This window comes from Peromyscus maniculatus, chromosome 12 (assembly GCF_049852395.1).
Source record: "Peromyscus maniculatus bairdii isolate BWxNUB_F1_BW_parent chromosome 12, HU_Pman_BW_mat_3.1, whole genome shotgun sequence".
In the NCBI taxonomy this organism is placed as follows: Eukaryota; Metazoa; Chordata; class Mammalia; order Rodentia; family Cricetidae; genus Peromyscus; species Peromyscus maniculatus.
This window is the reverse complement of record NC_134863.1, coordinates 26,710,823-26,832,718: the sequence shown is the minus strand read 5'-3', so window position 1 is coordinate 26,832,718 and position 121,896 is coordinate 26,710,823. Positions and strand designations below refer to the sequence as shown.

The 121,896-nt window shown below is 48.4% G+C and overlaps 1 protein-coding gene, 1 long non-coding RNA gene, 1 other non-coding gene and 1 pseudogene across 8 annotated transcripts; 2 read left to right on the top strand and 2 right to left on the bottom strand.

Moving 5' to 3' along the window:
• The first annotated feature begins 299 nt into the window (after positions 1 to 299).
• On the top strand, positions 300 to 92,178 carry Pdia5 (protein disulfide isomerase family A member 5). 3 transcript variants are annotated; one of them, XM_006974560.4, is made up of 17 exons: positions 300 to 530; positions 23,205 to 23,331; positions 25,645 to 25,732; positions 36,698 to 36,781; positions 37,068 to 37,113; positions 40,985 to 41,077; positions 44,951 to 45,011; positions 49,478 to 49,545; positions 57,838 to 57,929; positions 58,022 to 58,093; positions 66,083 to 66,219; positions 76,722 to 76,792; positions 77,312 to 77,472; positions 81,591 to 81,721; positions 85,614 to 85,684; positions 91,541 to 91,675; positions 91,952 to 92,178. In XM_006974560.4, exons 1-17 carry the CDS (start codon positions 366 to 368, stop codon positions 92,030 to 92,032), a joined length of 1,683 nt encoding a protein of 560 aa, XP_006974622.3. In that variant the 5' UTR covers positions 300 to 365; the 3' UTR covers positions 92,033 to 92,178. The 3 variants fall into 3 exon arrangements, with proteins under 3 accessions (XP_006974622.3, XP_042115186.2, XP_042115185.2); XM_042259252.2 differs by lacking the exon at positions 300 to 530 and adding an exon at positions 1,708 to 1,964; XM_042259251.2 differs by lacking the exon at positions 300 to 530 and adding an exon at positions 19,281 to 19,436.
• Positions 49,876 to 53,248, bottom strand: LOC143268113 (uncharacterized). 4 transcript variants are annotated; one of them, XR_013043723.1, is made up of 4 exons: positions 53,118 to 53,248; positions 52,108 to 52,317; positions 50,447 to 50,612; positions 49,876 to 50,011 (listed from the first exon to the last, which is right to left on the bottom strand). It is a non-coding gene; the product is annotated as an uncharacterized LOC143268113 (long non-coding RNA). The 4 variants fall into 4 exon arrangements; XR_013043724.1 differs by lacking the exons at positions 52,108 to 52,317; positions 53,118 to 53,248 and adding an exon at positions 51,860 to 52,038 and having other exon boundaries at positions 50,447 to 50,609; XR_013043725.1 differs by lacking the exons at positions 52,108 to 52,317; positions 53,118 to 53,248 and adding an exon at positions 51,874 to 52,038.
• A 9,279-nt stretch (positions 92,179 to 101,457) lies between the features above and the next one.
• LOC121821833 (U1 spliceosomal RNA) lies at positions 101,458 to 101,641 on the top strand (annotated as a pseudogene).
• An 8,760-nt stretch (positions 101,642 to 110,401) lies between these two features.
• LOC121821861 (small nucleolar RNA SNORA73 family) lies at positions 110,402 to 110,604 on the bottom strand. The gene has a single exon (XR_006062736.2). It is a non-coding gene; the product is annotated as a small nucleolar RNA SNORA73 family (small nucleolar RNA).
• Positions 110,605 to 121,896: the final 11,292 nt, after the last annotated feature.

The window sequence follows — 121,896 nt, the reverse complement described above, 5'->3', positions numbered from 1 at the left end:
AAAAAGAGGAAGGTCGGAGCCTGGGAAGCAGAGGGCTTTTCCTCTTCTCCAGAGGCCACACTAGACTTTACAATTAGGATCTACAGTCAAATGACTGGAATTCTCCGGATTGCCTCCTAGTCCTCAGAGTGGGTAAATTAACTTTGGGGGCAGAGTGAGTTGTTGGTTCCGAAGCTCCGCGCACAGAGCAAGGTCTCCAAGTGAACCACTGGCCCTACTCCCCGGCTTCCCCGCCCCACTTCCCCGCAGCTGCTGCTCTGTGTCCCCAGAGCAAAGTCCAATGCAGAGGCGTCCCCCCTCAGCGGCTCGTGAACTACGACTCCCGGCAGGCACCTCTCCGGGCCGCCTCTCCTAGCCTGGTGCGCATGCTTTGGCAGACGTGGCACCGGGAACTCGGAGGCGGGGAGCGGCTGCGAAGTGGCGGTTGCTGTTGGCCGCGGTGGAGCTGGCGGGCGTGCGCGGGAGCCGGGCGCAGACGGCAGGAGGCGGCGGGGATGGCGCGGGCGTGGGGGCTGCTACTGGCGATCGGGGTGAGGCACCGGGCCGGCGACACGTGCGCTCCGCGTGGCCGTGGGCGCGCGCGGTCCGGGGTGGCTGGGGGCGTGCGCGCCGGGTGGCAGCGGGGTCCTGGTCCTCTGCGTCCCGCCCGGGCCGGGCCGGGTGAGCCCTTGCTCAGGGTTCGCGGTCCAGCACAACTTTGCGGGGGCACAGGTCTGGGACGCCCTCAGCCAAGGCAGGACCCTCCCGGGCGGCGCCTGCACCTGTGTGAGTGCGGGGTGGAAGCTGCCTTCCACCTGCGCAGCAGGAGACCTTGCTCGTGGGTTGGACCCCGGGAGCAAGGGCGAGTGGCGGGCTGGGTGGGGTCGCCACCTCCAGGAGTTCTGCTCCCACACCCATGTGACGCCGGCTCCAGCCCGGGCCACTTTCGAGCAGTGTGGCGCCGCGGATCTTTAAACGGGTCTGCGTTTCTTCCACGAGATGGGGACAGTCAAGATACCCGCTAACGAGGTTGTCAGATGGGTCCGCGGAGGAGTCGGAGGGACAAGCTCCGCGGACTGCAAAATGATACTGGAGGGACACAGGAGTGGAGGAGGGGTGGACCGGGGTGCATACCGTGTGGGGATGGGAGACTTTCCGGGGCATCCCCCGGAGAAGTGGGGATGGGTGTGCCCCCGGGGCCGAGGTGTGGCTGTGGATGTGTGACGGGATGTTGTTGCCTTCTTCCACATCTCTCTCGTAACTTCTTGTCTTCCTCGTGTTGGGTCCATCCTCGTTACTCCCTCTACCACTACCATCAGTCCGGAAGACTTCCTGCCCCGCCACTCTACTGTTTTCCCTTTGGGTGTGGCAAGGATGCTGGGCAGGTTGGGGGGGAGGAGGGGTGAGTGGCTTTAAACACTTTTATTTCCCAGTGCCCTGTCCTTTGGGGGTCACCAGTAAGGAGTAGCCTCGAGGAAACTCCCTGTTCCCTGCTCTGTGTCCTCCCTCTAGGAGAGACCCTGTAAGGGTGGTGGTGGTGGTGGCCTTGATGTTTGCCATCAGTTTCCTGGAGCCAGCAGGTCTGACTCCCACCAGGATGTCAGTCCTTGAACTCTGAGGGAGGAGGGTTCTACTTTCTTCCCTTTTCCCTCCCTCCAGTAAAAACAAGGGCTCGGGAGTCTGAACTTTTACTCTGTAAACATTTATCAACCACATTGTTTGCCACCGGGTTGAATTTTGGGGTGGGGAACAAACTCCACTTTGTGCCTGCTGTCAGGTGTCGCCTTCGGCTGAGCAGCAGTCAATCCTGTGAGCAAATAATGAGAGAAGGGCAAGAGCAGGAAGAGCTCATGCCCTTACTGCTGGTAGCCTGCCTCGGGAGAGCCATACGTTATCTTTGAGGAAGAGCCCCTGTGGCATTCCTGAAGTGGGCGGAGCAGAGTCCAGGAATAATGTGTAGTATACTTCGAGGCGGAGGTCTGCAGGTACCCCACGGGCAATATGAAAGAACATTGAGGTTTGCCCAAAGCACTGGCAACTGGGAGTCCTAAACAGGCATTTTATGTCTCTTTCCCCTAAGCCTAGAGTTGGCTTGGCAGGTGTGAGGTAGAGGGATGTGAGCCTGGAATCCAGCGGTGATAAGTGACTGCTGGTCGGGCCATGTGGATCTGATAAAGGCCCTGGGGAGCACTTTGGGTTCTTTGTTCACTCTGGATTGACTGAAGGCCACTGGGTGTGGCTCAAGGGATATGAAAAAGTATTTACTGGGTCTGATGGCACAGGCTTGGAATCCAGGAGGTTTGAGGCAGGAGGATCGAAAGTTCTGTTTGGGCTACAGAGTAAGTTTAAGGGCAGCCTGGGCAGACCTTGTCTCAAATGGGAAAATAGGGTGAGGGCTATAGCTTAATGACAGAGTGCTTGCCTAGCATGTGCTAGACTCAATTCTTAATACTGTAAAAAAAAAAAAAAGAAAGAAAGAAAGAAAAAGAAAAAAGAAAAAAAATTCAGTATCCCCCATATCTATGGTCTCACTGTCCAGTTTTAAGTTATCTGTGGTCAGTAAGAAGAAGGTGGGGTCTGAAGACACAGCCCAGAGGGCAGAGCACTTGCTTTGTAAACTCGAAGCCCTGGGTTTGATCCCAGCCTCACATAAACTGGGTGTGGTGCAAAGCCAGGCAGTTGGATCCGGAAGTCAAGGTCATCCTCAGAATTTCAGGCCAGGCACCATGTCTTAGAAAAAAAGTGAGCATTGTACAAAATGATACTTTGAGAGACCACATTCACTTTTTATGACAGTATAGTAATAACTAATGTGTTTCATTGTTATTAGTTATTTTAAATCCTGGCCTAATTTATAAATTAAACTTGATCACAGATATGGGTGTGTGAGAGAAAAGGTCTATGTGTTCTGTACAATCTGCAGTTTCGGGCATCCACTGGAGCTTTGGGAGCCACCCCTCTCAAATGAAGGAAACTATTATGATGGGAAGGGGTTTACAGAGATTTGTGTTCAGGGCTGTACATGTACTACATCTTTTATAAAAACAAAATATGGAAGTAATTGAATTCCTCAATAGTAGTGGTGTGGTGTAATACCTTCTGGCCTCTTTCAGACTTTGGAAAGTAATGTTTCTTTGTTAGTTTGGGCATCTATAATAAATACACAGTAGACTGGGTCCTTATAATGACAGATTTGTTTATCACTGTTTCAGATGCTGGATGACTGATGTCAGGGCCCTAGCTCAGTCAGGTCCTAAGGCAGATTCTCTTCCAGGCTGCTGACTGCCGGTTTCTTGCATCCTGTGTAACAGAGAGGACCTGAGAGCTTTCTGGCAACCCCCACCCCCATTTTTTGTTTTTGTTTTTGTTTTTGTTTTTTTGAGACAGGGTTTCTCTGTGTAGCTTTGGTGCCTTTCCTGGAACTCACTCTGTAGCCCAGGCTGGCCTTGAACTCACAGAGATCCGCCTGCCTCTGCCTCCCGAGTGAGTGCTGGGATTAAAGGTGTGCGCCACCACCGCCTTGCATGGGTCCTATTCATGCAGATTCCTTCCTAAGGCCCCAACTCTTCATTCCCATCACAGTGTGGACGGTGTTAGGATTTCAACATAATGAATTTTAGGGTACACCAAACATTCGGTCCGTTGCCGTGGTTGTAAGAAATACGCTTAATACAATTAATGCTTCTTGTTCAGATATACTAAGTTGTGGATGAAGACCATCTAAAGAGGAAAAATGCTCAGTTATAAAAGCCAAGATACAGAATTAGACTTCAGAGAGGATGAAGTTGTGTACAAAGAACTACTAGAACGTTGAAATACTGATTGTTCTAGAAGGTGACATGGTGGGTGACTTTTGTTTGCTTCTTTGATTATTATTTATTATATTTTTAAGTGAGATATATATGTATATATGTTTATTATCAGAAAAGTTTAAAAAAATTTAAAGGCTTTCTTGGCAGCCTTTTTTAGTCTTCTAGAAAAGTCCCCGGTGGTACCTGGGACAAGTTAGCCACAGAAGCTCCCAGACTAGAGAGGCCAGGACCACTTGACGGAAGAGCCCACTTTCCTCCTGTACAGCTGGAGCTTCCTGCCCAGCCCAACCTTCCCCTAGGGCCACACACACATGCTTTATTGTATAGTGGGCAATCCCAGGCTAGAGAACTGTCCTGTCAGGGCTCAGTGGCTGTCTCCAAGTTCAATGGCTCTCAAATGTCAGGCCAAGGACTCTGCTTGGCTGTGGCAGAGTTTTCAGTAGTGTGCAAACAGACTGCAAAAATAATAACAGTGGATGGATTATTTTTTAATGAATCCCAATATTTTCAGTTAAAAACTAGCCTAGGATCTGGGCAGTGGTGGTACACACCTTTGATCCGAGTGCTCCTGAGGCAGAGGCAGGTAGATCTCTAAGTTTGAGACCATCCTGGTCTACACAGTCAGTTCCAGGATAGCCAAGGCTGCACAGAGAAACCCTGTCTCGAAGAACTAAAATACTTAAATAAATAAATAAAACTTGCCTCGGGCTTTGGCTGTGGCTCAGTGGCAGAGAACTTGCTTAGAATGTGGGAGGCTCTGGGTTCACTCCCCAGCAACACACACACACACACACATGTAGTTTTCCATGTCTGTATTTTGGATAGGATGTTTAGTGTCTTTGGAAACCGAACCTAATGGTAGTATATTGAGATTTCATATCAAAAGAGCCCATTCTTGATAACATTTATATAAAAATGGACAATACATGTTATATTTACAAACACATTTACAAAACAGTCCATGAGCTGGTGATATCTGAGAAGTGGTCTTTGACTTTGCGGTGCTGGGAATTGAACCCCAAGCCCCACGCACGCTAGACAAGCACTCTACCCATGAACTACACCTCACCCCCACTTAGCCTTCAGCGGAGCCGAGAGGAGAGCCAGGCCTGCTGAATTATGAATTGTGTTCCTCCCCTTCCCCTTCTCCAGCTTGCTTCCGGTGTATTGGTCCCTGTGGCGGCTGGAAAGCTCAGAGCCCAGGGGACGGTGGGTGCAGGCTCGGAAGGCATGTTCGCCCCGTGGCCTCGCCTGCAGAGCTCTTAGGATACAGTCAGGCAGGTTCTCTTTTTTCCTCTGGCACCATTATATATTTAATAGGCCTTTGTGGGCTGGCCTGGGGACCTAATTGCCATTGATAATGCTGCTTGGAGCTTAGAGTGCACTTTTCCCACAGAAATAAACACATTACCAACGAAGTCTTCAAACAGATGTGTGGGGGTACATAGGTGGAGCTATATCGACGTGGATGCCAGGTGCTGACAGCTGGGGATTTAGGCCAAGGGCAGGTGGTGGGTGCTGAGTGGCCAGAGATGGCCCCGGGAAAGAGTTGGTCTCACAGGGAGGGTGGAGCTCAGACCCTGTGACTGTTGCGATCCTTGCCTGGCTGTTGTGTGGTAGGCACTTAGCCCAGGCGCCGGGCATGTGGGTGATGGAGGAACATTTGGTGGAAAGAGTGAATGCTGCCCATAGGGAAGGAAGCCTCCAAGACTGAGATGTGAGCAAGAGAGGAGAGAGGTCCAGCTGGTGGGAAGCGGAGCCCAGAGTCTGGTGGTGGGGAATAAGAAGGGCAAAGTGGAAATGTCTGCCGAGCCCTGAGACTGGATTCTGTAGGGCAGAGAGAGATGAAGGCGGTCCTTTTAATAACACCGTGGGACAGTGCATTGAGGGGAAAGGCTGAGGTGCTTTGCCCAGAACACTTTCTTCTTGCTTCTTCCCTCCTTGTTATGTGTTAGAGTCAAGTGTGATGTGTTGGAAAGCAAGCCGGCTTTCAGGCAGCTGATACTCCGTAGCTGCCCGGCCTTGGGCCCTGCTTCACTTGTTTGTAAATGGTGGGCAAGAAGCGGGCAGCACCGGCCTTGGCAGCCCAGGAGCCTTAGCCTCACAGCGAGCTGTTGAAAAGGAGGCATAGGACATTGGTAGAGGGTAGTAGGTCATATGCATTGGTGGGCCAGCCTAGCCGGTGTGAGCCAGAGACCACGTGATACAGGTGCCACGTGGTGGGGCCTGTGCTGCTGCTGGGGTTCTCCTTGGGGGGGCCTCTTGCTGCCGACCTTGACCTCCCCCTCTTTATGTGGAGACACCTGGGGATTGGTTGGTGCCTACCAAGAGGCTGAGGGGGTTAAGTCTCTGTTTCTCCTCCTTCCTTCTGAAAGTCGATCCTCTCTTGGGGCAGAGACACACCGAGCAGACCACATTAATCCCTAGAGGGTTTCACCCCAGCTTTGTGGTTTTGTTCTGTGGGGCTGTTCTGTGTGCTTGGTTTTGAAACCAGGTGGCCAGGTTAGAAACAGCTGGAAGAAGAACGTAAGTTCTTTTACGCTGTGTATTGACCTAACCTCTCGCTGCTATATTTTGGACCCAGTTGGGGACAGAAGGAGTCCTAACGTTTTACCCCCCCACCCCACCCCGTTGGTTGTTGTTGCTCCCCTGTGGTGGGCTGCTCTGTCCCTTCTGCTGCTGGTCCTGTCTTGCAGCATGCTTCTAAGTCTCTGGCTGTTTGTTATAGTGACTGGAGTTGTGACAAATCTTATGTTTGTAGAGGGACTCAGGGTTGACCGGGCTGATCCATGTGACCCTCTTCAGTGTGGTGTTACCTATGCTAATAATGGTGAGTTTAGCTGGTTAAATACTGTGACCCCAGAGAGGGATTAGTCTATAGATGAGGTGGGGAGCAGTGCCCTTTCATAAGAATGGAGGGTATGGAGCCGAGCAGGGTGCGCATCTTTAATCCCAGCACTCAGGAGGCAGAGCCAGGCAGATATCCCTGTGAGTTCGAGGCCAGCCTGGTCTACAGAGCGACATCCAGGACAGACACCAAAACGGTGCAGAGAAACCCTGTCTCGAAAAAGCAAGCAAACCAAAAAGAACGGAGGGTATGTGGCTCCGAAGGTGAAGGCGCATTAGCTGCCCCGAGCGTTTAAGCAGCCGAGCTGGCCTTGTTTTTTCTGGAGTGGCGGTATCACTTGCCCCGTAGCTTCCTGATGGCCATAGCATGGGAGGAGCCATTGGCTAGGTACCAGCTGGCTTCCTCCTCTCCAAGTAGCTCCGGTTTGCGTCCCCTTTGGCCACCCTCCGCTGCATGCCTGCCTTCCAGCACTTCTTGCTCGCTGTTAGCTTTGCGATCGTGCACTGGGGGGCTAATGACACTCAGATGGCATGAGGTTAGAATAGCCTTTTTACATCTTCTTTATTCCCCGGAGTCACACTGAGGCCCCGGCTGTATGTGCAGTTTTCAGCTCATTACAGCTTTCTGGAGCAGGGGTGGAGTTCCCTCTCCTCCAGAGAGTGCCACCATTCCGCTAGCCCTTCGGCGCCCCGTTTGTCAGAGGGTCCTTCAGTCCTGGTTGGCAGTGCTTGCTCATAGGGTCCAGGTGGAGAGCCATAAGAACCCTAGCCCAGAGGTAACCTCCATTGTTAGGTCAGGTAGGCAAGGGTCCCCAGGGGTTTTCTTTCCTTTCATCAAAGGGCCTCACCTTGCTGCATCCTGGGCAGAATATTCTAGGTGCCCATTGAGGAACTGGACCAGCGCCAGCATCCTAAGGGTGTGACAGGAGTTTGGCCATTTGACAGTCGATGCTTCTCCTCCTCCTCCTCCTCCTTCCTAGAATGGCTATTTCCTTGAAAACTTTTATGAGCCGAGTCCTGTGCTGAGACATTTGGGCTGTACTGATAAATCAGACCAGTGCCACCCTTCCTTCAGTGGCCAAGTCAAATGTCGGTGACGTCATTCAGAGATGAGCTGTTGGGAGAGAAAGCACAGTGACAAGAGGATGCCTTACCGTCCCCCACCTGATGCAGAGAGTTGAGGAAAGGCTTCCCCTGGGGCCAAGGGCCCCGTCTCAAAATAGTGTTTGTAAAGGTCTCAGAATGCGTGGATTTATAAAGGAAAGCAGTTAGAAATACAACACATGTTGAGTAAGATGGCCGTAACTTGTTGGTAATAGATTTGCTGGGTTGGTGAGTCACGTAAGATCTGGATGGCAGGTTTGAGAATTTCTGTTATTTAGAGCGGTGGTCCTATCATAAACAGCACAGGAGGCTCTCTGCTCCAAGAAAGAAAAGGTGACTTGGTGGAGTCAGTGACTGTAGTCACTACTGGCATGTGCCACGTCCATTCCTAAGCTGCAGAGAGCATTAGTGCATTTACAAGTTTGCTGATGTTGGCGGAATAAGGATAGACCTTTTCTCCACCCAAGGTCACAGACTCTCCTGCCTGGTGTGGTGCACACTGTATATAATAACATGTGGGAGGTAGAGGCAGGGGGTTCATGAATTGCATGCCAGCCTGTGCCACATAGTGAAACACTGCTCCAAAATACTAGAGATGTAATGTAGCTCAGTGGTAGAGGGCTTACACAGAGGTGGAATGCATAAACAAAGCCCTGGGTTCGATCCTCTGCACCAAACAAGGTCAAGTTCATAGGTACAGATGCATAGAAAAATTAGCCAAGATTTGGAAGTAAAAGAGAATTTGTAAACTTTATTTTTTTTCTTTTTTAGACTTACTTATTTTCATTGTATTAAGTGTGGGTGTTTTGCCTGCATATATCTGAGCACCATGTGCAAAGCCAGAAGAGGCATTGGATCCCCTGGAACTGGAGTTGCAGACAGGTGTGAGCTGCCGTGTGGGTGCTGGGAATTGAACCTGGGTCCTCTAGAAGAACAGCCAGTGCTCTTCACCACTGAGCCGTCTCTCCAGCCCTCAGTCTGTGAACTTTTGATGTCATAGCATAGTGCAGTGTAAGAAGTCCGTCTGAAGCCTCTCTGCTGCCCTGGGAAGAGAGCTCGGCTTAGTCTTCAGGGCCCACAATCAGGACTGGGGGAGGCTACAAATGATCTGTGTGAACCGGAAAAGAAACCCAATTGTTCCTGGTGTCTAATTTGGTCCTAAGTATGTTACTTTCTAACAACCTCTTTCAAAAAAGTGTTTTTGTGCTTACCTCCTTATATCCTCTTTTGACCTAGCTTTGTTATTTTAATGCATATTTATTGTAAAACTTTGAAATATGCTCAGTGTTGGTTTGTATGGGAATTAGGTCTTTTTAACAATTAACTGATCCTTGAACCCACAGTAAGAACTGCTGAGTGAGCAGATGTGATGACTAATCTCAGCTGTCAACTTGACACATCTGGGAAGAGGGAACCTTGATCGAAGAATTGCCTTCATCAGACTGGCCTGTGGGCATGTGGCGGGAGAGGGGCATCTTCTTGGTTGCTGATTGATTGAGGAGGGCCCAGCCCCTTGTGGGCACTACCACCCCTAGGCAGATGGGTCTGGACTGTATAAGAAAGGTAACCGAATGTGAGTCTGGGTGCTAGCCAGTAAGCAGTATTCTCCTGGTTTCTGCTTTCAAGCTCCTGCCCTGCTTGAGTTCCTGCCCAGCCTTCTCTCAGTGAGGAACTGTGAACTGAAAGTGTAAGATGAAGTATAAACCCTTTCTTCCCCAAGATGTGTTTGGTCAGAGTGTTTTTATCACAGGAACAGAAGGCAAACCAGGACAGCAGGAAGTGAGTGTGTTGCCCAGAACGGAGGCCTAGGCTGGAGACATTAGTTTCGGAGTGCTCTTCTACAGAGAGATCTCCTGTGGAAAGTGTGGGGTGGACAAAGGAGAGGACTGAGTGAGCCCAGAGAAGCCTCAGTGTGTATATATAGAGGGAGAGGATGGGAGATTTAGAGGGGGGACCGGAGGGTCACAGAGGCCTCAGAGGCTGCGAGAACCTGACAGCCACAGGGTTCGTGGGGTAAGGACATCTCAGTGGCAGGGGCCAGATTTCAGAGGGATGAGGACTGGACAGGGAAGTGATAGGAAGTTCTGACCATGAATGGGGATGGGAGTGACATGGGGGACCTGAGAGAGTGGTTTTAAAAGATGCATCAGTGGCAGCCTCTCCAGTCAGGCTGTAGCTAAAATCCACTTTAAGAGAGTGTGCTGATTTCCCCAGCAAAGGTTTGGTCAATAAACCTGAACTAGCTTATATACATAGAAAGAATATGTGCATAAAAACCTATTTCAGGGCCGTTCAGACCTGTAGAGTAAGGCCCAGAAATCTGTATTTACAGGAAGCATGTACTTAACAGTTCTGATACATACCTTTAACCCTAGCTCTCAGGAGGCCCTGGGAAGATCTCTCTGTGTGTATGAGGTCAGCCTGGTCTACATAGGGAGTTCCAGGATAGCCAGGGTGGTACAGTGAGACATCTCAAAAAAGGGGAAGGAGTAGGATACAGCTCCGAAAATTTGTGGTGTTCTAGTCAGTTTCTTGTGGCTGTGACAAAATGTCCAAGATAATTCACTTAGGAGGAGGAAAGGCTTATTTTGGCTCCGGGTTTCCTAGGTTTGAGTCCGTGATCTCTGGGCCCCGTGGCTTGGGTTTGTGGCGGTACCATCTGTTACAGCAACAGCCTGTGGAAAAAGCCTGTATACCTTACGGTGAGCGTGAAGCAGAGCAGGAAGGAATCCGAGCCCTAGGATTCCTTGGCTTTGCAATAATATACTGCAGTTGGGAGCTAAGCTTTGTACTCTTGGGCCTTTGGGGAACATTCCAAACCCAAACTATAGCAGGGAGCGTTAATTTGTGTGGCAGACAGTCGTTTGGCAGGCAGGGTTACTGCTCTCCACTGACTGGGGCGGCATGCCATGCTGCCACTGTATCGCCAGTGTCCTGCCGGGTCACTTGGCCTGAGCCCATGAAGTTTTCGGTATTCTGTGAAGGGCTCCCAGCGAACTGCAGGCATGCAGGTTCCCGGAGGAAGATGGATCAGGCTGTCACGGCTCTTTTCAGTTCGTCACCCTCAGTGGCTATAGACGGGAAAGAGAACTTGCCTGGCCCCCTGGCTCTTTTTCTTAGGGAATGGGGGAGAGCGCCAGAGATGTCTGTGGCAGTGTTCCCACGGCCAGGTGTAGAGAAGAATACAGGATCTTTGTTCACACACTGGGCAGGCTCTGCGTGTGCCCTCTTAGGCTTGGCCTGAGGCGAGTCTTTTAATTGCTTTGAACCTCAGTTTTCATGCCCCTAAAGTGTGTGTGTGTGTGTGTGTGTGTGTGTGTGTGTGTGTGTGTGTGTGTGTGTGGTGGTGGTGGTGGTGGTTCCGCTCCCCACAGCAATGGTTTATAGCCAGAACATGTACACATCTTTTTGGGGTGCTGGTGGAGGTACTGGGGATTGAACCCAGGGCCTCACACATGCTAGACGTAGAGTGCTCCGTCAGTCTCCCACCCTGTGTTCTATACAAGTGGCAGATGTAACTGTTTCTCTGAACGCTTAGTCTCGCCACCTATCAGGCGTCCTGATGTTTCTGTTTCATGTCATTTGAAAAAGATGCAGGTGTCACCCGCTAGATTGATTTTATGACTGCTTCTGAGTGGAGACCGGAAGGCTGGAAACGTGGGTTGGGGAACAGAATGTGGTCGTGCGTATGAAAGCATGCCTGTGTACTGCAGGTCAGGAGCTCTTGAGTTGCTTTTTTTTTCTTATCAATTAGGGAAGCTTTGAGGCTTGATTGGGTTTCCAGAGTGGGAATTCACCTCTTCCTCCCCTGTTCCTCCTCTCCCTGCCCTCCCCACCTCTCTAGTTCAGTGTTCCTACCAGTTCATCCTCGTTAGCAGGCCTGGCACACCGGGCTGGCAGTCACCCAAAGCCCTCTTGGCCCTAGAAGAGGTTTTCCAAAACATTAAAAGCCTCGGGGACTTACGTCTTGGTTAAATGCACCGCAGTTGCAATTTCAGGATAAGCAAACCTGTTTTTATAGGCTCCTGGATCAATTGTCCTGCCCCTGACTTGTCCCTGGTTGACAGCCACATTTGTGCTGTGCAGAATACAGGGAGAAGCTGGCTTGTGCAGTCTTTAGTATTTCTCCAAGGAAACAAAGCACACACTGAGGATTCTTAGCCGAAATGATGGGGTCAGAAGTATTTTGGATTTCAAGGTTGTTGTTGTTGTTTTTTTTTTTAAATCTTTTTGTATACATAATGAGATCTTGGTGATGAGTTCCATGTCTGAAGATCATTTCCCTTTCAAATGCATCTTGTATGCGTAGCCTGAAGGTAATTTTATGGAATATTCTTTTAGCGTACCTGCATTTGCACTGGGACACATTGGTGTAGTTGGATGTGCGATTGTCCACTTATCATGTTGATACTCTGGAAGTCTTGTGTTTGGACCTAAGCATGGCAGCACAAATCTGTAATCCCAGCACTTGGGAGACTGACCAAAGAGGGTCACTGCCAGCCTGTGCTACATAGACCTCGTTTTCAATTTTCCCATTCCAGATGTTCAGCCTGTCTAAGAATGTAGCTAGCTTTGTGTTTACAGGACAAGGACAGCCTGTGGCAGCCTTTGTTCCACTCTGGGTGCGAGGGTCCTCCAGACTTGGGTCTGAATCAGAGGTCACTTACTTGCTCTGTAACCCTGAGCAAGTGTTGCAGCTTTAGTGCTGAGTACCTCCTAAAGGCCACGTGGAGGTCAGGAGACACATTGGACTCCCTGGAACTGGAGCTGAAGATGGTTCTGGGCCACGCCGTGAATGCTGAGCATCGAACCTTGGTTCTCTGCTAGAATGAGCAGCAAGGGTTCTTAACCACTAAGCCATCTCTCCAGGCCTTCTCCCACTGCAGTCTGCTTCTTAATATACACACCTAGCTCCCCAACCCCCTGCAGCTAGAGGCATGTGCTTGTCGTCCCCCTCCCCCCAATTCAGGGACTCAGGACGCTTTAATTGTTATTCAAAGCCTACTGGGTAAACAATGACATCAGAAACTGGTGATGTGACTCCCAAACTTACTCTGTGGTTCAGCCTTCCTTGCTGGTTTGAGAGCAGTGCTCTGCCATGTGGTTGGTGGCAGATGCTTAGGATGCATCCTTTGAAAGAGCATACGTTACTTATATTTAAAAATTAGGCTTATTTTGTCTAGCCCCTCATCCATGTTATAAGAATTCACTAGGCGCGTGTTAATTCGCTAGGCATGTAAGCAGGATATTTTTCGGTTTTTCTTTTCATGGTGTCTATGGATGAACCCAGGACCTTGTGCATGCTAGACAAGTGCTCTACAGAGTCACAGCCCCAGTCCTGTTTTTCTTCAAATTCTATATACCAGTTCCTGTAAAGGAAAAAAAAAAAAAAAAACAAAGCAAAAAAAACAAAACAAAACCCAAACTCCCCCAAACTAAAAACAAAACCAATCAGCTTCCCCACAAACGAAACAAAACAGAAAACTCGTGGCCTCTGAAGTCGAGGAGCAGCCATTAGGGCAAGGGCAGGAAGGACAGGTGGGCACTGTGTGTACATGGAAAGGTGCTGGTGTGCCAGAGCAGAGCGGGCGGGGTCAAGGCCTGTGGGAAGTGATGGTGGCATCTGAGCCTCTCTTATAGCCATTTCTATTTTTTCTTTCTTTTACTGGGCAGGTTTGTGTGTGTGTGTGTGTGTGTGTGTGTGTGTGTGTGTGTGTGTGTGTGTGTTAGAATGTGTACACTCACATGTGGATGTGGGTGTGAATGCATGTGCGTGGCGGCCAGAGGTTGGTGTGTGTTGAGTGTCTTTCTCAGTCAATCTTGTATATTGAGGCAGGGTCTCCCACCTGAACCCAGAGCTCACTGGTTTGGCTCATCTGTCTAGCCATCTTACTCCTGGGATCAAACCTCTCCTCCGGAGTGCTGGGGTTCCAGCCAGCCAGCCCCACATCTGATTACAGGGGAGCTGGGGATCTGAACTCCTGTCTTCACACTTGCCACAAGTGTTTTACCACTGAGTGATCTCTCTAGTGCTGTCCCCCAACTCCCAGCAAGTATTTTTTTGTTTTTCTGTTTCTCAAGTGGAAATAGTGCCAGCCTTACAGAAGAGGTTCATGAAAAACGAATATAAAAGGTTCTCATACACCTTTTATTCAGGAGCCATGAATACATTTGATCACATTTAGTTAGACTCTTCCTCTGCATGTATAATGAGCACGTATGATGTTCTTTGCTCCTTAAATGCTTCAGAGCAGTCACATGGCACAGCAGTGTTTCAGTCCTATTGAGCTGCATTTCCCAGAATTAACTAATTCCTGTCATTAAGCAATGCATGACTGTGTTTCCTAAAATGTGGGAATATTATCGTACCTAACACAATGCAATGATCAAAATCAGGAAAGGAGAACGGATGGCCTTTAGTGGCCCCTGGGGAATGAGTCCAGGAACCCTGCCGATATGAAAATCCACGAGTGCCAAGATCCCTAAGACTAGTACAGTGTTTTATACATATGTAATTTTTTTCTGTGCACTCCGAGTCATCTCTGGCTTGCTTGTGATGCCTGTACAGGGTAAATGCTGTGTGAACATCAGCGTGTTGTTGGGGCTGTGACGAGAACAATCGTTCTATGAGTCAGTCCAGGCTAATTCTTAGGAGTGCTTTCGATCTGAAGTTGATGGAATCTGCAGGTGTGTCAGCCACAGATTCATAGGGCCAACTCTGCATTGGGGCCCAGGCTCAAACCAGTGTGCCCAATGTCCTTTGGCTCTCTTTGCCCTGGGGTGACTCCTCACTTGTCTCTTGTGACCTTGACTTTTTTTGGAAGCGTTTTTGTACAGCTTGAGATTTTTTTTTGTTTGTTCATTTGTTTTTAAGTTTTAAAGTAACTTTTAAAATTACATTTAATTATTGGGGGGTTGTGCATGCATATTGGGGTTAGAGGATAACTCATGGGAGTCCATTCTCTTCTTCCTTTTTTTTTTTTTTTTTTTTTGAGACAGGGTTTCTTTGTGTAGTTTTGGTGCCTGTCCTGGATCTTGCGCTCTAGCCCAGGCTGGCCTCGAACTCACATAGATCCTCCTGTCTCTGCCTCCCGAGTGCTGGGGTTAAAGGCATGTGCTACCATCCAGGTCCCATATTCTTCTTCTACTGTGTGGATACTGAATATTGAACTTAGATCATCAGGCGTGGCAGCAAGCTCCTTTACCCACTGAGGTATCTCGCTGATCCTGTTTGTTTATTTTTGTTTTGACAGGATCCTGCTATGTTGTCCAGGCTGGCTTCTAACTCTCAATCCTCCTGCCTCAGTCTCCCACTTGGTGGGATTACAGATGTGAGCCAGCATACTCAAGCTACAGTTTGAGTCTTGATGTTTCCATTCAGTGTATCACAGCAGGAGGCCATTGTCTTACTTTGCACCATTGCTGGTGATGTTAACAGCCCCTTACTTAGGAACTTTCATGTTTTGCCACAATACAGTTGAATTTCTTCACTGGGAGACTCTTTGAGAGATCTTTTTATAATGTAGCCAAATGGTGGTAATTTTTTTTTTTTTCTTTAAAAATTGAAATCAGGGCTGGAGAGATGGCTCAGTGGTTCAGAGCACTGGCTGCTCTTCCAGAGGTCCTGAGTTCAATTCCCAGCATCCACATGGCGGCTCACAACCATCTGTAATGGGATCTGATGCTCTCTTCTGGCATGCAGGCATACAGACAGACAGAGCACTCATACACATAAAATAAATAAAATAAAAAAAAAAAAACAGACGTCAAACGTTCTTATTATAAAATAGAGTTATAAAATAGAGAAAGAAGCATGCAGCTCTCCAAGGGCAGCCTTGGGTGCATTTCATTCTCTGCCAGTCTTTTCTGAATGTCACTTTGTTTGCTTAGAGCTGTGGCCATGCCGTGAGGGTTTCTTTTATTTCTTTTCCTGTTTTAACTTAACCTCTAGGCAAATGTTTTCGAGTGGTCCCACCATCCCTCTGTGCCACTGTGTGCCGCCACTCCCCTGCGGTGGGGCGTTTGTGTTGTTTGCACAGATTTGACTCTCGTCCATGTTGGGGTTGTGTGAGTCATATCCGTGCCAGAAAGCTCGCTCATCCCCTCAGGACAGCTCCTCAGAAGTGGATCCACCGAGTCAAAGGGCACACGCACTTTCAAGAGACCCGCTACCTCACGCCAAGCGGCTTGCCAGAAAAATTGGATGTGTTAGGTTCCTGCCAGCACTCTGACAGTTGGGATCCATATTTTAAGGCTGGGCTAATGGTGCCCCGGCCGCCTTCTCTCTTTTTTCAACTGTGGCCCACCAGCAAAGAGTTGTGTGATTAATATCCCGTATTCTGAATTATGAAAGCAAGGGTACTTATTTCCCAAAATAAATCACAGTGCCAGGGAGTGCATTAATTTTCTCAGGCGGCACAGTGTTCAGCAGCAGGCTGAGCTCTGACGTCACATGGCTCAGGAAGACCCTTCAGAATGCGGTGTGACTTGAGATCTCAGGTGAGGACTTAGGGTATTTAACTAGGGTCTCTAGAGAAGATGGTAGTCTTCAGCATGTCATGGCTGTAGCTGGCCTGGGGAGGGAGGAGCTTAAACTTCCCTTGATTAGCATTGTTCAGGGAGACCCAGGCAGGCCAGAGGGTGTTCATGTGGTGAGGTCCCACAGTCGTCTTCTGTCTCATCCATCTTGTTCCGGACGCTTCTAAGAGATGAGCTGGCCCCCTTAAGAGGAAAGGGCCAGAGAGGGGAACTGGAGAGGTCCCAGCTGGTGGTTATATGTGTAGGGAGCTGACCTGATCAGAAATGCCCAGCCAAAGTGCCGATGGTCAGGAAAGGCACAGGCATGCAGAGGCCTCCACAGTCCCTCTCCATCTGAAGTGGGGCGCAAGGTTTGGTATTTCAGGTGCTTCCGAGAGCAAATGTTAGTATTTTCTTGTTGAGGCTGCTGTTTGATAGGGTGCTCAGACCTATTTGTGTGTGTTCTAGAAGGTCTAGATGGATAGTGCTCCAGGAAGACCATTTACTCCACTCGTGTTCAAGGCTGGAGAGGGAAGCCCCCGGTTGTGTGAGGGAACCTTCTCATTTCAGCAGGCTGCCTGAGTTCCAGCCATCTTCGGTAACTGCAGCTGGCAAGGAGGAAGAGGGGGTTTAAGAAGACTCATTTTGAGCCGGGCATAATGGTGCATGAGTTCGAAGCTGACCTGAGCCTGGCCTATGTAGGGAGACACTGTCTTAAAACAAACAAACAACTCCTTGTTAGATATCTGCTGAGGACTGTCCTTAATCGTTACCACATAATACGTACACTTACATCCCATGGTCTGGGATTTAGCCAAATGGTCATTTGGTGCAGGGAAGTCTTCGAGGCAAGGCTTTCATTGCGGTGGCCACAGCACAAGGAAACCAGCTGCCTCTTGAGAAGGCAATCTTGTCTCCTGGGTAGTCGCAAGATTAGGCGTATCTAATGCTACCATTGGGAAGAATTTCAGAAAGAGCTTTAGCCCTTCCGTTTGCAGAGAGGGAAGCAGACTTCGAGGAGAGGTGACCTACTTACTCATGGTCACTCAGCCGGTAGCTGACGAGGTCAGTACCAACTCTGTGACTCCACTGCCGCTCCCAGATCTGGGCTCTGAGTTCAAGACCAGCCTGTTCCTCCGACATCCGGTTGAGACCCTGTGTGTTTCTACCCTTCAGTCCCTTTACCACACGTTTCTTCAGTGTCTAGACATCCAGATTCTGACATTTCAAAGCTATTTTGAGCAAAATGAGGGTTAAACTAAATTAAGCTGGTTTCTTCGCGGCTCCCAACACAAGAAGGGAATCTTTACTCAGGTGACAGAGGAAAAAGGCTTGTGCCCCACCTCCACCCCTCCTCCTAAATGTTAAACTTGGGTCCCCAAGTCTTCCTCCTTCTGCAAGCTGCTTTTACATAATTGACTGTCCCTGGCTCTGGGACTTGCAGAGGATTGTGCATCTGTAATGACAGCAGCTGCCAGTTACAGGGAATGGGGAGGGTGTGGGCACATGCCCTGGAGACAGCATTTCTTCTTTTCTTTTCTTTCTTTTTCTTTTATTTTTTTTAGGTGGAGGGTATAATGTGACAAGGACCATTGTCCCTGGTTATTTTCTAGGTGTGTAGAATGGATGACTCAGTGGAGAGAAAGGGGTTTTTGGTGTGCTGTGGCACCAGGCAGGGTGAAGTGGGCAGGGAGCTCTGGCACCTAGCACACAGGCCCTGCTGGGAACAAATCAAGGGTTACCGCCTCATATAAAAGGTCTGTCTGTACCCTTGGTCCCAGGAGCCCTGGTCAGTCCCGTGATTCCCCCAGACTTGAAGAAAGCAGAGTTATTAGTTCTCTTGCTAGGAAGTGGCTCCTTTTCTCTGTGGCTGGTTAGGCCAGGATCCCCAGGGGGGTGAAAGGATCCCGTAGACCCGCTCTGGGCAGGTGTCATGAACAAGTTGAAGAAGCCCTGGCCCTTGGTCACCTAACTGCTGGTCCTCTGTCCTCATCGGTAGAAGGACACAAGTACCCACCTGCTGGGTTTACCCTGGCGGAAAACTAGTCACCACGCACACCAACCTGGCAGGGCTCTAAATGTGCTGTGTGACCCCTACAGCAGGTCACTGTGCAGATGGCCAAAGACACCAGGTTTTCTGGGGCTGAACGTGCGTACGTGTGCATGCTTTCCTGCCTGGACCTGTGGCTCTGGCTGATTGCAGGCGAGGCCTCCGGAGGAAGAGGTGGTCCCCGGTTGCTGTTGTCCTTGCTCACTAATAGTACTCAGAGGCAATTAGCAGTTGTTATGTGCTTCTGTCTGCCAAGTATTGCATTAGGTTCATGTCCTCCTCCTCCCTCATTTAATCATGAGCCAAGGCACCAGGTGAGCATGGGTATTATCCTCTCTCCTCCTGGGTCGAGAGATGACACTCGGCGGTCTAGGAACAAGCCCGGGGGCTTGTAAGTGGTGGCAGCTGGATTCATGCCATGTCTGTCTGACCCCAGAGTCACTGCTCTCTCTAGGGTGTCTAAAGGTTGCCAAGGGAGGGAGATGAAGGGCAAAGCCCAGGAACAAATGAACTGTGGGGTGGGCAATAAGCAGCCAATGTAGATGGGAGAGAGCCGCTCAGAGACACAGCAGATGAGGAAGGGATTTGGTCTCCTGCACGTCCCCCAGCTACGCTGGGATGAGGTTTCACAGGACCCTGAAGAAAGCCTTGCATTCTGGTGAAGGGGATAGGGTGGTGGGAGGGGAATGATGATTGGGGCAGGGTGATTCTCCCGTGGGATGGGGTCATACTTTTCTGGTACAAGCGGAATCTGGCTTTGAGGTGGCGAGGTGAGGGGGGGTTCCTCTGTAGTAGAAAAGGGAAACACTGATCCTTCCAGGTTGCACCAGGGAAGTACTTATGGGGTCTCAGCCCAGTAGGAGTAGGGCAGTCACAGTCCATGGAGCTGGTCAGAGTGAGTTGTGATCAAAGGGCACCTTTTCTCCCCTCTTATTCGAGAATGCTTGACTGCCAGTGTGTGAAGGCCTGCCAAGCACAGGAACTGTATGTATCAGGGCTGGCTGGGAAGCAGCTGGCCTTGGGAGCACTCCAATGCCGCCCTTTTCTCCCTGGGGCACAGCAGAGGAGCAGATAACCTGCGGACCATTAATACGGCTATTGTGGCTGTCGTTACTGCTGTTGGGCAGGTTTGTGGGTTGTGACTAGTCAGCTGGTGGCTCGGCAAGGCGATCCAGGCTCTCTGTAGCTTCCTGTCAAGGAAAGGAAGGAGCCTGCTGGAAATGTTAACGGAGGGAGCAGAGGAGAAAATGGAATGTTCAGTGGCTGGATGAAATGGGGGGGGGGGCTTTACGGGGTAGTGAGAGGGCTTTCCTCCTGGCTGCCTCTGTGGGTGCCTATGAGGGTGAGGTCTTGGGGCTCACACAGGCCTTTCATCCCTTTCTCCTTATCAGTCTTAGCTATGGCCACACTCTCTGGCCATTCTGATTGTTTTCCTCTCTCTGCCAGCCCTTCAAATCCTGCCTCTTGGCAAAGCTCAGGTCTTCTGTGCTCGCAGACACCCGAAGGTTCCCGTCTTCTGTGGAGACCCTCTGACCCACCCTACCTGTTTGCTGAATCATTTGTTACCCAGCTCCCGCGTGGGGTATAGTTGCTCGGCCCCCTGGTTTGCAGCCTCCCCTGCCACGAGGCTGGCACGTGGCCCCAGCAGCCTTTGGCCTTTCCCAGCCTTTGCCCACACAGCCTGGCCTGCTTGTCAATCTCACCCCAGGGCTGCTCTTATAACTCTCCCCTTCTTCCTGGGCCGGGCTCTTCCTTGTCCCTTCTCTGGCTCCAGATCATGGAGACTTCAGTTGCCTCACAGCCCAGCCTCTCGGAGGACGTGTGTTGTTCATGGATGCTTTTTCACATGTCTGTTGGCCGTAGTCCCGGAAATCCTAGCCACTGCCATCTTCTGTGGTCCAAGAAAAAAGCTGCCTCTCCATTTCTGGTGTTTGGCTGCATTTCCATCCTTGGAACATTCAGTTTAGACTTTTCTTTTCTTCCGTCCTCACTTCCTAAATGGCCATTGGAAGTAGCTGTATGGACCCTTTTCCCTTACCTGGTCGGTCACCCAGCTGGGCCCGATACTCCTGCTGCCAATCCTGAGGTTCTGGGAAGATGAGTCTATTGTCCATCCTGACACTCCCCGGTGACCACTGTCAAGTTCTAGGCCTGCAGGGAACCGACTGCCATCCTTATCAGCCCCATTATGGATACTCATTGTGCTGGCGTCTCCCTGGATTTCATGGCCCTTTCTGGACCTCTTAAAGCCACCAAGGACTTACTTTGTGACATGCTTTCTAAGGGGTGGTGTCTATAGCCTACCTGTGATTTGTCCTGTTTTATTAAGCACTCCCGAGGGCAGTTAGGGCATCCTGCCCTCTAAAGCTCTTAATCTTAGGTAGGGGTGAGGGCTCAGTGAGACTGGGAAAGACAGGCCCTTCACAGAGACTTCTATGTAGTCTCCTGTAAGGGAGGCCCAGTGCCAGCCCTAGCTTCTCCTTGTATAATGGATTTTGGGCAAAGTCATTTTGTTCAGGGTATTTCCAGAGAAGCTCAACTCTACTGTGTCAGTAAACTTTGGGCCAGAGGCTTTAATGGGTAGCTGGAAGGTGGCATGTTTAGTATCAGGTGGCCCTTGTTTGGATGACCTCAGGGACTGTCTGGATTAATATAAAGGAAGCCAGGGTTTGTGGGAGGTTCAGATTCCTATGGTATCAGCAATGGATGCTGTGCCACTGGGGCCCCGTAGCACTTGCGCTGCCTGGCAGATGCTGCCAGCCCAGGGTGGTTGATCTGGGGGTGAGGGTCCCTGTCCAGGGCAGTTATTTCCTGGCTGTTCTGAGGGTATGTTTCTCCAACACACAGTCAAGTTGTTGGCTCACTTGTTGCTGTGTGCACTGAGCCACGGACTTGCAGTGTTCAGTGCACAAGCCCCCTTGGAGCCGTGGGATGACACAACCCTGAAGGAGTGTTCTCCTGAGCTTTGAAGATGATCTGCACAAAGCAGTGGGTCCTCAGGTGTGGTGAGCAGCTCTGGCAGGGAAAGAAAAATCCCTGGCTCCTGGGAGGTTTTACTCTGGGGAGAAGGAACCCCGATTCTGGTGGCAGATTCCATTGAAAATCACTAAGGTATGGGTGCATTTCTGTCTTCCCTCTCTTGAGCCGGCAGTGGGTGTTAGATGTTACGTTAACGGCTGCTCTTAAGAGTGTTTTGTGATTTGTAAAGCATATCTAAGAAGTTATCCCATCTGTCAGAGCAGTGCCCCCAGGGAGGCATTATCATCCCCATGGCACAAGTGATCGCTGAGCCTCTGAAAGGTTGAATGCTGTTGCTGGGCATCTTAGCTTTTAAGGGGCAAAGCATAGACACAGCTCAAGACATTGGGTTACAAAGAGGAGTTGGCATGACTAGTGTGGGACACATCGGAAATTTAAATTACTTGTTTGCATGTTTCTGAAAGATATTCAAACTCCTCTCAGTGTGGAAGAGGCTAGCACACGGTCTTCAGTTGCCTCTGTGTCTATGGCTTTGCTCTATGACCTCTGTCCTTTGAAGCATGCTATCTTAGTGTTCGGTTGCTGTGAAGAGACACCATGGCCATGGCAACTCTTATAAAGGAACACATTTAATTGGGGGTGGCTTACAGTTTCAGAAGTTTAGTCCATTATCGTCATGGCAGGAAGCATGGCAGCACTCAGGCAGACATGGTGCTGGAGAGGTAGCTGAGAGTTCTACATCCGGATAGGCAGGCAGCAGGAAGAGAGTGATTCACTGGGTCTGGCTTGAGCTTCTGACACCTCAAAGCTCGCCCCCAGTGACAGCTTCCTCCAGCAAGGCCACACCCACTCCAACAAGACCACAGCTCCTATTCCTGGTCAAGTAGTGTCATTCCCTAATGACCAAGCATTTAAACGTATAAGCCTCTGGGGGCCATTCCTGTTCAAACCACCACACCTGCTGACAGGGTCCTGGGCCCACTCCTCACCATCCACATGGAAACGCCTCTTGCCTCTCGGGTGCTGGGTCTTTTGTTTCCTTGGTTCTGTGACGTTCATTCTTCATTTTTTTTTTTTTTTTGACTTGGAAGAGTCATGGGTTCCCATGACTTTCTGAGAAAGAGTGTGTTGGTGGTACGCTTCGCACATCTGAGATATCTTCAGCTGGTGTGAATAACTCTTCCCTGATTGACAGGTAGTGTGGCTGGGTGTACAGTGACGCGCTTCTGAGACCTCTGAAGGCAGTGCTCTCCTGTCAGTGCATTGAGCAGCCTTCTGCCTCTGGTCTGTCCTGGGTGAACTGCTGGTCATGGGCTCTCCTTTTGTCAGCATTATTCAGGAAGTAATCAGTTGCTGGCCTGGGGGATCTGTTTTGCGATTCCTCCTTTCTCCTGTTCCTCCCCCCACACTCTTCATCATGCCGCAGAGGCATCTGGCTCCTCAGGTTCCCAGGAGCTTAGGGATACTTGGCTTGTTTCTATTGGCCAGGTCTCTGAGATTGTTTGGCTGAGTGAGAAAAGCTTTGCCTCGCACCCGTCCATTCCATCCTGGATGTGAGAGAGGATGCTTCCCTGGAGCTCTGAGTATCAGTGCTTCTAGGTGGGATGGAGTTTTCAGACTGTCACGTGCACCCTTGCATGCAAGCATCAGTCTCTCAGAGAGTTCTTGTTGACGGGTGACGGTGTATTGTGTATGTATATGTTCCAGTCTCACCAGGGTACATGGAGGGCACAGGGGAGGAGGGGGCTATGGAGGGCCGAGAGGGATCTCTGGAGGTAAAGTGGTAGGTGTGATGCTCTGGGAGGGGTTGCTTGGCTTCATCCTCCAGCAAGAACATGTGTTTGGGGTGGATCATCTATGGGTACCATGAGCAGGCCAGAAGCTGGACTCATGGGTCTTGGCTGTTTGGTCTCTAGGTGGCCCTGCCGGCTTGGCTGTCCTCCACAAAGGTCTCTTCACTCATTGAGAGAGTCTCCGACCCTAAGGACTTGAAGAAACTTCTCAGGACTCGCAATAATGTGCTGGTGCTTTACTCAAAGTCTGGTGAGTGGCCCCTCCAGACCTTGGGGTCATCTATCAGGGTGAGGTGGGATGGGGAGGGAGAGGACCAGAGGGCCATTAGTATTCTTAGCTTTCTTTGGAGGCTACATAGGGTACTGGGCTACTGTTGCAGCCTGGGGGCCATTCCAGTTCCTTCTTATGAGCATCCTGTGAGCAAAAGGCTCTGGAACCCCTACCTAGGCCAACAGAGAAGAACATGTGAGTCCTGGATGGACACCCTGGCTCCCCGCCAGTCCCAGTCCCAGCCCTGCCAGCTCCTTCGTGGGAGCTACAGATTAACTCCCAGGCTGGCCTGTTGCCAGCTGAACTGGTCCCAGGCCTGTGGACTTCTACCTGAGCAGGTAGTCCTGAGCCTTGTCTGACCCCTGGCGTCCTGGTGAGATTGGAGACTGAGTTTGGAGCGGATGCCTAAGTTCAGGCCCAGAAACCTCTGTGGACGGGAGTAGCCACCCGCCTCTCCTCTGACCTTGGGCTGGTAAGGGTACAATGGACAGTTTGCTTGGCTCTTGGCAGTGACTTTGGGGAAGGGCAAGCGGCTGGCTGTCAGTGTGGTTCCAGCAGCGTTAAGTGGTTTTGCTGCTCCTGAGGATGCCAAGTTTTCTGTGTCCTGGAGAAGCAGCAGCTAGTGGCCGGGACAGTTCTGGGCATGGATCCCCTTGGCAGCTCATCCTCTCCACTCATTGGCACTCCCGGCTGATGGATGATTTGGCCGGGTGTCCCTCTTGAAGGCTGTGCCCTCTGAGCACTCACGACATATGGGTCCTCTCACGGCTTGCTGCTTCTGAGGGTCTGGATGCGCTTTCACCAAGTTTCCTGTTGGGAGCCCAGTGTGTGAGTCTGTTTTTCTGTGAGTAGCGAACCTGAGGCCAAGGGAAACTGTTTCTCTTGAGGTTTGGCTTAGGGGTAACCCCCTTGTAAACCCCTGGGTCCAGGCTGGTTCTTCTCTGGGACAGGTCTTGTAACTGGGACAGTTTACGAGGCTGTCTCATTTGCTCCTTTGCCCCAAAGGCGGCAGTGCAGACTGTCAGATGGTATCCCATTTATTTTTATTTTTATTTTTGATTTTTCCAAGGCGCGGTTTTCTGTGTAGCAGCTCTGGCTGTTACACCAGGCTGGCCTCCAACTCACACAGATCCACCTGTGTCTGCCTCCCGAGTGCTGGTTAATTGATTAAAGACGTGCGCCACTACCACCCATTTATAAATGAGGTCCTCAGAGATAAGAGGACATGACCATTGAGGCCAGCCACTCCTGGTGGCAGAGCTGGTCCCATCTGTCATCTCTGCATCTCACCTCTTCAGATGGGAGGATGGGACAAAGTGGGTTAATTCTGCCATGTTGGGGCTTCAGAGCCAGCACGGGTCTGAGACAAAGTCTTACGGAGTTGGAGAGTGGAAAGTTGGGGTCAATGAGATCTGCCATGGAGGCAGGACTTAACCATTGCTTTGCCCCTTACCTGGCTCTACCTTTGTTCAGTTCATCGGAAGTACAGCCCCTGTGCTGTCTCCTCCGCATGCTGGGGGCAGGGTCTGGGCAATGACTTCACCTCCTGCATCTTGCTGATGCTTACTGCTCCAGACTCTGGCCTCCAGGGGCTTTCCTGAGCGCTTAGAAACTGGATTTCTTTCCCTCCTCCCATCCTTCCAAGCAGCTTTCCTCTCATGTGGGGTACTGTATGTTGTTCCCCTCTATCTATACCCTCTCCCAGCCCCAGTGGTGTGCTCAGTGGAACAATGGCTTCCCTGCTTCAGAGGTTTGCTGCCTCCTGCTGTCCTGGCAGGGTTTCCTGGGAATGCCTCCTCTGAACGACTCGGAGCATGTTTCTTAAGTGATGCTTATTGTTCGCATCTGTGAAAGGCTTCAGCGCGCTTTGTGTTCACAAACAGCTCCCGTTTCTACCCTGGAAGAGGAGCTCCTCAGAGGCACATAATTCAGATATCATTTCTGCTTGGCTTTGGGTTTATTATGACATTTAGGGCAGGAGAAGGCAGCAGATTGCTCCTCACTAGGATCTGCCCAATGGGCCCTTGGAGGAACTCACGTTTCATTGGATCATAAGGTGGTAACTAAGAGTCTGCCAGGTGTAGCTATCCAACACCAGCAGTAAACACCTGCAGTAGACCGTTAGAGACTGGCGGAGTTGAAATCCTGATCCAGAGGTTCGTCCACAGGACTGTGCTGCCCAACAGTAGTTACCCAGAAGTTCTGTCCAGATACCCGGGAATTGACACCCAGACCCACCCTGCCCATGGTCCGGAGCCCTTGGACATAATTCAATCTTTCATTCTTTTACAGAGGTGGCAGCCGAAAGTTATCTCAAGCTACTGTCCACTGTGGCCCAGGCAGTGAAAGGACAAGGCACCATCTGCTGGGTGGACTGTGGGTAGGTACTGGGGACCCAGGGCACACTGGCTGGGGGCTCTGGGGGCTGGGGCAGAAGAGAGAGTATGACGGAGAGATCCTTGAGGTGACATGGAGTCACTTCTGCCTTACAGAGGGAAGTTTGGCTCCCTGCCCCTGTCTTCCCATCCCCTGGCTTTCTTTTTTTTTTTTTTTTTTTCTTCTCATTTTCCTGGAGCTTCTTCTTATGTCCTTGTATATTACTTTATTTATCTTCTCAGAGGATGATAGGGCAGAGGGAGTCTTCCCTATTGGAAGAGGGGAGCCTTGATTCCAGGCACAGGTGATTTTTCAGGGCCACCCATTTGGCTTGCGATGGGTCTGCAGCAACAGACGTGAGCCATGAGCTTTACCTCCAACCCAGGCCCTTCTCACTCCTACAGCACAGGGTAGTCCGCTGGCCACCGGACTGGACCGCCTGGGCCTGAGGCTGGCTCAGGGCTGTGCGGGTTAAGTGAGTTTTGGGCCCTACGTCTGAGTAACCCTCTTCCTGTTCTATCTGAGTCCAAAATGACAGATGGAAGTGGAGGGGAGTGTTGGTACACGCTGATTTGTAAGCTGCAGAGGGGAGAGAGAAGAATAATAGCATGGGAGAGTCATGTATTGAGGTGTGTGCATGGATGCATGTGTCTAGTCTCATGTCTCTCTAGATTCATGCCAACACTGGCTGAGCAGAAAAGACTGTTCCCTGGGTGGCTCCTGAGATCTTAGCCATGGGTTAACTGTGGTTTATAGTTGGGTTGACACATTCCTATCTTTTGGGTGTTTCTGTCACCTCCATTTTACCAGTCACGCTCTGTGTAACTGGGCAACTGACAAAACCTATTTGAGGAGACGGGACCCTTTGGAATTTCCGTATCTGAAGATGACAGCGGTTGTGCCAAGCTGATGGAGCCTTATTGTAGGGCATCCTCAAGAGGATCACGGGTGCCGGGGGTGAGCAGAAGAGCTTCGCCCGAGTGGCTGGCTCTTCCCTCCAGGTTTATCCATCCGCTAGTACCAAGCACTCGAGGTGTGCTTTGAGGGTTCGAAGATGAGTGATGGTGCCTTCCAGGAGCTCAGTGTGTGAGGAAGAAGCAGACCCACGTGCCAGGGTGGATGCTGCCCAGTGAGGAGACCTCTAAACAGGCTCCATGTCCAAGAGGCAGTCGGTCGGTGTACACGGCCTGGAAAGGCCAAGAAAACCTGTGCAGAGGCAGTGAAGTCCGGGGGGTGGAGGTGGGGGGCGAAGACCTGAGATGACCGTGCGCTCCTAGTGCCCTGGCTTTCCTGCCTGAGCTCCCTGCAGCGTGGCCCCCAAGCGCTGCCCATATGGAAGAGCATCCATCCTGCTTTCAGAGAGGCTATGGAACCTCCAGAGCAAGATACCCGAGCTAGTGGGGCCAGGGGTCAGTGGGTAAAGGGAGATTAGATGAGAGGTTAGGACTAAATTGCAGTCTTAGTGTCTGGGGTTAGCGCCAGTGGGAGAACCTTGCGAATTTAATATGCTAGAATTAAACTCTAGGTGGAGGTGGGTCAGAACTCTGAAGAGGCGCCTTGTTCGAGAGGCAGGACTGCTCCAACAGCACCTCTCGGTTTATCAGATTTATCCTTGTAAGAGGAAGTACAATCTCAAACGTGAAAGAGCTTAAAGTGCTTTAGCCAAGTAGGGGGATTATGGCAAAGCCCGGATATTTGGGTTTGGGTTTAGGATTAGAGGCAAAATACTGCTGACTGACTTTTCCCAAAGCGGCCCAAGGGATAGCACTTGGCTTCTGATCCCTTTAGTAAGCCACCCTGAGTGGTGGGTCTCAGGGACTATTGTTAGACAAGGAGATCCCAAGAGAGGAGCTGGCTTCCGCTCTTCTGCCTACTCATTCCTCTTCCTAGTCTTCGGAACGTATCCTGTGAATCCTAAAGGCGCTCACCATGTGAACCTCATGGATTCCAGAAGACAGCTTTGTCCAACATGCAACCTGTGTGTGTGTCCATGAGTTTGGGGATAAGACCCCCACGTTGTTGGCCTAGTGTTTGGGGATGGCTAGCTGGTACTGTCTGCCGAGGAGGGAGGAGTGGCCTGGAGTCAGGGCTGCCCTTTTCACCTGCTGTTAGGAAGCAACAGATGGTCAGCTGCCACCACACAGTAAGTTCTGCTGAGGCTCCCATCTCAGTCTCTCCAGCTGGACTTCCTGCCTTGCCGTCAATGGAGCGGACACAGTGGAGATGCTGTGGCTTTGTTGGGGTAACCAGGAGGCTCAGCAATGACCAGGCCACTGAGCTTTTCCTCTTTAAAGGGAAAGTGAAGGGAACAGGGAACCTCAGGACAAGAAAAGGCGCTGCTTGTAGTATCAGGACGTGTAGGTGTGTGGAGTGATAGACGTAGTCTAGGACTTAGGAGGAGTCCTGGCTGGAGGATCAGGCACTCCATTTCCTAGCCCTGTGACTTGAAGGGAGCCATTTAACCTAAGTCTGTTTCCTCATCTGCAAAATGTGAAAAAGCTACATATTCTGCTTTTGTCCAGTTTCTGTGGTGAAGAAGAGATAAATGAAAGTTCTAGAATTGAAACCACAGTTTAAATGTGAGGTGCTATTCTGTTACCATCATTTTTCACCTAGCTGGACGTAGAGGTGGCAGTCCCTTGGCTCTGGGGAAGGAGCCCCTGTAGAGTGTACTGGGCCTGGGGGGTCAGCCTCAGTCCAATAGCATGGTTTGCTCGCTCTTCAGAAGTGTGAAGTGAGCTCAACCGGGAGGCACACACCTGGAATCCCAGTACTCGGGAGGCTGAGAGAGGAGGAGTGTGAACTGGAGGCCAGCCACGGCGTGCAGTGGGTTTTGTACAGCTCCAGGGGCCGGGGACCCGGCTTTGCGTTCGTACTGTGGAACCTTTGGCTGATCTTTCTGGACCACGGTGTGAAACGTGTGCAATGCGCAGCAGGACCTTCCACATTGCTCTCGTCCCGAAATGATCTGGTCCAGAACATTTCCAAAGCTGCCAGCTTGGTGTGCTTAACTGTCTGCTAGGCATGTGCCCTCCAGAGCTAGAGTCCTGTTTGTGGGGCCTCCTCCCATCTGGCATCCCTTCTCCTCCCTGACATGCTGAGGTGCTGTCCTCTGTCTCCCCCACTCCACTTTCTCTTCCTTTGCTGTTTACCCCCAGAGAGGAACCGCGTCCTTGCTCTTCCCGTTCATTGGGCCTCTTTTCTCCTTTCTTCTTCCAAAGATGTCTCTAAGTTTTACTTGGTATCGGGGACTTTGGGGTTCCAGCCCCTCGATAGTCCCCTCCCAGGGTCTGGGAAGAATCTACAACCAGCTGATAATTAATCTTTGATGAAAAGAAATAAATCTATGTACACAAAACTCCTTAGTCCATACACTTGATTATTCTGTGTCGGTTCTCTCTCTACAAGCTTATACTCTACTCTCATTTTTAGCTTCTTTCTTGCCCAATATCTCTTTACATTTATCTGCTATCCCCTCTAGGTTCTATCTTAATTCCTTCATCTAGCTCTGCCCCTTCTAGGTTCTCAATCGTCTAGTTCTTTCCCATATCAGCTCCTCTCCCATCTCCTTCTCTTTCATCTTGTTCTTCCCCATCTGGCTCTTCCTCATCTTCCATCTCGTTCCTCTAGTCCTCTCTTCTAGTCCTTCAATCTAGTTCTTCCCCATCTCAGTTTGTTCCTCTCAAGTTCTTACCCATCTAGTTCTTCCATTCTCTTTTCTCTTCTCCATTCCCTCGTGCCCTGGAAGTCCCGGTATATATACACTTAGAAGCAGTATTCCCTTGGCAGTACAAAGCCAGGCTTCCAGGGCCAAATGGAGGGGTGATAAGAATCACATAGAGGGGCAGTAATTGTTAATTATCATTTGCAATCCAAAAGGGAAGTGACTAATGGGGAAATGAATTGACTAAAGGCTAAATTCGGGTAATATCTAAGAAGAGGGATCTTTATGTGCTCAACTATAGTCTTAAACATGATTGGTAGAAAAATGTTAAGAATCTATAAGTTGCTAGGTCAATGGGAGATTATAAAACTGCCTTCTTTTTTCCTGTGGCTCCTATCTGCCATTTTTCTGCAGGGTGGGGGAAAGTGTGCTCAGTTGCTAGGCAACCTGTGTACTGCTAGATGCCTCTGGTGATAGTTAAAGGGAGATCTGGAACTAGAGGTAAGATTTGGGAAAGGAGGAAGTTAAGCTTAATTGGCATATCTGCCAGGCCTTCCCACAGGTAGTCTGGACGCTTAGGTCTGTTCTTAGAGAGTACAGAGGTATCTCTGATAAGGTACTCTCCTCCATCTGGGGATGGACCCGGCCGGATGCTGCCAATGATGATAATTACAGGGAGGCTTGAACTGGGATTCTGGCAGAGCATAGCTGTCAGCACAGAAAGTTATCTAAATATTCCTAGAAGTGGTTAGGTAAGGAGTTAGCGGTCTATAAAGTTAGTAAGGCTGTAAGAAAGGAGGGTCCGAGCTGAATTTTGTAAAGCTATTACTTCATGTCCACCTGACCTAGGTGGTGTCTCCTTGTGGAATTTATCTTAAATCAGGAAACTTGCATGTGGACTGTTATTACTGCTAGTCCTTGAAAGTGGCTAAGGGAGATATCTGATTCCAGAGAAAGCCTTTCCTGAGGCTGTTCTCCAAATACCTGGAATGTGTATGTCCAGAGAGTGATCAGTCCACACTGTTAGCCCTTCTTAGGGAAAAATCAATTGGGAAAACTATGAAGGCACACATGATTTTCATAACAGAAGACAGCTGATATATAACAAGCCAAGTAACACCAAAAGCTCCCTGGAATTTGGCTTCCTCTGAAGGAATTCCATGATCCCTCCAGGTAGTGACTTTGCCATAACCAGCTGAGTTCTTATGATACATTCCTGCGGCCCGCAGCAGCTTGGCTTTCTGGCTCTTTCCCTGTCTTTTCCACCTGCACCCCGGCTGATACTCATGTCTATCTGTTGACTTTTTCCCTGGTCCCTGCCTATCACTTGAGCCCATGGATTCTGTCTGTGGATGTGCGGCTCACCTCTCACCCACTCCCTCCCAGCTCTGCCCTCCACAGTGGCTTGGTGGGCTGGGAGGGGCTGTGCACTGGGTCACAGGTGAGGGCATTGGTAGCTCCCTGGTGTGGCACTGATATGGGGTCTTGTGTGGTGCTGCCATCTGGGAGGTTGAAGTGGAGCCCGCAGCAGACACTAGGCCTGGTACACTAGTTCTGTGGGCAGACCCTCCCCCTGGGCGGCTGGCTGCTTGCTTTCCCTGGAGTGCAAGGCCACTGCCCAACCACATTTCCTTTCTTCCCCCTTCCCATCTGCTTGCCTTCCCTGAAGCGGGATCGGCTCTCCAGATGCAAGATCAGGGCCCTGCCAGGGCAGGTGTAATGTATTTTGAAGTCATATGTTTTCCTCTAAAAATTCATTTGAATTTTGCATTTCCTCCTTCTTGCCTAAGCAAGGCAAATGTTACTTCCCATAGGAGAAAATAGACTCCCATAAGAAGTGCCATGCCTGTTCTGTGTGGCTTTAGATATCTTTTGGCATATGGCATGCATTGAGGAATAAGTTCCAACTGAGGAGCAGAGCCGTAGACCAGTGGTTCTCAACCTTCCTAAGGCTGTGACCCTTTAGTACAATTCCTCATGTTGTGGTGACCCCCCCCACACCATAAAATTATTCTCACTGCTACTTCATTACTGTAATTTGGCTACTGTTAAGAATTGTAATGTGAATATCTGATATGTGACCCCTCTGAAAGGGTCATTCGACCTTCAACGAGGTCGTGACCCCAGGTTGAGAACTGGTGCCTTAGATGGACACTGGTCTGGACAGGTAGGTGGAGAAGGGGCCTGTACCACCTGAGAGGAGAAGCCACACTCCTCAGTCCAGGTTCTTACTGCAGTGTCTAACTCATAGATACTCATTGCCTACTTCTGGAGGGAGGCACCAAGGAGACTAGCCAACCAGGGATTGTTCTTGTAGCCTCCTTTCAGGGGTTTAAGGTCCAGTTGCTCCAGGACTGCTCTCCAGCTGTCCCCTCATGGTACCCTCCAGCCACAGCTTGTCCTTGATTGGCACCTAGCAGTCCCTCTCATCTTATTCTGCCTTTGGCAGTTCAGGCTTCATTGGAGGTCCTTCCTGCTGGTGGTGGAGCAGATCTAGAACCAGCGTTCCAGATGACGGATAAGCCGTCTCCTAGGCGACAGGCTCAGGACCAGTGAGCCTCCAGCACCTTCTCTCTTTTGTCTTCCTCTCATCCCACCTGCCCCTCCTGGGTCCGACTCATCAGAGTTTGAGCTATCTAAGCAACACAGCACCCCGTACCCGAAGCAGCCATCCTGGACTAGAAACCCCTCCCCACTTGTACATGTCTCTTGGGGTGTGGGGTATGGGATGAGGGAGGGGATGTGCAGAGGCCTCCGTGATCTTTCCCTTCTTATTCTTTGTAGTGAAGGTGGAGAGCCAAATAAAATAGAGAGGGGATGGTGTGTGGCCTTGACACCTCCCTGCAGACTGGTGTCTGGTGCCTGCCAGCGGAGGAGAGCCTGGCTCTCTGGGACTTGTGGCAAAGCTCATTTCTCTGCCTTTGTCTCCTTTTTCCCCTAGAGCCTCAGTCATGATTGTGGGAGGGAGGGAGGGAGGGAGGGAGGGAGGGAGGGAGGGAGGGAGGGAGGGAGGGAGGGAGGGAGGCAGCGGATCAATTAATTGTTCTTAATCTCTCAACTCAGATCCTTTTAAGTCCCGAGCATGGGTAATTTTCTTCCCTTCCTGAACTCTTAAGACTTTCACTGTCTGAGCTGCACAATTAGTACCCGCTCACGTGCATGTTTAGACACTCTTAAGAGACGGGGCTCCCTGGGGAGAGGGCAGAGAGCTGAGGGAGCCCCCCCCTCGAGATTTGTCACTTGGCAGGATTCCTGGTGCCCAGGAAGCCGGAAGTTCAGGGCCTGCCTTGTCCTAGCAGTTCCAAGGCAGCATCTCACATCCATCTCTCATTCCGTGAAGTCACCTGTCCAGTCAAGTTATTGTTTGAATGCCACTGTGTGCCAGCTGCTCTGGTGACCCCAAGGAGCAGCTGTGACAGGAGGCAAGGCTTTGTCTTCAGGGGACGGGGCTTTCTGATGGGGAGCAGGCAGAGACAAGTGGGGGGAGACGGTGGGAGGCTGGGAGTGCTTTGCCAGGAAGGGCGCCCCCTCTTGTTCCGAATCTCTGACAGAGTACGTGGCAGGCAGGGGAGAGGAGAGAACCTTTGGGCATATAGTCATATGGCCTGAGGAAGAGGGTTATATAGTCTGCAGCAAGGAATCCTGGGATAGAGATGGGCAAACTACTTCCCTGCACACTGAGCTAGGCCTCAGGACCACCCCAAGGAGGAGACTGGGTGCTCGTACGTTTCCGGTTCCATCACCCACGTTGCTTGGTGTGACGTTTTGCTGCTGAGTGGGATCTGAGGCTTCATCTCTGGGACTCTCCCATGGCCTAGGTTTTGATTGCCAGGCTGGGACTGGGTGGGGGCTGGGGAGGTCACATGACAGCCCCAGCTAAGTTCCTGCTCTGTTTGTTGTTGCACTTGGCCACGGGAAGGCCATCAAAGAAATGCTTGAACAGAGCAGAGCACAGCTGGGTGGATGAAGGAAGTGCCGGGGGTGGCCTGAGCCCGGCCCTTGCTCCCGGGGACTTAGCTCAGGACAGGGAAGGGTGCCTCGTTGGCTGCTGTTTGGCACACAGGCCTGGTCGGTTCAGGTTCACAATAGACTCATGTGGTTCTTGACTCCCCACTCTTCACCCCCTTCCATGTGCATTCCTCATGTGGTTCTTGACTCCCCACTCTTCACCCCTTCCATGTGCATTCCTCATGTGGTTCTTGACTCCTCACTCTTTACCCCTTCCATGTGCATTCCTCATGTGGTTCTTGACTCCCCACTCTTCACCCCCTTCCATGTGCATTCCTCATGTGGTTCTTGACTCCTCACTCTTTACCCCTTCCATGTGCATTCCTCATGTGGTTCTTGACTCCCCACTCTTCACCCCCTTCCATGTGCATTCCTCATGTGGTTCTTGACTCCCCACTCTTCACCCCTTCCATGTGCATTCCTCATGTGGTTCTTGACTCCTCACTCTTTACCCCTTCCTTGTGCATTCCTCATGTGGTTCTTGACTCCCCACTCTTCACCCCCTTCCATGTGCATTCCTCATGTGGTTCTTGACTCCCCACTCTTCACCCCTTCCATGTGCATTCCTCATGTGGTTCTTGACTCCCCACTCTTCACCCCTTCCATGTGTATTCCTCATGTGGTTCTTGACTCCCCACTCTTCACTGTAGTCGGTTGTTTTTACTCTTTGGCTCTTATTCTTTTGGGGGCCCACCACCCGAATAAATCACACATAGAGGCTTATTATTACTTATAAATGCCTGGCCTTAGCTTGGCTTGTTTCTAGGCAGTGTTTCTTAAATTATCCCATCTACCTTTTGCCTCTGGGCTTTTTCCTTTTCTTACTTCTGTTATCTTACTTTCACTCTTACTCCGTGGCTGGCTGTGTGGCTGGGTGGCTGTGTGGCTGGGTGGCTGTGTGGCTGTGTGGCTGGGTGGCTGGGTGGCTGTGTGGCTGGGTGGCTGGCCCCTAGCATCCTCCTCTCCTTGTAATCTTGCTCTTTCTTCTTTGATCTCCCCTCCCAGATTTCTCCTCCTATTTCTCCTCTCTGCCTGCCAACCCCACCTATCTTTTCTCCTGCCTTGATATTAGCCATTTAGCTCTTTATTAGACCATCAGGTGTTTTAGACAGGCACAGTAATGCAGCTTCACAGAGTTAAACAAATGTAACATAAAAGAATGCAACACACCTTTGCATCGTTGAACAAGTGTTCCACAGCATAAACAAATGTAACACATCTTCAATTAATATTCCCAGTCCAGTGACTGGAAGAGGTAATGGCCACAAAGGTGGCTGAACATCTGGGACTAAAAAGAGAGGGAAGCTGGAGGCCTGGGTAAGGAGGGGCATGGTGCTATCTCCATCCACCTGCACCCCTCTTCATCCACATAAGTTTTCTTTCTTTCTTTCTTTCTTTCTTTCTTTCTTTCTTTCTTTCTTTCTTTCTTTCTTTCTTTCTTTCTTTCTTTCTTTCTTTCTTTCTTTTTTTTTTTTGCAGGGGTGGGGGGTGGGATTTCAAGATGGTTCTTCTGTATAGCCCTGGCTGTCTTGCAGCTAACTCTTTAGACCAGGCTGGCCCCAAACTCAGAGATTCTGCCTCTGCCTCCTGAGTGCTGGGATTAAAGGCATATGCCACCACCACCCAACCACCAGCCAGACATGTTTTCTTAACCTGAAAATCTCTCTCTTACATCGGTGCCTGCAATTTTGTTTGTCTGCTGATGGTGTTGTTTGGAGAATTGAGCTGGGTGGCTGGATGAGCCCATCTGTTCTGGGGCTCCTGCCCAGCTGTGTGAAGCTGGAGCTTCTACGTGGAAGTGAGGTGTGCAGACAGCTGGGAGAGGAAGTGACTTCCCACAGGTGCCTACCATGCCTGGCAGAACAGTTTCCCTGGAGACTGCTGCTGTGTGGCCAGGTATCCAGTGGCTGTCTGATGGCGAGAATGTTCTCATTGATCCCATTCAGACCTGGAGATGAGCCCGTTAAACACACCAGGGTGCTGGGTTGATGGGACAGCAGGCTGCCTTTGGCTAGTTCCTGGGGGATTTTGAGAGTGCAGAGGAGAGTGAGAGCAGGTGTCTCTAAGGGACTGAGACAGAGAGACAAGAGGGAGAAGGACCTGTGCAGGCCAGGGCTCTCACTTGGTAGTTCCCATGCTCCGGTACAGTGGTTCTCAACCTGTGGGTCGTGACCCATTTGCTGGTGAATGACCCTTTCACAGGGGTTGCATATCAGCTATCCTGCATGTCCAATATTTACATTATGCTTCAAAACAGTAGTACAATTACAGTTATGAAGTAGCAATGGAAATAATCTTATGGTTGGGGGTTCACCACAACGTGAAGTGTATCAAAGGGACCTTCCTAGCATTAGGAAGGTTGAGAACCACTGTCCCAGCACATAGCAGGTGCCCACAAGTAGGACACATTTGCTCAAATACCCCAGAGTTGTTGTTGTATTGGGTCTGGGCTGGGGCTTTTGCACTTCTCACGAGTTCCTGGGTGATGCTGGTCTAAGCAGCACACTTGGAGATTTTATTGGCTCCTCTGGAAGGACATCACGGTTAGATCAGATCCTGCATGGGTGCTTCCTGGACAGCGATGGGGTACCCGGCAGGCAGCCTGTGCCAAGAGGATTCCTAGTATATTCTCAGACGAGGGAGAGGTTCCTCTAACCAAAGCGCTGCTCTTCTTCCTGGCTGTTAACAGATTCCAGCGCTGCTCCAGCATGGCAGGACATTTTCTTTTCGCAGACAGATGGCCTGTAGCAGGTGGCACATGTTCAGAGCCTCAGAACCAAAATCTTGCTCTGGCGCCACTTCCACAGATCCCGAAGCAGAGGGCCAGACTGCTTTAAACTTCCCCAGGTGACAGACCATGTTGCAGGGTGTTCCCTCCCCCCTCCTCCTCCCCACCCCTGTAGTCTTGAACTCCTGGGCTCAAGCAATTCTCCTGCTTCAGCTTCCCGAGCACCTGGAACTATGGTGCCTGGCTTCAGGTTTATATTTATTACTCTAATGAACTCCCTGTCTCGATCTCCCAGTGCTTCCCCTGACTGGACTCATCCCCGAGGTCTCTTCAGGCCGCACATCTTCTCCTATCTGCTGGTCATTGTCGTGTGTGTCCTCCCCCCCTCCCCCCACAGACTACACACCCTGCCTGTTACTCTCCAGGTCCCCAGAACCACTGTCGTCTTCATCTGCCCCTGAGAATTCCAGGTCACCTGCCTTGTTTCCCAGGCCTCCAGCAGATTCTGCTGTCAACACCCATGCGGCGACTCCAGGTAACAAATGGTTCCCGACATTTCTGTCTTTCAGTGACGCGGAGAGTAGAAAATTGTGCAAGAAGATGAAAGTTGACCTCAGCCCAAAGGACAAGAAGATTGAATTATTCCATTACCAGTAAGCAACCCTGGGCATTTCCAATTTCAGAATAAGTGCTGAGAGCTTTTCTTGGTAGTCTCAATAAACACCAGATTTTAGTTAGATTTGGCTTATTTCAGAATGATTTTTCCCCCCTGTATTTACCATTATTTATTAGAAAGAAAGACGGGAGGAGAGAGAGAAACAGACAGACAGACACACACACACACACACACACACACACACACACACACACACACAGAGTTCTGAACAGTGTCTGGTAGCTGAAACATATTAAAGTTAATACCTTTTTCTTATTTGACAGGGATGGTGCATTTCACATGGAATATGACCGAGCTGTGACCCTGAAGGTGAATTTTCCTCCCTCCCTCCCTCCCTCCCTCCCTCCCTCCCTCCCTCCCTCCCTCCCTCCCTCCCTCTCAGCAGAGTGGGGTCTGAATGGACACCAGAAGCTTGGCAGGTCTCCCTGAAGGGAGAAAGGGCAGGTTGCGCAAGGTCTTCCTGACCACCTGAGGGTTCTTATCATTAATGTTGATGTCAGCAGAGGTTCTGGCCAAGTTTATAACTGTTGACACAAGGGACCCGGGCCTTGTCAGTGTATGCCTAGGAGTCATCCAGCGGGGCAGCTAATGTCGTGACCCTCCTCTCCAGAGACCAGGGTCTCCTTTTGCTCTGGCTTCAGAACCGGCCCCTCATCTGTGAGGGTGCCCACAGTGGCTGTCCATAGACTGAAGGGCATGGGCTGCCTGGTGTTTGGGTAGGCATGGTAAACGTGGGGGCAGATTGGCAGCTTCAAGCGGATGTGGCTTGTTCCAGGTGGGATATGGATGTCACCACGTGTCCCTGCTACAGTCCCATCTGTAAGTAGGTGGGAAGCCTACATAAAGACAAGTGTGGTCCCGAGCCTGCAGGGGCCACCTGGCTTTCACGGAGGAGCCTCCTTTCCGCTGCCCTCAGCTCTCCTTCGACTTCAGCATCTTCTGCCTCGGACCATCACGCTACTTCTGGTCCAAGGTCATCAGCTGACTTGGCTGGGGCCGTGTATTTCATTCGGTCCTAACCTGAGCTGAACCCGGGCACGGTTCTCCTCTGAGCCCCTGTATCTCCCCCAGCCCCATTCACTGGCTTTTACCACACAGGGGATCGAACCTAGGGCCTCCTGCCTGCTAGGCAGGTGCTTTACCACTGTGCCCGGTCTGTCTTTCTCCATGTCATCTCTTTCCAGTTGTTCCGAGCTATTCACCTGTCTGTATAGCCGTCAGTGCTCAGCTCCTTCTGCCCTTCTCCCAGGTCATTTCTTAGTTATCCAAATGTGTTTAAGTTGCGACAGCTGTACCCGCTGTGGCAGTGATTCTCGGCCTTCCTAATGTTACAACCCTTAATACAGTTCCTCATGTTGTGGTGACCCCCAACCATAAAGCTATTGTTGTTGCTCCTTTGTAACTGTAATTTTGCTACTGTTATGTGTATGTGATGTAAATACCTGATATGCAGGATATCTGATATGTGACCCCCAAAGGGATTTTGACCCACGGGTTCCGCTTTATGGCTCTCTGCCTGATTCTGTACTCTTAACACCCATGTAGACACTTGGAGATTTATTTCCAGCTAGAGTTGCTTGGCCCTCTGTATTCTGTGCTGTGACATCGACTAATGTCCTTGGCGAGAGTACACTTGTTCCCCAGGAGCAAAATGTGATTGGGAAGCAGGTTGGGTGAATTGCTCACACATTGATAAAAGACAGACTGGTTTGTGATTGGACCTCTGGAAAGGCTGCCCTGGAGTCATGGAGCCTGAATGGTGCTGCCCAGAACTCTGTCAGGGAAGTGGCCAGAAGCCCAGGGACAGGCTCGCCACAGAGTATCTGGTGACGGGAGCGGAGTGGCCTCTGTTGCACTCTTGTGTGTAGCGGGTATCTCTTTCTGCATCCAGCAGTGGGCTAGAGAAGTAGGCTGAGCATTGGGCAGGGTCAGAGGCTTTGGTTTCAGAATGGGCAGCCACAGTCGTAGGATCTCCAAACCCATAGGGTCAAGAAAGACTAGGGCAGAGGAAGGCGTAACATTTATCCTGATTATCTGGATTTTGAGCATCCAGCTAATGATGCTCCGGTAACTGAGGGTGGGCTCCCAGGTGCCGATTCCCATGATGTCTCATTAAAATGTGGAAAGAACCCGTAGGTGGTGGTGAGCATCAGTTAAATGAAAAAATGATACCCACACAAACAGCAGGATTCTAACATGACTGTTTTAATTCTCTCCTTTTTGCATCCATATCATCTTTTTTTTCCCCCCTTGATGCTGAGTAGAGGTCAAGGGTGAGGAGGTTGTAGGAGCTCTGAAGCTCAGCTCATGCTGAGTCTGGAGACAGGACCACACCCTCTGAAGCAGCAGTTCCTGACCAGTCATGGGTCCCTGATCCCCCTGAAGCACTACTGAATTAGGGACCAAATAGTGTGTGTGCACATAGCAAGGTGGTCCGGACTTTCCAAACTGGAGTCATCTAATTTTGTGTACTCTAGATTGAGAACAACCATACTGGGTATTTCTGGACTAGCAGGCAGGTGGACACCCACTAGCATCTGTTTCTCGTGTCCGATGGGCCGATGCCTCTGTAGGTGTGGTAAGCATAGGCTTTGGAGAGGCATTATCCATTCCATTTGGCTTACATTGTCCTGATGGAGTATTGGCAAGGGATCAAGGAAGGGTAGATCTGACTTTTGTAGTGGCAAAATAGCTGTCCTTTTCCTTGCTAGGAGGGACTTCACAGTTCCATTTGGACAGACAGGAAGTGCTGTGGGATGGAGACCTTCTTAAAGCGTCTCCCATTTTCCCACAGTAGCTAGCCCCTTCCAGAATAGTAAACCCCATTAGGGTCCTCTGCTAAGTACCTAGCCTCATTAAGGGGTGTTTCCTCTTCTTCCCTCAGACTTCCTTCCTTCCTTCCTTCCTTCCTTCCTTCCTTCCTTCCTTCCTTCCTTCCTTCCTTCCTCCCTCCCTCCCTCCCTCCCTCCCTCCCTCCCTCCCTCCCTCCCTCCCTCCCTTCCTTCCTTCCTTCCTCTCACCCTCCTCCCCAGTTCCCAGCTTGGCATTTGCTCACTGGCGCTTGATAAAGTTGACTGAAATAAGAAATCTTTTTTTTTTTTTTTAATGTGTATGAGTATTTTGCTTGTTATGTCCTGAATGTTTACCATGTGCAGGCAGTGGCCATGGAGGTCAGAGAGAGGTGTGTTGGGTCCCCTGGAGCTGGCATTACAGATGGTTGTCATCATGTGTTTGCTGGAACTCAAACCTGGGTCCTCTGGACGAGCAGCCAGTGCGGTTAATTAATGAGCCGTCTCTCCAGCTCCCCCAAATAAGGGGTCATCAAATTGGGACTCTGAAGATCCTTGTGTGTTGACCCAGCATGGCTGTTCCCCTCAGCCGTGAGTGGGATGGGAGTAGGCCGTAGGCAACCTTTCCTGCTTCTCACCCACCTTGAACATCTTCCCAGACTGAGAGGAAAGAGGATGTCATTTCTGCCTACCCCAGTGAAGTGCTATGGGTGGCGTAGGAGGGAGAGCAGCGGGACATTTTCCTCCGATGGGAGCCCGTGGTTCACCTAATGAAGCCAGCAGGCTTTTTAGCTTCCTTGTCCTGATCCAGAGGGTCCAGGGAAAGAAGTGGCGTGGCTTGCACCAGGCCATTGGTACAGTCTGGCTTGGTGCTTCCCAGCCTGGGCCCCACTGACCCACATACCAAGTCTAACAGGCTTTGAGGCTCATTGTTAGCAGTGCAGAACACGGACTCCCCAGCAAGTGAGAAGTGCTGTGATTCCTTGCCTGTAGAGGGGGCTTAGGGATGTGGAAGGACATGTTTCACCGAGGCCTGGGGGCCTTAGTTCAGTTGAGCAGAAAGACTTCCTGGGGGAAGATCGTAGTTGAAGCCCTGGAGTGTCTCTGGACGAAGAAGCCTGGTTGTTGTCCCACGGTAGAGATACATGGCCATGTCAGCTGACCAGTGGTGTCATGTGATTGAAAAGGCCCCAGGGAAGTGCTGGGAATAAATTCTGGCCACTTAGTGATGATGTCCATGGACAAGAAATATCTCCTCCTCAAGCAAGTGCCAGCTGCGGTCCCATGCCTGGCACTTGGTGTGCCTGGATATCCAGACATAGCAGAGTAAGTTTCTGGGTCTGCCACCTCTCCCATTTCCTGACTAAAGTCCTTGTTTTTTCCCCCCTTAGTCCATAGTGGCTTTTCTGAAGGACCCTAAAGGTCCCCCACTGTGGGAAGAAGACCCTGGAGCCAAAGATGTTGTCCACATTGACAGTGAAAAGGTAATCTATTCCTCGTCGCTTCTGATGGATACTAGCGCCTTCTGTACCTGGGTCTCTCCAGAGAGGAGCCCAGGCGCTATCTCATGTGCGCTTTCCTCCAGGCGAACGAGGCCAGCTCTGGCTCCATACCATCGCCAACAGGAGCCTCCTAGGTGACCGCCTGAGAAGTCTCCATTCTCCACTGCTGTATTTAATATATTTTAACATGTTTAGCAGTTCCTTGGCCAAGTAGATTTAATCCCTTCGGCTACTGCGTAAGGCAGATGTTGCTGGGGGCGGTTTTTTCTTTTTCTTTTCTTTTTTGAGTCATGTATAACTTTGAACAAATTCTTTACCCTCTTGAGCTGCATTTTCAGAGTTGGCCAGGCTTGAGGGGTGGAAAGGTGAGTCTTGTTCATTAGTTCTTGATGACTTAAACAAAGCTGTGGTCAGCCTGACCCTCAGCCTTCCCGACCGGATTCTGTGTAGCCTCAGACCGCATTGGTATGGCGCCCTGTTTATGTAGCTGTGTCTTCACATGGAGATGATGACAGGTGCTGTCTCTTAGATGTCACATGGTCTGAGGGAGGCAGTACACACACATGTGTACACACACACACACAGAAAACTTGTTGTCTCAATAAAATGAAACATAACTTTTAACTTCCTCTGCCTCTCCTTTCATTTAAAAGTATTAGCTACTATTTTTTTTTTTTTTGTTTTGGAGACAGGATCTCTCTATCCCTTGCTATCCTGGAACTCACTATGTAGATATAGATCAGGTTGGCCTTGAACTCAGAGATCCATCTGCCCCTTCCTCTAAGTGCTGGGTTTAAAGGCATGTCTAAAATTATTGACTACTCTTAATGCTTATTAACCCAAAAGGAAATGATGGCTTTTTTTTTTTTTTAAACTTTCTGGAGGGTTGGGATCATATATGATCATTGTGGCCCACCCAAGAATCATTTTTTTTTAAGATTTATTTTTATTTTATATGTGTGTTTTACCTGCATGTATGGAGTCAGATACCTTGGAACTGGAACTACAGATGGTTGTGAGCCACCATGTGGGTGCTGGGAATTGAACCTGCCTCCCCTGGAAGAGCATCCAATGTTTTTAACCACTGAGCTCTCTCTCCAGGCCCCCAAGAATCAATTTAAAAAGTATTGGGTGTCCACATTCTAAGGCAGAAAGTGCTGGGTTTGTCACCCAGAAGGTAAAGAGTTTTGGAAAGCATCTGGCATGGGGGGCGGGGCGGCACAGGTGTCAGGAGGTGGTGAGTATTGTGAAAGAACAAGACCCAAACCAAGTGCTCCACCTTCGTAGACCTTTGCCTGGCACCTCCCCACCCCCATGTCACATCCCGAATGCCCTCTTACCATCTTCTGTAACTGTGAGAATATTAAGAAGTGGCTTTTCACCCCTGTCCATAGTCCCGTTGATATTCTGTGTGCTGTTTCTCTTTCCTGAATTTCTTTTCCGGAGGTAGAATCCCCACAAATAGCTAAAGGTTGGATATCAGTGGTTCCCAACCTTCCTAACGCTGCGACCCTTTAATACAGTTCCTCATGTTGTGGTGACCCCCCCACACCATAAAATTATTTTATTGCTACTTCAAAGCTTTAATTTTGATACTGTTATGAACTGTAATGTAAATATCTGATATGCAGGATATCTGATGGGTGACCTCCAAAGGGGTCAGTACCCACAAGTTGAGAACTACTGTTCTATATTCACGTTGAACTAGTAGTTTTAATTTTTAAGCTTGGAATTCCATACATTTTGGTACCTTTACATTGTAACTTGTTATTAATGATGTGAGTCCAGATTTTTGTTGTTTTTAAGACAGGGTCTCACTATGTAGCTTTGGTTTTCCTGGAATTGACTAAGTAGACTAGGCTGGCCTTGAACTCACAGAGATCTGCCTCCTAAGTGCTGGGGTTAAAGGCATGTGCCACTACGCTCAGCTGTGAACCTAAATTTTTGTAGACTAGGTATAATAAAATCCTTTCTTCTTAGATCTTTTAATGGATTTTTAATCTGCAGAGATCCCCGAAGATAATTTTTTAAAATGAATCTTTTATCTCCACTTAGGGCCAAATATCTGTGTGAAGGTTGTTAGGATCAAAATGTAGTCATGTTTTAAGCCTTCACCCCTCCTTAGAAAAATTTTAAAAAATTAAATAAAGCTGTGAAGGAGGGAGCTCTCATGTACTTGCCTGATAACAGAGCCACCTTACAAGGCTACAGCAGCCTTACCCAGGGATGTGTCTGCAGAGATGTCTGTTACCTGGTACTGACCACATCTCATTACTAAGCTGGAATACCTAACTTACGAGTACTCTTCATTTACCTTTGAAAGCGTCTCTTCCGTTACGCCCATGGTTCCCTGCCTGGCAGACTCAGCATCTGTCCACTCTCAAATAAACGCCATGATTTTTACTCCCGGTGTTAAGAATCAAGCCCGGGCTTTGTGCGTATTGAGCAGACTTCCTACCTTGGAGCTATATCTATACTGCCTAAATACCTCAGTTTCTTAAAGCTTCCCTCTTTGGTTGTTATTTAGGTTAACATTCAATTACAATTCTGTTTTAAAACAAGCACCTAACCCCTCTGTGAATGTAAATAAGGGTTAGCTTCTCAGGGTTTTTCACAGAGTGTTTTAGATTCCCACGAAAAATTAAAATCTTGTTTTATCTAGCTGAAAAAAAGTCTAAGTAATACACATTCACTGTTGAATATTTAGAAAGAATAGCTTATGCATAAAAGAAAACCACATATCACACTGTCTCTTCATTGAGAAATGGCCCACTACTGATATTTTTGGAGGCTTTTAAGGTAATGCATATATAAATATTTTTACTCAGAAGGACGTCATTGCATTTATATACCATTCTGTAACTGCCTGCCCCACACCCACACCCCGGTATAACATGCGCATCTCACTGTGATATTAACTATTCCTCTGCACTGTCTTAATGCTGCAGTTGTATTCCATCGTGCGGGACCTGCCATCGTTTATTTACTTAATGCCACGTTGCTGTCAGAAAACTGCATTCTGAAATTTCCTCTTATTTTCCTTATTATTCAAAAAGAAAAGGCCTCTGATTTTCTTCTGAGAGAGCCGGTGAGAGGAACTCACTGTCATCGAAATCTGCTCTGTGGCAATGCTTTGCTGCAGCCCTCAGCGGCTCGCTTTTCTCCTCCTTCACGGGCTCTCATTCTGACCAGTTGTTACAGCATTGTGACAACCCCCCTTTTCCTTTTTCTATTTGCCACGTTTATTTAACAGGTCAGTTTGTGTTACTTCATAATGTGCCAGGCGCTGATCGGTTTCACAGATACAAATGATCTGGTGTTGATGATGCCCTGGGTTGTCCTTCAGGGCATTGTAGACCTGTCGACCCATGGTGGTGGTAGAGCTGAAGCCAGGGAAGAGATCAGCCAGTGTGGGCTGTACCGTCCAGTACTTCAGCCAACAGATCCCCGTGGCCATCCAGAGTAGTCATGAAAACCGATACCTTCACTGAGACACAGATGCTCGCAAAGTCACGTGGCGCGCTGGCCTTTTCAATCGTCTCACGGAAAAGCAGCTCCTTGATGTCTTTGGATTTTATAGATAGAGCTGAAAGTTAGTAGCTGCTCCCGGCTTCTTCTTGGGAGAACCATCTGTCCCCTCAGACCCCAAGTCTCCTCCTCTCTGATGACAGAGTTGTCTAGACTAAGACAGCCCAAGGTTCTTCCGGCTCCTGTCGGGCTATGACTGAGTCTCATGTGAGTTCTGAAGCGTTCACCCCCATGCCTCCTATCACTGGGTTCTGAGGCAAAGTGGCCAGAAGCTCCCGGGCTGCCTGGTTGTGTGTGACCTCCTGGCGTTTTCTCTTTGTGCCTCAGGACTTCAGACGCCTCCTGAAGAAAGAAGAGAAGCCACTCCTCATGATGTTCTATGCTCCCTGTAAGTGAATGCTCCTTGGGCCACAGTCCATTCGAATTTTGCCGGTGATGGGCAGCCACCTTTCGGCCTTCCTCTTGGCCTTTCTGACTGGCTCCATCTTCCTGCCATCCTCTGCCTCTCTCTCTCTGCACTCGAGTTGACAGCCTCCTGCCCTCTCCACCCTGGAGTCTACAGGGTGTCTTGTCTAGTTAGCTGTGCTCTCCCATGCCTCTGGCCCTGGAGTCTGCAGAGCATGCCCTCCCTCTGAGTGCATGCTGTGACACCGCTGTTCACCAACCCTTGGGCTTGCCCCGTTTTACCACTCCAAGACTGTCTGCCTCCGGGACACCAGCTCCCTCAACACTGCTGGTGTCGCCTGGCAGGACCAGGGGACCAGGGTGAGGGGAAGTGGGACCTGGGGATTTGGGCTCCATAGCTGTGTGAGGCCCGAGGCTGTGGGAAATGGCAGAAGGACAGTGAGGTGCAGCAGGAAGATCCAGATCTGATGCCAGCTGGCTCCCAGTGAGCTAGATGAGCTTGGCCAAGTACTCCACCTTTCTGGGCTCAGTTTCCACACTTGTCAGAGAACAAGCTTTCGCAACCTTTTAACTGCATTTCACAGACTTGAAAAGATTTTACATCACCACCCTGCACTATAAGTATATGTAAATCACATGTAAATGAGCTGTTTCTGTGTCACAAAATCATACTTACACTCACCACGTGCTGTGTCCTGTACCAGATGAATACTATGTTCTGTTTTATTGGGAAACAGTTTGCTGTGCCTGCTGCTTCATAAGCCTCTGATATGGATCAGCAGACTATGGCTGCGTAGCTCACTGTTTTTGCAATAAAGTTTTATTGGAACTCCGCTATGCACATTGGCACACTGTCTATGGCTGCTGGACAGCCAATTGAGTACTAGTAACAGAGAAAAATCTCAAGGAGGTGCTGCCTAACCATTCTTGCAGCCTTACAGTCCCAACTCATAGCATGATTGGAACCTGGTAAGGCTCTGAACTGTGACTTTGGGACTGCACACGCCCTTCCAGAAACCAGAGGGGTTTGTCAGCTGTGAGAGGAAGTTGTGCCCAGGAGCATGCGTGGTGGGGGTGGCTGGCCCAGTCTGTGGCATCAGGCTTCTGTTGACCCTTGAACGCCTACCTTAGTTCCACCTTTCCGGAAGCTCCTTGCCTAGAGGCCCTTCCCCGTTCTCGGGGCTGTTGGTGTACACCTCTGGCCACATGCCCCTTTGGGGTTCTGGTGGCGCTGCCTGATGGCGCCTGCAGTTCATTCACCATGAGAACAGCTCCTGCCCAGCGCCAGCCTCCTCCGAAAATGCTCTCGGCCTCAAAGGTGTTCGTGACTCCGGGAGGAGCCTGGTTACCCCGTGTCTGAAGTTTCACCACACTCACTCTCTGTTAATGTCACTAGCTGGTCTCAGCAGTTTTTTTTTTTTTTTTTTTTCTCTCTTTGCTGAGAACCTCATTAATCATTCAGCTGCAGATCGCTCCAGCAATCGCCCTTCCTCTTTGGTACCTGGAGGAGTGGGTCTCCTTTGCTTTGTCTCAGCCTCCAGGACTCAGCACACTGATGCAATGGAACTGTAGAGCTGGGTGTGTGTGTGTGTATGTGTGTGTGGTAGGCAGTAGGCAGTAGGCAGTGCATGTCAGGAGGCAGGGCCAGGGTCTGAGCCACTCTGAGGTTCCCCCTGTGACTACATCAGTCATTTTAAAAGCGCCACCCCAAGCCCTTGCAGCCCGGTGTTTGTGCCATCGGCCCCGCCCACTCTCCCGGGCTTCCTGGCAGTGGGCCTGTGCCGCTCACTGCAGCCCGAGAGCGTCTTTAATAATAGAAAGCTCAGGCTGGAGGAGCCGGGAGCCTCAAGGGTGTCACAGAGCATATTAGTGGTGGGAAGGGAAGACGCAAACCAACTCGCTAAGTTAAACTTCCCACGGAGGCTCAGATTGGACAGCCTCCAAGGTCCCAGAGACCCCGGGTCTTTTTGTTATGTGTGTGCTTAGCGAAACAAACTCGGGCTTTTATTATCGCCTAGACCAACCCAGCTGCTGTGGCTCCGCTCCTGGGATTCACAGCCATCCCCTGACCCAGCAATCTGTCAGGCTCTGATCTTCTGATGACTTGTGGATGAATCAACCCAGAGACAGTGGGAGCCTTTAGGTGTGACGAGGCATCTGGGTCCCCAGGCCCTGCTGCTTTCTCAGTAAATGTTTGTCCGCTGAATTAATGAGAAAATAAAAAGACTGTCTGCTCGGAGTTTGGGGCTGCAAGAGTGATAATTAGTCTTACCTCTTCCCTACCTTGCAGTTAAATCCCCGAAAGAGGAGCTTAGATGGGAAGAGTGGACCAGCTCTATTATTTTTTTGTGGTTAGATTGGAAATGGGGTTAGCCTGGGGTTTCCTGTTCATCCTCATTCCCCCAGGACCTTGTCTATACCTTGTCTCTGCCCCTGGGACAACTAGGGAGTACATTTGCTGCGGGCTACAGAGGCCACACGTGCGGGGCCAGGTGGTCAGTTGCTCCTGATGGGTGACTGGACTGGGCGGGGGTGGGGGATGGGGTGGGCAAGCACACTTATGGTTGAGAAAGTTGGGGAAGGGGAAGGGAAACGGTGTGTGTACTCCTTGCTTTCCCCCTGGAACGGGGTGGCCTCCCCTTCCTCTTCTGGAAGGTGCTTCTCCCACTGTGGATGAGGAGCTGACTCACAGCCTGTGTTGAACAGAGATGCATCCTGGGCATTGAGTGACTCTGCTGGCTTAGGCCCTGCCCACTCTCTTGGCAGCTCTGCGCAGAACTCATGGGCCAGGCACTGTCTTCACAGACGGGGAGACTGTGATTCACATAGCCAGAGTCCCATAACCCTCAAGGGACACTGAGACTCCTCAAGTGTCAAGGGCAGACAGATGCAGATGGGGGTCTTCTCCCCTGGAGCATAGTGTCTCTGCTCTGCGGTCTACTGCTTTCCCTGCCATGGCTTTGGCCTGTATGTTTCCACTAGAGCACGACCCTGTTTCCATTTTCCTCTGGGAGTCTCCACGGTGAGGGCGGTGTCGTCTTCCCACTATTAGTGCCCAGGCCAGGGTGACCAGCCAGCCAAAGAGAGCCACTTAACTTCCCAGGACGGTTGCTGCACCATTTCACAAGCTCAGCATTGGTAGCCAGTGGTGCGGTGTGTGTCTGGGTACCCATCTGTCAGGCAGGAATGTTCGGGAGAAGGCTGTATGGCATTGGTGGTGGTCTGGGTCACAATTTCCTACATCCGTGTCTCTCCTAGTAAACTTGTTAGCAGGAAGGGTTGAATAGTCCCAGGAAGGGGACAGACAGACAGACAGACAGGCACACACACACATACACGCACACACATTCTCCATGCCTCTGTCTGCCCTTGGAAGGTGAGAAGTCCCTCCCACCTGGATTCTTCGTTCACAGCCTTCCAGGGTGTGCATGTGTCAGCCTGCCATCGAATGGGGCATGGCCTCGCTCTTTGAGATGAGAACCCACCTGACACACAGTTCCAGGCAGCCCTGGGTCCTCTGGCCCTCAGGTACACCTCTCAAAGCTTTCTGTGCTGCAGAGTAACTGTCAGAATCGGTAACAGCTTGGCATGTTACCGTTCCCGGTGACGGAGCGAGCCCAGTGAGGTCAGGGCAGAAATACGGCCTGTTCTGATTAGGTTTAGATGAAGGGGCGGGTTTGCAACAAGCTTGCTCTGAAGTAGTAATGGACGTTTGCCACAAATAGACCAGTGCTGGTGTGGGGGCATTGCCACCCCAGGAGAGGACCATGACCATTCAGACCACAGAAACCTGAGAGGGCAGAGCCACGGGCTCCTGTGCAGAGCCGGGAAGGCTGGGGGTCTGTTTTCCTCCTTCCTCATTTGCCAGCAGGAGAGATGGCCCAGCAAGTTCTCCTCAGTCCTGGCCTGGTGCTCTCCTACCTGCAAGTGCCAGCACCTTTCCTGCTGGGGCGGCCTCCAGTTTATTGCTTAATTATGCTTGTAAATGGAAGAGAAAAGAGGCACGGAAATCCCCCAGGTCATTGTACTCAAAAGTCACAAATTCTCCCTTCTAGTGGCATTTGACTCTGGTTCATTTGCCATCCCTGACTGGGTAAGGAGGGCAGCTTTTAGCTGTGCGTGTAGGAGGCTGCTCGCGACATCTGTCCTGGCTCCCCACGTTGCTGTGGAGCAGGCCAGCCATGCTGGAACATTGTGGGCTTTGCTTTCTCTTTGGTACCTTTGCTTATCCCGTCTGAGATCCACGGAGGAACTGGGGGCTCCATCTTGTTTTGTGCCTGTAAATTCTTTGGTGGCCTATCCCTTTTGGGTACCACAGGGCCCAAGTCAGCCCTGAGCTTCCCAAAGTATGTAGGGATGTTTGTGGGTGGCTGCTGGCCTGGTGTAGGGGCTCGGAAGGGACCTCAGGGTCTATCATCACTATAACTGGGTTTGGTTTTTTCTTAACAGGGTGCAGCATGTGCAAGCGGATCATGCCACATTTCCAGAAGGCTGCCACCCAAGTGCGAGGCCACGTTGTAAGTAAGGCCCTTGGGGCCAGCAGAGCTGGTGGTTCTGACTGGGGGCTAGGATTGGGTGGAGAGGGCAGGTTCTGAACTGTGAGGCTCCCGGTCCCCGCTGCCCAGGTTGCTTCCGAGACCTGTCCCCTGAAGGTGGAGAACTAACTGCAGTGTTTGCAGGGCAGGTTGGTACCTGTCAAAGGCCAGTCAGTGATGGCATGGTTGAGGAGACAGCAAACCAGGGCCAGGGAGCTGAGGCAGAACGTCTGAAGGCTAGTGCTTTGGGTATTGGGGTCTGTCTTAGTTAGGATTTTTATTGTTATGAGGAGACACCACTCCCATGGCAACTCTTATAAAGGAAAACATTTAATTAGTGCTGGGTTACAGTTTCAGAGGTTTAGTCCGCTATCATCATAGCGAGAAGCATGGCGGCGCGCAGGTAGACATGGTGCTGGAGAAGGAGCTGAGAGTTGTACATCTTGACCTGCAGGTAGAAGAAGACTGTGTGTCACATATGTGCTTGAGCATATATGAGACCTCAAAGCCCACCCCACAGTGACACACTTCCTCCAACAAGGCCACACCCACTCCAACAAGACCACACCTACTCCAACAAGGCCACACCCACTCCAACAAGGCCACACCTACTCCAACAAGGCCACACCTACTCCAAGGCCACACCCACTCCAACAAGGCCACACCCAATCCAACAAGGCCACACCTCCTAATTGTGCTACTCCCTCTGGAGCCAAGCATTCAAACATGAGTCCATGGGGGCCATTACTCTTCAGACAGTCACAGGGTCCAAAGTGGATGTAGCAGTTGCTGGGAGGGAAGGAGGTCCAGTGGCAAGGAAGGAGGTTGGTGGTACTGGGGGTACACCGGAAATTCAGAGCAGGCTCACCGAAACCATACCTACCCCAGGTTTTGGGGCTCTGTGTTAGGAGGTGGGGAGCAGAGCAGAAAGAGGCAACCACGCCCTGACAGGAGAGCTGCAGAACCAAGACTGTGGACAATCCCCACAAGAAGGACGGAGAAACATATAGGGAGGTAGAGAGGAGGCCAGTGGGTCCCAGGGAAGCCTGCTTTTAGGAGACACAAGGAAGAGAAACCGGCAGGGAGCAGCCATTTAGAGAAGCCACAACAAGCAGCATGGTATAGCACGGAACAGAGGTGGACATTCAGGGAGGAGGAGCTGGGCTGAGGGCCACCGCAGAGGACTGCCTCCTGTCCACCTGCCATCTGCTGACCTGAGGTCCACCTTGGAGGGCCGCCTGCTGCCCGCCTGCCCTCTGCCCTGTCAAGAGTTGTCTTCTTTGCCGTGGATCTCTCCCTTCCCTAGACTGAGTTCGGGGCACACTTGTTATGCTGACCACCTCAGCTACATATCAATGTACAGATGTCAGTATGCTTATGTTGTTGTGAAATAGATCTTCAGCTTGGTTTCATCTTAGGAAACTGAAACTTGGTGCTCGCTCAGCATGAATTTCCCCTTTGCTACCTACCCCTAGCCTTGATATATACCTTCCTGTTTCCTGTTCCAATGATTTTGAGGTTAGATCCCTCATTAAAGTGGACTCATACAGTATTTGTCATTTGTAACTGGCTTATTTTGCTTAGCATGTTGTCCTGTATGTCCACCCATGTTGTAGCGTGTGACACAATTTCCTTTTAAAGCTGTATAATATGCACACACACACACCTATCATTTATCTATTTATCTCCCTGGACATCTGAGTTGCTTCTAGCTCTTGGCTGTTACGAAAGAGGCCGTGAACACGTGGGTGAGCAGATGTCTCCTGGAGTTCCTGCTTTGACTGCTTTCTAGTGTGTTTGTCCATTTCTGCACTTGCCCATAAGTAGCAGAAGCATTTTTTGGTGGCAACAGAAAAGCATCTGCTGCTTTTAGGAGTGTGGAAAAATCCATACACCACTCACAGAAGGCTATCAGAGGAGCCATCTCTGAGTCTGGCCCACGTCCCACTGTGGGAGAACTGAAGTCTTGAAACAGCATCACAATCTTTATGGATCAAATTAAGTGGGGATTAGTTCAAAGTCAACAGAAGCGGCATCATGTAGACTGGGGATCGCCCGCCATGCAGCTGCAAGGCTGGCTTACAGGAACCAGTGTGTTCTCTGCTGACCTCATTCTGGGGCAGCACCAGGGTCCTGCTTGCTGCTCACTGGTGAATTTTTAGTAGTTTGCCTGAAGACGTTTGGCCTTGAGGTACATATACATCACTCTGGGGAAATTTCACTGCTCATTTTGGGGGCCTCAAAAGATACCATATTTTAAGATTATTTAGCCCGGAGAAAAGACTTAATTACCCACCGTGTTCTCCTCACCTGTGCCTGTGTACATTTCGAACTGCTCATCTCGACTTCCAAACTCGGTGGAAGCATCTCGAAGAGCTCCAACCTCCAATCAGAATAGGAACTCCCCCTGCCAGCCCCAGCCACGTGCACTTTCTGGATCATTCTCAGCCATTGCCACACTGTCCACTCGGTCTCCCCCCCACCCCACTGGTCTTGCCACACTTCCAGAGGACTTCTCTGTGCCCTGCACACAGACCCACCCACCTTAGCTTCTGTGCCACTCACTTTACTCTTGGATACACTTACGCTCGGTGCCCTTCCTGGGAGCAGGTGCTGCATTCAAGTCCAGGGTGTTTCTTCAGCCTGGACGTAGAAGGTACCCGGTCCGTAGTGACAAATGAGGAGCTTGGAGCGTATCGCTCCTGGGTCTGTTTTATTTTAGGCTGTGTTTATCTAGAATGATGTCCCCTCCTCCTAAAGGAATCCAGAGTATTAGTTGTCAAGGTCAGATATGTAGTGGAAAGGAGGCTTGTAGGAAAGAGATTCTGCCCATGGCCAAGGGCTTATACTGGGATCTTTCATGAAGTTGGCCCTGAAGCTTACTTGTGTTCAGGGGACCTGCTCTTCCCATCTAGGCCCAATCTAGAGATCTAGAGCTGCCCATTCTCGTTCCACCAGTGACAGTATAGAAAAACCAGGAATTGCCCTTGAATTAAACAGCACAGTGAAGGCCAAGTGTGAGTAAACTCTGCCCAGGGCATCTGTGTTGTCTAAACTCCCATTTCCTTGCTTGAGGTTTGTTTTCTTCTATTTCTACTTTAGTTTCTTAGAAAAGCGGCTTTTGTAATGTTCTGTCCTTTCCCTAGCTTCTTAAAGGGGTTGGGGGGGGGAGGGCTGGTTTTTGGGCTCGGACTCAGTGTATAGTGGTGCCTTCCCAGAAACCAGGGACAGGACAGGAGGACTGGGCAACCCAGAGGTGTTGATTGCTTTCTGCTATTGCACACAGAGCACAGCAGGGCTGATATCAACTCTTTTCCCCAGGAATCATCAGAAGCTTGCCCTCCCCGCTGCTAAAATCCAACTGGCCTAGAGCATCCAGCCTCCTCTTCATTGCTGCCATCTTTGAGCCTTTTTTGTCTGGGTCAGACGTTGTCTTCTGCTCCAGAGCTTGGGGGGTGTCCAACCTGATGATGTCATACAGGAAGTCAGGCCAGATCAGGGATATGTGGCCTTTGCCATTTTCCCAACTCAAATCTGCTCCCTTTGGCACTGACCTTGACCAGTGGTGAGTCAGGGGCATCTGTCCTCGCTGCTGCCAGCTAATTGGCATCCTCATCATCAGCCAAGCTGTTCCCTGGGTCAGCAGCATTAGAAAGAGCTACGCCTCCAAGTGCATCCTTCCCAGCCTTGCCCTTATCCACACTGGGCCTTTGTGCATCGCCAGTCTCTTATTAGCCTCGACCACGATTGGCTGGAGAGGACGCAAAACTGAAGTGCTTCCGTCCTGGTAACAGACTTGTAAAGGCCAGGCTTGGTGCTGGCGCTCACTCACTGCCAGCGAGGTGGGAGTTCTTGAGCTAGGTGCTGAGCCTCGGATCATCTAGCTCTGAAGTGGGGATGATGATGCTGGCCCACTGGGTTGCGAGGAGCAAATGTGTAAGCTACGGCCCACTTCGTAGGTGCGAGCGACCTCCACCTCCTCCTAACTGCCCTGAGTCCATTCGTCAGGTTCACTAGGAGAAGGTGCCTCCGAAGGCTGCCTTCTCTCTGTAGTGCAGAAGAGAAGGTGCTTTCTTTGTCTTGCCGTAGTCGGTCCCCTCATGATCTTCTCTGTGCCCTTGATTCTGCCCAAGCTCATTTCCTGAGCTCCAATACCACATATCTGATAGCTTAGACATTACAGTCTAGATTTCCTCCTCCTATTAAATGCAGTGTTTAAAATAAAACAGCTTCCCTCCACCTGATGGACCGTTCCCTCCACCGGTAGCCTTCCTTTAGGCCCCTAACTGAGCTGCCTGGGTCCTCAGTGATGTGTCCTGCACTTTGGCAAACACCTCTTCTCACATCCGCCATCTTGTCTACGTCCGCCATCTTGTCTGCATCCACCATCGTGGACCAGGCTCTGCTTGGCCACATAGGTGTTTGTTGGAGTCTACTCACTGGCCCCCTGATCTACAGCTCTTCCTTGACAACCTGCCCTGTCCTGTGCATTCACCCTGTATATCCTAGAGCTCTGCATCTTTGAATTCAGCCAACAGTGGGTATAAGATATTTAAGGGAACTGCTTCTATAGTGAGCACATACAGACTGAGTTTATCCCTTAAGTCATAACCATCATAACTATTTAGCATCTACATTGTCTTCTGTTTGGGGAAAATGTGGGATAATTTGGAGCATATGAGAGAGTCTCTGTAGGGTATATGCAAATGCCGCTCAATTTCATAGAGGAGATGAGAATCTCAGGATTTCTATATCCTGGTATTTTTCCCAACTCCAGTGGATACTGGGGAATGACTCTATTTCAAAGAAATGCAGCTGAGTTACTGAGTTTTCTTTGATCTCACCACACCTGAATGGGGTCCCAAATGCATCGACAACTAAACTCTTTTCCAAAGTGACTTTGGCTAACTTGCTTATAGCCTTCTCTCTTCCAAGTGTACGTGTTCCACAGTCCAGCTAGGTAGACACACTCTCCATTTTTTTGGGGGGGCACTCATCCTGCTATAAACCTTGCTTCATTTCCCTTCCTGAAATGGCTTGGCAATCTGACCCTACTAAGAGCAGTAGCTTATGAACTCTCCCGCTGTGCAACATCCATGATTGTTCCTGCCAAGGGTTAGTGTGAAGAAGTGCTTGTTGGGCATGTTTCTACAAGTTGCTCAAAAAAATACACATCTCACTGGGTGTAGGGGGACACACCTTTAATCCCAGGCCGGGGGGGGGGGGGGGGGGGGGGGGGGGGGCAGAGGCAGGAGAATAGTTCCAGGACAGCCAGAGCTACACTGTGAAACCCTGTCTCAAAAAAACCAAACCAAAACAAACAAACAAAAAAATACCCCCCCCCCCAACTACACACACACACATCCCATACTTCTCCTTAACTAGGCATTGTCTCGCCGGGCAGTGGTGGCGCATGCCTTTAATCCCAACACTCGGGAGGCAGAGCCAAGTGGATCTCTGTGAGTTCCAGGAAAGGCACAAAGCTACACAGAGAAACCCTGTGTCTAAAAAAAAAAAAAAAAAAACCTAGGCATTGTCTCCTAAATGGCCCAGAAGTGCTACAGAATCTTTAGATAAGACACCCAAGTATAGGTGTTTTGAAAAGGCTACTCTGGAGATGAGATTGGTTTTTTTGCCTAAGTGGATGAATGAGTCTTTAGTGGTTGCCACATGGTAGGGAGTAGGTATCTTCAGAAGAGGGACCAGAATGTCCAAAGTGAGGGACCAGAAGCAAAGACAACATGTGCTCTGGAAATGTGAGCAGATTATAGACTTTGTAGTATTAACAAAAATACCTGATTCATCTTGAGTTAAAACAGATTTTAGTGTCTTATCCCTTAATCATCAAAGCACATGAGTTGTTGCTGATGAGGAAACTGAACTACAAGAGAGGGAGTTGAGCCTTGTCAACGGTAATGAATCTGCTAGGTGGGGAGTTTGGATGGCTAACAGTGCATATGCTGCTGGTGGTGATGGAGAGGAGGGGGGAGAAGGAGAGACAGAAGAGACGATACACACTTTGCAAGGTGTCTGAGAAGCAGACAGGCCAATTTCCTTCCTGTGCAGAAATCCTAGACTGTCTCCTTAAAAAAGAAGAAAGAAAGAAAAGAAAGAAAAAAAAATCTAGACCCTAGCAGGTGTACAATTAAGAGATTTGTAAGAAGGAAGGATTCAAAGCTGAGACAGGGACCATATGGGCTGTGTACGGAGTTGGATTTCCGCCTGTGTTCAGTAGGATTGTGAAGTTGGTGTGGAGAAGCGCTGTGATGGAAAATAGAAGGGATGTGTGTGATTAATCTTGTGGCAAGTGTGCACTGACGTGAGGGAGATCAATTAGACAGGAAAAGAGAACCTTAACGTCGACAAACATTACTGGAACAGACTGAACCACTCTGGGGAATGAGCAGAGCGGCTTTCAGAAGGCTCCAGGGCTTCCAGTCGGTTCTATTTCAGGCTTATTCTCCTGTACTCTTCACAACACCCCCAAATGGGACAGGGGAACCCTGTTGATTTAGCAAGCACGTGTTATGTGTCGGTTGTATGCCAGGCACTCTGCTAGGTGTTTAAAACAATTTGAAAGACGTTTCTGGGCTGCCAGGGGCTGCAGGTTCGGGCAGCACGTCAAGGCCGGTAGGAAAGAAGGACCTTGAGGTCACAGAGCACCAGTTCGGGACTTAAAATCTTTGACCTAGGTTGTCCCATTCTGTTCTCTTAAGAGGCCTGCAATAGTCACATCACCTACACCTTCCAAACAAGGAGCCTCGGGGAGGGTGGCTTTCCAAATGCCACACCGCTCATAGGTCAAGTTCATTGCCCGCTATGTTCACAGTGTTCCTTAATTCTCTTTCTCTGTGTCCATCTCCGTTAGAATCCGTAGTGTTTCCTGTGTTGCCGTCCATGTTCTCCCCTTCACTTCTGTGTTTCTCTGCTCCGAGAGCAGCCTTCCTGTGCTGGCCATTCAACAACATTCTCTCATGAGAAACAGACTCGAAGTTGTAGCACCTACTTCAGCCCCGTGGGAGAAGGTCCCGCCCTAGGAAGGGTCCATGTCAGGAGACACCGCCTTCTGGGTGGTTCTTAGTAGTTAAGCCACATAGCAGAGACACAGCTACTCACTTTTCCAATTCATGGGCGTGGACCAAGGAGAGCCTAGAACCAGAACACTGTCAGACTTTTATAGTCAAGCCAGGCTGAGTGTGAGGGGTACCAGCAGGAAGAAAGACGTGGGTCACATGCCATGGTCAGGAGTGGAGGGGGGGTTAAGCAAACCTGTGGACACCTCTGTTCTTGTTGGTTTTTGCTCTTTTGGGGGCCTGCCACCCAGCTCCCAAATAAATCACACGTGGAGGCTTATTCTTAATTATAAACATCCGGCCTTAGCTTGGCTTGTTGCTTGCCAGTTTTCCTTAACTTGTATTATCCTGTCTACTTTTTGCCTCTGGGCTTTCTCCTTTTCTTACTGCTGTATATCTTACTTTCACTCTTACTCTGTGGCTGGCTGTGTAGCTGGGTGTCTGGCACCCTGCTTGTCCTCCTCTGGCTACTTCTCTCCTCTCCCAGGTTTCTCCTTCTATTTATTCTCTCTGCCTGCCAGCCCCGCCCATCCTTTCTCCTGCCTCACTATTGGCCATTCAGTTCTTATTAGACCATCAGGTGTTTTAGACAGGCACAGTAACACAGCTTCACAGAGTTAAACAAATGCAATATAAACAAAAGTAACACATCTTACAATATTTTACAGCACACCTCATCTCTCAAGTACTGTGAGAATCATAGTCTCCTTAGCCACATACGAGAAATGGAGTGTGAGGCTACCATATCAAACCTAGATGAGCAGCCTGAGGACAGGACATGAGATGATGTCCAAGGCCCTTACACAGAGGCTCAGTGTGTCGAAAAGCTTCTGTTTCCACAACTTAGAAAGACTGGCCCTTCTTGAACGTGAACAGAGAAAAAGGCACCTTGTGTGCTTAGGTGGCTGTGGCCTTGATCCAGGCCCTCTTGAACTTGGCCCTCAGAACTATTTTTGTTCCAAATGGACCTTCTTGTGGAGCAGTTATCTGGAGGGCAGCCCTGGAGCTCAGATGCCTGGCTTTTCCAAAGCTTTCCATTTGGGGGGCGGGGTGAGGGGAGCTCATTCAGACAACCCTGTTACCCTGGTTGCACACCATTTTGCAGGGCTTTGTCCCAAGTATCTTCTTCCAGTGAGACCCCTGGCCAGGCCATGCATGGGTGGGTGCAGGTAGTAGACCAGTCTCTTCTCCGTTCTTTCAGGTGCTGGCTGGGATGAATGTCTACCCCTCGGAGTTTGAAAACATCAAGGAAGAGTACAATGTGCGCGGCTACCCTACCATCTGCTATTTCGAGTAAGTCTCCCGATTCCCTTCTGGGGTGTGCTGCCCCCTGGTGGTACTGGTGTCCCTGGCTGAGCCAGCCACTCTGTCTCTCCGTTTCACAGGAAAGGGAGGTTTCTGTTCCAGTATGAGAACTATGGGTCCACGGCCGAGGACATCGTGGAGTGGCTGAAGAAGTAGGTCCTGCAATTGTGTTTTGGGTCATCAGGGGTTGGGGGCATCTGCTGTGCTGAGGGCAGCCCCTGGCTCACAGGGCTGTGCTGGAGAAGAGGTCAAGGAAAGGAAAAGACTGTCGCACTGCCTTTGTGGCTGGTTCCCCCATGCGGATCTGTGAGAGGGGGTGCAGGAGCTATGAGGGTTTGCTGGGCTGTGGTGACGGGACCTGTCTAGAATCCGCTCTTCCCTCTCTTTCTTCATGGCGTGGAGCTGGGGAGGGGCTATGTAACCTGTCGACTCTCTTGGCGTAGTCAAGGGTTTTCTGGAATCTTCTCATTCAAATTTAAGCCCCCCTTCTCCCCCCCCCCCCCCCCCCCCGCACCAGACTGTGATGGATAGAAGTACTTCTCACCTAGGATGTCATGTTTGAGACAGTTCCACGGAGGTCTCTCTCTGAAAATAGGACTGTCACTTGAGTGCTTATTTAAAAAAACAACACTCTATTAGATGCTGTGAAGCTATTCTGGAACATTCTAATGCCTTGGACTCTGACACACACACACACACACACACACACACACACACACCCCTGTGTAGCTAGAGTTTTCCTGCCTTGCCCACAGCCAGGACAAATCTTTGTCACCCGCCAGTCCCACAGCCGCTCAGACCCAACCATGTAAACACAGAGACTTATATTGCTTACAAACTGTATGGCCGTGGCAGGCTTCTTGCTAACTGTTCTTATAGCTTAAATTAATCCATTTCCATAAATCTATACCTTGCCACGTGGCTGGTGGCTTACCGGCGTCTTCACATGCTGCTGGTCATGGCGGCAGCGGCTGGCAGTGTCTCCCTGCCTCAGCCTTCTGCTTCCCAGAATTCTCCTCTCTCCTTGTCCCACCTACTTCCTGCCTGGCCACTGGCCAATCAGTATTTTATTTGACATACAGACCATCCCACAGCACCCCTGCTTCATGGCAACCTTCAATCCCCGCTTTATAATATGATTAGATCTCTAGACATCAATCGCACAGTTCTGCCGGCCCAGCCCCTCCTCTTAGCCACCATGAGCCAGGCCAGCTGCTGTGTCTTGTCATCATCCCACTGAACATTCCACTCCTCCTAAGCTTAGCCTAACCTCGCCAGAGCCCTCACGGAGCTCAGTGCCCTCCTGGAGCCCTCGGGCCACCCCTTCCCCAGTGCCCACCCTGCTCTCCCATGGTGTGGTCCTTTGTGCATACATGTAGAAATAGCAGCTACTATTTAGGGGATTCTGCTTTGTGGCTGGCACCACCGTGAGCACCTGATAGAGTTTCTTGTCTCGTGTTCACAGTAGCACCAGCCAGAAGGTTTTTTTTATCCTTGTTTCATGGTCGAGTTAACGTAGGCAGAGATTCAGAGCAACTTGCCCAAGTCTACAGGACTGATGATAGGTAGCTAGACCGCTGGCCTTGCACCCCAGGAGACCCCCTGGAATCCCACTCAGAGTTCAGCATAGGCCCTCAGCCTTCCCCGTCCCCAGTCGCCAGCTCATTAATATATATTGGCATCTTTACTTTAGGGACCCCGAGCGCAGACCCCAGGGTTAAAGATACAGAGGTTCGAGAATCGGTTTTTCAGAAATTGTGATAAGAATGGATTTTGTATTAAAAAACCAAAACTCTAAGGAACACGCTGACGGATTTCTGAATGCTGAAGCCCCGTCTCCCCGAACTCCCAGGGGCCCGGGAGACGAAACACCAGTCCACCTGTGTTTGCACAGAGACGTGTATTTTTTTTGGAAGTATTTTCGCATCTCTGTCCCCATCGGCTACCTCATTTCCAGCCCCTGCCTGGGAAGGCTGTTCCCTATTACTATGTGTTCATTGTCTTAACCTGGACCTTCACTTTCCTTTTGATAATTTTTCCATTTGATAACAAGAGTGTACTCTCCTCCAGCCGCTTTGGGAAAAGGTTTCAACAAATAGCAATCTCATTTGTCACCAGAGCATAAAATCTGCCTGCTTCCCTCCCCTTCCCTAACCTTTTGTCATTTCAAAACACCCTCATCTCTTTCTAGAAGGATAGGGTTTTTGTCTGGGGTTGGGGGCTGGGGCTGGGGAGATGTGATCAGGGCGGCCAGCTGTTTGTTGATATGCTTGGTGGAGATTTGTGCCAGGTTGCTGTCTCTCCACCGGAGCCGACCACCTGTCCTCCAGCCTCTGCACCCACCTGGCCCCCCCCCCCCCCCCCCCCCCCCCCCCCGCTGCCCTGCCCTACCGAAGCCCAGGGCTGCCCGCCATGGAGCACTGTCCTGGCCATGCCTTCCCACCTCTTTTCTCATCTTCTCCTCGGAGTCAGAGGGCGCCCCTGCCGTCAGCCTAGTACATCTGTAGTCTCCAAGATGAGAGAGGAGCTGGAAGGAAAACTTGGGGCTCTCTGCAGCCACACACTCTAGGCAGATGTGAGCACTCAGGGTTGGGGCACACTGCTGTGCTCCTCCCTATCAAAATAAGAATAGATAGGTCACCTCTTACGGGATGTCCAGGGAGCTGCCTGACCTCATGCCCCTGCAAGAGTTAGCTCATGTCACCATGTTGTGAACGACCTTAAAATTTTAAGTATTTTTCTGAGTTTATGGACTTTCAAGTAAGATGTTTCTTGTAGAAAACCGTGTAAAGTATGAGGAAAAAGCACTTCTGTACCCTCTTACCTAGAGCTATTTGGGTGGATTTCCTTCTAGATTTTCCACCGTGTGTGCCCAGCTCCATGTGTGGTTTCTCCTTGTCTGGTTCCTTTTAAGTCTTTACTGGTTCCTTCAATCCTAAGTGGGCAGTAGAGGACCTCCCCTCCACACTGCCCTGGCCCTGAGCTGATCTCCAGGGTCCCTGTCTAACCAAGTGTGGGAAGACTGGGGAGCACCCATCCTGGCTGTTTCTCCCAGTGATGTATAAAGCCTCAGAGAGAACCTGTGCTCCCTAGAACCAGTCCTGGCATCTGGGGGCACGAGGGCTCTGGAGTGGACCGTTTACACAGTAGCTGCCCGTCCTCGTGGTTCTAGGGGCCTCGTCACCTCTGCTGAGTTGGGGTGGTGGCAAGTAGAGGGCTATGTAAACAGCAGTCCATTTTGGCCTGGCCCCCACCTCTGTCTCCAACCAGAGGTAAACTGAATTAACAGACACCAACTGTTCTTGCCCTCTACTGCTCCGAGCTGCTGTTCTCTGTCTGTGACTCACATATCTCCCTGAGATGAGCTTATGGGTGGGTGGCCTTTCCAGGACTAGGTTGCCCAGGACAGATATTCCCGGCTAGCCTGCAGAGCACACGAAAATAGCCAGAGGCCTGGAAGGGTACTGAGGAGTCAGTAAGCACCCCCCAGCAATCACCCCAGGTGCCCTCTACCTCACTGTTTTTGCTGGAAGAGTGTAGTGTATGTGTGTGGTCCGTGTGCACCTGAGTGTGGAGGTACGCATGGGCATGCACCCATGCAGGGCAGATGTTGAGTGTCTTGCTCTGTTATCACTCTCTGCTGTATTCCCTTGCAGCAGGGGCTCTCCACAGTCTAGAGCTAGGCTGGCAGCTAGCACGCCCAGGTGATCCTCCTGTGTCCGCCTCCCACCATGTTGGGATTAGATACAGGAGACCATGCCTGACTTTTTATATGGTCCCTGGGTACTGGAACCCAGGTATCCATATTTGCATACTAAGGACTTTTATCCACTGAACTATCAGCCCAGCCCTTTACCTCTTTTTGAGTTCAAGTTATACATGATTATCTGGTTAGTCCTTTGTACATTTACAGGGCATCTCCTGCCCATTGTCTGTCTGGGAGAGCCTGAGAAGTAGCTGTAAAAAGGCCAGTGAGTAATCCATTGTCAAGCAGATAAATATATACTTTTAATTCTTGTCTCACATTACATCCTGACCATTTTTCCTTTCCTCCTCTCCTCCCAGTCCCTCCCTCCCAATTCCCCTCTCCCCCAGATTCACTTCATCCTCTGTTTCAGAAAAGGGCAGGTCTCCCAGGGATATCAACCAAACATGGCGTATCAGGTTGCAATAAGACCAGGCACCTCCCCTTGTATTAAGACTGGACAAGGCAACACAGTAGGAGGGAAGGGTCCCAAGGGAAGGCAAAGGAGTCAGGACCCCCTGTGAGGAGTCCCTTAAGAACACCAAGCTACACAACTGTACATGCAGAGGACCTAGGTAGACCCACACAGGCTCCCTGGTTGTTGGTTCAGTCTCTATGATCCCTATGAGCCCAGGTTAGTTGATTCTGTGTGTTTTCTTGTGGTGTCCTCGACCCCTTTGGCTCCTACAATCCTTCCTCCCCCTCTTCTGTGGGGATCCCTGAGTTCTGCCTAATGTTTGGCTGTGTGTCTCTGCATCTGCTCCCATCAGTTATCCGGCAGATATTTTAAGTTGAAGTTGCTTACCTGGGCTCCTTCGGTCAAAGGCATTCATTCCCCCCCCCCTCCCATTCTGTTGTCTGCTGAGGACAGACTTACACGGTGCTCAGGTATCCTCTCTGGAGCCTCTACTGGTTGGCATTAGTTCTCCTCAGATATACAGAAAACAAACTATGGTGTCTCTTCTCCGAGCAGTCTGAAATACCATTCTAAATTTTCACTTGTTTATTCTGATTTTTTTGAGGCAGGGTCTCACCATGTAATCAGCCAGGTTGGCCTGGAACTCACAAACGGTTGCTTGCCTCTGTCTCAGTTAGTCAGGTCTCTCCACTCATTACTCAGGGAGCTTGCATTAGTTCCCTGCTGTGTGTTGGTAGGAAGGACAGAGGACAGAGGGAGCCCCAGCCTGCAGAGCTCCAGCTGCCCGGGGAGGCAGACTGCGAAAAGCGCTGCTTAGGACTCTGTGCACAGCCTTCTGCTTGCTCCTTTTCCAGCACATTCTACAAATGTCCCCTCCTGCAGTGCTCTCTTGAAAGTAATCCCCCAGTTGTCTGTGGCATGGGTGCTCCTCGGGATGGGTTTGCAGTGGCACCCCTGTTTTCAGCCCAGCTGCAGCCCCACTTCAAGGTGCAGCTCCTGTAGCCGAGGTTTTTTTTTTTTTATTTTTAGCTCCTGAAATTGTGCTGATTTCTTTTCCCTGCTTTGTCTTTCCTGTTTTCATTTCGGTGGAATTGTACATTCAGAACAAATGAACAGAACCGTCCCGTGGGTTTAGGGCAGTCTCTAAACAGGAAGCTTCTCAGGGTCGTTCTTAATACTCTGCCAGGACTTAGCTTTTGCACCTCATGTTGATGCTCTCGTTGAGTTTTTAAAATTACCTTGATTTCTGTTGTTTTGTTTCTCAAGACAGGGTTTCTCTGTGTAGCCCTGCCTGTCCTGGAACTCACTCTGTAGACTAGGCTGGACTCAAACTCACAAAGATCCGCCTGCCTCTGCCTCCCAAGTGCTGGGATTAAAGGCGCATGCCACCACCGCCCACCTAGCTTACTTTGATTTTTAATAGACTACATTTATATAATTTTTTGAAGATCTAAGATACTTAAGTATGCATTGAAAAGGCCTTCCTTCTGCCTTTTCTCCCTGCCACACCCTAGAGGTATCAACTTTAACTCATTTCTTGTATGGTCTCAAACTCTTCTTCATAGTAGGTTCAAACAAGGACATTTATCTCCTCCTTTTATACAAGAGCTGGTAATTACAGATTGCTATGTCCATGCAACTGTGTAAAGAATACTCACTGTTCCTCAGCACTCCATCCTCCACTATAGAGGTGGTTCACGGTGTACCTAACCTGCCCCTCCTGATGCATACTAACTGACCCCTAGTCTCTGCATGGCAAATCGCCTGCTAGAGATAGCTTTTAAAAATTGTCATCATCATCATGATTTTGAAGTACAGTGTCAGTATGTAAACTTGGCTAGCCTGGAACTTGCTGGCCAGGCTGGCCTCAAATTCATAAAGATCTGCCTGCTTCTGCTGGGATTAAAGGTATGTGCTACCACATCTAGCTGGAGTAGATAAATACTGTGAAAATGAATTCTCTAATGTAATTGGTGGTGTGAAGGGCTAATGGTTTGAGCCCAAATTTAAGAAGCTAGATTTCGCCAGGAGGTGGTGGCGCACGTCTTTAATCCCAGCACTTGGGAGGCTAAGGTAGGCAGATCTCTGTGAGTTCGAGGCCAGCCTGGTCTTCAGAGTGAGTTCCAGGAAAGGTACCAAAACTACACAGAAAAACTCTGTCTTGAAAAACCAAAAAACAGGGGCGGGGGGAGCTAGATTTTATGGAACTGGTGTCTGGCTGGTGATTTCCCAAAGCTTGAATTTGCCCCCAGTACCATCTTTACCATCTTGTTATAGGATGTGGGGGTCACAACTTGTGTCCCAAGTCAGGTCTGACCTCCCATCCTCATAAGCCAAATCAAAAGTGCAAAGCAACTGGGTATAATAGCACACACCTTTAATCCCAGCACTTGGGAGGCAGAGGCAGGTGGATCTCTGTGAGTTTGAAGCCAACCTGGTCTACATAGTGAGACCCTGTCTTGAAAAATAAATAAATAAGTAGAAAGCAGAAAAGGGAGTTTTTTTGTTTGTTTGTTTTCAATGTGGTCCCATTGGGAAGAGGGACAAAGGGATCCAGCAAACCCCCAAGTCCATCTTTGGGGTCCTGATGTGAGGTGGATGTTTGAATAGAGAGCCACTGGATACTTGTAAGCCATCCTGGTCAAGGTGTGGTCCTGCCCATTACTGACCCATCGTCATCCGAGCTTCAGTCTCCATTGTAGAACTGTGTGAAATCTCTTTCAGGGAGACCAGGTCCCCCTCCAGCTGGTACCCTTTCCTTTTCCCAGCGTGAGATTCAGAGTTCTCATTTCTTTGGGGTCCCTTGTTTCAAAGCTGATAGTCAGACTGAGAGACTCAAGTATCTCTTTAGAAATCTTCATCTGCCAGACCTGTTAACAGTCTGACACTGGTAAACGTGGACCAAAGGCTTTGCCACTTCCGTTTCTCAAGATCAGTGAGACTGAGGCTACCAGGGCAGCTCAGTCCGCAGAGCCAACCGGGGCTCTGAACCCAGCTTCTGCTTCTGTGGGGTTGGGAGGTGGCAAGTCCTGCTGTGTGAGCCGCCTTGCTCTCTGATTAATTCTCCAGCCCCTGACTGCTGGAACTCTGGTATGTTCCCTGCTGTAGGCACTTGCAGGCAGGGAACAATGGCTGTCTTTTCACATTTGTCAAACAAAGGGTTTTTTCAAAGCTGCAGTTAAGGTGCTTTGGCAAAGGTGCTTGGCAGTAAAGCAGCAGGGATCTTATGTCACCAGCAGGGATCTTATGTCACCAGCCATCTCATCCTGGGCAGGAAGTGGGTACCTGGGAGCCTTCCCTCCACATAGCACCAGGAGCTATAGACACCAGCCTGTGGTTCTCCATGGAGGAAACAGGCTCCTAAAAGACCAGGCAGCTGCTGAGGTTTGCAGCTAGTGAGTGATGGAGTAGATGAGGGCTCTGGGGGCGCCCTCCATGTCTGTTCTGAGCCTCGAGATGGATTAGTAAAGTATCGCAGGATTCTGGCAGGGTGTAAGCTCAATGGTCACCCCCACCCCCTTCACAGCTTCTTTCTGCTCAGCCAGGTTTGGTTTTGCCCAGCCCTCTGACTCCACTCTTTCCTCCTCCTATGCCCTGCCAGGGCGTGGCACAGAACAGGGCATCTAGCTTCTCCAGAGGGCACTCTGCACCACTGCGCTTCGTTCTCACCTGGCGATCCCTTGACAAGGCTAGCAAGCCCTCCAGCTGCTGGGGAAAGTGAGATTTCCTGAGCTGTCTTAGAAAGCTGTAGCTAACAGCCACCACGCGCACTGATGTCTGCTAAGTACCTCGCGGCTGCTTTGAGGGGAGATGGGCAGGGCGATCCCTTTCAGGCCAGGACTCTTCCTCCAGGTCCCGGGTGTAAGAGGCCTTGGTGTGGGAGCTATCTACATGTGCAGGGGGCTGGATTCTGTAAAGGCTCTTGAGGCCCCAGGGCTTGCTCTGAGCGCTGCCTGTTTTTTTTTTTTGGTCTTCTAGTCCACAGCCGCCACAGCCCCAGGTCCCCGAGACTCCCTGGGCAGATGAGGGCGGCTCCGTTTATCACCTGACCGATGAAGACTTTGACCAGTTTGTGAAGGAGCACTCCTCTGTCCTCGTCATGTTCCACGCCCCATGTGAGTGGAACTCTGCTGCCCCTACCTCCCCCTTTCCTCAGAATAGGACACACCGCCCTGGGACTCTTTGGACAGGGGACTTAGTGGGAACTGGCATGGGGCCTGTCCTCAGCGCATGCGCCTGCCTTGTGTCCCCATCGGAACTGCACAGAGGCCCAATCAGGCCACACCTGTTCCTCAGGAGCACTCAGTGAAGCTCCAGCTCCTGTAGGCCTGAGTGTCCTCCAAGCCAGCAGGGGCTGAGGAGTCGGACCGGGTTCTGGCTAGAGCAGTACTGATCCTCCTAGGGTGGGAACCATATGGAGAGAGGGTCTGCCTTTGGTCGGTAGCTGAGCAGGCAGTGAGGCCAGCATCTAGAGTGCCACCCTGAGAATCACAGCCCCTGATGCTCTCAAGAGTGGCTTAGAATCTTTCTGAGCCCGTGTCCTCTCTGCACTGTGGAGAACAGAAGGTTGATGACGAGGAGGCTTCAGGAGGAGAGGGCTGTCCTGGGAGGGAGAGCTAGGTCACGTGGGAGCAAAAGATGGCAGCCCTGCATGGAGCTTCCAGGGGCTTCTGGGAAGGGCTGGCCACTCCCAATTGGAAATGAGCTGGGTGGCCTGGGACAAGGTCTGCGCATGTGCGGCCCTCTGTGCTCGTAGCCTCCTGCCAGTTTGCCGAGTGATGATGAGGGGGAAAAAAAAAAAGCAAGAATGCCGTGCTTCACAGATGAGTACCCGAAGCCGGGTGTCACAGTGTGTGAGAGGGAAAGAAGATGCAGAGCCATAGAGACACACTCCACGAGGAGGGGGCGCACAACTGATTAAGCCTGTCAGCGGAAGGTCCTTACGCTAACAGAGTGGCTCCAGAAGGGTCATCTCCCATCTCACCCGCGGTGCCCCTGAGTGAGTTGATTGGCACCGCCTTGCAGGCAAGATTGGCACAGATTGCCCATTGCTTTCGAGTCTTATGCTGCTCCAGTCTTTTGTGGCCACTCAGTGGGGGTAGGGGTGGGGTACAAGGTCTAGCTTGACCCCTTGGGGAGCTGCTACTATGAATTCCCCTAACTTTTTTTTTTCCTGAAAAAGAGCTGAATTCTTGGGAATCCAGAGGAAAAGCACTTCCTATGTTTTGTTTCTAGTTCTAGAAAACAGACAAAGAGTTCAAAAACATATTTTTTTTTTTTTCAAAGACTCTTCAGACTTGTGGTTACGACCTGCTGATTACGGACAGTGTCAGAAGAGCAGAGTAAGGTGGCACACGTCTGTGATGCCAGCCCTGGGGGTGAGAGAACCACTGTGACTTTGAGGCCAGCCCAGGCTACAGAGTGAGACCTTATCTCACAAACAGAGCAAAGAAAGCTAATGCCAGGGCCTGTGGAGTGTGGCGTTCTCCAGGTCTGGGGGTGGTGGGTCTTACTTACGGGTATCCCCAAGGTTAGCGATACCTTACAGAGGCCCACCGCCTGGACAGCGGGCAGCGCTGTACCCACCGTCACCCATCTCCAAGCTAAACTATGCTTTCCTGGTCCATCTCAGAGTTGTGGATGGAAGCCAGTCTTGCAGGAAGTTATTATGTTGGATCCAGAGCCGAAGTCACCATTTCCAGAGGTGACCATTTGGATGCCATTTGATGCCATTTGGAGGCATCATTTTACTCATACTTTCCCTTTCCTTTTTTTTTCTCTTTTCCTTCTTTTTAAAATAAAAATTTTTATATTTGTTTTATATGTATGTTTTGCCTGCATGTATGTATGTGCACTATATGCATGCACCTGATACCTGGGGAGGCTAGAAGAGGATGTTGGATCCCCTGATACTGGAGTTATAGACAGTTGTGAGCCACCATGAGGGTTCTGGGGACTAAACCTGGGTCCTCTGCAGGGACAGCGGGTGGTCTTCACCTGGTCGTGGCCCCAGCCCCCTTTCCCTCGCTCTTAATGTCTTTAAGTGAGCATGTAGTAAAACTGGCCTTCTTGTCGACATGTGTATAGATTTGCGCAACCATCATGCCCTAAAGCCTGCTGCTGCTTTTCTAATTATACAAATAATTTCAGAATAATAAGATTGTTGTTAGCAATGCATAGTTCAAGGGCTGGGTAAGAATCCAGTGGAAACAGTGGGAAGCCCCCTCTCCCAGCCCCACCGTCCACCCCAGGGTTGGACACTACGGACGTCAGCATCTACGTTTCTTTCTGCAGTACTTCGTCTACATATGGGAGTTTTCTTTCCTCCTCCTCCTCCTCCCCCACCTCCTCCCCCTCCTCTTCCTCCACCTCCTCCTATTTTAATATGAGCAGGGACATTCTTCATCCATTTTCCTATGATTTGATTTTTCACTCAGCAGTAGGTTCTGATGTTTTCACGTCAATATAAGTGTTGACATATAAATCTAACTACTGCGTAGTGTGTTATAATTTGAATATGCCATTACTTTGAAACAAATCCCCCGCTGATAGACATTTGTCCTCAGTTTTTCACTATTCAAACAGTACAGGAAACATTTCTAGACATATATTGGGAGCCGTATCTAAAAGTTTAGGATTAATTGCCAACGCAAACTTCCTTACCATGGATGGTCTTGTTGTTTTGGAATTTATCTGGGTAACCCAGAAATTTTCCATGTGTTGCAGAGTCAGTACCCTGGCAACCTTGGTGTTACGGTTTGTGGTAGCTGGAATGAGAATGGCCTCTGTAGGCCCAGATGTGGTCAGCATGGTCCTCAGTTGGTAGGTTCAGGAGGTGTGGCCTTGCTAGAGGAAGTATGTCACTGGAGGTGGGGCTTTGAGGTTTTAAAAGCCACTCACCGCTCCCAGTTTGCCCTTTGCTCCCTGCTTGTGGTTTGAAAGCCGAGCTCTCTGCTGTGCGAGGTGCCATACCTGCCTGCTGTCTCCCTTCCTCACCTTGATGGTGACGGACTCGACTGGCTGGAACCGTAGCCCCAATAAACCCTTCCTTCTGTAAGTTGCCTTGGTCGTGCTGTTTTATCACAGCAATAAGAAAAGTAGCTAAGACATGGATTGTGTCTGAAATGTCCCTTACAACCTCATGTTTTGAATGCTTATTCCCCGTCCCGGCCAGCGGGATCTTCAGCAGAGACCCTAGAAGGGGGAATGGCGAATGAAGGGACAAGAGACGCAAAGAATTGACAGCAAGACAGTATTCTGATCAAGCTGCAAAATTTTATTTTTCTCAGGTGGGTTTTATAGTAAGCAGACCAGGAAACTTTCTTTGGGAAAAGATCGGGGACTGTTGAGTTGCCAAGCAACCCAACCACAAGACATTGTTACTAGTGGTCACTGTAGCAGAAAGATAAGGAAATGTTAAGTTATTTTCTAATAACTCAGGACTTGTCCAGGCATGTCAGAAGTTTCTGGTTAGGGGCTCAATACTGGACAACAGAAACTTAACTCAGGCAGTCAATATGCATGGCTCTTGAAATTGTCCTCGGCAATTCCCCAACTGTTGGCACTGTTTAGGGGAGGCTGTGGAACCTTTACGAGGTTGGGGTGTAGCAGGCAGAAACAAGCCACTGCGGCTGAGCTTTTGAAAGTTACCATCAGGTCCTGCATCCTGGTCCATCATGATGTGAACGGCCTCCTTCCCACATTCCCACTGCCACCCGTGAAGGAGCTCAGCCACGCCTTCCCTGCCACAGTGGGCCACAATTCTTGAAAACCATGAACCAAAAGAAATCTTCCCTCCCTTAGGTTGTTTTCTTTCACACACTGAGGTCATTGCTGCAGAAGTAACGGGTGTACACAGATACCGTCAACTTTGCTTGCCTGCAGCTCTCCTAACACCAAAGAAAGAAAACATCCTTTCCTGCAGTAACCCGCTGCGTTAGCCAGCTTTCATCACTGAAAACATTCCTAAGAAAAACCAGATGAAATGAGGAGAGACTTATTTTTGGCTCACGGTTTCAGGGATTTTAGTCCACGGTCACTTAGCCCGGTTGCCTTTGGGCCTTTGTCAAAACGGAACATCATGGCAGGGTATACGTGGTGGAGGAGGCCACAGTAGTCTGAGAAAGCAGAGAAGGGAAGGGACTGTGTCCTTAAAGGGGAGAGTGGAAACCTCCAGGGACCTTCTTTATCCCTCCAGCAGTTTCTACACCTCCCAACAACACCATGGACTTGACATATGAGCTTTGAGGGGAGGCCCCTAATCAGACTCTTTGCCCACTTCCCTTTTACCCAGAGCTCTGTCTGGTATTAGTCTTTATCTGTTCGCGTGTTTCTCCCGACATCTCTGAAGCTCTCTTAGTCTCTAGCTTGCTTCAGCTTTGTTTGTGGGTGCTTCTCCTTGTCTTAACTTTGTACTTTTGTAGCCACATTGTAGTAGTTACTGAGTAATTGCTATGGATCAGGAGTTACTTGTGGGGATATAATTACTTTGTTCATCTTTACAACAAATCTTGTATCATTATTCCAGTTTTATAAAAAAAAAAAAAAAAAAAAAAAAAAAAAAAAAGAGGGTACCTACCGGCAGGTCTGCGAACTTGCCCAAGGTCATACGGCCAAACCAGTGCAGTCTGGATTAAAATCAACCCAAGCGGTCCTGGAAGCCACACCTCAGCACTAAGCCATTCGGACAGTCTGCGTTTCCCATCATCAGTTCCTGTTTTGCTGAGCAAATCCACCCCAGAATTGGTTTGCATTTCATTCTCTTCTTCTAAACTTTTCTTTTTTGGGGGAGGGGGAGCAGGTGAAGGGACTTTACCTTCCTTTTTTTTTTTTTTTTTTAAATCTATGCATCCTTTTCATTTACATTGTCTTATTGATATTTTCTTGTTACTAAAAACATCTTTTTGTGCATACTTTTGGTGGCCACATGATGTTTCATCATAGAATGGCACTGTAAATTGCTTAACCAGTGACATAATGTTGAAACTTTGAGTTGTTTACTGAATTTTTCATTATAAGTCACACTGCCCGAGAACACGTCCATGCATGAATATTTATCCACATGTCAGATTATTTCCTCAGGATTGAAACCTGCAAATAAAATTTTAAAAGCTTGTTATCCACATTTTACAGTAACATAAAAGATGGGGAGACCTCTGCAGGATGAAGGGCTGTGATAAATAGAAGTGTCCATCAGGGTGTGACTCAGTCCCAAGGGATCAGTGAGCCCGCTTTGGCCCTTGACGGAGCCCAGACATCAGCAATTCTACTGGCATTAGTGGGAAACCCTGTGAACTGAGCTACCAGGGAGTTTTACAGATGAATTTGACCTCCTGGAAGATTCGGCTTTCAGCATCCAGGGAAGGCCCATGGCTAGTCTATAATACAGTTGTCAGTAGAGGTGAATTCAATATAATCCAGAGCAGGTTGGAGGGCTCTGGGGTGACAGAGGCCAGCATCCCTGGAGCCAGAGAAGAATGGGATAGAGGTGTTTGTGTCAGATCTCCATGGATCACAGAGTTAGCAGCTAGCACACTTACACCGATTAAAAAAAAAAAGAAAGAAACAAAAAAAACACCCAAGAAGGAAGTTGGGCCATAAAACTTAATGGCCTGTCAAATCCCAGTGAGGATACTAGCCACAGGCCAGATCCCTACTCCCCACATCTAAAGCTCCTGACTGTCCTGAGGAAGACCATTACTCGGCCAGACCTTTCCCCTCCTCTGGGCCTTCATGGGCCTCTCATCATAAATTCTGTCTGAAGAAGTTTAGTGCCTAGCCTCGGCATCTCATTCGAAAAGCAGAGGATGCTAGAATGGACAACCTAATGATTTCTAGTGAGCTCTATCGTAGGTCTGAGAAATGCTAGACCAACATCTAGAAGGCTGGTGATCTCTGAAGACAATTGTCAAGACTGGGAACAGTAGAGGGTGAGGCCCCTTTGGGTTAAGAGTAAGATTGGAATTTGAGCAGAAGCCTAAGAAGGGTTACATATAAACTGGGGTGGGGGTGTTAGCATTTGAGGTGAGGAGGGAACGCATTCAAAGGTCCTGAGGTAGAAGTAAGCTTATGTGATAGGAGAGAAACTGTAGCGTGAAGGTCGGGAGGAAGTGAGCTGAGCCAAGGCTGATGGGCAGGTGGGAGCCAGATGGTGCTGGGCTTGTGGCGATGATAAGAAGCTTAGATTTTAGTCTCCCACCTGTGGCGGAAAGCCCTTGGAAAGTTTTAAGCAAGGGGATGTGATATGATTTATACTGTGAAAAGAGACCCTAGCTGCTCATAAATATCAGGAGATAGCACTGATTCGTCACAAGGCAACCTAAAATTAAATGCCGTGGGAATATCTGAGTAAGAAGTATTTTATGACCAGAAGAAAAACAGCTCCGTCAATAGAGCTGACGTGAGCTGGAAAGACTCAAAGTGGGGCCCAAAGCAGGGGTGGTGGTGGACCACAGGGGTAGTCTGGAGGGATGCTGCCCTCAACGAGGTCTTATCCATCAGGGTGGGGCTGTGATGAGGAGGGTGACCCTGAGGGGACTTACCATTTCATCTCCTAGAGCCACAAGTTCTGACTGTAAAAGGGACCCGCTGGTCTCTGTCATTTGTCTCGTGGGGCTGCTGGGATAATTTTAAATGGTCGTGTACAGAAAACAAACTCCTCCTAACTCAGCCCCGAGAGACAAGGCTGGAAGTTACAGGAGAGAGCCGTGCACGTGAGCAGAAGAACCTAGAGGTTTTTAGCCATCATCATGCCCAGCACAGACACTGTGGCTGATCACAGCCCCTCTGCCCAGTGAGCCAGTTCTCAGTCTCTGAGCCTGCCTCTGGCTCTGTTGATAGACGCTGGCAGGTGGTATTGAGTCCATTTTCCACCCCAGCGGGGCAGTGGCATCAAAGGACAGAAACCTGATAGAGGCGTGAAGGGAGTGTAAGGTGCATTCCCTCATCCTCAAGGACCCTGCCGCATCAGCTAGGACATTTAGAAAGAAGCGGTCATTTTCCGTTAGTAGGCTTTCCTGTTTTCCATCCACTGACCTCTGTGGCAGTCCCGCTGTCCAGGCCCTACCAGCAGCATCACCCACATCGCCGCGTTCAGGGGACAGAGTGTTGGGGGGGACCTTTTCTGAGCTAGCTTGTTTCTGGAAATGCAAGTTCAGGGCTCTGCAGCCGTTACTCCCTGCCTTCTCTCTAGGCCAGGCTGAATTCTGGGGTGACAGACCCAGCCCCCGACAGCAGGGGTGTCTCTGGACTTGCTTTTCTCCAAGGCTTCTTGTACAGATGAACTCCCTCGGCCTCGGGCAGGAGAATGGAGTGGACTCTGAGCAGGGCATACATAGGAAGCATAGGGCTGGAGGTAGCCCTGTGCGGCCCCTGTAAGCACTGTAGAATGTCGTCATCCTGACCATAAACCCCAAAGGATTTCTTGCTCTCTTTTTAATTCAAGCCAATGCTTTTAAATCATAATGTGTTTCACACTAAGCCAATAGAACCTCCCATAGACCATCCTCTTTTGCTTGTCTTGTAACACATCTTTGAGTATGGAAGGTTACCCGAGCCTGGGCATCTGTAGGGCCCCCCACCTTCCTCCACCCACCTCTTATGGGAAAGGGACCACTTCAGTCTCCTAACCATTTAGTCTGGGACATGAGTTCTTGGGGCCCAATGGCGAGACCTGGGTGGGATCCCTGAGAAGTTGCTCATGAATTTGGAGGTAGATGCATCAGTGGGGAAGAACTTGTAGTGCAGTCTTTAGCACCCGAGACTCAGCCTCCAAGGCTGCCTCTTCTCCCTCCTACTGGGGAGACAGCTGTCTGGGAAGAGAGGCTAGCTTGGAGTCCCCAGCTGATTGCAGGCTGCACATTTTAACTGGAGGGAGGTGCAGGGACAGGAAAATGGCACCGCCCACTCTGGATGCTCCAAGTATGCGCTATTAAAAGGGCTTCTGTGGTCATTCCTGGGGACCTGCTTGTAGTCTGAAGGTACAGGTGTTAGTGTGAAAGGCGACCAACCTCCAGCCTGCCCCCTCCCTTTTAAACCTAATTCTTAGGGGGTGGGGGAAAGACAGATGGTTTGTAATGATGCGAAAATGCTTATTTCTGGAAAGTATGTTTTTATAATTCAGGATAATGATGGCTTTAACACTCTGGAGTTGATGGGGCTCTAGTCAGATGAGGCCCAATAGAGTCAGATGACCCCTACCCCATCCAGAAGCAGCCCTGGGGACAGTTCTCGGAGGAACCTTTGGGGACAATTTCTGGGCCAGTGGTCTTCCTTGCCTTTCCGCAGAACTCTGCACTACTGAGTGGGGCCTGGGGACACCTGTGTTCTGAGGCTGCCTTTCCTCTGAAGACTGGGTCATCGTGTTCCTGGTGCTTGTGTATTTGGTCCTTTCATCTGTCTGTGTCCTCAGTGGTCTACCCAAGCCCCTGGTCACCCTTGTTCTCTTCAGATTAATTACGCCTGTTCATCTTGTTGCTGTTCAGTAACTATTTATTATGTCAGTTACATGATGGTCACTTTGCTTCATGTGGAAGCCCAGGGTAGAAAATTCCCAGGTCCTGCCTTGGAGGAGTCGGATTCTGAGACTAGAGTCCAGCAGTGAGCAGTTGAAAGAACAGCATCGAGGAAGGAGCTGTAGGGAGGCTCTTTCTCTGGTTCATCTCCTCAAAACATCCTGTGAACACTAAATTGTCCCAAGCCACAGGCCGTGGTCCTCTCTGTCTTCAGACTGGAAGAGCCCAGCGCCTGGGACCTTCTCTTCCCTTCTGTGTTTTAACCCAGCAGGAGTGGGGAGCTCCCTAAGCAGAAGTTGCAGGGTCCCCATGTCCTTTTCTTTTCTTTTTTTCTTTTAAAGATTTATTTATTATGTATACAGTGTTCTATCTGCACATAGGCTTATAGGCCAGAAGAGGGCACCAAATCTCATTATAGATGGTTGTGAGCCACTATGTGGTTGCTGGGAATTGAACTCAGGACCTCTGGAAGAGCAGTCCATGCTCTTAACCACTGAGCCACCTCTCCAGCCCCCCATGTCCTTTTCTTGCCTGTCGGTTGGGTACTTTGGAGCCTCCAGGGGGAGGTTTGTGATATCTCTGCCCAAAGGCCGTTTGGGAAGATCCAGCATGTGGGCATGACTGGCAGCTACTGCCTGGGCTGGAGGCCATCAGAGTCACTGTCCTTGACTGAGCCCTGTCCCGGGTGCTCTGCCTAGCAGCATGGTGTTCAGTTAGGATGATTCTATCAGGAAGCAGAATGGCGACTCTGGAGCCCCTCGTCCCTCCCCAGGGACAGGGTGACACTGGGCTGAAGTCTTCTGTCACTGTGCCACCTGGAGCCAAGCTTCGCAGTGCTGTGGAGGAGCAGACACCTCCGTCCTCGGCAAGGCCACATGCAAGTAGGGAAGTCAGTTGAGTTGCTCAGGTGGCTTCTGGGAAGGGAAGATGTGGAAGGTCTTCTCTGATAATGGCGGCCTGTGGCTTTCTGTCTTCCTTCCTTTTTTGTCTTTATTTTTCCTAACAACCAGAATCCCACACAATTAGCACACGCCCAAAAAAGGCTGTCACTTCTCAGCAGGTTCCAAATCTCATTTATGTCAGGTCCCCATGCAACTGGGCTCCCTTTGAGAGCATCCTTCAGCTGTCAAGACTCCTCGCCACTCAGGCTCTTAGCATCCCAAGCCAGAAACCACTCCTTCAATGGAAATAAAAGAGCTCTCTGATCCCCTCATGGTACCCACCAAGTGTCTGGGATTTTTGTTGTTTGTTTGTTTGTTTCTGGTTTTTTTTTAATGTCTTTAATTTTTTGCATTTATTTATTTGTGTATGTGTGTGCATGTATGTATGCATATGTATGTGTTATAGCATATATGTGCTATGTGGAGGTCCAAGGACAGCTTGTAGTGGTTCGTTTTCTCCTGCTCCCATGTAGAGCCTAGGGATCCAACTGAAGTCATCAGGCTTGGCGGCAAGCGCCTTTACCCACTGAGCCCTCTCCCTGGCCCCTGTTTGCTTTTTAATATATCAAATTCTGTTCTTCACGACATCTGGATGCATTCGTACGCCTGTAAGGAAAGGGAAGAGCAGGTTCTAGCCCAAGGAAATGCCATTAGTTTGTAGGTCCTGTGCTGGTGCCTCATCCTGTGGGGATTCAGAACTTAACTTTTCCCATGTTTTGGCTTCTGTGGATTCTTATTCCCATCCTGCAGCCCGGAGAAAGTGATCAGCAATGGTAATCATTGCTAATAACACAGTACCAGGAGGTCTGTGCCATCATCTCCAGAGGGCTTCCCTCAGGATTGCTGGGGGTTGGGGCACACCTGTCTGTGTCTGCCTCTCAAGCAGCCGTCCGCCATCCTCTTGGTGCTTCAGTTTCTCCTCCTGTAAAATAGTGACCACGTCAGTGCCTACCGTGTAGGACTCACCTAAGGACAGGCAGCAGCCCTGCTCCATGGCCTGGCACCCCAGGACTGGACATGGGGGTGCATGCGTTGTTTATATGGCACTCGTTGTCTCTCAGTATCCAGGTTCCTGGGGTGATGCCAGCCAGTCTCAGGGAGGCAGCATGGGGACACCAGGGCCTCCAGGCCTTGAAAACACCTTTCCTTGCATTCTCCCCGCAGGGTGTGGGCACTGTAAGAAGATGAAGCCAGAGTTTGAGAGTGCTGCTGAGGTCCTCCACGGAGACACTGAGGTGAGCTTCCTTTCCTGAGTCCTTACCATTCCCTCCAAAGAGTCACTGGCTCCGAGAGTCATTGTGACTTTCTCTAAGTCCCAAAGTGGCTCTTCCTGTCCCTGCAGGCCTGCAGGACCTCCTTGTCCCCTAGCAAATACATCCTGGTCAGGCTGGTGGGCCCCCTCCCAGGGACAGAATAGGACGGAAAGCCTAGGAGACCATGTTCCTGTGGCTGACTGGGGGACCTCTGCCTATTTCCCTCCTTTCCATGGGACCTTGACTCTGAGGAGAAGGCCCTATTCTGCCCAGCGTGGTTGGTGAGGCAGATTCAGAAGCCTCCTCTTAGCCCGTCCCTAAGAAGAGAAGGATGTGCCAGGGTATCGTTGCTCCCTGGGATCTGTAAGCCCCGGAGATCCAGGCCCCTCCAGTTAGATCCTGGTGAGGCCTGGGGGAGAGCTGGGCTGGCAGCTGGGCTCCTCTCTCCAGCAGCACCACTTCTGAGGCTGTAATGCATGGTTGGCCTTTCCCCCATCCCAGAGCTCTGGTGTCCTTGCAGCTGTCGATGCCACTGTCAACGAGGCCCTGGCAGGAAGATTTCACATCTCGGCCTTTCCCACCCTGAAGTATTTTAAGAATGGAGAGCAGCAAGCAGTACCCACACTCAGGACCAAGAATCAGCTTATTGAGTGGATGCAGAAGTAAGTTCTTTTGGCCTTGGATACTGGGTCCTAACTAACTAGCTGCCAGCCCCTGGAGATGGCCTTGAGGAAGAGAAGTTATCTTAGCTGGGAAGAGACACCATGATCATGGCAACTCTTATAAAGGAAAACATTTCATTGGGGCTGGCTTTCAGTTCAGAGGTTTAGTCCATTATCATCACGGCGGGAAGCATGGCGGCACGCAGGGAACATGATGCTGGAGAGGGAGCTGAGAGTTCTACATCTGGATCAGTAGGCAGCAGGAAGAGAAGAGAGACACTGGGCCTGGCTTGAGCTTCTGAAACCCCAAAGCCCACCCCCAATGACACACTTCCTCCAACAAGGCCACAGATCCTAATCCTTTCAAATAATGCCATTCCCTATGAGCCTATGGGGGTCATTTTTCATTCAGACCACCACAGAAGTGAACTGTATGCACCCTTGTCCTCGAATTGGGGCCCAAGGAGCCAAGAAAGGTGACTCCCTAAATCTAAAGTCACTTTCCAGTGTGGGTCCAAAGGCAACAGTCACCGTTCTGGATGTTCCATCAGCGTCAGTGAGTGTTTGCCTTCTCTGCCCCAGGTTTCATCATCTGTGAATACAGGAAGGGCACACTAGCTAGTCATCACAGAACCACGTATTAGTGGTCAACTGGATGTCTTGGAGTGTCCGCAGTGCTGACTTCCAGGATTCAGGATTGAGGACAAAGATTTCTCAGAGCCCCTCAGCCTGTGCATTAGTTTTCTAGACTTCCATAACAAAGCATGAGAGTCTAGTTGGCATGTCAGAAGTGGCAATTCAAGATGTTGGTGGGGTTGGTTATTTGGAGGCCTTTCCTTGGCATATATATATATGTTGCTGTGATAAAATATCTCAACAAGATTAACTTTGCAGGATAAAGGATTGTTTAGCTTATTCCAGTCCCTCACTGTAGCAAGGTCAAGGTAGGATCTCAAAGCATCAGGATGCATCATTCACAGTCAAGAACAGAGTGAGGAACCTGAGCTTGCCTTACTTCCTCTGCTCTGTAGAGTCTAGGGCCCAACACCAAGGAATAGTGCTGCCCGTTTTCAGGCTGGGTCTTCCCACATCAACCTGGGTGATCAGGACAGTCCCACAGACAGGCCCCCAGGTCAACGTGATAGACAGTTCCCTTATCGAGACTCTTCCCAGGTGACAAGTTGACAAAACTAACCGCCATGGTGGCCATCTTCTGCCTGTCTTCACATGCTCTTTCTTCTGTGTGTGGCACTGTGACCTCACCTCCAGTTACAAGAACGCCAGGCATACTGTATGAAGGACCCATTGTAGTGACCTCACCTTAATGGCCTCCACATACAGTCACTGTCTGAAGTCCTGGGGAATAAGGGCTTCCAGTGTGAATCTGGGGGCACAACTTAGCCCATGCCACAGCAAATACAGAGAGCCTGAGAGGTTCTGTCATTGCTGACCCAAAGACCCAGAGGAATTTGAGCCTCGGTTATTGGGATTCCCTTCCATGAATGGAGGAAGTTGGCCTGTGATGCTGATGCCCCGAGACAAGGAGCAACCTCCGGCCACGCCAGAGAAGCAAGAGCTATTATCAACCATGTTGCTGCAGCCTGGCCCTGCCTTCCACTGCCCTCCAGGGCCCGTACAGAACTTTGATATTCAAGGACGTGTCCTCATTTCACCAAAAGGAGGGAAAAGGAAGTGAAAGAAACCATTTTCTGGCCTTCACAGAGGTCCCCGATACATGAGCTAATGATGCCCGTGTGCAAGGCAAGACTGGGAACAACAAGGAAAGCAGGCAGATTAGCAGTCGCTGGATTGAGGTTCTTTCTTGCAGCATTGATCCTCAAACCTGGATGTGCATCCAGGACACACCAGATGTGGCAAGTGTATGTTAACACACACAGATTCTGAAACTCTTACTCCTGAAGCTTGAACTCAGAGGATGTGGATGGAGCTCCCAGCCATGGTGTTTGGAGAAACCCTGGTCTGTAGAATAGGAGCGCAGATAGTATGAAACCCAGGAGATGCCTCTTGTAAGAAGAAAAGAAAGTGGCAAGGTTCCACCCTCAGCTGCTGTTCCCATTTTTCTCTGCTCGCCAGGAGAGGAGCCTGATAGCCAAGCCGCCATGCTGGAGGGAGTGGTCTGGTTCTGAAGGAGACGAAGAGTTCAGTTTCCCTTCTGGTTTGTGAAGCAGGCGGCTCATCATGCCTGCTGTCCCAGTCTTGCTCAGGAAGGCAGTAGACTCAGGGCCCACACATGGTAGATAAGCGTTCTACCCCTGAACCAAATCCCAAACCCAGTTTAACTGTGCCTCTTTTCATCCACAAATCCTACTGAGGCCAGGATTTTTATTCCTATTTCATTGGGAAGGCATTGAAGTTCAGAGAGATTAGGGTCGCCACCCAGAGACAAGCAATAGCTCTTTGAGGCATTTAGAAGAGAGCCTTCCAGTGTCAGGACAGCAGGTGATTATGGGATGGAAGGTGGAGGGGTCTCATCCAGAAGCAGGGCAAGCAGATGGTGCCAGGCAAGGAACATGGTGTTCACTGCTGGGTGTAGAGGTGGCCAAGGCCCAGCTTGCTAAGATGTGCCTGCCCGTGTACAGCCAGTGGAACAGCCTTCAGGGGCTGGGCAAGCAGGAAGGACAAGTTGGTGCCATCCACCATGTAGCCAGGGGACTTAGAGTATCGAGAAAAGGGGAGGATTGGTCTTGGTCACCGGCACAGGGGTACCGTGGCCAGCATTGAGAATTTGGGGGAGGAAGAGGGACTAGAGAGAAAAATAAAACATGTTCCCAGTCTTGGGGGGTTTGAGGTAAGAGTGGAGCCTCTGACTGGAAACAGGCTAGGATGAGAGGCAAAGTTCATGGTATCCACAGCCACGGGAGGCCCTGGAGATCCTGGGAGTCACATAAGGTCTCACGAGAATTGCAGAGGCTCGGAATAGAACCGGAGGAAGAGGAGGCTGTGGGAGACGTGGAACACTGATGTTAGGAGGTACTATTAGAGGGCTCGTGAAAAGTGACAGAGAGGCCCCATGCCACTCTTAACTGAGTCCTGGGATGGCGGTTCAGGGTTGTGGCGGAAATGTAGTGGGAGGGGGCGTATGCGGCAGCTTGGTACAGCCTTACTTGCCAAGAGACGGGGGTTGCAAGGAAGACAGGCTTCTGAAAGACCTGGAGCTGGGTGTGTTGACATTTGCCTGTAATCCAAGCACTCAGAAGGCTGAATCCAGAGAATAACATGTTCTAGGCTAGCCTGGGCTACATGACGAGATGTGGTCTCAAAAATAGATAAGACTCATCATTAGTCCGCTTTCCCTTACTGTAATAAATCCCTGAGACAATCAACTTACAAAGAGGAAGTTGGTTTTGCCTCAGTTTGGAAGTGTCGTTTTATGATTACCTGGCAGTGATTGAAAACAAACTTCCCACTGTACCCCACCTTGGTTTTCACTACCTCCTGACAGGCTTTTCAGGGGACATTCAGATCTGAACTACCGCGAGCTTTATCCTGGTGTGAGGCAGAATGGGATGGGAGACAGCAGAGAAGCAGAAACTGGAAAATGGCTAACAATTGATCCAGTGCCCGCCGTTTATGAGCACGCCCAGCTTCTCTAGGCTGGACCAAGCAGGAGCTTCGTGTACACTCGGTGTCCTTCCTTACCACCCGGGTACCGCTCTCTCATGTAACAGAAAAGCAAACAGACTCAGAGGGGTTTGGTCACTTTCCTTAAAGTCACAGGTCTCACAAGTAATCTGGACTGGAGCCCGGGCCTCCCTCACTTGGCCGGCGCGCTCTGTGCCAGAACAAACACTTCAGAGAAGATGATGGAAGGTCACTCAGTGACTCCCTAGGAGGCAGGCAGGAAGGGCCAGGGAGCCAGGTGGAGGAGGTTCTGTGCCTTCCGAAGTGATGGTGACCCACACCAGGGGGGTGCCTGTGTTCAGATGGGGCCACGTCTCCCACCTCTTCATGGATGGTACGGATTTGTTGGTGTTTGAGCTGAGGTTTTAAAATGAAATCCCAGAAGAAATGCAAAGTTGTTTGTTCGTTTATGTGGGGTGGGGTTTGCACCTGTCTGTCAGCAGTTCCTCATGTTTGCCCCCCCCCAACCTCTGCAGCCCTGAGGCTCCCCCACCTCCAGAGCCCACGTGGGAAGAACAGCAGACAAGTGTATTACATCTGATGGGGGATAACTTCCGGGAGACCCTGAAGAAGAAGAAGCACACCTTGGTCATGTTCTACGCCCCCTGTAAGTAGCTTGTGTTCATGAGGAGGGAGGTGAGAGGCTCGGCCCCACCCCATCCAAAAGAGCCCCTTCCCCAGGGACCAGGACACCCACTGGTTGACTCTGAAACCAAGCGTACCTGAAGCAGGACTCCCAATTTCCCCAAAGGCTGAGAGGGCCTGGAAAATGCATTGATGCCCTCTGTCGGCCCCCATCAGCTTCTTGCCCTCATTGGGAATGTCTTTCTCTTCTCAAGCCTACAGGCTCTGTATGTGGTGGGAACCAGTTGCCTGGGTCTCTGGGTTTTTCCATCCTGCCTGTACTCCCCCTGTATGCCTGCCCGACACCCCCACACCGCACCCCACCACACACACACACACACACACACACACACACACACACACACACACACAATTCCTTCCACTCTCCTCCTAGTCTTCCTCCTGGCCATGCCCTTTCTTTCAAGGCCCGAGAGCTCCCTCCACTGACCTTTCGCACAGGCTTTGATCTGTCTGAGTCTGACACCATGTTGTAGGAAAGGCACATTTCACCTGCAAGCTCCATGATTCTCATTTTAATCAGAGTACACGTTGAGGCAGGGCCATGTCTGTTAAGGGCGGTGTGGGTGACCTCGGGTTTCTGTGCGTCCCCGTTTTGAAGCTGTTAATGGACACTTAGAGGGAAAGCATCTTAGCATGCCCCACCCTTCCCTTGCCCTTCTCAGTCTCTCCCCCAGGTTACAGCCCGGCTTAATGGAGTGAGGATAATAAAAGTCTCTGTCTACAGAGAAGCCAGGCTCTCAGTCTAGTCGTAAACCCACTCAGTTGTGGCCGGCCCTCCTGTTTGCTCCGCTCCTGTCCCCGCTGTTCAGTGTCAGTGGCCTGCAGTGTCTCTTGTTGTCACTATGACTGTCTGAGGGGCCCTAGTAGACCCTGACTTCAGACCCCACCCCTCAGGCAGCCAGCACCCCCGGGCAGCCTCCCTTCCCTGCACGCAGCCTTGGCCTCTTCTCAAGGGTCTGCTTTCAAAGATCCTTACTGAGTTCCTCAAAGACCTTGCCTGCCCCTTCAGAGCAAAAGAGAGTGAAGGGCTGAGACCCAGGATTTCTGTGGCTTGTTCCAGGCCCATGGCAGGTCCTTCCTGCAGCCCTGGCAACTCTGTCTGCCACGGGCACAATTCATCAGGAATGATCTCTGTATGAGCATCCAGTAGGCTACAATCAGTTCGGTGACCAGCCACCAAAACTTCACACAGGCTAGACAAAATGCTTCCCGAGGAATGTCCCCTCTCTTTAGCCCAGGCCACCCCTCCTTCCTCACTGAGGGATCTATGGTAGACACAAAGTCCTTACTGGCTACTAGAGCAGACAGGTTTCTGTGTCCACAGGGATCCTCCCAAACTGGCCATTTGAGACTAGTCTGCCTCCCTTCTCCAGGCGGCACCCAGAATGTAGGAGAAGGAGCTATATCCCTGCCAGGCCTCAGGGGCTCCCAGTCTTCTCTGAAAGAACTCTCACACGCCAGGTCACGGCCACAGCAGTGCTATGGAATGATTCAGTTGCTGGTAAAGAGCTTACTCCTTATGGTTCCCCATCTCTTACTAGTTTTCTGTCTTCAGATTGTGCCCCGGTACTCCTGGGAGCTACGTCCTTTTTTTGGGGGGCGAGGGGGGGCAGAATCTAAGAACAAAGAAGTCTGTCTTTCTGTGCTTTCTGATGGTAATGTACTTACTTGTGAGCTACACACACACACACACACACACACACACACACACACACACAAACTTATTTATATATAAAGAATCCAAATACTGCAGAAATGTCAAGTACCAGATAAAATTTTAAAGTAAAAAGAAAAGGCTGGTCTATCACATCCGGCCTCCCTGCCGCTTTCCTTCTCCCCCAGATCTGCCTCCCCACACGTCTCTTTATTCCCCACTTCTCTTTATACCCACACCTTCCTGCAAGATCTGATCATGGGAACTGCCCTTCCTAGACCAACTCAGCTTCTCCTCTAGGGTTGAGGTTTTCCAGCCCGTCCTCCGGCTTTGCCTCTGCCCTCCCATTTCAGGGAGCCTAATGGGTTTTCTACTTCATAGAGGTAAAGCTCTGTTTTCTCACCCCCAAATTTTAAAAAGCCATGGCATGCTCTGGCCCACCCGATGCCTCCTAGAAACAGCCCATGCACTTTGTGCCGCCGCCGCCACCCCACCAGGTACCCATCTGCCATGCACTCTCTTCAGATAATGAGACAATGAGATGCAAGAAGCCATGCGTCTGAGGCCCCGATATTTTAAAATTGACGGCGTGGGAACTTGCACCAGGCTGACAGTTGGCTTTTATGCTTTCAATAAGTGGAGGTTAAAAAGGGAAAATTAATAGTGAAACCGGATTGTGAGGCTTAGGGTAGATTATTTTCGGCCCACCCTGCGAGTGTGCTATTAGTAGGCCCGTGCCCTTCACAGGGCCTGTGGCTGCCCACGGGATGAGTCTACCAATAGAATCGTGCTCTTTAAATGTTTTGAAATTATGTAACACCACTCCTGTACTATGACATTTTCATGAATTTGAGCTTTGTGTCTCTGTTAGGCCAAATTAATGGTGTTACTTCTGATTGCCATTTTAGGTAGTTGAAAAGTCATCTGTCTCTTAGCTGCCACATGGGCTCATTTATTCCGAATTAACCCATAACCATCCCAGGTCTCTTCTCTTCCTGCATCAGATGTTGGGAAATCCCTGAGTCCCTCCCCATCATCCCCCCTCTATTCTGGGGCCAGCTGGCTGCTCCCCAAGTCTGGCCATATGGGTGGTCCCACCCATCTCAGGAACCAACTCAGATGCTAAATTCAGATTAAATTTGTAGCTTAGTCTTAATTTGGTTTCACAAAACCCTTTGAAATGCCAGTCATTATTAGCTCATTCTAAAGAGGAGAAAGCAGAAGAGCAAAGCCATTTCTGTTCCCTGCAGAATCAGCTCTGTCTACCTCCCCGAGTGGGATGGACAGGCCTGTGTCAGGAAGCTGCTGCTGGACCCAGGTCTCCCAAGCAGGCATGGGACCCCTCCCACCTGTTTTCATCGGAATCGATTACCACGGTCAGGGTCAAAGCTGTCTGTCCATGGCAGTTCTGTTCACTCATACCTGGTGAATGAATGTGAGAATGGGCGGGTTGGGGTTCTGATCTGTTCACCCTGAGGGAAAAGCCAATGTGGCCTGTGGCTTCCCCAGCTTCTGTGACTGAAAGAGGAAAATGGCCCACAAATAGGTTCCTGCACTTCTTTCCAGCAGGAGGGGGGGTCAAAGTGATGCACAGACTAAGAAACAAGAACCACACGTGGAATGCCACGGCCCTTCCTCCACTCTATGGGCCTTTTCCCTGGGGCGGGGACTGGGGCGGGGGGGTGATGACTCTGTAGATCATCTTCCTCCCAGCCTCACTCAAGCTATCCTTTGTTGCCTTTAAGATTAAGATTGTAGAAAGGGATAAAGGGTGTTGATTAGCCATGAAGTAGAGAGGTGACCCGCCATCACCCCTAGGGCAAGAGAACAGCGTGATGGACTCAGGGAGTCCTGAGCACAGGTGGTCCTTCCCAAGTCCCTCTGCACTGTGGCTCCAGCTCCTCTGGTCCGTCTCCAGGGCAGTCTCTGCACAACCCCATCACCACCTCCTTTTAGTCGGGATGGCAGATGAGAAGTTCTAGGGGGAGGGGGTGTCCCCAGACTCACTGGCATTGATTCCTGCAAAGCCCTGTGCCCACAGACGAGATGTGGGAGACGTTTGGATGGCAAGGTTAACAACGGAGCCCTGGCAGGGGGAGCGGGGTGTGGGGCTCCCGAAAGGGACTATCGAGAGTTCCAGAGAGTGGCCCCAACCCTGCCATCTTCAGGCCTGTGTGACACTCTGCCCCTTCTCACCCAGGGTGCCCGCACTGTAAGAAGGTCATCCCACACTTCACTGCCACAGCGGATGCCTTCAAAGATGACCGCAAGGTAAGGACGCTCCCCCTCTCGTTCCATCCCCCAGTTCGCTTGGCACTAATGCCTGCGCCTTTTTCCCTGCCAGTTACGTTCTCCAACCCTATGTGCGGTTCTGCCCAGACCTGTAAGCAGGGTCGTTCTCAGAAGCAGAGCATTCTTACTCTTCACCAGGCAGACAGGATGGATGTCTGCCGCAAAATCAACCAGAGGCGTAAACCGAACCATTTTAGCACTTCCGTGGAAGAAGGGTATAAAAGGAGCCATGTGTTCATTTTTCTTTAGTGCTCAAATATTTTTACAGTAGGATCGTAGTCATGCGTTACTTACATAATTAAAAATACAAATAACCCCCCCAGAAGCCAAATGGAGGAGGCTGCGGTGGGGGAGAACCAGACCATGCCAGAGGATCCACGTCCTGCCTAAGCTAAAGGCTCCAGCAACTGCCGGCTGATGAAGCATAAAATTAACAAGCTGGAGCTGCAGATTGGATTAGGGAGTGGGCGCCAGGCCTGTCTCTGCAGCAGGGGAACAGAGCCACCCCTGGTGAGGGTGGGTGTGTGGCCTTTGAAGCAGGGCCGGACCCCAGAACTCAGGGAATCCTCTCAACCTCCAGTCCTCAACATCCTTTCTCCTAGAAGGTTTTTGTTGTTGTTTGTTGTTTACTGGGGGGGCAGGGCTGGAGGCTGAACTCCTGCTAGGCAAGCAACCTACCACTGAGCTGCACCCCCAGCCCTTGAATTCCCTTCTCATCTTACCGACCTGGGGACTGGTAGAGATGGTTGCAAAGATTGTTCCCAGCCCTTGGATTCAGTCATAGGAATCTGTCACACACCAGGCCTCACTGGGTTTTTGTAGGGGCTCACACACACACACACACACACACACACACACACTTACTCACACAGAGTACCCAGAGTCACATGTGCTACTGTTACACCTTCCTATTTTCCCCACGTAAAATCCTTCAGCTGGTCCAGGCACAAGCTAAGCAGAGGTCCCACAATAAATAGACGGGTCCGGAAGAGCAGGTAAGGCAGCACACGTGAGCACAGACAGCTTGTTGTCCTAGGGATGGTGAGGGTTTGGCCGAAGGCCAATGGAAGGTAGGCCTGAAGGTCCCTCCAGGATGATGGAGGCAGAGATACAGGAGCTAGGATGCCTCACCTCGCCACACTTTGAAGGAGCCGCAGAGAAAGGTGATGAGAACGTAGCAGTTCAGGAAGCCAGGCTGAGAGCAGGCACATATTTGGGGAGAGAGGGCCCATAGGACAATATTCCTACTTAGATTCTGGGACCCTTCTGTGTATTCAGGGTCTGACTGTTTCCCATAAGCCCTGGCTTTGCCCTTGAGGTCCCCCTCACTGTTCCAGAAGGGAGAATAAGGAACACACACTTTGTGTGCACATGCATGAGAGAGAGAGAGAGAGAGAGAGAGAGAGAGAGAGAGAGAGAGAGAGAGAGAGAGAGAGAGAGAGAGAGATTGTACGCTTGTCTGATGGTTGTTTCTGTACTGGGAACTCCAATGATGTCACCATACCCTGACTGCCTACCTCAACATTAGAAGAGATGTCACTCCAAGTCATTATCATTGTCGCTCCAAGTCCATCAGCCCTGAACTAGAACACTAAGGGCTCCGGGCAGATAGGAGAATGAGTAAAGTTGGTGGCCTCTCTGCCCTAAGGCTGCTTAGGTGTCCATGCGCTCTAGGAGATCCTTGAAGGGATTCTGAGGCCTCACTGATGCCCAGAGCTTGAACTGGCTGTTCTGGTACATACAGTGTTGGGGAGGTCTGCTAAAGGACCAGGTGGTCAGAAAAGTCTTGGAGTATAGCCCACATTACCATGACAGCTGTTTTTCTTTTCTTTTTTTTTGGGGGGGGGGGGTTGGGTTTTTTTTGAGACAGGGTTTCTCTGTGTAGCTTTGCTCCTTTCCTGGAACTCACTCTGTAGCCCAGGCTGGCCTCGAACTCACAAAGACCCGCCTGTCTCTGCCTCCCTGTTTTTCTATTAGACCACTGCAGGGCCTTCTGAAGCCAGGCTTGCCAAATCCACAGTAGGCAGCCTAGAGCCAGCCTGTCCCTTCCCCATTCACTCTGGTGTACAGGGCCCTGTTATCTGTGCCTCCTTGTCTGACATACGCTAGCTCTTTGCCGGGTTCACACACTTAGCCCACTCCCTCTGCCCCTCCTTACAACCTCCTTTGTTCCGTCTCCCAGTCTGTCTGTCTGGGAAGCTGACCCACCTGAGGTTCCTAGAATACTCAGCAGCAATAAAAACAGCTCCCAGAGCCAGGGTGTGGCCTGGGAACTAAGGTGAGTGGTGCCCATTCTGTGCCCAAAGCAGGGTACCATACTTGAACCATCGTATGGGAGGCTCTGGGAGGATGCCTCCAGAAACTGGTGACTTAGAAGAGCTGGCCTTTGTACTGGCCATACAGTGGTGTTTGGGGACCCTTGGTTTGTCCCTTTTGCTTTTACTTTAGAAGGACTGTGGCCTAGAAAGGAGCTATGTCCTTTGCGCAAGGATGCCCCAGGGGTTATTGATAGCCAGAGCTGGGTCTCCTGACTCCGGCTCTTCCTCACACCCTTGCGGCCACCTCTCAGCTGGAATTGTATTTTGTTTCTCCCCCAACAGCCAGTCTGCGTTCCTTCCCCAATCAATATGCGGTTGGTTTTTTCACTTCCATTTTCATAGCCAAAGTCAATATTAGCTCCTGCAGAGATTTATTTTACTGAATCAATAAAGCTGTGTGAGGCAGCTCATGTTTTAGCCAGGGAGCCTAAATCCCCTCCCAGGAGCTTAGTCGGGGACCTTATCAGTTGACACGCTGGTGGAGAAGAGCTACAGACTGTGAGTGTTGGAATAGATGGCTTTTTTTTTTTCCCAGTGGCCTGGAAGACAGGGACCCGTGGTGGAAGGCAGGTGGGCCAGGACAGAGGCTAGGGACTGCTGAACTGGCCAGGAGGGCTCACCTCTCTGTGTACCTTAAGGTATGCCCCAGCTTAGGCGTGGAGGTAGGGCCAGTGAAAATGTGCAGGTCATTCCAAGGGAGGTCACAGGGCTGCAGGTGCCCTGCTCAGACTGACCACATCACCACTCTAACCTGGACAGGTGAGGTAGGTCATGTTTGGCACTCCTGTCCATCAGGAGTGGAAACTCCTTAACATGGGAGCCTCATTTTGAACTCCCAAAGTCTCGATGCTTTCGACCCCCATGAACGTTGTCTAAATGGCAGAGCGATAATGGGGGCCATGGAGGCTTTTATTCCATGATGAGCAGTGAGTGAGTCATACGTTCCTCGAAGTAGCTTGACGGATTAGGTATTATCACGTTCCTCATTTTACTGGTGTGGAGTCTAGAGTCCAGGAGGGGTTAAATGGGAGTCACTAAACACGTTCCTTTGCTGGGAAGGAGCCACGTCAGAAGCGGAACACAAAAGTGAGTTGAAGCGGAAGAAGCCACAGGGGAGATGACATGGCTGGGTAGCTGAGGCTCTGTCCCTTGGGAGACCTCCTAGGACATGAGCCACAGAGTTGTCTCACTCAAAGGTCCTAGAAGCCGGGGTTCTGTCCTTGACCTTTTACCCATTATTACCCCTAGTTCTGCAACTTGAGGGCTAGGTGGAGCTCTCAGGTCAGACTTTCAGTACCAGGGCAAGTCCGGCTGAGGACCCTTCAGGACAGACACAGAGCCGAGGAATCCATGCTAACTACAGAACAAGGCTAGAGGCTGTAGGTGTGAATGCAGGGCACCAGTGAAGGCCACAAGTAGGTCTGGAGGGACAGGAGTTGAGGCAGGTGAGATGGGGAGCTCTGAGAACAGATTCTATTTGAAGGCTATCGGCCACGCTCGTCTCCTGTAGAAACTGAGCATGGATTCCCCTTTGCAGCTAGAAGCCACATTCCGTGTACATGGCTGACAGCTAGTGTGAGGGATTCACAAGTATACATTTTTAATTTAGCAGATTTATAAAACCATACACTACATTTCCAACAGCTCCAGGGCATGTATACAAATTGAATGCATAATTTAAAGTGGATGCAGGCAGAGCAGCGGCCCGGAGTGGTGTTCATCAAACCCTGAGCAGAGGAACGGTGGCCCCTGGCCCTGGGCTGGCTGGAGCGGGCGCTGTGCTGCTGGCCGTGTGGAGTCGGACATGCTTGTCCTGAAGAAGAAAACCCTGCACTTGGGTGACCACAGGAGCATCTGCCTCTTGTTCCTAAATAATTCAGGACACAATTTAGAAGATAAGCGGGGTTCTCAGGAACCCACTGCGGCCAGCTGCTGGCCTAAGCGAATTGAGTTCATTGAGGGTGCTGGTGAAGGGTAGGGTTAACCTCCCGGAAGGAGACAGATGCTCGGCCGCTCAGCCAGCCGCTGCCTGTGGGAACACAGGGCAAGTACCATCCAATCTTCTGATGTTTATAGAGAAGCTCGAAGCCAAATTTTTATATTAAATCTTCTGGCTCCTTCCACATTGGCAGCTAATTCAAATTTATTTTCTTTTTAAGTTCTATGTGGGCCAAATAGAGCGGGCCTGAGAGCCAGCCATGGATTATGTTCAGTGCGTTTGCAAACTTCACTGTGAACGTCTTGTTGTCTAAAACAGTCAGGCTGAAGACGCAAAGGGAGGCCCGAGGGGAGGGAGCCTCAGGGGTGGTGATCTAGTGGCAGGTGGGGGAGACTGTACCCCCTTGCTCACTTTAGCTGTCAGTCTTACAGCTCATAAGACAGCAGCCATTGCCTAGGCACATAGGAAGCGGCCAGCAGCCATGGCCGCTGTGGCCTGCAGAGCTTTTTCCCTGGAAAGGGACCCCTGCCTGGTGTGATGAGCCAGCAGGCAGATCTACGAACCGTGGTTCTTCAGCAGTCTTTGGATTGTCTCAGGGATGTCAACAGAGTCATCACCAGGCTCTAAAATGACCTCACTTGTTACATAGTTGGGGGGGGGGCTGGGGGCTGGACTTCATCAAGGTCACCTGTGTGCATCCGGTCGCCCCCGGCATCTGGAACAGGCCTGGCACATAAGTGAAGACTCACCTCCCGTTCGAGCCTTCCATTCCCGCTTTCCGGAGATGCCGCTCTGTGTATTGCCTCTAGCTGACTTTGTCTCCTCCTCCTCCACTGTGTGGCCTTCAGCAAAATAAAAGCCTTCTCCCCCCTACTACACACACACATACACACATACACACACACACACACAACACACACAACACACACACACCTTCTACCTTCTACCTTCTACCTTCTTACTTTGAAAGAAAAACAAATAAGCAAAAGCCGCCTGGCACATGCAGCTTGTTAGGTGGACAAGAAGAGGCCAGAGTCCACTTGAAGAACTTTCTTCTCCAAACCCAGTTCCCACAGTGAGGCTGAACTCCGTAACACTTTCTGGAATGTACTCCCCTGGCATTCTCCATCCGTAGGCACTGGCTTGGATGGTGAATGGTGGAGAGTGACTTTGGTCCACTAACACCCTGGACCACCCCCGTGATAGCTCAGATCACACAAGATTGAGAATGTTCTTTATCCAGTGTCCTGCCCAGGCACTCCTAGCAGGAGCAGTATATGGTATGATGTCAGTAGGAATGAGTGTCACAGCAGCTGACACTTGCTAACCATTGGTCATGTGCTGACAGGTGTTATTTGAACCCTCTTGGTCTCCGTAACATCCTGGTAACTTCCATTGGTCATTATCCCAGGAAATTGAAGCACCAAGTGGCTAGATATGTTCCATGAGTCTTGATGTGCCAGCAGGAAGATTTGCCCTTAGAAAACTGGGCTGCAGAGGTGGTCCTCTTCCCAGTCCAGCACTGCCCCTGGCAGATGTGGCGACATCTCCGCTGACCCTCCCCACCTCACCCCTTAGATTGCCTGTGCTGCTGTGGACTGTGTCAAGGACAAGAACCAGGACCTGTGTCAGCAGGAGTCCGTGAAGGCCTACCCCACGTTCCACTACTACCACTACGGGAAGCTTCTAGAAAAGTACGAAAGCGACCGCACGGTGAGTGGAGGGGGCCCCGGAAGCAGCCACTGCAGAGGGCGAGAAAGGGAGGTGGGCGGGAGCCTCCGCCATCAGCTAGGACACGCACGACATGCTTACAATATGGGACCCATCTTCACCCTGCTGGGAGCATGGGGGCTTATGTCACAGTCAACAGTGCCTCCCTGTGGGTCTGCTCAGGAATTGGTGGAGGTATGGGGGGGGGGGCAGGAGGGTGTGCATCACTCAGGAGTTTAAGTCCCATCTTCTCTCTCTCTCTCCTCCCCTACCCTGCAGGAATTGGGATTTACTAGTTTCATCCGAACCCTCCGGGAGGGAGACCTCAAGAAACTAGAGAAGAGGAAGGAGGAGCTGTAACCCCACCCCCTCCGAGAGAGCCCTTCCTTTACACTGTGAATGATGCCTATTTTGTTCTTTCTGAATTTCCATGTGTTCTGAGGACAAAGTTTTTTATAGCCACTTATGGCCTTTTGTACAATTTTGAAATAAAAGCCAACCATTTATTCAGTGGTAGAGCTTGTTTCCACGGGGCCTTGTACTAACAGGATCACGTGAGAGAACTCACGTTCCCTGCCCTCCACGCTGTCTCTGAGAGGTGCGGTCCATCCGAGCACCACGTGTACACCAAAAGGTCCTAAGGGGTGGAGAGGACATGGGGTGCTGGTCCCATCAGTCAGTAGAGCAAACAGAAACCACAGAGCACTGTTGGTGCCCGCCCCACAATGAGGACAGATACGCTACTTGGCTATTTTTTTTTTTTCTTTTGCTGCCAGTGCTTTTCATGTCATGTATAAAAAACACTGTCAGATTTAGTGTCTTTCCCCATATGTGTTCATCTAAGAGTTCCATAGTTTTAGTCTTTAGAGGGGTTTGTCCGTTTTTAGTTCATTTTTGCACGTGCTGAAGCGCCCCGCTTCGCTATTTTGATGTGGGTATGCGGTCTTCCCAGGACCATTTGCTGAAAATATCAGGCTTTTCAGGTGGTATCGACACCTCAGTTGAAAACCACTTGGTTGTATATGTGGGCTTTCTTTTCTATTCCATTTCTCTGTACGCTAGCTTTATGCCATTACCACCCTGCCTCCCTGTAGTTCTGTAGATTCTGAAATCACAAGGCCTTCAGCTTTATTCTTCCTAAGATGGTTGGTGGGTATTGGGGCTAACTTGGGACTCTGTGTCTGTTGCCATTTATCATGTATGTGGATTTGCATAACCCACTACTACCAAAGTATGGACTGAACTTTGCCAAACGTCTCTCTGCTACCTCTCCTCCCCGCAAAACTATGGCATCCACTAGCCTGCTTTTCATCTCTGTAATGTTATCGCTTGGGGAGTATTGCATAAATGAAATCATACAGTATGTAATAATCAAGATTGCCCTTTATCATTCTGTGTAGTGTCCTTGAGATCCGCCAAAGTTGTTACATAATAGCTTGGTGGTTTTATTTTTTGTTTTGCCAAGCAACATTCTATTGAACCTTCTTCCAATTAAGGGATTGTTGTGGGAACTCTTTCTCCAGAGAGCTATAAACAAATGTCTGGCCCCTCCTTTAAGGGGACCAATGACAAACTAAAATACTATTCTACCTAAGTCCGACCTTGGGAGCCAATGAGTTTGTTGGACTACTTACAGCTAGGTGAAGAATAACAAGAGCATAGTGACTCCAGGGCACCCGCATCACAGGAAAGCCTCCAACGTGGACTATGACTTCCCCATAGCTGCAGAGATGCCGTCCCCCTCCCCCCAAATTCCATTAACTTGGCCTATACTGTATACTCTAGCATCGCTCTGGACCATGAGGCCACGGAAATTTGGTAAAATTGTATATACCTGGTAGAGAGGTTCGGGAGGGAGCGGCCAGAATCTCAGGTGACCCTCCCCACCACCTCCTTCCATGATGGAAGGTCAGCAGTCAGCAGACCCTGTCTTGAGCATTTTCAGATTAGCCACTGGAGTTTTGCATGATGTGATCAGGAAACACATATACAGTAGTCTAGTGCTCCGTTACAATGCCTACAGCAAGCTTCTCTTGCAGGTATCGTTATTATCTCATATCACAAGGGTAAGTACAGTATACTAAGAATAAGGTATTGAGAGAGAAAGACAGAGGCATTCAAATAACTTTTATTATATTTCTATGACTATTATTAGTCCCATATTATACCCAATTTGTGAATTAAACTTTCCTAACTATAATGGCTATTCTTGGTTATCAACTTGTCCACATCTGGAATTAACTAAAACCCAAATTACTAGACACACCTATGAGGAATTCTTTCTTAATTCAGTCTTTTGAATTGGAAAGACCCACTTTTTTTTTTTTTTTTTTTTTTTTTTTTTTTTTTTTGGTTTTTCGAGACAGGGTTTCTCTGTGTAGCTTTGCGCCTTTCCTGGAACTCACTTGGTAGCCCAGGCTGGCCTCGAACTCACAGAGATCCTCCTGGCTCTGCCTCCCGAGTGCTGGGATTAAAGGCGTGCGCCACCACGCCCGGCTGGAAAGACCCACTTTTAATCTGTATCTTTGAGGTGGACGATAAATCTTTAATCTAGATCTTTGGAGGTGGAAAGATGCACCTTTGATATGGACCACACCTTCTGCTGGCGGCCTGTATAATGGACATGGAAGAGGGAAGCTTGCTCTTTGCCTACATCTCTAGCACTCACTAGCAAATTCATTCCTTCACTGGCGTTAGAGCTGACTTCTTCAGGGTTCCCACATACACTGAAGAGCAGCTGAGACATCCGGCCTCGTGGGTTGAACAACTACTAGATTCTTGGACCTTCCATTCATGGGCAACCATTGTTGGGTTAGCTGGAGCATATCCTGTAAGTTATTCCAATAAATTCCCTTCGTGTGTGTGTGTGTGTGTGTGTGTGTGTGTGTGTGTGTGTGTGTGTGTGTGTTTCTGTATCTGGTAGTAACTAGAGGTCTTACAGAATATACTCCATGCATGTTTTTATGATATTCCTTCTCCTGCACATGAGAGCCCACATGTGGGATCTAGCCCACACAGAGAGATGGGACCATGAGTCATTCATTCTAGATATTATATCTCGGTTAATCTCATACAAGACTGTAGGCTCCCTGTCAACAAAATCCATCAAACTCTTGGCACTGTTTACAGAACAGATCAGTCCTTGATCGTTCACTTGCATGGAATATATTTCTTTAACTGATTTTTCAAGGTAATACATGTATTATAAGAAACCTTGAAAAGTACAGAAAAACATAAAAAAAAATTAAATCATGCATAGCCCTAGTACTCATCAATAGCTATTGAATATATTTTTATTGTAGGTCAGATGACTATTTGCTATTAAGCATTTTCTATCCATTATAAGATGTTTAGTGGTATCCTTGGATGCCAGCGGCCTCTCTGTGTATAAATATCTACTTGCAAATTCCTGTCACTGGCCCTGTGTTCCAGCGTTTTTTTCAGTCACATATAATACTGGGAAGGACATTCCTGGTTGTGTTACTTTAGACATTTTCAGAAACAACTTTCTGATTAAACCTTACTTGTAAGGTCTGTAATCACCTTGTGAGTTTTTGTTTAGAAACTTATCTATTTGTGTCCCTAGTATGTGAAATTTTCTCTTTTTTTAAATACATTAAATCTGGAAATTACAGTTTTAAAAAAATCTTAGCAAGCTTTATTTGGTATAAAATTATAAGGCACAATTTAAATTTTATTTTATGTTATGTGTGGGAGTGTTTCCCTTTATACATGCTGTCCGTGTACCACTTGCTTGCCTGGTAGAGGCAGAAGTCAGAAGGCGGCATTAGATTTCCTGGAACTAGAATTATATACAGTTGTGAACCTTCATGTGGGTGCTAGGAATTGAACCTGGGCCCTTTGGAAGAGCAGCCAATCAGTGCTCTTAACTCCTGAGCCCACTCCATTTACATTTTATCTTGTTTTTCATCTTTATTTTAGCCTAGCAAAATGTTTCAGACTCTGTGTGCACCGTCCTTTTCTTTTGACTGAGGTCACTTCCCGTCACAAAGTCAGAAGACACATTTTGGAGGACGTCCTCAACCTTGTGGGTCATATCTTGTACTTGTATCACTGGACACAAGTCTGGCTGCTCACATGATGGTTCAATAAACTCACGACACAAACTGTTGAGGCAAGGAAGTCAGGCTTATTAAAACCAGGTTCTTGGCAATGTGGACTTTGAGCAAGGGTCCTCCAAATTCTGTTGAACAAGCTGCTTTAATTGTATGGTTTCTGTGAGTGGTAGATGGATGGTCCTAGACATGTGGGTACCTTCTCACAGCAAGTGATGGCTGCCTGCAAACTGACAGTGCCTTCTAGTGGGGGGACTGCAGGAGGCACATCTGGCCCGAACTGCATGGTCGCTGCATGCTTTCCACTTCTGCAAATCTCAAATGCCAAGAACAAAGGTCATTATTTCCTGGGCTATTCTTGTCACTGACTCATGTGCCTACATGCTGTTCCTGACGTGTTCCACTTTACTCTGACTGTCCCAGGTCAGAGCACGACCTTTCTATCTCCTCTCCGCCCACAGACGCTCATGCCCTTCTTCTATCTCAAGCCTGAAGTCCTTGACATTAAAGGAATTGAGGGAAGAGATGCCAACAGCATCATGACATCAGCAGCTAGAAACCCCAGGAGCTGGGTTCCCTTGGTCACAGGAGTGCTTTCTGCTGCTCCTTTCACTGGAGAAAGAATGGCTAACCAGCCTTATTCATCTTCTCCCGGGTGTATGGTTCTCACCAAGAATATGGGAGGGTGTGTGTGGTTCGCATGCAAAGACTGTGCCATTTTATGTAAGAGACTTAGACATCTGAGAAATGTGCTATCTGAGGAGACTTCCTGGACCCAACCAAGGTTACGGAGCAACAGAGTGTTTATATGTATGGAAGAAAAAGAACAAGAGGGAGACGTTTTCTCTAGATTTGGAGCATAACAGTCTAAAACACTAGAAATGCTTTGCTGTGATGAAGCAATTACGTTGTTTGTGATCTATTACCACTTTTAACTCTCCTGAAAACTGTCTAAAGTACATTCAGTAGGATATTCTAGAAAGCCATTCAGATTATCAGCACAAGACAGGATCCATGCAGTGCCAAAGATCTCAGCCGTAAGACTCAAAAGTAGCAAAACAAGTGATGCTAAGTCTATCACACTATTTGTCTGGACCAGCAAATGAACATCCCGTGTAGCATCTCGAATGCCGCCACATCCTTGGGTGTTCAGCCTAGCATCCAGGCTGGAAGTCTGCCAAGCAAACATCTCCTCAAACAGAATGTTAAGGACTCAGCAGGACCCAGACTTCAATTCCTGTCATCTCCCGACTGCCTTCCCATCATCCACTTTCTGCAGAAATTGGTCTGGTTTCAAAATTCCTTAAGTTAAGAAATAAACGAACATGTGGTCGCGTCCAGGGGCTTATCTGAAGGCAAGCAGACATTCCATTTTCAAAAGTCCCTGACTTGTTGGGAAATAAAAGAAGTGTCAGAAGAAGGGAAATGACTGATAATGATAGCTCACAGAACGAGTCTCCGGAAACCAAGCTTCCAGGGTAGAGAGGGGCAGGGCAGGGCAGATTTGGGGCACATACTGAAGACACCAGGATCTAGAATATAACATTTTATTACGCACATATTCAGCCCACCCCCACCCCCCATTTCCTTTCCTGCTTTTTCGTGTACCTTGGGCCTCCAGATCCTAAACCTGCCCTGAGCTCTGTGGTATGTGGGGCAAGACTGGATTTCTGGTCAGCACAGCCAATGACTATCCATCTACTCAACTCTCTTTGGGGAGTTTCATCTCTTAGTCCCACTTACAGCCTGGCAGTGATTCCTGAGGCCTGAAGCAATACAAATTAAGAACCCTTTAAAGAAAAGTAACATAAGCCTGGCATGGTGGTGTGTAATCCCAGTACTCAGGAGGACGAGGCTGGAAGACAGCCATATGTCCAAGGCCACCCTGAGCTTATAGCAAGTACCAAGCTAGCTAGAGCTATAGAAAAAGAGTATCTCCAAAAAGAGGAAGAAAAGAGAGCAGGGAAGTGAGGAGGAGAGGGGAGAGGGAAAAGAAAAAATTAGGACTAACACAAGTATAAAATAGGAATTTAGAATGGAAAGACTTGCATGTTACACACAACACTGCACTAATACCACTGGCAACACAAATTCCAGAAAAAATAATGCAGTGTTTTTGTGTAGAATTATTTTTCATTAGGGGACCCCGTCTACCTGAAAACTTACACAAAAGAGCTAACACCCTCTATGTCAATCTCCAACCCTCTTCCTGCTTTATCCAAAGGGCATGGCATCAGTACCTGCTGATCAATCATATTTGTTTGCTTCTTGTCTTTCTCCCCACTAAACTATAAGATCTAGAGAGCAAAGGCCCTTTCTGTCCAGTTGTTATTTTTTCCCCCAAACTCAGAATGTGGTGGTAAGTATATTCATCCATCAGTATGGGTAGAAAATGGATTCCAAGAGCCATTCCCACCCACAGTGAATACCAGAGTCTTCAGATGCTCCTGTCACTCACATGAAGGGGCATGGTATTTGTATTTAGCCTGCCTGCATCCTACGTCACCTCCACATTGCTTATAATACCTACTACTGTGAAAATGCTCTACTCACCACTGAACAAACAATGGCCAAAAAAGTTTATACATATTCACTACAGACACAAATTTTTAAAAATATTTTGGATGTTGGGTTGCTTGAGTCCATGGATGTGGAGCCTGGAGACACAGAAGACTTATTGTAGCAAGGAATATTATTTCACAAAATGTATGCAGTCTATGATCTACTTCTTGTGGGTTTTTTATTGTCTCTCTTTTTTTAAAATCTATTTGTGTGTGTGTATGTGTGTGTGTGTGTGCGCGTGTGCACGCGTGCACGCATGCGTTTGTGCAGCCCCACACATACTGTGACATGCCTGTGGGATCGAGTGACAACTCCCAAGAGTCATTTCTCTTCCTTCTACTATGTGAATTCCAGAGATTAAATCAGGTCACCAAGCTTGATGGCAAGCACTTTATCCTCTGAGCCATCTCACCAGTCTGACTTTGTGGTTTTTTTAAAAAGTCATATTCAGGGCTGGAAAGATGGCTCAGTGGCTAAGAGCACTGGCTGCTCTTCCAGAGGTTCTGAGTTCAGTTGCCCACAAACACATAGTGGCTCACAGCCATCTATAGTGGGATCTGATGCTCTCTTCTGGCATAAGGTGTACCTGCAGATAGAGTACTCATATGCATAATAAGTCTTTTTTTAAGTCTTATTCATGGCAGAAAGTTTGGCTCAGTGTTAGAGCATTTGAGAGAGAAAGGAGGGAGGACCAGAAATCTACCACAGCTTTTTAAAGTGATTATCTTGAAATGATAAAATAATGAGTGGCTTCCTTCTAATTTTCTCAATACTCCAATGTCTTCTCAATAGAATATTTAAAATTTTACACAAATTACAGGCAAAATGCTGATGGTGACTGTGAACTGAAAAAGCCAGATACAAAAATGTATCTACTGTGAACCTGATTTGTTCCTGGTGGGTTTGGGTTTTGTTGTTTTGTTTTTTTATGTTTTGCTTCAAGAAACCTTAAACTCATCATCCTCCTGCCTCTGCCTTTAGAGTGCTGGCAGGACAGACACCTGCCATTCAGCCAGGTGTTTGGCCTTTTCATGTTTAGCCATAAAGGAAATACAACAATAATTTGAAAGTTGGAATAACAATTAGCTCCCATTACTTTCTCTTTCTTCCTGGTGTTTTTGTAGATTCTATAATAGACGTAAGTTACTTTGATGATGCAAGACAATAAAAATAGAAATGTTATGATGAAAAGAAGAATAGGGTTGAGACAAATAAGTTGTTGGCAATATTCAAAGGTACCAAGAGGAGGGATAGATACATCAGTTAATTTTCTTGTTACAATCTCCAAACACCTGACAAGAACCATCGGGAGTCAGAAAGAGCTTGTTTTGGCTTACAGTTTGAGAACATACAGTCCATCGAGGTGAGAAAAGCATGGAGGCAGGTAGTGAAGGACTGGTCTCATTGCATCTGCAGTCAGGAAGCAGAGAGAGGCCAGGAAGTGAGGTGGCTCCCAGTGACCCCTCTTTCTAAAGCTTCACAACCTCCTAAACAGTGCCGCTAGCTAGAGATCAGGGGTTCAGATCCTTGAGCCACTGGGGAACATTTTGCATTGAAACCCAAAAGGGGACCTTGATGCAATTAAGGTGGTGATAGGGAAAGGGAAAGAGAGAGTAGGGGGGAGGGAGGAAGGGAAGGAAGAAAGAAGGGACTGACCACAGGCAAGGAAGAATGTAATAATGGGGGAGAAGTGAAGCTGAAAGGTAAGATGGGCTTGCACACCTTCACAGCCCTCTAAGTGCTAGAATAATACATTGTGAGGATGCGGGAAGGGGGGTGTTCACACTTGAGTAGGAGGTAATAGATATATTACTATGTACACTTCTATTGTGCTCCTATCAAAAGGAATGAAGAAGATCTATATTCTGGAATTGCCCTAAATGCTTTCTTAATTCTAGTTTTTTATGTTTTTTTTTTTCAAATGAGCCATCTGAATAAGGATATTCCTGATTTGACTTAACTGTGCATTAATTCTGTGGATTGATGACTGACCACAACTGAAAACAACAGGACACCGTCTTGTGGTCTCAGAGGACTACCTGGCTAATGGAATCATAATGATAATTAGGCTGTGGTGAATCTACCTCCTCACTATGAAATAGAATGCCAAATAGGAGCAGTTAGTATTCATTGAAAGCAGCATGCACATAATCAGATAAAAGAAAAGTACTTAATGAAGGCCTGAAACACTTAGTGAAAAGTCCTCTAGCATTTATTCTTGTAGGACAATAAAATAAAAATGTGAGTTAGTTTTAAAATTCATGGCTTATCTAAAGGAACACCCCAAGAGTTACTGCCTACATATAAAATTACTTCTGAGAACTGGAGACTGTATTATAAAATGGAATGAATTCAAAGCTCCTTTTTGTTAGAATATACATTGATATATGAAAGTGCTTTTAATTAGAGATAATTAGAATAATAGTCTATATTTAAAATAATTACATACTGAAAGATGAATATAAAATGATGAGAACTTGGCTATAAAATTTTAACATGAACAATATTAAGGCATAATAGTACTTTGTCTTTCTGAACATGCCTTCTTGCTAATCTGTCTTCCTACCTCACTTGCCTTTCTTTTGTCTTCAGTAGAAGAGATTCTCCCTACCTTATAGGCCTTGGTTTAGCAGGTACAGAAAATTGTATTGGAGTTATATCTCTATGACAAAGTTACAAACATATATTATCTGTTGAAATGAAACTTTGAAGAAACAGATCCCCTGAAATATTAATGTTTAGTTATAGATAGCTACATATTTAATGTATGACAAGTCTGAGTGATTCTCACATTAATAATAGTTAAAAGGAAATAAAGCTACAAGGTCTGCCTAAGAAGAGATGCCTTAAGTATGAGCTAAGTAATGGTAAAATGAAATACAGATTAAAACATAAGAAGCCCTCTTGTTCTCAATCAAGTTAGGAAGGTTTTTGTTGTTTTGTTTGTTTGTTTGTTTTTGAGACAAAACAAGTTTTCTCTGTGTAGCCATGGCTGGCCTGGTCACACTGTCGACCAGGCTGGCCTTGAATTCAGAGATCTGTTTGCCTTTGTCTCCAGAGAGTTGTGATTAGAGGCGTGCTCCACCACCACCACCTGGCTATGAAGGTATTTTTTTAAAAAATGCGGATAATCAAAATATCCCCATCATACTTTCCTGGCAGGGGAGACATCATAAACAGGAAGGTAGCTTTCCTAGGGTGAGGCTCACCCTTTGCACGTGGGATGAGAATTAGGCCATAGTGAATCTACCTTTTCTACAGTTTTCCCAAATAAGGAAAACTGGATCACATAATTTGTGATAATGGGGGACTGCATTCCTGTACTCTCCCCTAAAGAAAAAAAAATCATCAGTCATCAGCATAGCAAATTAAAACAATGCAGACATTTTGGAAAGTAAGTTGGCAATATAGATAAGGAAGCATAAATAAGTTTGTAATTTTAATTTAGCAACTTAATTGCAGGAGAGAAGTACTGTCAAACAAGGAAATAGCTACAAGCAAGAAAAATATTCATCTATGTTTTATTCATAATAGGAAAAAAGGAAAGCAGAAGGACCCTGAAAAATACCCAACTATTTAATAAATTATTGCTGTAATACATTCATTTGGTGTAGCCTGCAGTTGGTATAAATAATAGTGGGGAAAACTGGAGAGAAGCATAGACTGCCCTACAGTGGGCAAAACGGTAACAGAATATAATTTTTATTTATTTATTTATTTATTTTTGTGATATATATTTTTTATTTTACAATACCATTCAGTTCTACATATCAGCCATGGGTTCCCCTATTCTCCCCCGTCCCATGCCCTCCCCTTGCCCCCAGCCCACCCTCCATTCCCACCTCCTCCAGGACAAGTCCTCCCCCGAGGACTGTGATCAACTTGGTAGACTCAGTCCAGGGAGGTCCAGTCCCTTCCTCCCAGACTAAGCCAAGTGTCCCTGCATAAGTTCCAGGTTTCAAACAGCCAACTCATGCAATGAGCACAGGACTTGGTCCCACTGCCTAGATGCCTCCCAAACTGATCAAGCCAATCAACTGTCTCACCTATTCAGAGGGCCTGATCCAGCTGGGAGCCCCTCAGCCTTTGGTTCATAGTTCATGTGTTTCCATTCATTTGGCTATTTTTTTCAATAATTGAGTAAAACTGAAATTTATTATATGCCACAGTCGTCCTAGGGACCTCCATGCTATATATATAGCCTCTATGGTTCTATGGGTTGTGGTCTGATTGTTCTTTATTTTATATCTAGAATCCACCAATGAGTGAGTACATACCATAACTGTCTTTCTGGGTTTGGGTTACCTCACTCAGGATGATTTTTTCTAGTTCCATCCATTTGCCTGCAAATTTCATGCTTTCATTGTTTTTCTCTGCTGAGTAGTACTCCATTGTGTATATGTACCACATTTTTTTCATCCATTCTTCCGTTGATGGGCATCTAGGTTGTTTCCAGGTTCTGGCTATTACAAATAGTGCTGCTATGAACATAGCTGAGCATGTATCTTTATGGTATGAATCAGCACAGAATATAATTTTTAAAAATGTTTTCCTTTTATATGTGTGTGGGGGTGTTTTGCCTTGCATGTGTGTCTGTGCACCATGTGCATGCGGTGCCCATAAAGGCCAAGAGAGGGTGTCAGATCCCTTGGGACTGGAGTTACAGACAGTATGAGCCACCATACTGTGCTAGGAGTTGAAGCCTGGTCTTCTGGAAGAGCAGCCAGTGCTCTTAACCACTGAGCCATCTCGCCAACCCCGACAACAACAACAACAAAAATCGCCATATCTGTTATGCAGTTCTTCAAAGATGTACTTTTTTTTTTAAGTACCGGAAGAAAATACATGAAAAAGATAATGATGACATTTAGGGTAGTGAGCATGGGAGCTTTGTCCTTTTTCTCTACTGTCTACATTTTTGTACTGTAGCTATTTTGTTTTTAAAATGGAAATTAATCTATTTGGGGGTAGGGTGTTTGCTTGAAGTTTTGGGGTTTTTTTGTTGTTGTTTTTAAATCACTGCAAATTAAAAAAAAAAACCACTGTATGTATGTCTGTGCATCATATGTCTGTCTGGTGCCCACAGAGGACAGAAAAGGGAGTTGGATGCTCTGGAGTGGTAGGTACACATGGTTGTGAGCCTCCCAGTGGGTGCTGGGGACCAAAGCAGGCTCCTCTAAAAGAGCAGCCATTGCTCTTAACTGCTGAGCCATCTCCAAAGCGCTGTCTTGAAGTGTTGGGTTTTTTTAAGACAATGTTTCCTTGCCTTCTTTTCTAATGTTGCCAAGTCTCTAAAGGCTTAATAAAGCCAGATAATTTAAAGAAAAATACTAATCATTTTATTTTATATGACTTTAATGCATTTGAAATATTTTGTTGAAGATAAATAAGGCTTGGCCTTTCTGAGACATGAGTCTAAAAGTACAAGAGTCGAAGAGAAAAACATGATGACCTGAACTGCATCACAATTGAAACCTTTTACGCTTCAAAGGAAACCATCAAGAAATGAAGAAGTGGGTGAAGATACTTGTCAGCCAGAAATCTGATACTGACTTATATCCAGAATACACTACACACACTACACACACACACACACACACACACACACACACACACACACACACACACACAACTAACTCAACAATAAAAAGACAGCTCAATTTTACTTATTTGTCTATCTTTTTACTTATTGGCTGTTGGCATTTTTGTTTTGTTGAGACAAGGTCTCTTTATGTAGCCTTGACTGGCCTGGAACTCCTTATGTAGACCAATCTGGCCTGGAAATTATAGAGATCCTCCTTTCTCTGCCCCCAGGGTGCTGAGATTAAAGGTGTGTACCTTCATGCCTGGCCCAATATTTAAAATGGATGTGTTTAAACATTTCCTCGGAGATACACAAATGGTAGACGTTCTCATGAAATACTCAGGGAAATGCAAAGCAGAACCACAGTGGGACAGCACTTGGTCTCCCTAGGACCAAATGGCAGACATCAGCTAGTTACAAGGATGGAGACATGTCAGAACCCTCACACTCTGCTGGTGTGAATGTCATCAGGGTGCGGCTGCCTTGGAAAACAGTCTGGAGGGTCTTCAACAAGTTAAACATATAATTATGATATGAGTCAGCATGCATTTCTGCGAGAATGAAAACATATGCCCACACAGAAATGTATACACAAATGGTCACAGCATCCTTCCACACTCAGCACCAAAGCAGAAAACATCCCAGTGTCCATAAACAAAAGTCTGGCTGACACAAAGTTCTATCCATATAAGGGAACATTGTGTGGAATGGAGTCTTCATACATGCTACAGCGTGGATGAACTTGGAGAGCATGCTGAGTTTATGAAACTGGTCACAAACGCCACATTTTGTATGATTTGTCTCTGTGAGATGTTTAGAGCATTAAAGTCTATAGAGACAGAACATAGGTGAAGTTACCTAAATCCAGAAGTCAGAGGGTAAGGTTTGGTCATGGGGCTATTTGGGGGGAATAATGAAAATAACCTAACATTATTTGGGGGGGGGGGTTGGTTTGTTTATTTGTTGTTGTTTGTTTGTTTGTGGGTCTAACCTGTGATTGAACACAATGTCATTTGTTTACTTGCTTGCTTGTTTTCTATGTTGCTCTGTCTATCCTGAAACTCACTAGGTACATAGACCAGGGTGGCCTTGAACTCATGGAGATCCATCTGCACTACCTCCTGAGTGTTGAGATTAAAAGCATGCACCACTAGGCCCAGTTTGAACCCAGTGTCTTTTGCTGCTAAACACACACTCTGCCACTGAGCTAGACCCCCAGATGTATTCCAAAATTGATTACAGTGATAGTTATGAAATTCTGCAAAGATATTAAAAATCACTAAATTCATATGTTTTAAATGAGTGAATTATGCAGCATGTAAATTATATTTCACTAAAGCAGTTTTTGAAATGATACCTATATTTTGACCCAACTGCAAGAAAAAAGAAAAAGGAGGGGTGGCTAGGTGTTATGACACACCCTGATAAAATCCTAGCACATGGGAGGCTGAGGAAAGAAGATCGCTTTGAGTTCAGACCACCATGGGCTATACAGTGAGTTCCAGCTCAGCCACGGCTGTGTAAGAAGATCCCATCTCAATGAAACAAACAGCAGCTGGTTAAGACTGCTTGCTAAGCCAGGCGTTGGTGGTACACTCCTTTAATCCCAGCACTCAGGAGGCAGAGGCAGGTGGATCTCTGAGTTCGAGGCCAGCCTGGGCTACAGAGTGAGTTCCAGGACAGGCTCCAATGCTACACAGAGAAACCCTGTCTTGAAAAACCAAAACAAAAAATAATAAATAAATAAATAAATAAATAAATAAATAAATAAATAAATAAATAAAATGCTTGCTGCAAGTCTTGGAGAGATTAGGGATACAAGGGCCGTATCTAAACATAATGACGGCAGTTTACAGCAAGCCTATAGCCAACATCAAATTAAATGGAGAAAAACTCAAAGCAATTCCACTAAAATCAGAAACAAGACAAGGTTGTCCCCTCTTTCCTTATCTATTCAACATAACACTTGAAGTTCTAACTAGAGCAGTAAGAAAACCGAAGGAAAACACAAATTGGAAAGGAAGAAGTCAAAGTATCATTATTGGGAGATGATATGATAGTATACATAAGTGACCTGAAAAATTCCATCAGGGAACTCCTCGTGGAAGCAACTGATAAAAACCTTCAGCAAAGTGGCTGGATACAAGATTAACTCAAAAAAAAAAAAAATCAGTAGCCCTCCTATATACAAACGGTGAACAGACTGAAAAAGAAATCTGGGAAACAATACCATTCACAGTAGCGAAAGACAGTATCAAATATCTTGGTGTAACTCTAACCAAGCAAGTGAAAGTTGCTATTTCGTCCTATTGACAGTGTCCTTTGCCTTACAGAAGCTCTTCAGTTTCATGAGGTCCCATTTATTAATTATCAATCTTAGTGCCTGTGCTATTGGTGTTCTGTTCAGGAGGTTGTCTCCAGTGCCAATGGGTTCAAAGCTATTCCCTACCTTCTCTTCTAGCAGGTTGGGTGTATCTGGTTTTATGTTGAGGTCTTTGATCCACTTGGACTTGAGTTTTGTGCGGGGTGATTAAACATGGATCCATATTTATGGAGTCAGTAGGAAATTTGCAGGCAAATGGATGGAACTCATCCTGAGTGAGGCAACCCAGACCCAGAAAGTCAAACATGGTATGTCCTCACTATAAGTTGAACAGGGATAAAGGCCGGTGTTATGAAAAAAAAAAAATACTAAAGACAAAGTCCCTTAACCAAGAGGTGCTCCAATAAAGTGTGATCTGAGAAGAATCCTCGCGTGGTGGTAAAGAGGATTCAGAACTCAACACACGGAGCGGTGACGTCGGTAAGTTCTCCAGGAACGGTGACGTCGGTAAACGCCCCACAGTTCCTAATTCTCTCTCTCAAATGAGCGGCAGCCGCCGGTTTGAGTTACTGGCGGGTTCCTGGGGCTTGGAAGAGAGAGGAAAAGGAACATAGACAGTTATATAAAGAAATAGAAAGTTTAAAAAATAAAGTCTTTAAAGAGAAAGTAAAAGTAATATAAGAAATAAGCCACGTAAATGTGGGCAAGGCGGAAAACTCAAGCAACATTAAGTGGATATTAACTGTAAAGGATAATCACATTTACAGTCCACAGACCCAGAGAAGCTAAGTAACAAGGAGGGTTCGGGGGTGAGGAGGACACATGGATCTCCCTGGGAAGGGAGAACAGAATAGGTCCTGTGGATGGACTGGGGGTGGGTGGGAATGGGAAGAGAAGGGGTCAGGTGGAGGAGGGAGGGGTGGAGGGAGAGAGTATGGGGTGAGATGACAGGAACTGGGAGGCATTGGGGGGGGTGATGTGAAAAACTAGTACAGGAAACGACCTGGAACCTATGAGGGTGACTCTGGAGAGGACTCCCAATAAAGGAGAGCATGGAGCCTGAACCGGCCATCCTCTGTAGCCAGGCTAGGCTCCCAGGGGTGGGACTGAAACACCAATGCAGTCACAACACCTTCAGCCCACACCTGTCCTGCCGGCAAGATGTGCTGGGGCAATGGTGACTCAGAGACTGTGGGAGTGGCCAGCCAATGACTGGTCTAACTTGCGGCCCTGGCCCTCGCCATGAGAGGGAGTCCATGACTGACACTGCCTGGTTTTCCAGGAACTGGAAGCTGGAGGGCCGAGAGACCTAGGATAGAACCAAACAGGACTGGCCAAATAATAATAATAATAATAATAATAATAATAATAATAATAATAATAATAATAACAAGTGTTCCCAGGTGGTGATGGCGCACACCTTTAATCCCAGCACTTGGGAGATAGAAGCAAGCAGATCTCTGTGAGTTTGAAGCCAGCCTGGGCTACAAAGCGAGTTCCAGGAAAGACTCCAAAGCTATACAGAGAAATCCTGTCTCAAAAAAACCAAAAAAATAAAAAAATAAAAAAAATAAAAAGAAAGAAAGAAAATAATAATAAATGTTTTTTAAAAGTCAATGTAATGATATTTTGCTGTACTCATAGGTTGGTGCCCAGTTATCATCTGAGAGGCTTCCTCCAGCAGCTGGTAGGGACAGATGGAGAAACCCACAGCCAAACATTGGACAGAGCTTGGGGAAACCCACAGAAGAAGGGAAGGAAGGATTGTAGGAGCCAGAGGGGTCGAGGACACGAGGACACGAGGAGAGCAGGATCCACAGACTGAATTAAGCAGGGCTCTTAGGGGCTCCCAGAGACTGAAGCGACAGTCATGGAGCTTGCATGGGTCTTTGGTAGGTCCTCTGCATATGCATTGTGATTGTTCAGCTTGGGGGTTTTGTGGGACTCCTAACAGAGGTGACGGTGGTGGTGAGAGACTGGGAGGAGAGGGGGAGGGGAGGCTGCGGTCGGGATGCAGTGTATGAGAGAGAGAAAAAGAATGCTTGCTGCTCTAGCAGAGGACCTGAGTTCCGTTCTCAGCACCGATGTGGGGTGACTCACAACCCCTGTAACTCCAGCTCAGGGCGTCTGACACCCTCTTCTGCTCTCTGCAGGCACCCCAATACACGTGCATATACTCACACCTAGGCACACATACACATAATTAAAAATTTTAAATGATATCTTTAGAAAACAAAAACAATAAAGGAAGATTGATAGCGAGTTTGTCTGAAGAACTCAGCGTATAACAATTGGAGGTATTTAAAAAAAGATTTACTCGTTTTTATTTTATTTATATGGGTGTTTTGCCTGCATGTCTGTGCACCACAGGTGTGTGGTGCCCTCACAGGTCAGAAGACATTGGACTCTCCAGGACTGGAGTTCCAGAACGTTGTGAGCCTCCATGTGGGTTCTGGGGACTGATCGTGAGTTCTCTAGAACAGTCAGTTCTCTTAACCACTGAACCATCTCTTCAGCGCTTCCTCGTAGTTACTTCTTAATACTGAAACAACAGTTGGTTTTCATTTTCTCCTGTATATGTCCACCAGTGCTCATAAATGCCATTATCTAAGAAACCCTATCAATAACTAGTGTTGATATTATCAGAAAGCCAGTGAGGCAGAGCAGCAAGGCTCTAAGTAAATGCTGGAACACACAGACCCAGGAGCACAACAGACCGGGGATCCTCTGGGACTGGAGTTACAGATACTTGTGAGCTGCCATGTGAGTTCTGGGAATTGAACCCAGGTCCTCTGGAAGAATGGCCAGTGGTCTTAACTGCTGAGCCATCTCTCCGACCCCTCCTGCTCTTTTTTAAGCCTATATTTTGTTAAGATCAAACTGAAAGGCAAGATTATTCCTCTGAATAGTTTGCATTTTGTGCCTATCAACCAATGGCCACGCGTTGGAGGGACATTTCCTCCCATGCGCACCGTAGGTCAAGGAGCATTTTTTTCAACAGCACTTTTGCTCCTAGACAAAATACTCAGCCACAGGAGAATTTGAATGAATCAGAGTCATACACATTAATATGAAAATATCTGCCGTTTTCCAAATTAAAAAGGAGCTGCAAGTATGTGACCATGTATATAAAGGCCAAGTCTCCGGAACAATGCAGTCATGAACAGAAAAACCACAGGGGCTGACACAAGCATGAGAAACACGGAACCAAGGGAAATGGCAGCTTGAGAGGTGAAGGGGATAGAGGCAGGGTAGTGCCTTCAGAGAGACATATACTGATGAGCTTTATATTATCTTAGTGCCTTTTCAAACATTATTTCTCATTTCAGCAATTATTTTTAGAGACAAACTTTAGAAGCATATACTTTGCTGGATCATTCTCTCTATTCTTCTCAAATCTCTTTAATTAATAAAGTAGCCTATTTGAATGTAAATCCCACCTGCCCAATTCTTTCTCTTTTGTCCCTGTATTTTGCTACCAAAATGAATGGAAGGGAAGCTGGAATAAGGTGCGATATTATTTCAGAAGTAGCGAACCGAGGCTTCCTCTGCTGAGAACCAGAACTTGAAATGAATTAGGTTTGGTTCAGTCTGGAGTATTAATTGGATTTAATTATTTATGAGCTCAGTATCATAAGGGTCCATGATCCTTAAAAGAACTAATCACATTTCAAAGGGCACAGAAAACCATATAAATGCAATAAAGTCTCATAGTCTATTCATCAGCACATTATCCTGAGGTCCTATGGAAGGGAAGCTCTACTTAATACCCCAGACACCAACCCAGGCTTTTAGATCAGATGCTGTACAATGTCATTTAAAACCTGCAGAGAAACAGCAAAGATTACACCCATACCACATATTTATAAAGATTCGTGCGTATTAGCTTGGAAAACATGAGTGAACAGTAACAAATAAAATGCCATAAAGCAGGAGGGGGCTTTATCTGCACTAATAATGACAATCAGCTATGAATTGAGGAATATGATTAACTCTCAGCACTCAAGTATTTGTTTCTTTTCCAAGATGGTCTGGTCCTATGACTGTAAGGTCAAAATCCCCTTCTTCCCAGAGGGCAGGAACATGATGTGACTTGAGCCCTACAGCCGTTAAGTAGGCTTCAAAGCCAGAGTTATACATGCCAGGTACCTACAATAAGATGCGTTTTTTTTTCCTTCTTCCAGGCCTGCTTCCTGCATGCTTCGCCTCCTTAGTCATTGCCCACAGGACTCTGGAAAGTCGTAGGAATGTGCAGGCCCAGGCTGAGAGGCCAGTTTCACTTCCAGTGTTGTGGAAAGAGCCTGTATATCATGGGCCCGAGCCCTCTGCTCCACTCTGGTACTAGGACAGAGCTGGGGAGAGTGATCTCCCAGGGTATCCATGTTGAAAGTAGTAAGATTTTTTTTTTTGAGACAAGGTCTCTCTCTAATAGTCCTGGCTGCACTGGAACTCCATATGTAGCCCAGGCTGGCCTTGAACTCACAGAGATCTGTCTACCTCTGCATCCCGAGTGCTGGCATTAAAGGCATGCACCACTACATCTAGCTACCATATTTTGACACCACGTTCATTCTCTTTGTTAGATGCCCCAAGAATATAAAGCAGTATACTTTCCCCCGAATGTACAACCTCGGTAGAATCATAGGGAAACGCTATAAACCCAAACTTAACAAAATGACTTACCGGTACTTTTCAGAAGTATCAAGACTATGCAGTGGGTGGTGGTTCATGTCTTATTCCAGAGGCAGATTGTGGGCAGATCTCTGTGAGTTTGGGGGCAGTCTTGTCTGCAGTGCAACTTCCAGGCTGTTCAGGACTACGTAGTCAGACCCTGTCTCAAAAAAAAAAAAAAATCATGAAAACCACAAAAAGGCTAAGGTAATGTCAAAAATAGAAGGAAAAGAAGCATATTTGATAACTGAATGCAATTTGGAACCCTAAATTAAATTCCTAGAGCAGTGGTTCTCAACCTGTGGGTCTGGACCCCTTTGTAGTTGAACAACTCTTTCTCACCCAAGACCATCGGGGGGGGGGGGGGGGGAAAGATGCTCACATTACAATTTGTAACAGTAGCAAAATTACTGTTATGAAATAGCAACAAGAAGAGTTTCATGGTTGGGGGTCACCACAGCATGAGGAACTGTATGAGAGAGTAACAGCATTGGGAAGGTTGCGAACTACTGCCCTAGAGGGTGTTAGTAGGAAAGCCAATCAAATGTTTAAGTTTTCAGTGTTCCTGGTTATTGTTTCAATGGTAACATTCAGGTTCTGATCATCGGAGAGCAGTTACGTAAAAATTAATAGAGGAAACTGGTGAAGATTGCATGTTCAGCGCTCTTTTTTGTGATCCTGAATTCTATAATTACTTTAAAATAAAATATATTTTAAAATCTGGGGCTGATGCCCTTTTAAACACCCCATTAGCGATCACTGGTTCATTTGCTGTGCTGTGATTGGCTGTCTGGGCTTCCCATCCAGTCTCTAGGCAGTTTTGGTTTTTCCAGTTCAGTTTTATTTTCAGAATTCAGGGTGATGTTCATCTTTATGACTCTCCACTAAGCCCTGGACTCTGCTGCATTTGTGGTTACATCAGCGCTTTCATAATTAAAGTGACTCATCTGCGCTCTCTTCCTGTTTGCTCCTTTGGGAAGGACTGTGAGAGATCGGGCGTGTTCAAGAAACCCATTCTGGCTTCGGCGTTCATCTCACTGTTTTCTACTTTTGACAATCACTAATTTCATTTTCATTTTTTTCTTTCTCTCTCCCTGGGTCTGTTCCATTCATCTTTCTCAGTTCTTAGCCTGAATTCTTTGCTCATTCGCTGGGTATCTTTTCATTTACTAGTGTGGGCAGTCATAAAGATAGTTATTTCGTCTAGTTCCATTTGACTTTGTTGAGCACGTTTTAGTATGTAGAATTTTCATTATGCAATTTCAAGGGCTGTTATTTCTTTTTGTCATCGTCGAACCTTTTGACCCACCAATTATGATGTTTGCCTTTTTATTTCTAAGTACATGAAACTTTCTCTTGTTTTATTATAATTGATCCTAATTTTATTGTATAAAAACATGCACACTCTTGTCTACATAGCATCCTTGTCTTTTGCCACAAGATTCACAGTACCATTTTAGTAAGTGCTGCCCATTTCCTCCTCTTCTCTCTCCTCTCCAAAAGAGTTATTGCTTGCCTGAAGTAAGTCAACGATCCCAAACAGACTGCATGACTGACTGACTGAGCTGAGCTCGCATCCTTGACACATCCTCATCACATCTTTTCAACAACTTGGTGTGCCCATGAAGAGTGCTAAAACACACCCCTTAGATTGATTTGGGATTCGTTCACTATCTTCAGACAAATTACAGCCGATAAAAGTTTTCAAATTAGCATCTCCTCTCTGGCACTTGCAGATACCAGTGACATTTGTGTGCAGACAAAGGTTATGGAGATTTGTGATTTGCTGGCGAGTATAGGTCCAGAATCAGTACTTATTATTGCTGGTGTTAAAGCATGACAAGTAATCTCCTGGCTGATTTATACATTCCCACTACTTGAAACACTGAGCTAAGCTGGAATCTAAAGACAAGGTCGGGAAGGTCACTCTAAAATGGAGTCTAATGAGATTTAATACACAAGGGAAGGGAGTTTTTATAACGTATTCTACTTGGTAGTGTTGAGTGTTCTTTTCTGTGAGTCTGAGTTGTTAGAAGCAATGGCCCTAACTCCTACAGACTGAAAATAAAAAAACCAAAAACAAAAACAAATGGTAGTAGTTATCCATTTATCCATCACTAAATGTGTGGCCAAGGTTCTCCAAAGATCTCTCTCTCTCTCTCTCTCTCTCTCTCTCTCTCTCTCTCTCTCTCTCTCTCTCTCTCTGTGTGTGTGTGTGTGTGTGTGTGCGTTTGAGAGAGAGAGAGAGAGAGAGAGAGAGAGAGGAGGGAAGAGGGAAAGAGACTATTATCTTAATGAATTGGTGCATAAGATTATAATAGTTGGCACGTTCAAAATCTACACAAAGTATTGGGAGACCCAGGGAATACTTGGATGCTGCAATCCAAGCCTGAAGGCCATCTACTGGCAGAAACCCTTTTTGCCTGGGGGAGGTCAGACTTTATTCAGTTCAAGCCTTGGAAGCTTTTCTCAGAGTCTACCAATTTAAATATTAATCTCATTCATGTTTGACTGCCTTTCTGGGCATGGTGGCTCAGCCAGGTTAGCACACACATTAAATCTTCAGCAGGCCCTAGGTGAGAAGAAGCTGAAGGAAGTAGCTGTTGGGTTAGTCCCTGGGAAGCTGAATGCTAGAGAGGAAAAATGGCCTGACGCTGGGTTCCATCCCTGCTCTTTCCTAGTTTGGGGGCAGTTTAGTTATACTCTTGCAACCTTAGATCCCTTCTTCAACTAAATAAAGGCGTTGGAGAATTAGATGATATAACACAATTGTAAGGCTCCCTTTGTAGCTACTGAGTACTTATTTCCTTCTGCTTCCAAACAGGGGGGTCTGGAAGCTTCTGCTTATTTGAATCAAACTTCCTATGAGAGTCCAACTCTTGACTCACAAAGTGACATTCTGCTTACAGATTCCATTACCCACATCAGAGACATAAGAATCCTCACTGGAAAGGACCCATCCATTGTTCGTGAATGTGATTGTGTCCTTATTCATAAATCAGTGTCTGAGTTAGAAATTATGAATAAAAAAGAAATCAGAATTCCTCAAAGGAGAGTTTGTTAAGGTTGGAAGTGGGGACAGGGGACTCTCAGAAAGACCTAATTGTGGGACATAACCTACCTGCACTGGAAACCACAAAGTAAGTTACCTGTCTCTGGAACTCCATGGGAAATCACATTTCTTTCTCTTGACTTTCATTTACTGAGTTCTAAATGGACAATGATTTGGGCCATATGCAACATTGTACCGACTCTCTGGCCTACCTTATAGTTCTACAAACTTGCCATTTTACTAACTAATTTTCTATTTTTTTTTTGGTCAATTTTTCCCCTGTGGCTCTTTTTTAATTTAACTGTGCATGTGTGTGCACGTGTGTATGTGTGTGTGTGTGTGTGTGTGTGTGTGTGTGTGTGTGTGTGTGAGAGAGAGAGAGAGAGAGAGAGAGAGAGAGAGAGAGAGAGAGAGAGAGAGAGAGAGAGAGATGTGTGCTGACACTTTGGGGGGCCAGAAGAGGGTACCGTGGATGTGAGCCCCTAGATGTGGGTGTTGAGTTCTAAACTCAGGTCCCCTGGAAGACCAGAAATCATTCCTAACTGCTATACCAGTGGTTCTCAACATGTGGATTGCAACCCCCTGGGGGTTGCATATCAGATATTTACATTACGATTCATAACAGTAGCAAAAGTACAGTTATGAAGTAACAATGAAATAGCTATGGTTGGGGTCACCACAGCATGAGGAACTGTATCAAAGGGTCGCAGCCTTAGGAAGGGTGAGAGGCACTGTGCTAAACTGTCTTTCCAGCGCCTCTTTTAAAAATTTAAAACCATACTTTATGTATAGCAATACAGTTTACATGTTAAATAGCATTATAATAGAATGATTGGTTCCTTGAAACAGTCTCACTGGGTAGCCCTGGATGGCCTGAAACTCACTATGTAGAATAGGTTGGTCTTGAACTTGCTGTCAATCTCCTGCCTCTGGCTAGTGCTGAGATTACAAGCATGAACTACCCATACATTGCTTCTTAGGTCAAATTCTGAAGAGATCCTGAATGGTTTATGACCAGCTCCTCAAGTCAGGTGGTCCAATCAGCTGTGGCTAAGTGGAAAAGGACCACATATTTAATGGACTGATCCCCGGAAATAGAAATCAAACATTTACCCTTACAGGCAAAGCAGGCAAAGCAGGCTAAGTGAACTATAGCTTAGTTTCTAGTCTAGTTGCTTGGCTGGGTCAACCAGTGCACCTCAGAGAGCTGTTTAGCTTCTGCTCCCCTATCCCCAACCCCAAGAGCCCCGAAGTTGGGTTATGATGTCACAGCAAGTCTTCAGATATACAAAGATGATTTCTCATCAAGAAAAGCCAATAATCCCACATGCCTTTCTGCTTCTCTATGTTTTCAGGGTCCTCGGTCATCATTTGGTTGGTCAGTGGAGACCTGTATGGTTTTGGGGATGGTATGGACATCTCTTGTGGTCTTGCTCTTTGTATCTACTGCCTCTCCATGACTGTGTCTTTCTTGGACCTTGGCTCCCCATCCTTCCACAAAATTGTGTCTGTACTCAAATTTCTCCCAGCATCCCCCTGGCAGGCTCCTGCTCTATAGTATTGCATCCTGTATGACCAATTCAGAACAATGGCTGCAAAGCAGACCCAGAAATAACTGAGTCTGTCAGTTGTGAAGTATGCTGTGAGGACAAATCTGAAACAACTGGTCTATCTTCACCTGCATAGCCACACTCTGCCCTCCATGTCTGCAGCTTTCACATCCACAAATTCAGTGAACTGCAGATTAGATTGTGTCTGCTCTGAATATAGACCAGCTTGTTTCCTGCCATCATTCTCTTAAGAGTATGTGTAACAACTATTTACTTAGTATTTACATTACACTAAGTGTTACGAATACTCTGGAGTGATTTCAGTAAACCAGAGGATTTCCAGAAGTTTACATGAAATTGGCCATTTTATATAAGGGACTTGAACATCCTCAGATTTGGGAACCCAGGAACAATCTGGAATTGACTCATCACAGACACACTGAGGGGTAAGTGTATAGGAAAGTCGTATCATGGAGAAAATATGAGAGCTTTCCTGGCTGGGTTTGAATTCTGGCTCTTCCATTTACTAGCTGGGGGGAGCTCAGCCAGATTTCCTGAGGCTTAGTCCTACAAAATAAAGTAATAATTATACTTGAGGCACAGAGTTGCTAAGAAAACCAAACAGGCGCAAAAGCAACTAGCATGTAGTGTTGATGCTTAATTTTTTTTAAAAAAGATCATTTTTAACAGTGTTAATAATAATGTTTTCCATTCCCTAGGAAATGGTGGGGAAAAAAGGAGATTTCGGTGTGCCAGGCAATCAACTCATCCTTTCTGAGAAAGAAGCTTTTGTCTCCACTCCATCCGTCCTCCAAGGTCACTGTTGTATGGGGGTGGTGAAGAAATGATGGCTATATTTATAGCAGCTAAGGAAAGCACACTTTGGATCTGGAGAGCTTCCCCCACCTCAAACCCTCTCCTGTAATAAAAGTTTAAAGTCTTTCCCTGCAGCCTGCCTTATTTTTTCTTAAACTACAGCAGCAATGTCACATTGCAGTTTTTCCTCTCTGCACAAACGCCACTGTATTAAAATATATTTCTCACTGAATTTGGGTTGAAGGGAAACTTATTTCTAGGTCATTTTTCCTCTGGCCAAGAAGTATACAATAATTAACGCCTTATTTGTAAACAGGAACAAGAAATAATTTACAGCCAAAGTACAATCGGTTCGCTCCTTCACGAACTTACATATTTATGTGTTTGAATAGGACCCATGAATACTAACTGGCTTTTTATTCCACTAAACGAGACTGTGGTGGGGAGTGAACCGAGGGAGGGAAGTGCAGGGCACATAATTGGAAAATAAGATGGAGTGATGGACTCTAGATGCATATCTACTGCTGGGTCGTTTTGTGACTAACTAGGCACAAGGCTTCGTGCTCTGATTCCTCACCTGAAAAATTATGACAGTAAGATTATCTGGGAAGTATGGCATGAGCATCTATTTTTAAAACCTAAGAGAACATCAATGTGTCTTTGGGACCTTTGAATCTAAATAGGTAAATATTAAAACAACAGTCCAAGAAATTAGAATAGATCTATCTTATCCTTTGTTAACAGAACTTGAAATATCTGAAGACAAGCGCGCGCGCGTGCGTGCGTGCGTGTGTGTGTGTGTGTGTGTGTGTGTGTGTGTGTGTGTGTAAAATCTTGGTAAATTACTCATGCCTGGCTAGTCTCGGCATGCCTTGAACTCATGGTCTTCCTGCTTCAACTTCTCAAGTAGCTGGAACTGCAAACTCACACCACCAGGCTCAGCCTAAAGAAGCCCTTTTAAATCTAGGGTTTTTTCAGATTAATAGTACTGGTGATCCTTAGTGTTAACTGTTAACTTGGCAAAATTTAGAATCAGCTGGGAGATGGGCATCTCGGTCTGACTTTGGGGAGTTGTCTTGATTTGTTAATGGAGGTAGGGAGAGCTGTCCATAGAAGGTGGTACCATTTCAAGGACTAGGTCCTGGGAGGTCCAAGGACTAGACTGATGGGAGAAATCCACGGAGTCTATTTAATGAGCAAAGGAATTTATTTGGGGGTTAACTCACTACCATGGGAGATTTATCGTAGGGTTCGGGAAAGCTGAGCTATGTCCCACTCGGATTTGTCCTGTGCAAGAGCTCAGCATCCAATCCACGAGGAGGCCAAGAGCGAGCTGCATAGTGCATCCCAGGTCTTAAGGGTCCTGAGCAGCTATTGGGAAGGCTTATTGTTTATTGTGGAAAACTTGAACGGGATACATAGATAAATAGAAATGGGTTAATTTAAGATGAAAGAGCTAGCTAGCAAGAAGCCTGCCATAGGCCATACAGTCAGTAATTAATATAAGCCTGTGAATGATTATTTTATAAGGGGCTATGGGTCACGGATGTAATGTGACCGGTTGGTTCCCCTAAAGCTGGAGCTGTGAGCTGGACAAACCCTTTCTTTAGCTGTCTTTGTCAGAATATTCCAGAAAAGGAGAAGAAACTTACACAGTAATCTTATGGGGCTCAGGCAAAGGGATGGGACAAGAGGTAAGTTATAAAATGGGGAACACATTTGCCCAAGAGACTTACTTTAAAATTACCAATCTCATTAATCATGTAAAAACTACAGTTGGAGCAAACCGAATAAGGGTATGCTGGGAACCAAACCCAGGGCCCACTGTTGGTTAGTCAAGTGCTCGAACTGGTTAGGTGGAGGGATTAAAAGCCTGATGACACCAGTCTATGAGAGTGACACAAATCTACGAGGGTGACACCAGTCTATGAGGGTGGAGAAACGAGGACAATGTAATGACTGTACAAGTTAGCACTTTTTAGAGCAATTGGTGTGGCTTTAAATTTTAACTCTACATACCCTTAGACCTGTGGTTCTCAACTTTCCTCCTGCTCTGGCCCTTTAATACAGCTCCTCATGTTGTGGTGATCCCCAACTATAAAACTATTTTCATTGCTACTTCATAACTGTCATTTTGAAGCTTCACTGTTGTGAATCATAATGTCAATATCTGTGTTTTTCGATGGTCTTAGGTGACCCCCATGAAAGGGTCATTCAACCCACCAGAGGTCACGACCCACAGGTTGAGAATCACTGCCTCAGACCGGGAGCCACTGCCAGGACAACAATCTGTCCTACCTAAGTACATTGAGCAAAAAGCATTTGTGACTTTTGGATGGCGTGAGGAAGAACCTAAACATACATTAATAGAAATGATTGACTAACTTACAGATCGTCTGTGTCATCGTCTGCCACTGTTAAGAAGAATAAACCCCATGCTGACAGATGGGATAGCAAGGACTGTGCACAAAATATTGTTAAAGGAAGTTGTAGGATAATAGGGGGAATTTGATCTCACTTTCCAAAAAAGCTGTGTATGGAAAAATACCCACTAAACCAGTAAATTGCAAGGAAAATTGCAAAAGCTGAGGGATGATTTTTCTGTTTTGACTTTATGTGCTTCTACATTATAATTTTTTATAGCAATTCTAAATGACTCCTGTTGTTAACACAGCATGTAATTTTACAGAGACAGGCTTTTACAACTCTGTCTTTCTCAGCCCATCCCCCACCACATTAGGTCAACTTTTTTCATTTAGGTTCTCTGTTCTTGTTCGGCGAGTGACTGTGACTGGGCATGCACAGGTGTATGAGTGTGTTGGGAGTCTCTCTCTGTCCCACTGGGCAGCTCCCAAAGAATGACACAGAGACTTACTATTAATTATGAAAGCTCAGCTGCTGGCTCAGGCTGGTTTCTATCTGGCTCTTTTTTTTTTTTTTTTTTTTTGGTTTTTTTTCGAGACAGGGTTTCTCTGTGTAGCTTTGCGCCTTTCCTGGAGCTCACTTGGTAGCCCAGGCTGGCCTCGAACCCACAGAGATCCGCCTGCCTCCGCCTCCCGAGTGCTGGGATTAAAGGCGTGCGCCACCAACGCCCGGCTCAATCTGGCTCTTAAAACTTAACCCATTTCTATTAATTTACATGTTGCCACGTGGCTTCCGGCTTGTTACCTCATCTCCTACATGCCGCGTTTCCTCCGCATCTCCTCACGACGCTGCCTTTCTTCCTCCCAGCAGCCTCTGCGCCTGGAAATCCTGCTTGGATATTGGCTGTGCAGCTCTTTATTAAACCCATCTGAGTGACACATCTTCACAGCGTACAAAAAGATTATTCCACAGCAGTGTGTGTGTGGAGGCCAGAGGTCAATGTTCTGTCTTCCTCCATTGCTCTGCACACAGGGTTTCTCACTGAACCTGGAGCTTGTCCAATCAGCTACCCCACTTGTCAGTAAATATCCAGGATCCACCTGCCTCCGCCCTATGAGAGCTGAGGTTTCAGAGTACCCTGCCACACTGGGCTTCTATGTGGGGGTTAGAGTTGCAAACTCACATCCTCATCCTTGTGTGAGAGGCGCGTTATTTGCTGAGCCATCCCCCTTTGAAAGGCATTTTTTATATAGAAAACTTCCCTGCTAATAATAAAAGAATATCTATTGTCAAAAGTTCACAAAATATGGGAAAATCAATGAAAAAAAACCATGAATGACTCTCTAGAAATAAATCGATACATGCTTTGCCACATTTCCCCCAGTCTTTATTTATTTAATTAATTAATTAAATTAATTAATTTATTTATTTATTTTTTGTTTTTCGAGACAGAGTTTCTCTGTGTAGCTTTGCTCCTTTCCTGGATCTCGCTCTGTAGACCAGGCTGGCCTCGAACTCACAGAGATCCTCCTGGCTCTGCCTCCTGAGTGCTGGGATTAAAGGCATGCGCCACCGCCGCCGCCGCCGCCGCCGCCGCCGCCGCCGCCGCCGCCGCCACCACCACCACCCGGCTCAGTCTTTTCTCTTAAAATTTAAAATGTTGGGAAAAGCTCACAAAGTGCTGACCCTTTAGGGCAGTGGTTCTCACCCTTCCGAATGCTGCGACCTTTTAATGCAGTTCCTCATGTTGTGGTGACCCCCAACCATAAAATTATTTCATTGCTACTTCATAACTGTAATTCTGCCACTATTATGACTCATAATGTAGATATTTGTTAAGCAGGGTATCTGACATGCAACCCCTGTGAAAGGATCTTTTTTATCTGATCTTGCTGTGGGTCACAACCCACAGGTTGAGAACCACTGCTTTAGGGGGTCATTTTCATAGTGCCTGCCAGTTCTGGTTTTTGGAAGTTCTGCTTCGTTCTTACACATGCTCTGTCCATCACAGGGCTGATGGGAACAGGCTTTTAGTCTTCTGCCAGTTGGCTTTTATGTTAATTGTGCTACCTTTAGACCCTCCCTAAGTGAGAAAAGCATTTCTTTCTTTCTTTTTCTTCTGTCAAAGGTTGTTATGCCCTACAAGGGCCCTTATTTTCTGAATCTCTTCCTCCTTCCCACAGATTAGGCAATCACATTGGATTGTGAAGTCCAGTTCCCACCAACTGGATGAGACACAGTCACTACCTCTGTTAGGGATGAAAGAGGCCGTCTTGGCTGAGTGTGTGTGAGCTAGCTCAGTTTGGGTTTGGTTTGCCTTTTTGCAAAAAAGAAATGACCTTGCTGAGTTACTTTTGCTTTGCTTGTGTGATAGCTTTGTGCAAACACGGAGATTATTAATTTCTCTCACTTCTCTGCCAGATTGTCACACCTTAAGGAGCCTGACAAACAATATCTCATTGCTCAATCATTAGTGATGCTGTGGTGCCCTTTGAACTGTGCAGGTGGATTTCCCTTTAGGGACTGGACAGGAATCAGTACAGTGTACCTTAGCACTTCAAGACTGTCCTTTGTGCATTTACCATTCTCCTAATGACTTTACAACCGATAGACCATTTCTATCTAAAGTGATGTGTGGTTTTGTTTTGTTTTGTTTTTGTTTTTGTTTTTTGTTTTTTCGAGACAGGGTTTCTCTGTGTAGCTTTGCGTCTTTCCTGGAACTCACTTGGTAGCCCAGGCTGGCCTCAAACTCACAGAGATCCACCTGGCTCTGCCTCCCGAGTGCTGGGATCAAAGGCGTGCGCCACCACCGCCCGGCTAAAGTGATGTTTTTATTTGACTCAGAAATGATGATTTTTCTCATTCTGTATTTCCTGCTATGGTACATACCGTTGTTCTGGTAAGTACAGCTGTCCTCACCTGGGAAGGCTTGTGTATTCTGAAACAAAGCTCCCAGTGGAAGGGAAGGATATTTAATTTCTCTTTAATTCTCACTAAATATTTGTTGGTCACTTAAAGATCCTTTGTAAATGCTCTTTCCAGGTCCCATGTCTATTTGCAATGAGCGTGTTCTGTATTCTTTCATTGACATTCTGGCATTCCTTGTCACAGTTCACATCTATTTCCTCATTTTGTTGCCTAAATTTTAATTGAGCTCATTTTTTCTTTTTTTTCTTTCTTTCTACAAGACAGGTTTCTCTGTGTAACAGCCCTGGCTGTCTCCAAC

Bases quoted from the DNA above. Each gene is read 5' to 3' on its own strand.
- Pdia5 (XM_006974560.4), top strand. From the start codon at position 366: ATGCTTTGGCAGACGTGGCACCGGGAACTCGGAGGCGGGGAGCGGCTG. The intron at 57,930-58,021 runs GTAAGTCTCCCG...TCCGTTTCACAG, and splicing joins CCTACCATCTGCTATTTCGA to GAAAGGGAGGTTTCTGTTCC. The intron at 77,473-81,590 runs GTAAGTTCTTTT...CAACCTCTGCAG, and splicing joins CTTATTGAGTGGATGCAGAA to CCCTGAGGCTCCCCCACCTC.